This window comes from Leptopilina heterotoma, unplaced genomic scaffold (assembly GCF_015476425.1).
Source record: "Leptopilina heterotoma isolate Lh14 unplaced genomic scaffold, ASM1547642v1 Lhet_183, whole genome shotgun sequence".
Classification (NCBI taxonomy): domain Eukaryota; kingdom Metazoa; phylum Arthropoda; class Insecta; order Hymenoptera; family Figitidae; genus Leptopilina; species Leptopilina heterotoma.
The window spans coordinates 128,748-250,643 of NW_025110901.1; the positions used below are offsets into that span (position 1 = coordinate 128,748).

At 25.1% G+C, this 121,896-nt stretch overlaps 6 protein-coding genes and 1 long non-coding RNA gene across 11 annotated transcripts in view; 5 read left to right on the top strand and 2 right to left on the bottom strand.

Annotated features, from left to right (window-relative positions):
• The window catches only part of LOC122500291, a 3,834-nt gene extending 152 nt beyond the window's left edge, over positions 1-3,682 (top strand). Inside the window, exons 1-6 of the mRNA XM_043609149.1 lie at positions 1-149; positions 263-527; positions 2,277-2,406; positions 2,521-2,696; positions 2,958-3,104; positions 3,293-3,682. The exon at positions 1-149 is cut by the window's left edge and continues 152 nt beyond it. Of these exons, the coding sequence (XP_043465084.1) occupies positions 1-149; positions 263-527; positions 2,277-2,406; positions 2,521-2,696; positions 2,958-3,104; positions 3,293-3,484 (1,059 nt within the window). The 3' untranslated portion in view covers positions 3,485-3,682. The remainder of the gene's footprint in view (positions 150-262; positions 528-2,276; positions 2,407-2,520; positions 2,697-2,957; positions 3,105-3,292) is intronic.
• Positions 3,683-40,918: 37,236 nt separating this feature from the next.
• On the top strand, positions 40,919-42,835 carry LOC122500292. Its single transcript, XR_006301455.1, has 2 exons — positions 40,919-41,357; positions 42,042-42,835. It is a non-coding gene; the product is annotated as an uncharacterized LOC122500292 (long non-coding RNA).
• A 425-nt stretch (positions 42,836-43,260) lies between these two features.
• On the top strand, positions 43,261-51,371 carry LOC122500290 (pancreatic triacylglycerol lipase-like). Its single transcript, XM_043609148.1, has 7 exons — positions 43,261-43,564; positions 45,971-46,242; positions 46,461-46,731; positions 47,708-47,947; positions 48,026-48,259; positions 48,459-48,786; positions 50,931-51,371. The coding sequence occupies exons 1-7, from the start codon at positions 43,390-43,392 to the stop codon at positions 51,034-51,036; spliced, it is 1,626 nt and encodes a 541-aa protein (XP_043465083.1). The 5' UTR covers positions 43,261-43,389; the 3' UTR covers positions 51,037-51,371.
• A 136-nt stretch (positions 51,372-51,507) lies between these two features.
• Positions 51,508-86,097, top strand: LOC122500289 (pancreatic triacylglycerol lipase-like). Of its 3 annotated transcripts, none has more exons than XM_043609144.1 (10): positions 51,508-52,170; positions 79,457-79,620; positions 80,471-80,625; positions 80,869-80,988; positions 81,964-82,110; positions 82,663-82,891; positions 83,315-83,746; positions 83,868-83,994; positions 84,066-84,281; positions 84,594-86,097. In XM_043609144.1, exons 2-10 carry the CDS (start codon positions 79,458-79,460, stop codon positions 84,694-84,696), a joined length of 1,692 nt encoding a protein of 563 aa, XP_043465079.1. In that variant the 5' UTR covers positions 51,508-52,170; position 79,457; the 3' UTR covers positions 84,697-86,097. The 3 variants fall into 3 exon arrangements, with proteins under 3 accessions (XP_043465079.1, XP_043465082.1, XP_043465081.1); XM_043609147.1 differs by having other exon boundaries at positions 83,324-83,746; XM_043609146.1 differs by lacking the exon at positions 51,508-52,170 and adding an exon at positions 79,251-79,389.
• A 481-nt stretch (positions 86,098-86,578) lies between these two features.
• On the bottom strand, positions 86,579-109,379 carry LOC122500333. Its single transcript, XM_043609218.1, has 11 exons — positions 108,718-109,379; positions 106,974-107,078; positions 101,585-101,723; positions 99,228-99,395; positions 94,304-94,862; positions 93,744-94,169; positions 92,928-93,449; positions 90,861-91,040; positions 89,890-90,746; positions 89,326-89,769; positions 86,579-87,409 (listed from the first exon to the last, which is right to left on the bottom strand). The coding sequence occupies exons 1-11, from the start codon at positions 108,729-108,731 to the stop codon at positions 87,215-87,217; spliced, it is 3,609 nt and encodes a 1,202-aa protein (XP_043465153.1). The 5' UTR covers positions 108,732-109,379; the 3' UTR covers positions 86,579-87,214.
• A 1,602-nt stretch (positions 109,380-110,981) lies between these two features.
• Positions 110,982-113,924, top strand: LOC122500360 (SAP domain-containing ribonucleoprotein). Of its 2 annotated transcripts, none has more exons than XM_043609260.1 (7): positions 110,982-111,167; positions 111,300-111,396; positions 112,192-112,265; positions 112,351-112,599; positions 112,717-112,845; positions 113,268-113,339; positions 113,461-113,924. In XM_043609260.1, the coding sequence occupies exons 1-7, from the start codon at positions 111,117-111,119 to the stop codon at positions 113,557-113,559; spliced, it is 771 nt and encodes a 256-aa protein (XP_043465195.1). In that variant the 5' UTR covers positions 110,982-111,116; the 3' UTR covers positions 113,560-113,924. The 2 variants fall into 2 exon arrangements, with proteins under 2 accessions (XP_043465195.1, XP_043465196.1); XM_043609261.1 differs by having other exon boundaries at positions 112,207-112,265.
• An 841-nt stretch (positions 113,925-114,765) lies between these two features.
• Positions 114,766-121,229, bottom strand: LOC122500342 (tyrosine-protein phosphatase corkscrew-like). 2 transcript variants are annotated; one of them, XM_043609236.1, is made up of 12 exons: positions 120,994-121,229; positions 120,350-120,472; positions 119,965-120,159; positions 118,905-119,067; positions 118,638-118,750; positions 118,216-118,487; positions 118,036-118,115; positions 117,629-117,811; positions 117,387-117,563; positions 117,069-117,294; positions 116,662-116,813; positions 114,766-116,297 (listed from the first exon to the last, which is right to left on the bottom strand). In XM_043609236.1, exons 1-12 carry the CDS (start codon positions 121,005-121,007, stop codon positions 116,133-116,135), a joined length of 1,863 nt encoding a protein of 620 aa, XP_043465171.1. In that variant the 5' UTR covers positions 121,008-121,229; the 3' UTR covers positions 114,766-116,132. The 2 variants fall into 2 exon arrangements, with proteins under 2 accessions (XP_043465171.1, XP_043465172.1); XM_043609237.1 differs by having other exon boundaries at positions 120,878-121,016.
• Between the last annotated feature and the right edge of the window lie 667 nt (positions 121,230-121,896).

Sequence of the window (121,896 nt, forward strand, 5' to 3'; positions counted from 1 at the left end):
TTAATTTACATGAAAGTTTTTTCAAATGCTGATGATGATGAACTGTTGATACAATCATCATGGAATTTATCTTCAGTGAATTTAGAAGATGATGCTCTTATTTGGAGATTCACTATTTGGAAGAACAGAGCTTTTCTGGCAATTCCCAGGTAAATATAATAATAATAATAATAATAAAATAATTAAATACCCTATTCTTTCTTTTTTGCAAATAATTTGTTTCGTAATATCAAATTTTTTGTATAAAAAAATATAATTGAAGACGGAAGAACGATATAAAAAATAAACGATATACATTGGTGGAGGCTCCCTGGCCGGAAATAAGGGATGAAACGACATTCGCTCTGAGACCATTTCCCAATTCCTATTCCCAATTGAATCACATGGATAATTGTTTTCGATCTCTTCGATGCGTGGTGGCATTAGATATCGACTCGAGAGGACGTCTTTGGGTTTTAGATGTACCAACGGAAAAGAAATGTTCGGCCAAAATAATTATTTATGATTTATTAAAAAATAATCAAGAGGTATTTATTACTATTATTATTATTAATATTAATAATTGCAATATTATTTATTATTGTTCCTATTCTTTTCTATTTATTACTATTATTTTCTTTATTATTACACCCAGAGAAAAATTTATATTTAAATTTATAGTAAATAAAAGTATAATAATCTCAGATGAGCCAAATATTAAGTTATTTATTTGTTTCAAATGAATATTCAAAACAAGTTAAACTTTTATTAGAACCACATAAAATTTTATTTAATCCAAAATAAAGTTTATTTCAAAGTTCGTAAATTGTACGATATAATTTGGAAAATTTCAGAGAAATTAGAAATGATTGAAAAATTCAATTATTTTCAAAAGTAATAATAAACATAGCAGAAATTCAATTATTTTCAAAAATTTTTAATAATTCTCGTCAAAATTTCAATTATCTTTATAAATAATATAATTCTTTTCCGAAATTCAAATATTTTCAAAAATTTTAATAAAATTCTTGGCAAAATTCCAATTATTTAAAAAAATTTTCCTCAATTTAATGATTTTCAATATCTATTATTTTCATAAAATAATAAAAAATTCACAGAAATTCAATTATTTACAAATTTTTCATAAATTTCTTCGCAATATTCAATTATTTTTATAAATTATAAATAATAACATTTTTACATAAATTCAATTATTTTTCTAAATAATAAAACTCATCACAGGATTTCAATTATTTTTAATCAAATTTTAATCAAATTTTAATCAAATTCCTCGATAAATGTAATTATTATTAAAAATTTTAATAAAATTCGTCAAACGAATTCAATTATTTAAAAATTTGTTGATAAAATTCTTTATGAGAATATACAAATTTTAAGAAACATTCAAATATTCAATAAATTATTTTTTTGTATTTAAATAATTCAATTCTAGTAGAATTTTCTAATAAAAATTGGTTTAAAAATGAATTTCAGTTAAAAACAAATAAAATTGAAAATACTCAAAAAACTATTTCAAAAATTAGTAAAAATAATGGATTTATAGAAAAAATTTAGTTAACACGAAAAAAAATTTAATTTTGGAGAAGTTGCAAATTATTGCAGAAATTAATTGTTTTCAAGAGTAATAAAATCCTTCGCAGAAATTTAATTATGTTAAAAAATAGTAAAATTCTTCTTAGGAATTCAATTATTTTCATAAATAATAAAACTCATTGCAGAATTTTAATTATTTTTAATACAATTTTAATCAAATTTCTCGAAAAATATAATTATTCTTAAAAATTTTATTAAAATTCGTTGATAGAATTCAATTATTTGAAAATTTTTTATAACGACTTTTTATGGGAACTGAATTTTAAGAAACATTAAATTATTCAATAAAGTATTTATTTGCATTTTATTTGTATTTAAATAATTTAATTCTATTAGAATTTTCTAATAGAAATTGATTTTTATTTCATAAAAATGAATTTCAGTTAAAATTTCAGATTATAATTGAATATTAAGAGCAATATACCTTTTTTAGAAATAATTGAATTTTGAAGTTAATTTTTTTTAAAAAGTTTAATATGAATTTTTTTTATATTAGTTGAAGTTTTTATTTTCTAATATATATTTAATTGAAGAATTTACGAATAATTGAAATTTGTAAAATTGAATATTGTAAATAAATGGATTTTGAAAATTGTAGAACTTTTTTGAAAATTAATTATGATTTAAAGAAGAATTTTAGTGAAAAATTCTTAAATGAATAAAAAAAAATACTATTTTAACAGCTGAAAAGAGTAGAGTTATCGAACGTCTCTACTGCAAATTTAAGAGCCCTTGTCACTTATTCTGACTCGGAGGACACGAGAGCTTACATTGGTGACCCGGGGAATGAATCTATCCTTGTATACAGTCTAGGTATGTTTGTATAAAAAAATAAAACATTAAAATTACCTTCTTGAAAGTTGAAACTAAAAAAAAAAATTTCTATAATCTAAAAAAATTAATGAATTTAAAACTTAATTCCTTTAGCACTAAACAGATTGTGGAAAATTAAATTGACACACGAGCCAGATATTCCAAAAGTGTATAGCTCCGATTTAGCAATTTGCTGCAAAACCTCTCTTTTATATTTTACCGGATATCCCTCCCGTGATCTTTTCAGTCTAGATTTAGAAGAACTTCTGGAAAGAGAAGAAGCAACTGAGGTATAAGATTTATTTACATAAATCTTTTATAATATTCACTATAAAAAAAAGGTTCTAAATTAGAGCTGATTTCGGTATTAAAATAGAACCAAATTACGATTTAGTACTAAAATTGGTACTAAATTAGTACCTTTCATTTTACAGCGTTTATTAATAATTATATACCAGAAATTATTATAATAATCGTAATATAATTGCTTTCTTAAAAACCTTTTTTATAATTATTTAAAATAATAATAATAATAAATTTATTCTCTTCAGAAAAGAGTTAAATCGATGAATGTCTCTTGGCACGGTGAAAAACTTGGATCCTCGTCAGGATTATATTGTGATAAAAAGAACGGACTTCATTATTTTTTGATAAACGATAAAGCAAGCGTTCGTTGGGACACTGACTTTGAATTAAAGGTAGCTTTCTTTTATAGATAAACTGAAGAAATTATGATTCAAATAACCAATTTTACTTGAATCAATAATAATTTTTTTCCAATATAATTTGAAAATAGGTACACTATTTACGACTTTTCAAATTACATATATATATATATAAATATAATTTGAAAATTGATTCCATTATACATAAGATTTATATTTAGGCCGAGAATCATCTCGTTCTTGTCCAAACTGAAGACGTACCATACATCACTCACTACGCTGCAGATTCACAAAAGAACGTGTGGGGATTATCAAACGTCTGGTTTCCATTTCGGGAAGAAAGCTTTATCGATTTCGAAACAAAACTCGAGTCACGAACAGTCATGGTCTTCAACTACAGTCAATATTCTTAAGAATCATATATATTTATATTTTCCAACCAAAAAATTTATTTTTGTCTCTAATTATCAATTATTATTATTTTCATCAGTCTCTATCTTTTATAACAGATTAATTTCAATTTTAAATTTTACAATTTAAACTTTTTTAAAAGTATATTTTCTTCTAAACTATGGTTATGTACTACTTATTAAATAAAATTACAAATTCTATATCATTGTAATAATAAAAAAATTTGTAAAGGAGGAAATTTTGTCAGACTGTATAATGCATTTCTGCTATATGTATATTTAGATAAATTACAAGAATTTGTCTTGATTTAAAAATAATATTTTATACTATTGATAAAAAAAAAATTTTTAAAGTCGCACTTATTCCTTTGAAATTAATTTCTATGGCAGTAAAGAAAAGACATTTCTGCGTTCAAACGCCGAGACTGTAATTATTATTCTAATATCAGTAGTAAAAGACCGTTCTCGTCAGACGAAACATTTTCATTTCTGTACTTCTATTCAGAAGTAATAAATCCTTCTGGCGAGACACGTTATTCAAAATAATAAAATAAAAATTCTTACAATATTTTTACTACTAATTTATTTACAAGTGTAAACTTTAAAATTCCTCGTCTGACTAAAATATCTTTTACTATACTGATGTAAAAATTCAAAAAAATAAAAAATTGAAATTAGTAAAAACGTTTACTAATTTGAATTAGCGACTGACCGTTTGCTTTTGAATTAGTAAATTTTACTAACATAAATAGTAATCTCTACTAATTTATTAGTAAAATTTACAAACAAATAGTAATTTATATTTTTTTAGTAAAAAATTAATAAAAATTTTACTAATCTAATTTATTAGTTTACAAAAGAAATAGTAATTTCTACTAATTTGACTAATAAATAGTAATTTCTACTAATTTTACTAAAAACTATAGTAATTTCTACTAAATTATTTTAAATTAATAAATTATAAATAACGTTAATTAATCATTTAAGTTAAAGACAAATTCCACTCTTACTACAATATTTACTTTATAGTTTATACAAGTGTACTTCAAATGTAATTCAAATTCTTGTTGAAAACACTAAAAAAATTCAATTTTGGAAAAATTACAAATAATTCGAGAAATTCAATTATTTTCAAGAGATTAATATTCCTCGTCTGACTAAAATATCTTTTACTACTGATGTAAAAATTTAAAAACTCATAAATTGAAATTAGTAAAAACGTTTACTAATTTGAATTAGTGACTGACTTTTTGCTATTGAATTAGTAAATTTTACTAATAAATAGTAATTTCTATCAATTTATTAGTAAAAATTACTAATTCGAAAGAAAAAAGTTACAAACTAATTCAAATTAAATAGTAAGCATTCAAACTGAATTCTCATAAAGAATTTAATCAATAAAATTTTAAATAATTGAATTCTTTATTTTGACGAATTGAAATTTTAAAAATATTGAATTCTTGTAATCAATATTGATATATGTGAAAATAATTTACTTCCTCGGAATGATTTTATTATTTATGGAAATAATTAATTTCCCCTTCATGTGAAATTTTTATTATTTTTAGAAAATAATTTAATGTTCGTGTAGAATTTTATCAAAATTTTTGTGTAATAATTTAATTCTTTTAGAAAATTTTATATAGTAGAATATTAAAAATCATTGAATTAAGAAACATTTTAGAAAATAATTGAAATTTTGCCATGATTTTTATTTAAATTTTTGAAAATAATGTATAAATCTTGTAATGCGTATATTATGAAAATATAGTTAAATACTGCAACAAATTTTACTAAAATTTCTGAAAATAATTGAATTTTGTCGAATTTATTCGTTTATAAAGATAATTGAAATATTAAAGACAAATTTTTTTAAGATATTTTAAAAATAATTGAATTTCTGCGAAGAATTTTATTAAATTTGAAAATAATTGAATTTTCGTGATGAATATTGTTATTTATGAAAATAATTGAATTTTTGACGAGAATTTTAATAGATTTTTTGAAAATAATTGAATTTTTGCGAAGAATTTTATTAAATTTGAAAATAATTGAATTTCTGTGATGAATATATTGTTATTTATAAAAATAATTGAATTTTGCAATGAATTTTATTAAAATTCATGAATATAATTGAATTTCGGCGAAGAATTTTGCTATTTTTAAAGATAATTGAAATGTTGACGAGAATTTTATTTAATTTTTGAAAATAATTGAATTTCTAGAAAGAATTTTGATATTTATTAACACAGTTGAATTCTTTCAAAGAATTGGGTTAAAAATTGTTTCCTGACCTGTGGCAACCCTGATATATAAAAAATTAACAGCGATTAATATTAAAAATAATGAAAATGAAAAAATTAAATTAAACAAAAATTTCCTACAAACGTAGCAAATAATAAAAAGAAACAATGCACGCATAAAAATGCCAACGAAACAAAAGTTTACGAATAATAATTTCCGGGACCCGTGCAGCGAAGCGAAAGAATAACAAATGCTGGGACAAGGGTGAAGAACCTCATTGACAAAGGAACTCCAGAAGAAAATTGTAAAGGAAGAATTCCTTGAGGTTCCTGTATTCCTATTCTTCGAACGGGGGCGGTGTCGAACGGAGGGCAGGCCCGAACTGGGGCGTAACCACGTCGTGGAAGAGGCGGTGCGGAATCTCTCAATTATTTAAAAAGTCCTTATCAATATCCTTATAACCCTCTCTCGATATCAATTTTTCATATTATGACTCTTTTTTCCACTTTTTTCGAAATTCATCAAAGTCGTGATTCTCATATTTAAAAAAGGGGTCTCTCTCTTTTTTTTTCTCTCTCTCCCTCTATATCTCTCTTCACACGCACGTATATCCCTAATGTGAACACTCAACTTCCTGCGCCACTTAAAAAAAAAGAACAAAAGAAAACAAACCCTTTCTTTAAAATACTTTTCTCGTATATATTCTTCTGCATACAATGACATCTGCCTCAATTAATTCTGCAACAATTTCTATGAATGTTCTTCAACGATTGACAATTTTTTATTTGACCTTTTTAATTGTATAATTAAAGTCAAGTATACAAATCTATTATATAAAAATACGTCTATAATTTTTTCGCTAGAGGAAAAATCTTTATTTCCTTTCACTAAAATTTTTCTATTTAAATCAATTAATTTTCAAAAAAGTTCTTCTACAATTTTCAAAATCCATTTATTTACAATATTCAATTTTACAAATTTCAATTATTCGTAAATTCTTCAATTAAATATATATATTAGAAAATAAAAACTTCAAATAATATAAAAATAATTCAATTAAACTTTTAAAAAAAAATTAATTTCAAAATTCAGTTATTTCTAAAAATTCATTTTTAAATCAATTTTTATTTAAAAAGTCCACTAACAGAATTCAATTATTTAAATGCAAAAATAAATAATTAATTTAGTAATTGAATATTTCTTAAAATTCAATTCTATTAAAGAATTTTATCATCAAATTTTTAAATAATTGAATTCTTTGGACGAATTTTAATAAAATTTTTAAACATAATTACATTTTTCGAGAAATTCGATTAAAATTATATTAAAAATAATTGAAATTCTGCGATGAGATTTATTATTTGTGAAAATAATTGAATTCCTAAAAAGAATTTTATTATTTACGAAAATAATTGAATCCCTGTAAACATTTGATTATTTATGAGAATAATTGAATTATTGCAAAGACATTTATTAAAAAATTTGTAAATAATTGAATTTCTGCGTGTAATTTTTAATTATTTTATATGAAAAATAAGATATTGAAAATCATTAAACTAAGGAAAATTTTTTAAAATAATTGAAATTTTGCCAAGAATTTTATTAAAATTTTTGAAAATAACTGAATTTCGGAGAAGAATAAATTTTATTGACATATGCAATTGAAATTTTTACAAGAATTTAGAAAAAATTTTAAACATAATTGAATTTCTACGAAGAATTTTATTACTTTTGAAAATATAATTTCTATAATTTTTGCTTTTTGAAAAAATTGTCCGACATATTGAATCCGCCATTTTGAATTTTGAAAAATTAACACTGGATTCGTAAATGACTCGTTTAAAGTGAGTCTAAGTAAGATTTTGGTCAAGCGACTCTCCTACCTACTAGTCACTTTCAGTCACTGAAGTAGTCGCAATGTTTATTTATGTTTATTTATTTTTATATTTTTTCATATTAGGTAAAATATTATTAATTATACATTAAAAGTAACAATATTCTATTCAATTAAAGCAGTGCAAAAGTTTCCCTACTTTATTCTATTCGAAATAGAACTTTAACAAAGACCTAGCCTAGTTTTTCTAGTTTCTGGCAAGTCCCTTGCTAGTTTTCCTATTTTGAATAGAATTATTATAATAAACTTCTCCACTGGTTTTTTTTTATTATTTATTTATCTATATTTATATACGTATATATTTATTAAAATTATCTACATTACTTTTTATTACATGCGATGTAAATAAAACACATTTCTCGTAAATACTAAACCGAAATAATAACTCCCGATTTGTTTCGCGAAATATATAGAGAAACAACGGGGAGTTTTAAAGAGGAAGAGAACATCCCAGGAAGTATAACTTTAAATCACCCTTCCCCCAGAGGTATCAAATCGGGGGAAACGCCCCTAGATAGAAATCATTCCACCCTCGCATCTCCATTTCCTCTCTCTCTCTCTCTCTCTCTCTCTCTCTCTCTCTCACCCCCAATTCGGCAAGTTTCGCAAGAGGGATATTTCCCATCAACCTCCTAACTCACCATGGCCACCTGTTCCAGTTGTTTACTCTTGTATTCTCCAGAGTCAAGCGATATTCATCCTATTATATATATATACACATAAATACAATGACCACAAATAATCTAAATTTGCTTTTTAAAACTTTTTTCCATTTCAAAAATAATTAAAAAATACTTCAATTTACACCCATTTAAAGTATTTCAACTGACTTTTTTGTAATGTAGACAAATTGTCGATTTAAATTGAATATTTTTTTTCTTTTTAGAGAAGGAGAGATTTGTCAGTAGTCTATTAGCATTTATCTAGGTACATATATATAATGGGAAATGTCGAAAGGATAATAGAGACTAAACGATGACCCTTATATAGTTGTTGACCTAATTCACACAATATGCTATCCTACCACATTTGTATGTCATCCAATAATCTACGTTTTATAGCTTCTACTCTCCTGATATCCTTATGCCCCATTTGGGTTCAAAGGGTTCCCTTGAGAAATAATTGAGCTTTTTTTTCTTCTTGTATTTATAAGAAAATTCCGTCTCGTGTTTAATTTTATATTACAAAAACCCCCGAGAGACCTTTTTTTTTAATAATAATAATAATTAATAGATAATTTCATAATTTTTTTCTCATTAAAAGAAAAAAAATTTCCAATAAGTAAATAACAATTTTCAATAAATCGAATCAGTAAAATTATTATAAAATATTTCAGAAGGTATTTTAAATAAAATATATTTCGGAAATAAAATTAATTTAAATATTAAAATTTCAATTTTAAATTGTAATTTTCTCCGTATAAATTCTTTACCCATAATTCTAATTTAGTAAAAATTTTCAACTCTACTTTTGGATTACTGCGTCAGAATTTTGGCTTTCTAATTAGGAAAAAATTACTAATAAATTAGAATTTTTTTACTAATTATAAATAAACTTTAATTCATATATTTAAAAGAATTTATCACTTGGTAAAAATTATATAATTCGAAATAAAAGGAATTTATCAAATCTTCCAAGTCAAAAAAATAAAAAAACAACTTTTTAACTTTTTAACTTTTTATTTCGAATTATAAACTTTTTAATTCATATGAAAATATATTAACGAAAACTTAAATAGAAATTTCAATGAAAAATACTCCACTAATTTTTTTTTAAATTTAAATATTTCATTAATTTAGTACATAAATACTTAAAAATATTTTTTCAAAAAGAAAGTTAATCAATTTAATTTAAAAACTAGCAATAATTCGCGCCCTAAATTACGCGACATAACTTCTTACTGCCTTTTTTAAATAAAATCAGCAATTTTAAAAATAATAGAATTTAAAAATTTTCTAATTTAAATTTTTGTTGAAAACACTAAAAAAAATTCAATTTTGGAGAAATTACAAATAATTGCAGAAATTCAATTATTTTCAAAAAAAAAATAAAATTCTTCTTATAAAATTCAACTATAATAGTAGGTTCAAAATTTGAAAAAAAATCTCGTAAAGATCCCAATTATCTTTATAAATAACAAAATTCTTCTCCAAAGATCAATTATTTTCATAAATGTCAGAAAAATTCTTGTCCTAATTTCAATTATTATTTTCAAAAAATTTCCTGAATTCAATGATTTTCAATATCTATTTTTAATAAAATTTACCAAAATGAATTCAATCAAAAAAATTTTTAATAAAATTTTAGGCAAACATTTAATTATTTTCATATAAATAATAAAAATTCCACATTGATTCAATTATGTACAAATTTTCTATAAAAATTTCTTCGCAATAATTCAATTATTTTCATAAATAATAAAAATCTCACAGGAATTCAATTATTTTCAAATATTTTAAATGATTTTTCGCAATAATTCAATTATTTTCATAAATAATAAAAATCTCACAGGAATTCAATTATTTTCAAACATTTTAAATGATTTTTTGCAATAATTCAATTATTTTCATAAATAATAAAATTTTTTACAGCGAGATTCAATTATTTTCATAAATAATAAAAATTCCACAGGAATTCAATTATTTACAAATTTTCTATCAAAGTTTCTTTGCAATAATTCAATTATTTTCATAAATAATAAAAATTCCACAGGAATTTCAAATTTTTGTTGAAAACAAATCAGAGTGTGAGGGACAGAAAAACAAATATATTTTCATAATTAAAATATTTAAATTTACTTATAAAAAAATCTTGACAAAAAATTCTGAAAATCGCTAATTTCAACAGAAAATGCAAAATTACTTTATATTCAATTAAAATTAGAAATTAAAATTAAAAATTAAAATTAAAATTAAAATTAAAATTAAAATTAAAAATTAAAAATTAAAAAATTGTCCGGGGTTAAAAATTTATTCAACACAGCCCTGTTGTAAGTAAAGTCCAACTACTCATCGATAAAACATATATTTCACAGAGAGACAAAGCATACATTTATACCTATAAATCATAAAAAATTAATTTACACCTTCGCTTTACCCCTTAACATTATGTAGATCATACGCACAGTAGGTACATACATATGAATATTAATTACACTGTGGGTGACAATGTTCAGGCTCACATCAGGGCAAAGAAGGTGTTTTCCTACTCCAGAACCTTAATCCCTTTCCTTTAGGACTCGAAACTACTTATTTATAAATTTAGCTCTGTCCGAATGAGAAAAAATAATATTAATTTCCCCTACGAAAATTGCTCACAAAAAAAACCTGCGAAATTTAATAAAACAGCATTCAAAAATTTCGCAAATTTACTTTCATTATAAATTCTCTTAACAATTTTTCTCTCTTTAAAAACATATTTTTTTTTAAAACAAATTACTTTGTATAATTTTACTAACCTCGTTAATCAATATTTAAAATAAGATTACATTTACACAAAGTTAAAAATAAATTTTCTACCAAGTGAAACGCTTCTAAATAATTAAATTTTTTGTTTGCTTTTCTTTTCTATTTCCAAATAATCATTAAATTTAATTTTCAAATTAATTCACCAATTTAATTTTACACAAATTTTCCTTCAACTTTTAAATTTTCAGAATTAAAAATTCAAATACACGAATTGCAGGAAAAAATTGGAAAAAATTGCAGAAATTAACAAGAATTAGTAAACCAGTAAAATTAAGACAAAGTAATTCGTTTTTTTAAAAAATTCTTTTTATGAGAAAAAATCAGAAAAAGGAAAATTTATATTGAAAGCATAGAACAAAAAAACGGTTGACTATACAGAGACAACACAGCTCTATAGCATCAGGTATATGGATTGTAGAAAACGATACCTGCCAACGAACGACCTTCTACCATAGTCTGCGCTCCTGATACGAATATGTGAATATATTTTATTCAACCCTTTCTGAGATAAAATTACGCCTAGATTGAATCAAATTCCTCTTCCATTTCCGGATATTATTATTTAATATCCCCCCCACCACCCCTTTCAATTGAATTTCCATTTTCATTTAAATGTGTTAGTTCCCTCGCTACATATATAGCAGTGCACTCTTTTCCACTCACACCGATTTTCCCTACATGTTAACGTTGACTTTCTATATATATACATATATATATATATATTGCTCTCTTAATTTTTTTTTTTTTTTTTTTTTTTAAATAATAAATAGTCATAATATTTAAATAATTATATTGATGCTATTATTAGTGATAGCATTAACTAATAATAATAATAATAATAATAATAATAATAATAATAATAATAATAAAAATAATAATAATGATAATAATAATAATAATAAAAATAACAATGATAATAATAAAAATAACAATGGTAATAAAAGAAAAATAATAATAATAATAATAAGAAATAGTAATAATAAACAGTAATAAGTAAACAAACAAAATAGTAAATAAATAATACTATTAGCGCTATTGTTAATAATAAAAATAATAATAATAATAAACGTTAATAATATTCAGTCATAAGTAAAATAACGATAATTAGTAAATAAATAATAGTATTAACGTTATTGCTAACAATAACAATAAATAGCAAAAAAATAATAATAATGCCAACAATAAGAAATAGCAGTAATAAACAGTAATAAATTAATAAAAATTTGCCGAATAATTGTTTCGATAGAAAATGAAACAATTATATTAAATGAATTTTAGTTAATAAACAATATAATAAAATAAAAAAAGAATTAATTTTCTATTTAGTAACAAAATTCAGATAATCGTGAAAAAAATTTTACTTGAATTAAATATATTTATCTTTCTATTACAGAGATAAAAATGTCGTAATTTGAAATTTAATGAAAAAATGTTGCTAAATAATGGGAGTTTTATTATTTTTTTTCTCATTTTATATAGAACTTTGTTGTCACTAGCATTAGTGACAACAATAGAGGAACACATGGTTGAAACCTACACACATATTCACACTATTGCAGGAATTTCGTATAACCACCTACAGTCTTCTGTTTCCCTGTGATTAGGGGATCGAACCAATAGAACTGCCGATAGCTATTCCCAATCATCTTCGATACAACCATTCGACCACTCGTCTAATTTTCACTTCTCTCTACATTCCTCTCCATCCCACACAGCAAAAAACTTTCCTTTTTCGATCAAATTTTATTTTTAATTTTAATACACGAAGAATTTTCAATTTTTTTTAAATTTGTTTTTACTATTTACATTACGTCATTCTATCGAGTATATTTTTTACTCAGTAAATTATTATATTATTACTTATAATATATTTAATAAAATGCAAATTTATTCATGTATTAAAATATTAAAAATACTTAAATTTTATTTTAAAATATTCATTTCTTAAATGTATTACCTAAATATAATTAATAAAATTAAAAAGTGTTTTAATCATAAAAATTTCTAAAATTTTCTATCTGAATTACTTTAATTTAAATATTTAAAAAGAAAATGTCTCAATTAAAATTATTTTAAAAAATTTCATTATTTTTACGAAATTTAATAAAATTTTACAAAAAAAAATATAATTATTTAACTCAAAATGTAAATTTAGGGTTGCCACAAAAAATTAATTTTGTTTTTCCCTGATTTCCAGAAAAAATTTTGACTTTTTCCCCAATCCTAAAGAATATTCTGATTCACTCTAAAAATGATTATAGATATCAAAAAATGTAATAACTTCGAAAAATAAATTTAAAACTATGAAAAAATGAATGACAATTATTGTTTTGTTAAAAAATTGTGGGAAAATTGAAAATCAATAACTTCATTTTTAAATAAATATTTAATCACTATTATTTTCTCATAATTAATAAATTCTTCAAAACATTCAAATTCAAATATATCTTTATGAAATTCAACAACTTATATAAAAATATTATTATAAAACACAATGAAGATATCAATCACTCCGAGTCTTCGACTCGAAGCAATCGATATCTTCATTGTGTTTTATAATAATTTAAATTTTCATAACATTTTTCATTAAAAATTTAATTATTTACAAAAATTTTAATAAAATTCTTCGCAAGAATTAAATTACTTTTACAAGTAATACAATTTTTCACATGAATTCATTTATTTAAAAAAATGTGATAAAAATTCGTTGTAAGAATTCAATTATTTTTATAAATAATAAAATTTTTCATAGGATTTCAATTATTTTTAATACAATTTTATTTTAAATGAGTTCCTCGAAAAATGTAATTATTTTCAAAAATTGTTTGCAAGAATTCAATTACATTTCATAAAATAATGAAATTCATCTCTGAAATTCAAATATTTTTAAAATCTACTATTTTAATAAAATTTCTCAAAAGAATTCAATTATTTAAAAAAAATGTAATAAAATTCGTTGCAAGAATTCAATTATTTTCATAAATAATAAAATTCTTTACAGGATTTCAATTATTAAAAAAAGTAAATAAAAATTCATTGCAATTTCAATTATTCTCGTATAAATAATAAAATTCCTCACAGGATTTCAATTATTTTTAATGCAATTTTAAATTCTTCGAAAAAAGTAATTATTTTCAAAAATTGTATTAAAATTCTTTAAAATAATTCAATTATCAATTATCAATTATTTTTATTAATTTTTGCAAAAGTTCCCTGAGACATTTCAAATCCATTTGTTTACAATTTAACGAAATTTCTATTATTCGGAAATTCTTCAATTAAATATTTAGAAAATAAAAACTTGAAATAATTTTAAAAGAAAATTCAATCAAACTTTTTCAAAAAAATTAATTTTTATCTAAAATTTTTTAACTGAAATTCATTTTCAAATCAAATTTTATTAGAAAATTCTACGAGAATTCAATTATTTAAATATGAAAATAAATAATTTATTGAATAAACGATTTCTCAAAATTGAATTCTCAGAAAGATATAAATTTATTAACAAATTTTTAAATAATGGAATTATTTCGACAAATTTTAATGAAATTTTCAAGAATAATTATACATTTTTCATTCGATTAAAATTTTATTAAAAATAGTTGAAATTCTGCGATGAGTTTTATTATTCATGAAAATAATTAAATCTTTGTAAAAACATTTATTATTTATGAAAATAATTAAATTATTGCGAAAAATATTTGAAAATAATTGAATTCCTGCAAAATATTTATTATTTAAGAAAATAATTGAATTATTGCAAAGAAATTATTTGAAAATAATTGAATTCCTGTGAAATTTTTATTATTTATGAAAATAATTGAATTATTGCGAAAAAAATTTATAAATAATTTGTAAATCATTCAATTCTTTTGGAAAATTTTATTAAAATAGGTAGACATTAAAAATCATTGAATTGAAGAAATTTTTTGAAAATAATTGAAATTTTGCCAAGAATTTTATTACCTAAAATTTTAAAAAAATGTCTTTTAAATTAAAAAAATGTTGAAGAAAAATTTTGTTATTTTTAACGATAATTTAAATTTTGAATAGAATTTTTTTTATTCTTTTAACATAATTGAAATTTGTAAAGAATTTTATTACTTTTGAAAATAATTGAATTTGTGGAATTATTTGTAACTTCTCCAAAATTCAATTTTTTCCAGTACTATAATAAAAGTCCCTGACTTTTCCCTGACCAATTTTACTTTCCCTGACTTTTCCCTGAATTCTCAGATTTCTATATAGAATTTAAATTTTGATAAAATTAAAAAAAATTTACATTGATAACAATTCGAATAGCAATTCTCTAAAAAATGTTGCCAGCAAAGCTCAATATTCCTGTCCAACTTTCACCAGTTTCGCCGCTTTTTTTCGCTATCAGGAGGACATAATCATCTTCCGGAGGTTTCGGGGTCCGCGCGTATCAAAGCGATCAGGTGAAATCCTTCCGGACGTTTCCAATCAATCGAGTCCTTCCGGCACTATCAGAGTAACATGAGTTTCCCGGGAAAATCGAACTTTTCTATCGTTTCCCATCTCTATTCATACTCAACCCATACCATAAAAGAAATAAGGGAAAAACCTCACAAAGCAACCAACCATTCCTCCACCATCCAAAGAAAACTCACTATACCCCAATATCAAAACAAATTAAACACGCTGCCGAACAAAAAAAAAAGGAGAAAACGAAGAATTCTATTACTTTCCTCTGCAACATTCTCTCAATTCTGTTATAGTCTTCGTGATCCTTATACTCATATGAAAGGTTCCTTGCCAGAAGAAAAGGGTTAAGTGCTTGGAACCACACATCGTCACAAGGACATCATAAGCGATGAGGAGGTGTGATGGCGAAATATTCGTCGGTCGACGAACCTGAATATCTGTGAGTGTGCCTTTTGGACAGAATGGAATGAAGGAGAATGAGAGAAGGCGGGTAGAGAGGTCAGTTTTAACCTCCCTTCAAAATACTCTCAATTCTCAACAGCAGTCTGGACGTTGCACTCTCTCACCACGAGATGATCAATGAAAGTGACGACTACGACGACAATTTAAATGAGAGGAAATAATTGCGTCTCGACTTACTGTCAAGAGAAGGAATCAGATCGATGGTTAGGTTACACGGGGGTGAATCAGGCAAGAATGGCGAACGAGGAGCTGGGAAATTGTACGCGGGACTTTTGCTAAATTTCAGCTGACTATCATCTCTGTTTACTTGACATATGGTCCTGTTTCTGCTTTAACCAATGAACAACAAAAATCGTGTTGATTGCGGAAGAAAAAAATAATGCTCCGTTGCGCATTTTCGCAGTATTGCTCTTAAGGAGAGAATCTTTCAATTGTAATCGGATTTTAATTTCATCTCATTGTGAAAATTATTTCTTCATTTATTTTCATTATTTATTTCTTAATGCTACTATTGTGTCTAAAATTACTATTTTTACTATTATTACACAGAAAAAACAAAGTCTGAAACATCTTAAAACCAAAATGATTGAAAAGTAGCCTATTTTTAAGCTTAAAACTATAGATTAAGTTAATGTTAGGACTTAAAATAATATACTCTCAAAGCTAAAATTCAGTTAAAAATGTTTCTAATGTAAACGGTTTTAGTCAAAAGTGGACTGAAAGTAAGATTTATTTTTTATAGTGCACTGTTATTGCACTAAATAGTTAGCAAAACTATTAATTATAGTACTATATTTATAGGTCCATGAAGTTTTAAACGTTTAAAAAACGAAAAATTTTAATTCTACCAGACCAATTTTTTTTTCACCCAGACTTAAAGGAAATGTATCAGGGAAGTCAGATGTATCATTGTTAACGTGTTTCGACTTCCGGAAGTCAGCCATCTTGGATTTATTACATTCCGTATATATCTCTTACATAGAGGTATACTAAATTATCGTTTAAACACCCGCCACCAATTTTTTTTTCCGCGAAATTTTTAAAGAATGTTTAGAAACACTCACTGAACAATTTCGAACAAATTTCGACTTCCGCAAGTCCGCCATCTTGGAAATAATAACCTCAAAAAATACTAAATCTGCGTTTATACACCCGCCACCAATTTTTTTTTCAGCGAAATTTTCAGAGAATGTTTAGAAACACTCACTGAACAATAACGAACAAATTTCGACTTCCGCAAGTCCGCCATCTTGGAATTAGTAACCTCAAAAATACTAAATCCTCGTTTAAACACCCGCCACCAACTTTTTTTTCGGCGAAATTTTCAGAGAATGTTTAGAAACACTCACTGAACAATAACGAACAAATTTCGACTTCCGCAAGTCCGCCATCTTGGAATTAGTAACCTCAAAAATACTAAATCCTCGTTTAAACACCCGCCACCAACTTTTTTTTCGGCGAAATTTTCAGAGAATGTTTAGAAACACTCACTGAACAACTACGAACAAATTTCGACTTCCGCAAGTCCGCCATCTTGGAATTAATAACCTCAAAAAATACTAAATCTTCGTTTAAACACCCGCCACCAATTTTTTTTTCAGCCAAATTTTCAGAGAATGTTTAGAAACACTCACTGAACAATTACGAACAAATTTCGACTTCCGCAAGTCCGCCATCTTGGAAATAATAACCTCAAAAAATACTAAATCTTCGTTTAAACACCCGCCACCAATTTTTTTTTCCGCGAAATTTTTAAAGAATGTTTAGAAACACTCACTGAACATATTCGAACAAATTTCGACTTCCGCAAGTCCGCCATCTTGGAAATAATAACCTCAAAAAATACTAAATCTTCGTTTAAACACCCGCCACCAATTTTTTTTTCAGCGAAATTTTCAGAGAATGTTTAGAAACACTCACTGAACAATAACGAACAAATTTCGACTTCCGCAAGTCCGCCATCTTGGAATTAGTAACCTCAAAAATACTAAATCCTCGTTTAAACACCCGCCACCAATTTTTTTTTCAGCGAAACTTTGAGGGATTGTTAAGAATGGTTCACTGAACAATTTCCAACAAATTTCGACTTCCGCCAGTCCGCCATCTTGTAATTAATAACCTCAAAAAATACTAAATCTTCGTTTAAACACCCGCCACCAATTTTTTTTTTCCGCGAAATTTTTAAAGAATGTTTAGAAACACTCACTGAACAATTTCGAACAAATTTCGACTTCCGCAAGTCCGCCATTTTGGAAATAATAACCTCAAAAAATACTAAATCTTCGTTTAAACACCCGCCACCAATTTTTTTTTCAGCGAAATTTTCAGAGAATGTTTAGAAACACTCACTGAACAATTTCGAACAAATTTCGACTTCCGCAAGTCCGCCATCTTGGAAATAATAACCTCAAAAAATACTAAATCTGCGTTTATACACCCGCCACCAATTTTTTTTTCAGCGAAACTTTGAGGGATTGTTAAGAATGGTTCACTGAACAATTTCCAACAAATTTCGACTTCCGGAAGTCCGCCATCTTGGAATTAATAACCTCAAAAAATACTAAACCTTCGTTTAAACACCCGCCACCAATTTTTTTTTCAGCGAAATTTTCAGAGAATGTTTAGAAACACTCACTGAACAATAACGAACAAATTTCGACTTCCGCAAGTCCGCCATCTTGGAATTAGTAACCTCAAAAATACTAAATCCTCGTTTAAACACCCGCCACCAACTTTTTTTTCGGCGAAATTTTCAGAGAATGTTTAGAAACACTCACTGAACAACTACGAACAAATTTCGACTTCCGCAAGTCCGCCATCTTGGAATTAATAACCTCAAAAAATACTAAATCTTCGTTTAAACACCCGCCACCAATTTTTTTTTCAGCCAAATTTTCAGAGAATGTTTAGAAACACTCACTGAACAATTACGAACAAATTTCAACTTCCGCAAGTCCGCCATCTTGGAAATAATAACCTCAAAAAATACTAAATCTTCGTTTAAAACACCCGCCACCAATTTTTTTTTCCGCGAAATTTTTAAAGAATGTTTAGAAACACTCACTGAACATATTCGAACAAATTTCGACTTCCGCAAGTCCGCCATCTTGGAAATAATAACCTCAAAAAATACTAAATCTGCGTTTATACACCCGCCACCAATTTTTTTTTCAGCGAAACTTTGAGGGATTGTTAAGAATGGTTCACTGAACAATTTCCAACAAATTTCGACTTCCGGAAGTCCGCCATCTTGGAATTAATAACCTCAAAAAATACTAAACCTTCGTTTAAACACCCGCCACCAATTTTTTTTTCAGCGAAATTTTCAGAGAATGTTTAGAAACACTCACTGAACAATAACGAACAAATTTCGACTTCCGCAAGTCCGCCATCTTGGAATTAGTAACCTCAAAAATACTAAATCCTCGTTTAAACACCCGCCACCAACTTTTTTTTCGGCGAAATTTTCAGAAAATGTTTAGAAACACTCACTGAACAATTACGAACAAATTTCGACTTCCGCAAGTCCGCCATCTTGGAAATAATAACCTCAAAAAATACTAAATCTTCGTTTAAACACCCGCCACCAATTTTTTTTTCAGCGAAATTTTCAGAGAATGTTTAGAAACACTCACTGAACAATAACGAACAAATTTCGACTTCCGCAAGTCCGCCATCTTGGAATTAGTAACCTCAAAAATACTAAATCCTCGTTTAAACACCCGCCACCAATTTTTTTTTCAGCGAAACTTTGAGGGATTGTTAAGAATGGTTCACTGAACAATTTCCAACAAATTTCGACTTCCGCCAGTCCGCCATCTTGGAATTAATAACCTCAAAAAATACTAAATCTTCGTTTAAACACCCGCCACCAATTTTTTTTTCAGCGAAATTTTCAGAGAATGTTTAGAAACACTCACTGAACAATTTCGAACAAATTTCGACTTCCGCAAGTCCGCCATCTTGGAAATAATAACCTCAAAAAATACTAAATCTGCGTTTATACACCCGCCACCAATTTTTTTTTCAGCGAAACTTTGAGGGATTGTTAAGAATGGTTCACTGAACAATTTCCAACAAATTTCGACTTCCGGAAGTCCGCCATCTTGGAATTAATAACCTCAAAAAATACTAAACCTTCGTTTAAACACCCGCCACCAATTTTTTTTTCAGCGAAATTTTCAGAGAATGTTTAGAAACACTCACTGAACAATAACGAACAAATTTCGACTTCCGCAAGTCCGCCATCTTGGAATTAGTAACCTCAAAAATACTAAATCCTCGTTTAAACACCCGCCACCAACTTTTTTTTCGGCGAAATTTTCAGAGAATGTTTAGAAACACTCACTGAACAACTACGAACAAATTTTGACTTCCGCAAGTCCGCCATCTTGGAATTAATAACCTCAAAAAATACTAAATCTTCGTTTAAACACCCGCCACCAATTTTTTTTTCAGCCAAATTTTCAGAGAATGTTTAGAAACACTCACTGAACAATTACGAACAAATTTCAACTTCCGCAAGTCCGCCATCTTGGAAATAATAACCTCAAAAAATACTAAATCTTCGTTTAAACACCCGCCACCAATTTTTTTTTCCGCGAAATTTTTAAAGAATGTTTAGAAACACTCACTGAACATATTCGAACAAATTTCGACTTCCGCAAGTCCGCCATCTTGGAAATAATAACCTCAAAAAATACTAAATCTGCGTTTATACACCCGCCACCAATTTTTTTTTCCGCGAAATTTTTAAAGAATGTTTAGAAACACTCACTGAACAATTTCGAACAAATTTCGACTTCCGCAAGTCCGCCATCTTGGAAATAATAATCTCAAAAAATACTAAATCTTCGTTTAAACACCCGCCACCAATTTTTTTTTCAGCCAAATTTTGAGAGAATGTTTAGAAACACTCACTTTAATTAACTATGCAGTTTCCACGAATTCTTATAAAAAACTGTCAACTTTTGCTGTTTCTGGCAATAATTTCTTTTTAAATAATTAATTTTTGCTTCCTCGTGAGGAAGCTTTGCAGTCGTTTAATTTACAAAGTTTTTAAAAATCCTTTCAACTAATTTTCTGCTAGATAGAACTATGTTATATAAGACCCTGAACAATTGTCGGGATCTATTAATGTGTGTGTGTGTGTGGATCCCGATTTTTGTGTACACGATAGCTCGAAGAGGTTTTAACGAATTTGGCTAAAATTTACCAGGTATATTTATCAGAAAAATATCTCGAAATGTATTGATAGACTTTTAAAATTCTGAAAAAAAATTTTTTTTTTAATTTTTGTTTAAGCTGGTTATTGAAATTAATATATAATAAAATCTTATTCTTTGCATCAAGGCGAATCGACTAGTCTATACAAAGTATAAATAGTATGAGAATTTACTGAGTTAATCATAATTAAAGCTGAAAAATTCGCATTTTTATCAAAAAATGAGTTCTTTACGCAAAATTATGTTGCCGTATAAGAAAATCTTACTCATTTGTTTCTAAAATCTTATTCTTTGCATCAATACGAATCGATTTGCAACTTGTTTACGAACTAATATAAAATTATTATATAAAATTATTATATACTTCGAGTCTTCAACTCATAGTGATCGATTTTTTCATGTTTTATAATAATATAGTTTCATTAGTAATTGAATTACAAAAAATTTGTTTTTGAAATTCTTGAAAATCCTAATTCCTATGAAAAATAATAATCATTAAATATTTATTTATAAAAAAAGTTGTACATGTTTTCAAATAATTTTACAATTAAAGAAATTCGTAAGTAAATGTAATAGAACATTTTTTAAGTATCTAATAATTTTCAGAGTGAATTAGAATATTCTTTACAGTCAAGGAGAAAGTCTAAAAATTGTCAGAAAAATTTATTTTAACGTTTTTATTATAAAAGTTTTAGTTTTTATGTTTTTTACAAAGTAAAAGTAATCTCTTTGAACTAAATACAATTAGTACCTTCCATTTTGTTGGTATCTATATCCGTTGTTATTATAATTATTATTATTATTATTATAATTATTGTTATACCCTTCGTAATTTCTATAGCGGACTTGCGGAAGTCGAAATTTGTTCGTAATTGTTCAGTGAGTGTTTCTAAACATTCTCTGAACATTTCGCCGAAAAAAAATTGGTGGCGGGTGTATAAACGCAGATTTAGTATTTTTTGAAGTTATTAATTCCAAGATGGCGGACTTGCGGAAGTCGAAATTTGTTCGTAGTTGTTTGGGGATCTGACCTAAACATTCTATAAAAATTTCGCCGAAAAAAAAGTTGGTGGCGGGTGTTTAAACGAGGATTTAGTATTTTTGAGGTTACTAATTCCAAGATGGCGGACTTGCGGAAGTCGAAATTTCTTCGTAATTCTTCAGTGAGTATTTCTAAACATTCTTTAAAAATTTCGCGGAAAAAAATTGGTGGCGGGTGTTTAAACGAGGATTTAGTATTTTTTGAGGTTATTAATTCCAAGATGGCGGACTTGCGGAAGTCGAAATTTCTTCGTAATTCTTCAGTGAGTATTTCTAAACATTCTTTAAAAATTTCGCGGAAAATAATTGGTGGCGGGTGTATAAACGCCGATTTAGTATTTTTTGAGGTTATTAATTCCAAGATGGCGGACTTGCGGAAGTCAAAATTTATTCGAAATTGTTCAGTAAGTGTTTCTAAACATTTTTTAAAAATTTCGCGGAAAAAAAAATTGGTGGCGGGTGTTTAATCGAAGATTTAGTATTTTTTGAGGTTATTAATTCCAAGATGGCGGACTTGCGGAAGTCGAAATTTGTTCGAAATTGTTCAGTGAGTGTTTCTAAACATTCTTTAAAAATTTCGCGGAAAAAAAAATTGGTGGCGGGTGTATAAACGCAGATTTAGTATTTTTTGAGGTTATTATTTCCAAGATGGCGGACTTGCGGAAGTCAAAATTTGTTCGTAATTGTTCAGTGAGTGTTTCTAAACATTCTCTGAAAATTTCGCCGAAAAAAAAATTGGTGGCGGGTGTATAAACGCAGATTTAGTATTTTTTGAGGTTATTATTTCCAAGATGGCGGACTTGCGGAAGTCGAAATTTGTTCGTAATTGTCCAGTGAGTGTTTCTAAACATTCTCTGAAAATTTGGCTGAAAAAAAATTGGTGGCGGGTGTTTAAACGCAGATTTAGTATTTTTTGAGGTTATTATTTCCAAGATGGCGGACTTGCGGAAGTCGAAATTTGTTCGTAGTTGTTCAGTGAGTGTTTCTAAACATTCTCTGAAAATTTCGCCGAAAAAAAAGTTGGTGGCGGGTGTTTAAACGAGGATTTAGTATTTTTGAGGTTACTAATTCCAAGATGGCGGACTTGCGGAAGTCGAAATTTGTTCGTTATTGTTCAGTGAGTGTTTCTAAACATTCTCTGAAAATTTCGCTGAAAAAAAAATTGGTGGCGGGTGTTTAAACGAAGGTTTAGTATTTTTTGAGGTTATTAATTCCAAGATGGCGGACTTCCGGAAGTCGAAATTTGTTGGAAATTGTTCAGTGAACCATTCTTAACAATCCCTCAAAGTTTCGCTGAAAAAAAAATTGGTGGCGGGTGTATAAACGCAGATTTAGTATTTTTTGAGGTTATTATTTCCAAGATGGCGGACTTGCGGAAGTCGAAATTTGTTCGTTATTGTTCAGTGAGTGTTTCTAAACATTCTCTGAAAATTTCGCTGAAAAAAAAATTGGTGGCGGGTGTTTAAACGAAGATTTAGTATTTTTTGAGGTTATTATTTCCAAAATGGCGGACTTGCGGAAGTCGAAATTTGTTCGTTATTGTTCAGTGAGTGTTTCTAAACATTCTCTGAAAATTTCGCTGAAAAAAAAATTGGTGGCGGGTGTTTAAACGAAGGTTTAGTATTTTTTGAGGTTATTAATTCCAAGATGGCGGACTTCCGGAAGTCGAAATTTGTTGGAAATTGTTCAGTGAACCATTCTTAACAATCCCTCAAAGTTTCGCTGAAAAAAAATTGGTGGCGGGTGTATAAACGCAGATTTAGTATTTTTTGAGGTTATTATTTCCAAGATGGCGGACTTGCGGAAGTCGAAATTTGTTCGAAATTGTTCAGTGAGTGTTTCTAAACATTCTTTAAAAATTTCGCGGAAAAAAAAATTGGTGGCGGGTGTTTAAACGATAATTTAGTATACCTCTATGTAAGAGATATATACGGAATGTAATAAATCCAAGATGGCTGACTTCCGGAAGTCGAAACACGTTAACAATGATACATCTGACTTCCCTGATACATTTCCTTTAAGTCTGGGTGAAAAAAAAATTGGTCTGGTAGAATTAAAATTTTTCGTTTTTTAAACGTTTAAAACTTCATGGACCTATATTTATTCTATATTTTCCCAGGGCAAAATAAAGAAATTCTAATTCTAAGAGTATACTATTTAGTTCATTATTAACATATCAATATTTTTGCTATAAAAAATAAAAGAACAAAAATTTTAACAATACAAAATTAATTTTGTCCTGTTTGTTAAAATCATTCTCAACAGTCTCAACAGTTGAGTTTGTTGTCACTAAAAAAAATACAGATTTACAAAAAATTTCAAATTCAAATTTTTTTGCAATTCAACAACTTGTAAGAATATATTTATTAGAAAACATGAAGATATCGATCACTCAGAGTCGATGACCCTTAATAATATACTGCATACTAAAAATTAAAATATTTCCAAAATCTGCTATTATAATAAAATTTTTCAAAAGAATTCAATAATTTTAAAAAAATGTAATAAAAATCCGTATAGAAGGAATTCAATTATATTTATAAATAATAAAATTCTTCACAGGATTTCAATTATTTTTCCTACAATTTTAAGTAAATTCTTCGAGAAATGTAATTATTTAAAAAAATTTTATTAAAATTCTTCGAAAGAAATCAATTATTATTTTGATTAATTTTTGAAAAAGTTCCTTGAAAATTTTTAAATCCATTTGTCTACAATTCAGTTTTATGAAATGTCGATTATTTAGAAATATCTTTCAATTAAATATAGTTTAAAAAAAAAAACTTGAAATAATTTCAGAAAAAAATTCCATTAAACTTTTTCAAAAAAATTAATTCTACAGAATTGTTATAGTTAAAAGTATGAAAAATTTAAATTTTCACAGATTTCAATTTGAAAGTTTTTGAAAATTCAATTATTTCTAAAAATCCAATATGCTGTAATGCTTTTAATATTTAATTATCTAAAATTTGAACTGAAATTTATTTTTAAATCAATTTTTATTAGAAAATTTTACGAGAATTCAATTATTTAATTATAAAAATAAATAATTTATTGAATAATTGAATTTTCAAGAAGATAACTTAATCAACAAATTCTTAAATAATTGCATTTTTTCGACGAATTTTAATAAAATTTTCAAGAATAAATTCCATTTTTCGAGGAGTTCAATTAAAATTGTGTTAAAAATAACTGAAGTTCTGCAACAAATTTTATTATTATTAATTTAAAGATAATTGAAATCAATAAATATTTTATCGATAAATTTTGAAATCATCAAATTCTTTCGACGAATTCTAATAGAATTTTTAAGAATAATTACATTTTTCGATTTTTAAGAATAATTTCATTTAATTACATTAAAATTTAAATTCTACAATGAGTTTTATTATTTATGAAAATAATTGAATTCCTAAAAAGAATTTTATTATTTACGAACATAATAATTGAATTTCTGTAAAAAATTGTATATATAGTTTATGAAAATAATGGAATTATTATACGAAGAAATTTATAACAAATTTGTAAGTAATTGAATTCTTGTAAATTTTTACTATTTATGAAAATAATTAAATGTTTTCGTAGAATTTTATCAAAATTTGTTTTAAATAATTGAATTCTTTGGGAAAATTTTATTAAAATAGTAGATATTGAAAATCATTGAATTGAGGAAAATTTTTGAAAATAATTGCAATTTGGCCAAAAATTTTATTAAATTTTTTAAAATAGTTGAATTTAGGAGAAGAATTTTATTATTTATAAAATTAATTGAAATATTAATAAGAATTTTTAAAAATTTTTGAACATAATTGAATTTTTACAATCATTTGTAATGTTTCCAAAATGCAAATTTTTTAGTGTTTTTAACTAAAATTCTTTTATAAATCCATTATTTTTAATAATTATAATTACAAAAAAATTTAACTAATTTCAGAAGGATTTGAAATATTACAATTTTTCAAAAATCTAAGTTCTTTAAAATTTCTAATTAAATTCATTTAAATTTGAAATTTTATAAAATTTCAAATGAAAACCTTTTGAAGTTCATCTATTTATGAATTAAGTTATTTAATTAGAAATTAATTATTGTCAGAAATAGAAAAAATTGAAGGTTTTGACTTTTTGAGGTAATTTCATTATAGCTTATGAGGCAAACAAAAAAAACACTAAAATTCATATAATTTTCTTATAAATTCTAAAAATTTAATGTTTTCTAATACTTTTAATAAAAATCCCCCACTTTTCCCTGACTTCCCTGACCAATTCTACTTTCCCAGACTTTTCCCTGTATTCCCTGCGACCTGTGCGGCAATCCTGAAAATACACAGAAATGCAAGTAAATTTACACCCAAATTTTTTTGCAATAAAAATTATAATCTACTGTAAAATGTACTAAGTACCAATATATATCTAATCCCCATAATCATAAACCCCATCCGCATAAATGGTTCCAAATCGCCACTAATACCAGAATATGCAAACACTACATTATCGAAAATCGATAATAATGCAATATGCATTTCGCAACATATTAACTCTCCATTCGGAAAATGAAAAAAAAGATCCCTCCCGTGTATCCTATATACACAAACGGGGGAGTCCAACTTGAAATTATATATATCGCGGGACATTGGAACCCATGGCATTCGTGAATGTAGATTTGGCTCTTCCTCGTCATGTCAGCCGGGTAGAGTTTCTATGAATGTTCTCTTGTCGTATTAATCGTTTCGTTTCAATCCTACAATTTATTCATCTTCATTTACCTCAACCATTGTTCTTGACAAAATCGAAATTTCCACAAATTAATTTTTGTACAACTATTATATTCTTTTCCACTGCACTCCACATATAACAGAATGAATTTTAACACCTTTTTGTTTTGTTAAAATAATTATTTTTTCCTATATCGAAATATTTCTCTTTTCTCTTCATGTTCTTTGTATATATTTTCTTGCCCATGCATGTCTATATACGATTCTCGTTCTCCTCGACGCGACGGATTCTCTTCTTCGAGAATTGAGAAATTATTCAGCATTCTTGGAGACGAAGCGCGCGCCCCGATCGATGTGGGCAGACGAACCGGCATAATACTTGAAATCCTTCTCGATTTTATAAATTCCTGCTCAGTGTCACCGCGATCCTTTTTCGAAAATCACTGATGCGTAACGATTAAAGGCAAGTCCACCAATGGGAAGGACTCCTCGTTCCCGAACCCGTTCCCGAACCATTTTCTTAAAGTTCAATTTGTAAACATTTGTAAAGGAGTGCGAAACGCGCCAACAATAACGACTCGCCGTTGATACAATGTTTGTTCTTATTTAATATATATTTTTTAGTTATTATTCTTATTATTATAATTGTTATTTTAATATTATTATTATTGCTACTATTGCTATTTTTCTTATTATTTTACGATTGTTATTAATATTCCTAGCAACAATATTACTAGCAACAAGGCTAACTTTTTAGGATAAAATTATCAATTTAAAAAAAATAGAATTTAAAAATTTGTAATTCAAATTTTTGTTGAAAACCACTAAAAAAAATTCAATTTTGGAAAAATTACAAATAATTGCAGAAATTCAATTCTATTCAAGAGTGATAAAATTCTTCTCATAAAATTCAATTATCTTTCAAAATTAAAAAAAAATTCTTGTCAAAATCCCAATTATTTTTATAAATAACAAAATTCTTACCCCAAAGTTCAATTATTTTCAAATTAATTTCAAATTCCCAAAAATAGTATACAAACATTTAATTATTTTCATAAATAATAAAAATTTCCCAGGAATTCAATTATTATTTTCTACAAATTTTAACTAAAATTCTTCTATAAATCCATTATTTTTAATAATTTTCGAAAAAGTTTCCTTGAGAATTTTTAAATCCGCATTTATTTACAATTTAATTCAACAGAATTTTTATTCTTCGGAAATTCTTCAATTAAATATTTAGGCAATAAAAAATTGAAATATAATTTCAAAAAAAAATTCAATTAAACTTTTTCAAAAAAGTAATTTTACAGAATTGTTTCGTTAAAAGTACGAAAAATTCAGATTTTCGAAGATTTTAATTTGAAGCTTTTGCAAAATTCAAATATTTCCAAATATTCACGCTATAATACTTTCAATATTCAATTATCTATAAAATTTTAACTATAAAATTCATTTTAAATCAATTTTTATTAGAAAATTCTACGAGAATTCAATTATTTTTACGAGTAATAAAATTTTTCACATGAATTCAATTATTTAAAGAAATGTAATAAAATTCGTTGTATGAATTCAATTATTTTTATAAACAATAAAATTTTTCATAGGATTTCAATTATTTTAAATGAATTCCTCGAAAAATATAATTATTTTCAAAAATTTTTTGCAAGAATTCAATTACATTTCATAAATAATGAAATTCATCTCTGAAATTCAAATATTTTCAAAATCTACTATTTTAATAAAATTTCTCAAAAGAATTCAATTATTTAAAAAAAAATGTAATACAATTCATCTTTGCAAGAATTCAATTATTTTGATGAATAATAAAATTCTTCACAGGATTTACATTCGGCAATTCTTCAAATAATTAGAAAATAAAAACTTGAAATAATTTCAAAAAAAATTCAATTAAACACTTTTTCAAAAAAATTAATTATTATTATCTAAAATATTTTAACTGAAATTCATTTTTAAATCAATTTTTATTAGAAAATTCTACGAGAATTCAATTATTTAAATGTGAAAATAAATAATTTATTGAATAAACCATTCTGTCTCAAAATTGAATTCTTATGAAGAATTTTATCAAAACTTTTTAAATAATTGAATTATTTCGACGAATTTTAATGAAATTTTCAAGAATAATTACATTTTTTCGAGAAATTCGATTAACAATAGTATTAAAAATAATTGAAATTCAGCAAGAATTTTATTTTTCTTTAACGTAATATAAAATTTCTGCAAAGAATTTTAATATTTATGAAAATAATGAAATTATTGCGAAGAAATTTATAAAAAATTTATAAATAATTAAATTCCTGTAAAATTTTTATTATTTATGAAATTAAATGTTTGCGTAAACTTTTATCAAAATTTTTTTTAAATAATTGAATTCTTTTGGAAAATTTTATTAAAATAGATATATTGAAAATCATTGAATTGAGGAAAATTTTTTAAAATAATTGAAATTTTGCCAAGAATTTTATTAAAATTTAAAAAAAATTTGAATAATAATAATAATTGATTTAAAATGATGAAAATAATTTTGAAAAAGTTACTGTAATAATATTCTTATAATTTTATAAAACATGAAGATAGCGATTGCTCCGATTCGAAGACTCGGAGTGATCGATTTCTTCATGTTTTATAAAATTATTCTTATAATTTATTGAATTTAAAAAGATTTGAATTTGAATGTTTTGAAATTTTTAATTCGCATGGAAAAATAATTTTCAAAATGCGATTAAAAGTATTTGCGGATTTCAAATTCATATTTTAAGTTCGATCTTCGATTTTACACCTATAAAGAAATTTCTTTCCAATATTCTAAATAATTTAATTTTCCCACGATATATATTTTAGTGACCCGCAGGTTAACATTCCATATTGTCGAGAAATAGAAATTGATCGATCCTGCCGTACACTTGTCCTTTTGTGAAGGGTCAAGTTGAACGTGTAACCAAACATGTTATCCTGTTACAAAGCTCCAAAATTCTTTTGTTCTCTGTAAATTGTAGTCAACAACAAACGATCGCGTGCGGTTGGGTTTATATATATATATAGCCAACATAGGGACAAGAAAATAAGAGGAGAAAAAAAGCCATGCCCGACAGTCAAATTAAATGCGTCGGACACCGACACGCAAGAAGTCATCTTTCAAGTCATATTTCCCTGTGAAGCGGAGGAATTGTTCTATTGTCCTCAACTAAAGATGTTTTTTTTAAGATCAACCCCCACCCCCTTTATACTGTCTTTATATTTTTTCTTCTTTTTTTTGTGTCTTCTTCTTTTTCTTTAAAACTAATCTCTGAATATTTATTATTTCTCTTTTATATGATTTACACGCAGTGTGTCTTGTGTAGAAAATTTAATTTCTATCTATTTCATACCCACCAAGTATAAAAATGAAGGAAGATATTTCAACCGTATCCTATGATAGTTTTGGTAATTTTTATATAATATATACTTCGTCGAATTTAAATATTCAGTTTTGAAAATTTCAAATAGATGTTAAAAATTGTGAAAAATTTCCTTTGCGAATTTAAATTACTTTGCAATAATTTTCTAAAAATATTTGCAAATTTTTTTCTTTTCTTTTATCTCATAATGAAACGAGATTTGTAAACAGTGAAAAATGGTATAAAAGTTAAAATAAAAATAAATTAAATTAGAGAAGAAAAAACTATTGCAAAATCTAAACTATCAGAACTATAATATTATTTAATGATTATCATAATCATTAATTAGGTATTACATTATATTTTTTATTTTTTAGAATTTTATTTCGGATATTTTGTACAAAAGAGTGTTTTAGCATTTTGTATACTTATAAATTGTATATTTTATCATTATAATTATCATAAGTTGTTAGTATTTTTAGCAATAACGATTATTCTTACTATTTCTGTCTTGAGCCATTTATATTCTTGTAAAGTTAATATTTTAATAAAAGTTGTATTCATATTTAATTTTAGATCAAAGTTTTCTATTGCATAAAAAAGTTAGTTAAAATGCATTACAAATTTTACTTGCAGCATTATTATAACAAAAAATATTGTTGCAAGCAAATAAAAATTATTATTGAGCTAATCCCAGCTGGAAAAGTTCTATAGAATTTCACTATTACAACGATTCTATAGAATTTCTACATGAATTCTACTAAATTTTAATAATTTTTAATTAGAGAGAATATAAATTTCGTGATATATAATTCGAAAAATCTTAGAGAAATTACAAAATTCAATTATTTTCAAAAGTAATAAAATTTTTAGCAAAAATTCAATTCTGTTTAAAAATTTTTTTAAATTCTTGTCAAAATTTCAATTATTTTTATAAATAATAAAATTCTTCTCCGAAATTCAATTCTTTTCAAAAATTTAAATAAAATTCTTGTCAAAACTTCAATTATTTTCAAAAAAATTTTTATAATTCTTGTCAAAATTTCAATTATTTTAAAAAATTTGCCTCAATTTAATGATTTTCAATATCTATTATTTTCATAAAATAATAAAAATTTCACAGAAATTCAATTATTTACAAATTTTTTCGCAATATAATTCAATTATTTTTATAAATAACAACATTTTTGCAGCGATTCAATTATTTTTCTAAATAATAAAATTCTTTTTAGAAATTTAATCATTTTCATAAATAGTCAAACTCATTGCAGAATTGCAATTATTTTTGATAAAATTTTAATCCAATTTCTCGATAAATGTAATTATTCTTAAAAATTTTATTAAAATTCGTCTAAAGAATTAAATTATTTCCAGAAACTGTAAAAAAATTCTTCTGAAGAATTCAATTATTTCCATAAATAGCAAAATTGTCAAATTTACTAAATTCTTTTAAATATTATTTTTAAACAAATTTTTATCACAAGAATTTAATTATTTTCATAAATTTCCATAGAATTCTGAAAAACAATTCAATTATTTTCAAAAGTAATAAAATTCTTCGCAAAAATCCAATTATGATTAAAAATTGTTTTAAATTCTCCCCAAAAATTTCAATTATCCTTATAAATAATTAAATTGTTCTCCACAATTCAATTATACTTTCAAAAATTTTAATAAAATAATTCTTGTCAAAATTTCAATTATTTTCAAAAATAATAAAATTCAATGCAGAATTTCAATTATTTTTAATACAATTTTAATCAAATTTCCAAAAAATGTAATTATTCTTAAAAATTTTATTAAAAATCGTGGAAAGAATTCGCAATTATTCAAAAATATGTTCGTAAAATTCTTTATGAGAATTTTAAATTTTGAATTTTAAGAAACATTCAATTGTTCAATAAATTATTTATTTTTGTATTTAAATAATTGAATTCTAGTAGAAATTTCTAATAAAAATTGATTTTCATTTCATCAAAATGAATTTTAGTTAAAATTTTAGATAATAATTAAATATTAAAAGCAATACAACGTGAATTTTTATAGAAATAATTAATTTTTGAAATTAATTTTTTTAAAAAAATTGTAATTGAATTTTTTTTTATATTATAAGTTTTTATTTTCTAATATATATATGTTTAATTGAAAAATTTACGAATAATTGAAATTTCGTAAAATTGAATATTGTAAACCAATGGATTTGAAAATTGCCAAAGAACTTTTTCGAAAATTAAGTAATTTAAAGAAAAATTTTAATGAAAAATTCTTAAAAATAATAATTTCGAGCCCCGTTACTAAGTTAAATGAATTATATATATATATGCATTTAAATGATATAAACAATTTTTGCCTAAAATTTGTCATAGAATGCGAAATGTAAAATTTAATTACGCACAATAATATAAAGTTGAAAAATATTATTTCACGAATTTAAACTCTTTCTAATTAAAAATTGACTAAAATTTAGTATAATTCATAACTTTAAACAATAAATCACTGTTTTAGTCAAAGGACAATTTCAACAAAAATTGTTGCAAAATTTCAAAACAAATATAGATTTTTTTGTTAATTTTTCTATACTCAACTCTCAGTTTAAAAAATTTACTTCACAAAAAAAAGTCTGAAACCCTTTACCTCTTAATTAAAACCGATTGAAAAGTAGCCTATTTTTAAGCTTAAAACTAAATTAAGATATAATGTTAGGACTTAAAATAATACTCTCAAAGCTAAAATTCAGTCAAAAATGTTTCTAATATAAACGATTTTAGTCAAAAGTGGACTGAAAGTAAGATTTATTTTTTATACTTTTATTTAATATTTTATTTAAGAATGAATATAAACTTTAGAAATTCCGTGGATGCAATTATTAATATTTACTTTTTCGCTTAAATTTCAAAAATCCAAATTCTATTTTTCAACTCCATGAAATTTCAACAGGAAAATAAAATATCTCTGTTAGAAGGATGAAGAAGAATGAAGAAGAATGAAGAAGAAAGACAAGGGAAATATTTCCAGTGGAATTTAGAAATTCCAAGGTGTTCCCTTTTACGACCCTCGTAAAAAAGCCCTTCCACTGACACCAAAGGGCATACGCCTACGCACTTTTATTAGGGAAACAGAAAAGTAAAGGGACTTGTTGCCATCAAAAGAAGCCCTTCGAGATCCTCGAATGTATTATATGTATATACCCACTTAAGTCTCGAGCCCCCAATGAAATTCTCTGAGGCCGACAACAAACACCATCGCCAAAAAAGCATTCCATTCGTGAGGCAGGTTTCTCTCTCGACTCTCTTTCTCTCTCTGTCTCTCTTTACAAGGTTTTATGAATATGTGTGCGTGTGTGTGTGTGTGTGTTGCTTGCATCGAGTGCAGGGACCCTTGAAAGCCCTTTCGAACATGTGTGTCCTTGAACGCGGCCAAGGGCTGGGAAAAGTGAAAGTCAAATTCACGACAAGGCCTAACAGGGAATCAGAATATGATTGCAAGTTTCATTTAAGTCGCTTTTTTCGACGATCGCTATGGCGACTTATGTGCATCACACAATTATTCACGGTCACTGCACTCCGCACTTACAAAAATTCCCCAAACAATTTACAAAAATAAAAGAAGGAGAAAAAGATCTTTGGAATTTAAAAATTCAAAACAAAAGAGGCACGTACATACCTGGTAGAAACCCTCTTTAAAATTCTTAATTTCGAAAAATTGCCAAATGACAATCATACCTACTGCCAATCTTTTTTTTTAAAACAAAGAAAATTTTATTTAAAAATAGAAAATACTTGCTTGTTCACTAAAGAAAAATTTACATTAACTCCATATTCGATAATGAAAACATATTTTACGGTTAAAATAGTCGAAATAGTCAAAATATGGTCAAAAAATAGCAAACAAAAAATCCCCATTTCTATAATTGTAAATAAACAAAAATAAAACTTTTTTACTAAATAATCCTATGGTAATAATGATCAAGAAACTAACGAATAGATCAGAAGTAAAATTTTTTTCTACAATTAATAGCAAAATAAAATAGAAGAAAAGGAATGAGCACTATTCTCTATTTTCCAAGTGTATAAAAATACAAAGGGTTTATAAGTGCTTGCACATGTAAATGAATGGGGATTCGATAGGACATTGTATCAGGCAGTGAAAATTACAAGGAGGTGTTGAAGGGACTTGCAGGCCCCATTACTACCCTTGAAACACCATTCATTCAACTCTGAGTACACACGTTCCACACATATACATACCACCAAACACACTCACTCACACTTACACGCCATATGTTTCCCACTGACATTGAGGGTAAAAGATAATATCATATACATTATACGTAGAAAGCTTTAACAAAATACCACAATTTTCAAGCGGAAATTATTATCCTCAAATTATTCTACCCTTTTTCACTTTTAAAAAAAAAGATCTTTTTTTCATCAACTTTCGAAAAAAAATCTAAGTAAAAAAAATCTATTTTCTATTCCATTGGATTTTTTTTTGGCATCATTGTTATAATTTTAGATAAAAATAAAATATTTCGAAATGCACTGAATTGCATTGCAATATTGAGATATCAATAAATAATTAATCAACATTGAGTCAATATTGAATAATTATTTAAATTGCATTGAACTAATATTTTAATAATGAATTAAATAATGCATAAAGAATTAAATAATTACTAATTAATAATAAGTCAACATTAAATTAATGAGAAACTAATAATTAACTAGGTGATATTTAGTTAATATTTCATGTGGAATTAAAGCATTAAATTTTTCTATACAAGCCGTAAAAATTTAATTTTGTGACTTTCCCTGACTTTTTCCTCATTTTGAGACAAAATTTTGACTTTTTCCTCAACCATAAGAATAAATTCTAATTCACTCCAAAATTATTCAACTCTAAAATTTTTATTCTAATCCTGCTGAGAACTTTAATTCTAAATTTTCTGAAAAATTTAATTATTTTATAAATTTTTTATCTTCAAAAATACAATTGTATGTATTTAAATTTTAAAAGTAATTTTTAAAAGTAAGCATGCAAATAAAATTATTTAGAATATAAAATTCAATTCAAATTGTTATAAAAAAAATAAATTAATAATTTTTTAAAGTAAAAATTTAAATGTTAATACAGTTGAATTTAATAATCTTTTTAATTAGAAAATTTAATTATTTCTAAAAAAAATCGTACTATATATAACGCTTCTAATATTCAATTATATTATCTCAAATTTCAAAGTTTTTAAATCAATTCGTATTAGAAAGTTAACTTAAAATTCAATTATTTAAGTACAAAAATAAATAATGAATAATTGAAATTCTGTGATGAGTTTTATTATTTATGAAAATAATTGAATTCTCATGAAAAATTTTATTATTTGGGAAAATAATTGAATAATTATGAAGAATTAAAGAATTTATCAATTTTTTTTAAATAATTGAATTTATAAGAAGAATTTTATTATTTATACAAAAATAATTGAATTTTTGCGAAGAATTTTATTTAATTCTTTTTTTTTGTTTAATTGAATTCTCGTGAAAAATTTTATTATTTGGGAATATAATTAAATTCTTTTGAAGAATTTTATTAAAACTTTTAAAAGTAGTTGAATATTTTAGAAGCATTTTATTATTTATGCGAAAATAAAAATTGTTTTCTTGCCTAAATTTTTTTTTAAATTTTCATAAATAATTGAATTTTTATAAAAAAATGTTATTGCTTGTGAAAATAAATTACAAAAAAAAAATTAATTCTACAGAATTGTTGGGTAAAAGTATTAGAAAAAATCAGATTTTTGAAAGATTTAAATTTAAAACTTTCTTAAAATTCATTTATTTCTAAAAAAAAAATTCACCCTATATATAATGCTTGTAATATTTAATTATCTAAAATATTAACTGAAATTTATTTTTTAAATCAATTTTTATTAGAAAATTTGACGAGAATTCAATTATTTAAATACAAAAATAAATAATTTATTGAATAATTGAATGTTTTTAAAATTAAATTCTCATAAAGAATTTTATCAACAAATAAAGAATTGAGGAAAATTTTTGAAAATAATTGAAATTTGACAAAGAATGTTATTAAAATGTTTTAAAGAAATTTAATTTTGTAAAGGGATTTTATTACTTATAAAGATAATTGAAATTTTGACGAGATTTTTTTTTAATTGTTAATATAATTGAATTTCTGCGAAGAATTTTATTACTTTTGAAAATGATTGCATTTCTGCAATCATTTCTAATTTCTCTAAAATTCAATTTTTTAAGTGTTTTTTGAACTAAAATTCTTCTATTAATCCATTATTTTTAATAATTAACTAAATATATATTAAAAAAATATAACTAATTAATTGCTAAAAATACATTAGAATTTTTGGTGGAAATTTTACTTAAGTTTTAGTGGAAAATTACTAAGAATCAGTAGTCTTTTTTGCTAAATTAAATCAATGTACAACTTTTCAATAATTCAGATTTAGAAAGTAATAAATTAGTTAATAAGGTTAATTAATGAGTTATACTAATTAATATATAATGAATTAGTATTAATTATTTTATTAATACTAATTAATTATAACTAATTAAGAGCCAGTTTCACCAACTTCCGATTAAAAGTTAATCAAATGGTTAAAGACAGTTTAAAGGCTTCTGATTGGTTAATTGAGGATTTAATCATTGATTAACTTTTAATCGGTGTTGGTGAAATCGGCCCTAAGTTATATAATTATGATTATAGGTCAATCAAATAGTTATAACTTAACCAGTCAGTTAATTAGTTAATTAATGAATCGCAGTTAATTTATTCGTTGATTATCAAATAAATACTGTCTCATTACTTCCAACAATTCCATAATTTTTTTCCAAACAGCAAATAGTGGGGAAAAAAGAAATTCAGAATAAAATAAAAAAGAATTGAAGAAGATCAGATAGAGCGAAGCATCTCTCGATACACGCGTAGTAGAGTACACATGTACAGTGTTTAGCGTGTTTCCCTCCATGAGAATGGAAATTAACATCCCTGTGGTAATAGCAAACTACGAATGTCCTATCAAGCAGACAGGATTAGATAGGAGTTTGAAAATGACCCCCAACAACATGTGTACGTGTGCACGCTAGAGAAGTGGGTTGATTTTCTAACATTTAGAGAGCGATGTTAAGGGTGTAATGTAATAGGACAGTATGTCGATACTGGAGGTCTTTTTTTTATATATCACCAAGGGGTGTTTACAAGTTTAAGGGGTCAGAATTTAAGGGGATGTTGAGAAATATAATACGCAAGCTGGCACCCTCTGCTCATATCCCCCGCCGAGAGCGCTAGAATTCGACACAACGACCATCCTACACACACACCCATTTTTATATTGTATACAGCATACACCCATATATATCGATATCCGCTCGTTTTTAAGTCCCTTTTGGAAAATTGAGTACAATGGGCACACATATTCAATAGAAAAGAGAGCCGATTGGAAAAGAATTCTATTCAAAGGAAAAGAGAAGCCAAAAGAGGGCGAGAGAAGGTGGAAACATTTTTTACACTTTCCAAATTCTTTTTTTAAGACTTTGCACTCTAAAAATTTCTTTAAACTTCCAAATACCAAAAAGTTCATAAGAATTACAAACTATTGCTAGAACAATTCCAATTAATATCTAGGTCATCAAAATTAATTTAATTCGCATTTCATAAAAAGTAACCACAGCCGATAATCAGCAGAAGATGAAAAAATATTTTCTTAGTGAACTTTATCTTCTGCTTACTAACAATTCTTAGTCACAAAATTTTTTCCTGGTCCTAAACAATTGCTAGAACCATTACAATTAATATCTAGGTTACAAAAATTAATTTAATTCAAAATTTCTAAAAAGTTACCACAGCCGATAATCAGCAGAAGATGAAAAATTATTTTTTGAGTGAACTATATCTTCTGCTTACTAACAATTTTATACGACAACTTAGTAAAATTTTTTATTATCTTAGAATATATTTTTAGAAATAATAAATTTATAAATATTTAATTCTTTTTTGAGTATGATAATAATCCTAATTACAAAAAAACGAACTTAATTTTACGAAACATAAAAAGCAGCGAGTGAATAAAAAATTAATTACACCAAAAGCACAGTGAAATGTAAGTTACGATGTTATTAAAATAACAATAAACTAATTAGCTTAGAATAATTTTTGTATGTAAAGTATGTATGTAAAGTGAAATAAAAGAATAAAGTTGGTTTTAAAAAAAAGAAATGAAAATTAAACACAAAATATGCCCTGAGAATTTTTTCTTTCTCATAGAGGAAATATTCTGTTTTATATATTATTGCAAATGGAATTTAAAAACATAAAGAATAAACACCATATATACCAAAAAATACGATTAAATGCAAATGTTTTTCTATGTTAAATTCACGATAACTCATTATTTTGCTTATCGTAATTCATCGCATTGATACAAACAAGTCAAAAGTCCACTTGAAACGTTATGTATATATACATAAAATTCACCACAAAGATATTTCATCGAATTTAAATAATTAAACTTTGTACACAAAACATGTGTAAATAATATATTACTCTCGAAAAATAAGAAACTATTTGTAATAAACAAAATTGCACAATAATTTCTTTTCATAATCATAAGCATATTATTATTTTGGTGATTTTTATGATTCTACAACCTTTTCTATACATCTTCATCTATAATTTTATTGGATTTTTTTATTTAAAGTCTTTTTCAAAAATTCTTATCGTTCTAAATTTTTAACTAAAATTTATTCCGAAAGTATAGTAAAAATTACCAATTAAGTGAGCAGAAATTTTTAACCAGTTTAAATTTTACTACAAAAATATATAAATATAGTAAAAGTTACATTATCATGGTTGCTACAAAAAATTATTTTAAATAAATTCCTCGAAAAATGTAATTATTTTCAAAAGTTTTTTGCAAGAATTCAATTTCAATTACATTTCATAAATAATGAAATTCATCTCTGAAATTCAAATATTTTCAAAATCTACTATTTTAATAAAATTTCTCAAAAGAATTCAATTGCTTAAAAAAAACGTAATAAAATTCGTTGCAAGAATTCAATTATTTTCATAAATAATAAAATTCTTCACAGGATTTCAATTATTAAAAAAAGTAATAAAAATTCATTGCAAGAATTCAATTATTCTCGTAAATAATAAAATTCCTCACTGGATTTCAATTATTTTTAATGCAATTTTAAGTAACTTCTTCGAAAAATGTTATTATTTTCAAAAATTCTATTAAAATTCTTTGAATTAATTCAATTATCAATTATTTTTATTAAGTTTTGCAAAAGTTCCTTGAGAATTTTCAAATCCATTTATTTACAATTTAATTTAACGAAATTTCTATTATTCGTAAATTCTTCAATTAATAGAAAATAAAAACTTATAATAATTTTAAAAAAATTCAATTAAACTTTTTCAAAAAAAATAACTATTATCTAAAATTTTAACTGAAATTCATTTTTATGAAATGAAAATCAATTTTTATTAGAAATTTCTACTAGAATTCAATTATTTAAATATGCAAATAAATAGTTTATTGAATAAACGATTGTTTCTCAAAATTGAATTCTTATAAAGATTTTTATCAACTTTTTAAATAATTGAATTGTTTCGACAAATTTTAATGAAATTTTTTGCGATGGGTTTTATTATTCATGAAAATAATTGAATCCCTGTAAAAAAATTTTATTATTTATAAAAATAATTGAATTATTGCGAAAAATTATTTAAAAAAATTTGAAAATAATTGAATTCCTGTGAAATTTTTATTATTTACGAAAATAATTGAATTATTACGAAGAAATTTATAAAAAAATTTGTAAATCATTGGATTCTTTTGGAAAATTTTATTAAAATACTAGACATTGAAAATCATTGAATTGAAGAAATTTTTTTGAAAATAATTGAAATTTCGCCAAAAATTTATTACCTAAAATGTAAAAAAAAAATTTTTTCTAAATTAAAAAAATTTTGAAGAAAAATTTTATTATTTTTAACTGTAATTTAAGTGTTGATTAGAATTTTTTTTTTAAATTTTTGAACATAATTGAATTTCTGCGAAGAATTTTATTACTTTTGAAAATAATTGAATTTCTGCAATCATCTGTAACTTCTCCATAAAATTTAATTTTTTTCAGTACTTTAACAAAAATCCCTGACTTTTCCCTGATTTCCCTGACCTGTGGTAGAGGATAAATTGTATAAATTTAATAAATAAAATTTTTATTTACGTACAATTTTTCTTGGTATTAAATATACCCAATATTTCAAACAATTGTCATTCCCTGTTTCTTTAAAACCAAAAAAAGAAAAAATACAATCGAAAGAAACCGTACGATTATCAAGTGGAAGATCGAGAAGTCTAATTACAGTGTTCTTCAAAGAAAAGAAACCTGTCTCTACAATTTCATTCCAAGAAAAGGTATCATGTTGATACAAGTATGAGTGAAAGAAAAAAAAAGCGGTCCCTTTGAAATTTAGTCCTTTCTTTCTCTCTACATTTCGAAAAAGAAAAAAAAATATTCCTGCGGTTTCTTTTGAAACAATTCATCACAATTATTATTTCCCTAATCACGAACTGTATATCCCTATATATATTTATATACTCTCAGGTTCGTGACTTCTTCGTCTCTTTGCATTTCTTATATATATAAATGTGTGTGTATTTTTATCGGGAGAAAGAGATGAAGCAAATATGGAGGGATGAAGATGAGAGCGCGGACTACACTACTCGCGTATAAATGACGACACGCATCAGTCACTCTTTAGATTGTTCAGAGTCTAGCACGCGTTTACAAATTAATTATAGTATCAATTATATTATCAATTAAGTCTTGTGACCTTGACCTCGAATCTTCATCATCCAAAGATCACATTATTCTCTTGGATCGAGAGTCTTAGAGAAAGGAGGGAAAAAAATAATAATAATCAAAGAAGATGAATCCAGGTAAATGGGAAGTTAATAATATTTTTTATTACATTTTGTAATTTCCATTATAATGTATAAAGTTTTTATTACAACAACAATAACCTTGGACTCATCATTCTAACCTTGGATCTATGTCTTCATTTGTAAAATTTCACTCTCAAGCAACATGGACCAATATTCTTTCATCACATTGTCTCTTAATGTGAATATTATTTTTTTTTTCAATTCTCATCAAATCAGACTCAATAATATTGTGCATAATTTTTTCCTATTTATTTAATTTATTTGTTTTATTTACTTCCTATTTATTTTGTTTAATTTCTAATTGTTTTATTCATTTTTTATTTTCTTTATTTCCTATTTGCTTTCTTTACTTCCAATTTATTTTACTTACTAGTTATTTATTATTTATTCCGTTTTTTCATATTTTAATTATTTCTTACATATTTTATTTATATTTATTTTATTTTTTATTAATTTGTTATTTGATTTGTTTACCTCTAATTTATTTACTAGTTATTTATTTTTCCTAATTTCCATTTCATTCATTTATTTATTATTTTTTTTTGTTTATTTCGAATTTATTTATTTTTCATTAGCTAACTTTAGCAAAAAATAAATAAATAAGGAAGATAAAAAATTAAAAATAATTAAATTCTCAGTCTTCATGAACTAATTTTAATTTTTGTCTCTCAATTACAGATTCAAGCATCAGTGAAAAAAAATCCCTAAACAAATAAAAGAAGAAATAGTGCGAAAATATTTTGTTTCTACAGCAAAACGTTTCGTAGAAGCAAAAAGAAACAATAATTGAGTCAATCAATGATCATTCATTTGTCGATTGCTTATTACTATTTTTTTTCCTTCTTTCTTTTCTTTTTCTTTCTTAAAAAAAAAAATAATCAACGAAGCCTCTGCTCCCGAGAGCACTATCACCAACCCGACTTGCGTCAATCGATTTTTCACGATGTCTCTATCTTACGACTCGAGAGTATCTGGTACATACAGTTACAAGTCACGAGCGAATGTTCACACATTAAGCGCTCTATTGTTTATTAGAAAATAATGTCAATTTAAATAATTATTCGAATAATTAAAAAATAAATAACAATTCGTTCAAAAAGAAAGTGTCACATTTTACAATCCCCCAAAGTATAAAAAAAACCTGCCTGTTGAATCATTCAACTTAAAGTTTTTTTACAAAAATAAATTAAAAAGCAGTGCTTGTGATATAATAAATTAATTACAGTTAAAAATTAATTAAAACAACTAAGTTACAGTGTGATGAAGAAGGACAACAATTAAATTATTAAACAGTAATTATAATACAAACGGCGAAAAAAAATTACAAATAAAGTGAGAATTAATTAGTTCGCCAATCAAAGACAACAAAAGAAAAACAAATAATTAAGATTAAAGAAGATTTAAATAGTACAAATTCAGGACAATAGTTAATTAAAATAATAAAACTTAGGACATTAATTAAAATAATAAAATTTAAGAAAATAATAAAAACAATAAAATAAAAGACAATAGTTAAAATAATAAAATTGAAAAAAAATAATTAAATAATAAAATAAAAAAACAATAGTTAAAATTAAAATAATAAATTTAAAGACAATAATTATTTAAAACAATAATAAAGTGTTAATAAAAATTATATTTCAATAATAAAATTGAAAAAAAATAATTAAATAATAAAATAAAAAAACAATAGTTAAAATTAAAATAATAAATTTAAAGACAATAATTATTTAAAACAATAATAAAGTGTTAATAAAAATTATATTTCAATAATAAAATTGAAAAAAAATAATTAAATAATAAAATAAAAAAACAATAGTTAAAATTAAAATAATAAATTTAAAGACAATAATTATTTAAAATAATAATAAAGTGTTAAATAAAAATTATATTTCAAGTGAGAATAGAAAATTAAATAAATAAAAGCGAAAATTTTTAATGAATAATCGCTATAATTAAAAAGTGAAAGTGATAAAAAGTGATTTTTGTTCAAATTTACAAACGGATAATTAAACAATAATTCAACATGTTTTTAAATGATACTTTGTTGATGTTAATGTACACCGCGAATATTATGTCTACAATTCCCAATGAAACAAAATCCGATAATCATCAAATTGAAGATCATGTGGATCGAATTAATTCAACGACTACGACTCTTTCGCCCGAAGAGCAGGAAAATAAATTCGATTTCGAAGACGGTGAGTGTATTATAATAATTTACCATATCAATTTTTTTTTTCTAATTTAAAAAATAAATTCTTAAAAATGCATAATAAAGAAAAGTGCAATAAATGTCAAATATCAAAAAGTTGATAAAAAATCATATCAAATAAAATAAATGTATAATAATTATTAAATTTGTACCTTGTCAAACCTTGTAGGCGATGAATGAAGACAATGAAAATCACACAATCACTATTAAAATGAACCTGAAAAAAACAAAAAATTTTCATAATTAATATTACTAAAGAAAAACGTATAATAAAAATTGCAATAATATGTAAATAATAACAAATGAACAAGCAATTTAAATAAATAATTAATAAATATTAACAAATAAATACATAGTTAACATATATTAACAAAAAAATAAAAATGTCAACAAACAATTAAAATATTGAGATGTGAATACATAATTAAATTTAATTTAAAATGTTAAAATAATTAAATCCTTTTGCTAATAAATACTCTCCAAATCTGAACTATACTAAAAATTGAGTCACTGACTCACATTAGTAAAAAATTCACTAATTTTTATAAAATTTTTTTTAATTTTGTAGTGAGAAATAACTGAAAATTAGTAAAAATTCTTACTTAAAGTAAGAAGAGAGTAAAGTTAAATTAAATAAGTTAAAATAAATTTAGAGAGTAAAGAGTTAAAATAAAAAGTAAATTGTAATAAAAATAATAATTTATGACGATAAGTATAAAAAAAAATTAATTAAAGAAAACAATAAAAATATAAACTAAAATTTTCAAAAATTCGTTAAAAAACGTTTCTATTGTATAAATCCATTTGCTATACATGATAAATTGCAACAAAACATCGTCACAATAATTGCAACAGTTAACAACTACAAATTGCAAAAGGCAATATTTCATACGACAAAACACAGCAATGTTAAAAAGAGGTCAGTAATTAACATTGAAGTTTTCATAATTTTCTAGAAACTAATACACGCGATTAAGCAAACAGCACACACAAATTATTATTTATCTTCAAAAAAAAGAAGAAAATTTCATAATTTTCAATAATTTTCACAAACATTTAATTCGACTTTCAGCGTTTATAAATTATACACTTTTTTTAATAACGAAACTGTATACACATATAATATTATCTATTAATAATATACATAAAAAATATTCTCCTGAATTCTTGAAATGTATACATAATAATATTTTAATTAAGTAAATTTATTAATTACTTCCAGAGAAACGAAAACAAGTGTTTTTTTTAAATTTATTAATTTAATTTGAAGTCAATTTTTGTAAATATTTTATTTAGAAGAAAATGAAAAATATTTTTCAACACAATACGTACAAATCTATTGCCATTTTGCACAAGAGTTGAAAACGTCGAAGAAAAAAGAGAAAAACTCTATAAATTGAAGAGTGACATTTTGATTTCTTCATACGTTTTTAATTAAAATGGAAATTTTCCACAAGTGCCAAAGAACTAAAGAAGTGAAGCAATGTTTTGTTATTTTCTATATTAACTCTTGAAATTTTATTGCATAGAATTTTTCTCCCACCACTACAACTGTTAAATATTAACAACTATTGTTATTAAAAATAATTTTTAAACATTTTTCAAGTTAAAATGAAGATTAATTTTTAAAATGAAGATTAAAATGAAAATGATAAAAAAATTAACCTTACTTAATTAATGAAATGAAAACCAAAAATATTTATTTGGTATTATAGTGTATAATGAAAAAAAAGAAGCCCAATATATCAAGAATTGAGAAATTCGAAATCTTGGTGTATAATACGTAATACTTGTGACAACAATTGATTGTAGCTGCAATCGCAACCGTGCCGAATTAATCATCTTGCTATATAGTGTATAAGCAATATTGGGAGACACAACATAAAACGTGCTTTAAGGAACTGATGAACATTCACAGTCATGTTGACATTAATCTTTTGGTCTGTAAAGAGTATTATCTTGTCAATGCCGATAACCCCTCGGAGAATGGCAACGCGTCAGACTTTTCAATATACCGGTCAATGGTAATTCACTTTATCAGACATCGCACATGTCAATACTAAATATAGACAAATCTTCAACAATAATTTTTCCCCATTAATATATTTTTTTTTATTTCATATTATCCGCGCCAAGCATTCATAAAATTTCCCCTCCGCATTTAAAGCACACGTGAAAATTATAAATATTTATTTTTAATCCAATCTATTGCTATTAATTTCCTGCACTTTGATATATTTTATAAATTAGCTCATTGAAAGTTAATTTTAAATTAACTGACTCGAAACTTTTCGATAATTTTAAAGTAATTTAAAACATTAAAAAATAATTTCAAACTAACTCAAAACTTTAAGTAATTTTAAATTAACTTGACAAGAGATTTAAATTACAGAATGGTACATGTGGAGATGCTATCAACCATACGGATGCTTCTACATCGGAGCTCCATGGTCTGGAGATAATCGTCCAGTCTCAACATTTCCAATGAGACCCGACAATATCAATCCACGATTTATACTTTACAATCGAGAGCAACCCGATAAACCACATTCTTTAATTATTGATAAAAAGGAAACTATACAAAATTCGCCTCTGAAGAAAGACTCGACGATTTTTTTTATAATTCACGGTTATCTCGATAACGGAGATAAAACATGGGTCATGGTAAGTTATTTAATAATAAAAAATAATAATAAACATAATATATAAAAAAAATAATGGACTTTAAGTTCAGATGTTCCTTTACAATATAAGCTAATTCTTTTATAATACTCTAACCGTATAGTATTAACTATTAACATTAACAAATCCCAAGTGTTTTTATTTAATTTCATCATCAAACATTTTGTAATTTCTTTCTAATTAATTTGGATAATTTATAGAGAATGACAAGAGAATTGTTAACCAGAGAAGATTGTAATGTCGTGGTTGTAAATTGGTTGGGAGGTGCTGGACCACCATACACACAAGCTGTGGCAAATACAAGATTAGTTGGCGCAATGACTGCACGATTAGCTTCACAATTAATTGAAGTAGCGAAAGTGAAACCCGCCAAACTTCACATCATTGGACACAGTTTGGGTGCCCATACGGCTGGATATGTTGGATATCATCTTCGGATTCAATACGGTTACAGATTAGGAAGAATAACAGGTAATTTTTCTAAATTCTAATAATTGGTGTTGGTGTAGTCTATTTAAGAGAACTATAATTACAATTACAAAAGAACTAAACAAATTCTTATCAAAAACCATAAGAACAAAATAATTGTCGATCCTGTAAAATACTGCTATCTGGCGAAAAAGAAACGAAGCAGAAGGATAGTTATCCACTTTACCTGCTGCATTTCATTTCACCTGAGTAACATAATCTGTATAACTGTTCCTTTTACACGCGGAGTTAAATGAACGTTGCGACTCGAGAACTACATTACAGAAACTATATGGAAGGTCAGGGTAAATGCCCAAGGAAAACTTGTCTTCAATCATATTTACCGTTCGTCAGAAAAGTCAAGACAAATTTAAAATTGTAGTCAATTCACTAAATCATATTGTTACGAAAATATGTTAACAAGCCTAGAAATAGCTAACATCAATATTCTTAGGAAGATAATGTTGGTTAACAACAAACAAACACGAGGTTAATGCTATTTAATTAAATTTACCTAATCGGTCTTAATTCCTTATAGCATTTAACATAACAAAATTCCCTTTTAAATAGGAAGCATACTTTATAAATGATCAAATATTACATAATAATATTGGTAAAACTAAAACCGTGCGAAAATGCTGGAAAGTTGGAGAGTAAATTCGCAAATGATCAGGATTATTTTATAATATACATAGTAGTTTCTAAAGTATAACGATATATTCTCATAACATATCGCTTACTCAACATTTTACAAAGTTGAAAAATTATTTCCGCACTTTCGCAAATTGAATTTAAGAATGGCCTACTGATATGATGACGTGCGCATATGCAACTGTTTGCAAAAATTCCAAGTTTCAAAAATGGAATTTTTATTGTGAAAAGAGAGATTATACTTTATTCCGAATTTCGAAATTTGTAGTATAGCTTTTTTTAAGAAAGGAATTTAAGAAGAGAAAATTAATTATTATACTGTTTACAGGTTTAGATCCAGCGGAACCACATTTCAGTAATACCTCACCAATGGTGAGACTTGATCCAACAGATGCTGATTTTGTCACAGCCCTACATACCGATTGTAATCCTTTTATTAGCGGAGGTCTTGGAATCACTCAACCTGTTGGTCACATTGACTTTTATCCAAATGGAGGTCGTAATCAACCGGGTTGCGATGAAGGTGTGCTAAATTCTATTTCCCTCGAGCGAGGAAGCTTCTTCAGAGGTATTGCAATAATTTTATCACAACAAATAATTCAGGGTTGCCACAAATCACATATACTATAAAGAACTATTTTCACAGGAATCAGAAGGTTTCTCGGTTGTAATCACATAAGAAGTTACGAATACTTCATGGAGAGTATAAACACCGCCTGTCCCTACATAGCAGTGCCTTGCGAATCCTGGGATAAATTTTTAGAAGGAAGTTGCTTCGACTGTGTGAATCAATATTGCCCCAGGTTTGGCTTTGATGCACAACCAGGAAACTATCACGCATCAGTTTATCTCATGACTGGTCGAGAGAAGCCTTTCTGCCGTAAGATTTTAACAAAAAATTCTTCTATAATCTATATTCTATATCTATATTCTATAATCAATATTATTATTATTATTGTATCACTAAGAAAGAGAAAATGTCTAAGAAATGTGTGTAAAAAAAATTATCAATATTCGAAAATATCTATGAAGACATTTTTAAATATAAGTAAAGATTTAGAGTTAAATAAAAATTTCAGGCGGTCACTATCGAGTGAAGATAAATATTTCAAAAACAGTGGAGAGCGTGGATCATGGTGGCGAAGTGGGAAAATTTGTCATGAAGGTAATTGGAGCAAATGGAAAAAAAACCGAGAAATTACAAATCAGCGAAACTTCCGAGTACTATGAGCCCGGAAGTAGTCACACGGTAGTTTTATCCGGCGATGTTGTAGGTAAACCGGAAGCTATCGAATTGACCTGGGAATATCAAACTTCCGTTTTTAATCCACTTACATGGAGAATATTGCACAAACCAAAAGCTTACATCGATTTTTTAACTGTTGACAGTTTGGAATTCAGTACTGGGTGAGAAAATATTTTATTTTCGAAAAATTAATAACTGTTTTCTAGTAAAATTTAAACTGTTAGTAACTTTTGCGCATTTCTGTCAACTTTTACTACTTTCGGAGTAAAAGTTACTATACGTTCGAATACAAAAAATAAAGATTTACTTTGAACTATACAAATTTCACTATATCAGGCTTCACAATCGATAATTCATTTCAAAAAAAAGTATCAAAAAGTAGCTTTAATACTGAGAAAAAGTAGTAAAAATGTAGCTATCGAAAATTAATTTTAATTTCCCTGAGTGATTCCTGATACCCATCAAAAATATTTATTTTTATTCTACTCCCACTGAGAACTTTAATTCTAAATTGAAAAATTTAATTATTTTATAAATTTCTTATCTTCAAAAATACAATTGTATTTAAAAGTAATTTTTAAAAGCAAACAAATAAAATTATTTAAAATTTTAAATTGTTTTAAGAAAATAATAAATTTATAATTTTTTGAAGTAAAAATTTAAATGTTATTTAAAATTTTCAACGGTTTCAATTTAGCAATCTTTTAACATTTAATTATTTCTAAAAGAATAGTACTATAACGTTTGATTTTAATATTAAATTATTATCTCAAATTTCAACTGAAATTTGTTTTTAAATAAATTCTTATTCGAAAGTTCAACTGAAATTCAATTATTTAAGTACAAAAATAAATAATTGAATGTTTCTCAAAATTTAATTCTTATAAAGAATTTATCAATATTTAAAAAAATAATTAAATTTCTAAGAAGAATTTTATTATTTCTGAAAATAGATAATTGAAATTTTGACGAGAATTCTTGAAAATTTTTGAACATAATTGAATTTTTGCGAAGAATTTTATTTAATTTTTTTAAAAATAATCAAATAATTGTGAAGAATTAAAGAATTTATCAATTTTATAAAAAATAATTGAATATCTGAGAAAAATTATATTATTTATGAATGAATGAAATGAATTTTATTTAACTTTTTATTAAATAATTAAATTTTTATGAAAAATTTTATTATTTCGAAAAATAATTAAATAATTGTGAAGAATTAAAAAACTTATCAATTTTTTAAAAAATAATTGAATATCTAAATAAAAATTATATTACTTATGAAAATAATTGAATTTTTGCGAAGTATTTTATTTAATTTATTTAAAAATAATTGTATTTTCGTGAAAAATTTTATTATTTGTGACACGGACAGTTAAAAGGGACCTACGATCCGAAAAAATCGGATTCTGAGACGAATTTTATTATTTATGAAAATAATTGATTTCTTGCAAAGAATTTTATTTAATTCTTTTTAAATAATTGAATTCTCGTAAAAATTTTATTATTTGGAAAAATAATTGAATAATTGTGAAGAATTAAAGAATTTATCAATTTTTTTAAATAATTGAATTTCTCAGAAGAATTTTATTGTTTATAAAATTCTTGAATTTTTGCGAAAAGTTTTATTTAATTCCTTTTGAATAATTGAATTCTAGTGAAAAATATTATTATTTGGAAAAATAATTGAGTAATATTGCGAAGAATTAAAGAATTTATTAATTTAAAAAAAAATAATTGAATTTCTCAGATGAATTTTATTATTTATGAAAATAATTGAATTTTTGCGAAGAATTTTATACAATTTATTTTAAATAATTGAATTCTCGTGAAAAATTTTATTATTTGGAAAAATAATTGAATAATTGTGATCAATTAAAGAATTTATCAATTTAAAAAAAAAAATAATTGAATTTCTCAGATGAATTTTATTATTTATGAAAATAATTGAATTCTTTAGAAGCATTTTATCATTTATGCGAAAATATTTGTATTCTTGCCTAATTTTTTTTTTTAAATTTTCATAAATAATTGAATTTTCATGAAAAATGTTATTGCTTGTGAAAATAATTTAATTCTGGCGGTAGAATTTTATAAAGTTTTTTTTTATAAAAATTCTTTTGTAGAATTTTATTAAAATTGTAGGTATTTAAAATCATTAATTTTCAAATATTTTAGCGAAATTTTTAGTTGCTTTAGTTAAATTTTATAAAAACTTAAAATTTACTTCGAGTGTATCAAAATTTATTCCGAAAATAGTAAAGACAGTTATTTACAAAGAATCTAAAATAATTTCCTTTTGCAGAATAACAGTATGTCCGGATGAGACAAAAACACTAATCGCCAACGAGCCAAAAATTTTAACAGTGGAAAATTGCCGAAACACCGACCTTAATATAGTTTCAACGTGAACGAAATAAGGAATAATTATTATGAAATGAAATTTATCATAAATGTCATCAATATTGCATTTCAAATTTGAGCCTTGAACATAAAGTTTAAAAATCGATTCATTTTTCTTCCATTTCTCATTATCATTTTCAAAAGAGAAAGAGAGAGAGTGAGAGAGAGAATGTTTGTCAAAAGGGCAAGAAAATATCATTTTTCAAATTTTAAACCTTAACGCAATGTTTACATTCATTCAGTTCTTCAATTTTTATATCTCATTGATTCAAGGACTTCATTGCAAGACTATTATTGAAATCTACGTCATTATTATCAAATTTAATTTACCTTTAACATTAAATATTTATAATTGTTTATAAGTTCCTCTTTATGTATTTTTAATTTGTTTATAAGTTCCTTTTTATGTATTTTTAATCTTTTTATACATATATAGTAATTAATAATAAATTTTATTTAATTAAAACAGTCTTTCAATTTAAAAACCAAAATAATTTAGGACACTATTTTCCGACGCAGGTTTTAAAAAAAAATTATTAGGTAACTGTATCAAATTTGCGTTTTAATTGCATCAAATGAACTGATACGAGGTTTTATTTTCTTTCCGATTCCTTTTTCAAGGGAAAAGAAGAGCTTTTCAAGGGCGATTGAGAAGAGCTAGAAGCATGGGGTTTTTTGGACACGGAAAATAATTTTGAAAGGGATCACATCATTGAGTATGAACGATCGGTATTGGGTGAGTGGTCAAGTGTCGGTGGTGGGCGAATGTGAATCCATCGTGCATTCAGTCGAGCATCGGCCTCTCACCGTGAAACGTTTTAGTTTCTATCACGTTTGCGCGCTTTTTTTTTCTTTTCTCTCTCCATTTCTTTTTTAAATTCCATTGTCATCGATTTCGTAACATCTAACGATAGCAAAAAAAGAAACGAAAATTAATCGAAAAATTTGTCAGTGCTTGACAGAAGAAACGCGAAAAGGGAAAAGAAAAAAAAAATAAATAGTCTCACGTTCAACAAGTGCCGAGAGTGTCTATCGGATCTTTGAAAAGGCACGTGAACAACTATTCAATTGAAATTGGAAGTAATGGCTTATCACTAGGAGAGAAGGATATCTCTGTGACATGAGAGAGTGACTTTGAAAATGTGAGTCCTGCAAACGAGCTTTTATCCTCAAATTTAACAAAAGGATTTTCTAAAATTTTTCTTTTAGAAAAAAAACTTCTTCGGTTTGAAACATATATAAGCGCACATGAGAAGAATGATTAAAACAAAATGAAATTAACATGGGAAACTTTATTTCCATGCATGTTCGCGTGTAAACCTTTTGCTTCGTATTTTGTAATAAATAATCTTATTTTTCAATAAAATCAGTTCAATTAAATCGATTTCTCAATGGCAAACATTCACTATTAGCAGACATACCTTTTGAATGATCTAGAAGTCTGTTACAAAATAGAATTGCAAGTACAAGAAAACATGCACGAAATTATTTCATAAAAATACATATGGATTTTTTTCTATATAGTCAAGGTTTCATTTTGACATTTAGAACTTTTGACGCCGCGCTGTTTCACGTGGTACTCATTTTTAAAAAAATTACTATAAAATAATCTCAATGTAAATATGCATTAATTTGATCTAATCCCTAAACTTGATTCAGTCGAAAACCATCTATTAACTATTAAGTTAACTAACATCTCATTTAAATTAGTAAAAAAATACTATTTTACTAAAACTTCATTAAACTTTAAATTAAAAATCAGTTAATAAAAGAACTCAATCAAAAATAAACTTTGATTTTAATCTCATTTCATTTAATTCAATTCATTTCAATTCAAATCAATTCAATTCAATTCATTTAATTTAATTTAATTTAATTTAATTTAATTTAATTAATTAAATTTAATCTTAATTTAATTATAATTAATCAATTAATTTATTTTTTATTAGTTTTATTAAAAATATAGTAAATAGAACAAAAATACAGTAAACTAAAAATTAAAAGCAAAAGAAGACTGAAAATATACAAAAAAACTATTAACAATTTAAATTAATGGATGACTTTTTAAACTCTTAAATAAAAAAAAAATTTTAATTCAAAAAGATCAATCAGTTTAAAAATCCATTTGCATGTAATTTCGAAAGTTTTAGATCGTTTCAAAAATTTATAGATCATTAAGAGTTTAACCCCTTCTTCACTGTCACTGACCTCTATAGAGGCACAAAAATGTCGTGCCCTGTATGTCCATGACCCCTATAGGAGCATCGAAAAAAAAACATTTAAAAGTTATCGAATCTGATTAAAAGTGCCTACTTGGGGGTTTTCGCGGTCGTTGAATCCAAATTCGTGGTCAAAAATTCAAAATTCAAAATGTCGGCTTCAAAATGTCGACCAAAAAAAAAATTTAAAGTTAACGAATCTGTCTGAAAACGCCTACTCGGAGGTTTTTAGGGGCGTTGAATCCAAATCCGTGGTCAAAAATCCAAAATTCAAAATGTCAACCAAAAAAATTTTTTTGGTTGCCATTTTGAATTTTGGATTTTCGACCACGGATTTGAATATTTTTTTTGGTTGACATTTGAATTTTGGATTTTCGACTACGGATTTGAATTCAGTGACCCCAAAAATACAATAAAACAATGTCATGTTTTTTTAAAAAAAGAAATATTTTTGAACATTTATAGCACAAAAACTTCATTTTCACTGGACTGTGAATAAAGTGCTAATAGAACACTCCAAAAAATTGTCCAACGTTTAAAAAAAATCTAGTACAAAAAGTAGAATCACGTAAAAAGTACCATAAACATGGTTTAAAAAATTTTAAGAATTACTTTTTTAATAATATGAAAATTAATAAAATTCAAAATCTATAACATTATAAACTATTTTAAAAGTACTGAATTGGTACAATTCTAAAATGTTTTCCTCTCGGTTTTGCTAAGAATTAAATTTTAATAAAATATATATTTCTTTCAGTGAAATTTAGTTAATTTATAATTATTTTTCTATTTTTAGGACCTTAATTTATAATAAAAATCCAGTATAACAAATTCAAAATAATTCTACTAATTCTTTAGAGAGTAACGTTTCTAATCTGAAATTTCTATAATTTCAAAAATTAAAAGATTTTAAATTCTAAAACGCAAAAGGAAAAAAAAATTGGGCCACTTTTTACTACAAAATTAAGCCTTTGAATATATATTTTACATATGACTACCTTTCTTGGTTACCTAACTTTCTATAATATATTATCATCACTGATTCGAGATTCTATGATGAATCGAGACTTTTACTCACAAGATCATAAGTGATCGCGAGAAACTTATCTGAATTTGATTCACTCTGTATATATATATGTATAGCGAGAACTAATTAAGATTGAAAAGAGATTTGTGCGATGTCAGGCTTTCTTGATTGAATATATATATATATTTTTTGGAAATTGAGACGTGGAATTCTCTCTATGACGTTTATATACCTATATATATATATATATATATATATTGATTATGCTTTGTAGACAAGGTGTATATATATACATATATGAACGCCAAGAAACGAATCGCGCTTTCTCCGCACTTACTTTATCTATCTATACACGTGTAGGCGTGTGTAGTACTAATACAATTAAAGAATCACACTCATAAAAATTAAAAAGACGTACCAGATCAATTCATGATTATAAAACATTCGTTAATTTGCATTGTTTTACTAAACAACTTGTAAACAATTTACAAAATTGATATTAAAACGTTCGTTTCTTTTTAAAAATTAAACAATAAAAATAATAATAATACGAAAAAAATAAAATAATAGTAATTTACAAAAATACTGTATAATAAAAATTTGTATACCTTTCGCAAAAGTTTTCAACTACAAAAAAAAAGACTTTAATTAAAAAAAAGAATTTAATTTCAAACGAAAAGCCATCGGTTAGAATCGAAAATAAAATTGTATAACATTAATTCATTGAATTATATAAGAAAATGATTAATTTATCTCAACCTGAATAATTCATCCGTTTTCCAAGAATCTATAAAACTTTAAACTTCCGCTTTGAATTTTAATAAGAAACCACTCTAATATATATCGACAGGTATATTAAATTATTAATACTTTTTTCTTGTATGTACAACTAATTTATACATATTGTTTACATTTTATTCAAATTTCTAAATTGTTTACTAGGAATTTTTTTTTTAACTTTTATATACAATTTGTTTAAACCTAAAAATTTTACTTCATTTTTATTTAAAATTTAAATTTGATATTTAATTAATTAATAATTTAATTAATTAATAATTAAATATCAAATTTAAATTTTAAATAAAAATTAAGGTTAACCTTTAGAGGTTCTAGTTTTGTTCTAGAATTGTTACAGACTTTGGTTCCTATTTTGTGTCTCCAGGGGGACGACATTTTGACCTGCCTGTTCCTCACCAGTTACAGAACTTGTTCTTTTTGTTCTAGAATAGTTATAGAATTATTCTGTAACTTTGCACACTGGGTACTAAAATCTGTGCAAATTTACCGGCCCTCTAAAGGTTAATAAAAACTAAAATTTGTTTAACTAACTGAATTTGTTTTTTAATTTTTCACAGGTGTAAAATTTTTAATTTTATTTATATTTTTAATTTATATAGTCAAAAAAGAAAAATAATAGGCAAATAAGTGAAAATTACTACTATCCGGCTTTATAGTTGTTTAGAGAGGGTGTTTGAGAACTAAAATGAAAATTATTGTTTTAAATGACAAATCGACATGCAAATGTGTCGAAGCCATTCCCCTAATACATAATGAAACTGCCACACATATATATATAATTATTCTATCGAGAATATATAATTGCTCCTTCAAGTACGTCGACCTAGGTTATACATGGCGATCAAAGTAGGAAGTTCGAGGTCGTTCCGCGCTATGATTTTAGTCACGATTGCATTCCTTCACTCAAAACCAGTCATTAATTTTTTTCTCAATTGTTTATCTCCTCATCAAATATAAATCTTTTTCTTTTTAAAAATTGCGTACAGCTATTATTTCATATAGTCTTTACATTAATAATTGTAATTTATTGCATGTATTCAATACTATTCTTAAGGGGCTCTCAAAGTCGATTCGAATTAGCACCATCTTTTTGACGCCTCCTTAAGTAAAAAAAATTAATTGATTTTTATAGTTAATTACTATTTTGATTAATTAAAAATATCCCATTTTCAACGAAATGAGAATCAAGCTTATAAAGAAATTTACAAGAGTAATAATTATTGCCTCTCTTTTCTTTTTCGCTATATAAATAATGGAATTTCTATATCGATGAATTCATTAGTGTCAATTGAGGTTGAAATTGAAAGTGAAGATATCTCTCTCTCAATACTGTCAATTTAATTACATGCAATATTAATGGGTATAAATAATAATTCTAGATCATAAATATAATCGTTTTTTCTCCTACATTGTGAATAATATTCTATCATAAAACAGTACTCTCGACTTTTCACCGTGCGCGCTTTCCACTCAACAATCCCATTTTTGGTCCAGGCCACGACTATTTATTATTAACGTCAACATTCTGAATTCACTTTCCACGTTGCAATCCTGCTTGTGGCTTGCCAGTGGACACAATTAGTATCTAACCAAGTTCCCTCTTGTGGCCATATTATGGTCTCTCGGGAAACTTTGTTGTCTGCCAATGAAAAAAAAAGAAAAAAAGCGATACACTCATTTTCTACTAAAGAAATTTGCCAAAAAAAAAATATTCTCAAACTCTTCAAATATTTCTTTCAAAATTAATTAATTATCCAATTGATCCAAGTTAATAAATGCTTTATATGTAAATCACTCCATTGTATAAATGATCATAAAGCAACAAAGTCATTTCTGAATGTATTTTCTAACACTAAACAATGCGATAAAAACTGTTTTTTTTTATTCTCATATATTCCTAGTTAAACGTAAAAAAAGACAATGAACGTCAAATGTCAACCACGAAGAGAAAAACATTATTTACAATTTCCGCTAAAAAAACAAACGCCATTTTTTTGTTCCTCTATCTTTGAAAATGTATAAATTTTAATCATTCTCAAGTTAAATAGTGTCTTTCTCAACCCTTAAAATATACCGCAAGTATTTATGCAAATTGTTTATGCAAAACTGATATTTTTTTCTAAAATGCCTCCTTTCTTTTTATTTACTCGTAATTTCTATTTACGCATCTTAATTATGTAATAACTAACAATCTTCTTTTTGCATACACTTTGAATAAATTGAATGCATCATTTGAATTTAAAATTCAAGGCCTAGTTTTGAAGAGCACAATAATATTATTCAACATTAAATTATGTATAAATGACCATTTGTTGCAAAAATAAAGTGCAATAAATAAAAATAAATAATGCGACAAATAAAATGAAAGTAAATAAAATCCAAATCCGTAAAACAAACAAATGAACAGAATAAATAAAATGTAAATTAATATTATTGAAACCTCGAAACTCAAAAAACTAAATAAATTTTATTCATAACTATACGATTCGAATTATTATGAAAAAAATACCAAAAGACTAAAAATAATTAAAATCCAAAAGCGTAATAACTTTAATGATCAATAAAATAATTATTGCATTAGGATAAAAAAAAACTAAGAGTGTAATTAATGAATTTTTTTTTTTTAATTCTGTGTGTCCGACAATACTTCCTTATTTCAGACTTTCGCTGTTTCCGACCAAAGTTTCCCCGGTTTATTGAAACAATTACTGTCGATTGCATTTGAATTTCCGCTCTATATATCATGTCGATGACAATATATAAATGCGCAAAGGTGCAATAAGAAGTCTAATTTTTTTTCACATTGTTCCCCTTTTTTCTTATTGATAATTTATTCTTGCTTTTATTATAACTTTTGTAAAGGTCAATCGTACTATCTTAACTTATATTGAGTTACGCAACAAATCGACCGGTCTCGAGGAGCGGAACTTTGCCGCTTTCTGCGACAAACACTTCCGCAACGCAGTTTTCCCCTGTAATCTTGTCAAATACAAATCCAAGAGGTAAATACTTCATTGTATATATATGTATTTTGTACATATATTCAAAAGGCATTCGTAATTTACTCTGCAATCAAGATAATCAGTAAATCGTCTGCGCGATGATGTATTTGAAAGTCTTCACCAAAACATTTCACACTTTATGTATACAAATATGCACACATAATAAAAATTATTATATACAGAAACAATTTCTCCTAAAAATAAGGTCAATTTATTGCAATCCGAAATTTAAAACAAAAACTAAATACATTTTATAATAATGTTAATTTGAAATTGTAAAAGTTTAATAAATATAATACTTTCACATATGTGATACGAGTAGAGTATAAAAAAATTTTATTTTTCTTTTACTGCAAAAAAGGAAGAGATAAAATGTAAAACATGAAAAAGTATAAAAACAAAAGCAATAATATATAAAGAAAAGAGTTGAATAATTTTTTTAATTATATTTTTAAATATAAGAAAATAAAAACTAAGAAAAGAACCAAAAAAATTGTCGAATTTTTCATTAAGAATTGATAATTTCTATAATAAATTATTCTATAATAATTTTATTATAAATAAAATTAGGTTTCACTGAAAAATATATGCAAATAGAGAATAGTTTATGATATTTAGTCAGATTTTCATTTCTAGAATAATGAAAGTTGAGAATTTTCACATCTCAGCGCATATTTTTAAAACGGTAATTAATTTCGTGATTGCAATAAATAAATTAAAATTCTCTCAACATAAATTTTCTCCCACACAAAGATTTTTGTCAATAATAATTGAATTGCCAAACATGAGCAAGAATACTACAACGAATAATAGAAACGATCATTATACTAACATTTTTCAACCATTCAATCTACCATAAAATAAAACAATTAACAATTGGTGGAATAGTTAACAAATTTGTGGAAACATCACCAACTGGAACAACCATTTGAAAATAATATCGTTAGAAAAACGATCGAAAAAAAACTATCATGAAATTGAAACACTATGGTTAAAACTATCACTAGCATCTTCAAACTATAATAAAAATGAATTAAATAATAATAAAAATGGATTAAATAATAATAAAAATGGATTAAAAAATAATAAAAATGGATTAAATAATAATAAAAACGGATTAAATAGATCAAATTAAAATAGATCAAACAGTTAAAATTAAAATAGATTTAATTTATTTATTAAATTCATTAAATCAATAAAAATACTATACATTGAAACTAGTATAGTGATTGAAACTACCATCGATAAAAACTACCGGTTATTTAAATTACCATCGTAAATATCACGCAAAATAACTTTGTGGCGTTACCTAAACTGAAGCTTTCAAAAACCGAGACCATAAAATTGAAAATATATTTTCAAAATATTAAAATAAAAAGGGTTTTATTTGATTTACATAACATAATTATATTTGTACATTTAATTCCATATTTAATTAAGGAAACACATTTTCCAGAAAAAATAAATAATTTCAACTTCAATATTCACAAATGGAATCTTAATGCGAAAATTCCATATTTGAATATCCTGATGCAATATAATGTGGGTACAATATATTTCGCTTGGAATGTAACGAACAATCAAACGGAATAATGATAAAATTAACTATACACAATTCTGCATTTTCATAGACAAAATCCTCTAAAACCGCATAGTCGAAGAGAGAAAATTTAACTTGAAAAAATCAAAAAGTTTTACCAAATAGCAATCAAAAGTAATTATACCTTCGAAAATAGACACATACTTTCTTAGATAACACCACTTATATATATTTGCTCCGCAATAAAAAAAAATAGCGAAAACCGCATAGATAAATATTTAATTCATCCCAAATAGTTTTGCATAATTTTCAAGGAGTGGATAATTTCTATAGAGTGCATTCCATAGCTGATTACATAAAATTCACATGGAATTCAATTGCCTTAAGGAATTCAATGGAGAAATGCGCAATTTAAATCATTCCTACCCAAGAGGGAATTCCCCCATTAAAATTCCTCGCGCATTGTATAAATTGTATATAAATACAATTTCCATAATTAATTTATGTATAACCTAAACATTAAAATTAAAAAATAATTTCCTTTTCCTAATTTTTTCACATAGAATTACGACACGATTTTATTTTGGACATTAATATATAATGTAATAATTATTATAGATAAATAAGAATTTTCATATATGTATAGAATTTGCGAGAGGGAAACATTATTCTACACGACATTAATAAAATATTGTAAGACCTGTCAAATCGAAGGCGAGATTATAACTTATGTCAGGACCCGCGTCGAGTCTAGAAACGAATCAAAGAGTCATTACTTATTAGGAACTTCTCTCTTCCCGTAGAAAATCTCGACAGCTTTCGCAGCATCTGCATCCTGTATCTAAGGATTAAATCGATCTCGTGTGCCTATCTGACTTGCAAGATCACCGCTATATAGGTACATATATATATACACACAGAAATTACTTCCGCATCCGCTTTCCTCATAGAAGGAATATGTATATATATATTTTGATCGTATAACCATTTACACCTGCTTTAAAATGCATTGCTGGTCATTTCACGGTTTCGTGCCAACAAGCGATTAATATCTACATGCAACATCTAAATCCGCAACACTGTATAATTCAAAACATTGATCTTGATTATTTTGTGAGCCCAACTACAAGTCGCACTTGTATATAGAAATTCATTATTAAAGAAATGCGAAATTAATTAATACCCTCCGTCTTCCAGAATTTGCAGTTTTCATTTATAACAATAAACTATTGGAAAAAATAATAAAATACTGTAAATTAAAAAATTAATTAAAAAAAACCCGTATCTAGGCCTTCTCATTCTACAAATTAATTAATACGGTCAAAAAACGAAAATCATAAAAAAAACAGTACTGTGTAGTCTCAAAACTATTTTCTAAACAAATAATACAAACTATACTCTATTCTAATTCAAACAAATTGAAAAATTGACACAACAATATTAAAATGATCAATGATCAGAGTTACCACAGGTCAGGAAAATCAGTGAAAAGTCAGAGATTTTTATTAAAGGTACTGTAAATAATTTAATTTTTGGAATTCATAAGAATTTGAAATTTTATAAAATATTAATTTTTAATGACTTTTAATAGAAATTTTAAGAACAAATTATGATTACAGAAATTCAATTAATGATAAACTTCTTCGCATAAATTCAATTATGATCAAAAAATTTTTTAAATTCTCGTCAAAATTTCAATTATTTTTATAAATAATAAAATTCTTCTCCGAAATTCAATTATTTTCAAAAAATTTAATAAAATTTAATAAAATTCTTGGCATTTCAATTATTTTGAAAAATTTTCCTCATTTTGATTATTTTTAAATTTTATCTACTATTTGAATAATATTTTCCAGAAGATTTCTATTATTTAAACAAAATTTTAATGAAAATTTAACAGAAATTCAATTATTTACCAATTTTTTTTTATAAATTTGTTCGCACCAATTCAATTATTTTTAATTTTTTAATGAAGTTTCTCCTAAGAATTCAAATATATTCAAAGAATTGAAAAAAATAGTTCCAAAAAATTCAATTATTTCGAAAAATTTTAATAAAATTATTTTAAAAGTTCTATTATTTAAAAAAATTTTGACAAAGTTCTTTGCAAGATTTAGTTAATAAAATTGCAATTTTAATAAAATTTTTATGTACAATTCAATTATTTTCATTTTCAATATTCTTCTTAAGAATTCAATTATTTTCGCAAACAATACATTTTTTATGGGAATTCAATTGTTTAAAAAAATTTGAATAAAATTCTTCGCTAGAAATCAATTATTTTCTTTCTTGAGAATTTAATTACTTTATTTTTGTAAAAATCTTCGTAAAAATTCAATTATTATTTCGTAAAAAATAAAATTCTAAGCAATTCAATTATTAAAAAAATTTTAATTTTAATAAAATTCTTCACAGAAATTTAATTCTTTTCAAAAATAAACATTTTCACAGGAATTCAATTATTAAAAAAAAAAGTTTTTCAATTCTTTGTCAGATTTCAATTATTTTCAATTTTTAAATGAAATTTCTAAATTTCTCTCTTTCTTTTTAATTATTTTTAAAAAGTTTTAAAAAATTCCGAAAAATTCAATTATTTAAAAAAATTTGAATAAAATTCTTCACAAGAAATTATTTATTTTTAGTTTTTTCTCTAGAATTCAATTATTTTCACAAATAAAATTATTCACAGAAATTCAATTTTTAAAAAAATTTAATAATTCGAATTTTTTAATACATTTTTAATTAATTATTAAAAAATCTATTAATTTACAAAAGATTTTTAATTCAAAACACTAGAAGAATTGAATTTTGAAGAAGTTTATTCAACAAATCATTTATTTTTGTATTTAAATATTTGAATTCTCATAGAATTTTCTAATAAAAATTAATTTACAAATTAATTTTAGTTAAAATTTTACATAATTGAATATTAGAAGCATTATAGCATGAATTTTTAGAAATAACTAAATTTTGAAAAGGTTTCAAATTAAAATTTTAGAATTTCGTAAAATTGAATTGTAAACAAATGGATTTGAAAATTCTCAAGAAGAACTTTTACAAAAATTCTTTTAAAAAGTAGATTTAAGTAGAATTTTAGTTAAAAATTCTTGAAAATAATAATTGAATTGAAGTGATGAAAATAATTTTGAAGAAGTTACAATAAAAATATTTTTATAATATAAAAAATAATTTTATCATTGGTCAACAATTATTATAAATTGTTTCCAATTTAAATGTTTTGAAAAATTTAATTCCTACGAAAAAATAATATTTAAATATTTATTTTAAAAAAAGTTATTGATTTTGAATTTTCCCAGAATTTTTCAACGAAACAATAATTGTCATTTATTTTTTCATAATTTTAAATTTATTTTTCGAAGTTGTTAAATTTTTTTAATATCTAATAATTTTTAGAGTGAATCAATATTTTTTAGGGTCAGGGTAAAAGTCAAAATTTTTTCTAGAAATCAGGAAAAAGTCAGGGAAAAACAAAATTAAACTTTTGTAGCAACCCCGATGATTAAAAGTTGAATATATCGATAACAATTTAAATTCTTAGTGTTAACAAATAAAAAATAATTAATTAACATAATCTATCGCTACTGAATTCAAATCGTTTCGCTTCAAGCATTAAATGCGTATATTATACAAAAATATATAATAAAGAAAGAAAGGAAAACAAGTTGTCTGCAAAGAAACCGTTCCAATCGGTTTATTAATCGAATTCCTTATTTTCTAATTAAGGAAAAAAGCGCGTCTAGAGCGTTTGACCTTCCGTAAATTAAACTTGTTCGACTGAAAACTTTTACGACATCGGCAAACCTCAATTAAAAGAGATAAAACGTGTAATGTCCTATTTCTCCACTTTCGAATATATAAGAAACGAGAGAAAAGATACATACCACTAACAGGGTATTTTTCAAATGATCTTGGCCTCATTCGAATTCAAGGAAGAACCATGAAAAATTTTACCACCCGAGGGGGCAACATACTTTTATTGAAGAACGAGTTCTTTTTTGCGTATCCCAAGAGAGAAATCATCATTTCGATAATAATACAAAAATTAACTATATAGGAAAAAAATTATAGCACTTGAAATATTTCGTTTTTCAATTTTAATTTCTTACGCGATTTCTCCAAACAAACGGTATAATATATTAGATAAAATTCTCGCATTTTTTTCAACTACGTCAACAACACCAGTGATACTGAATTTAGAAGAGAAATTGCTATTTTTTGTAATCATACTTTAAAACTACGCATAAATATTAATGCAACGTGATGATACAAGAATTATGCGATAAAACATTAAATACAACGAAATCTTTTTTACTCTTTTTTTAAGTGTGAATACTAAACTACTGAACCGGTTACATCTAGAAAATTTCAGTTTAACCAAAATACTACAAAAATAAATAATACTACTAATAAATATTTTGACTGATATATTTTGAAATCATAAATTTCAGAACGATGAAAATTGAATGAGAATATAGAAAATTGATGGTATTTAAAGAGCATAAATAATACAATTAGAATGACGGTAAAACACTTTCTTTATGGCATTGCCGATGAACATTATGATAGGGTTTAAGAACCGTAATGAAATTGACAGTATGTTAAATAATGACGTGCACCACTACAGAGGCATGATACACAGCAAGCACGTGCAGAGTAACAGCTTTCCATCTCTCGGCCTTTACACTGACCCACATACTTGAAATAACAGACTAACAGCAAGTTCTTGTAGACATAGATGGCAAAAGATGAAAATTACCAATGACTATACAAAGTCCAATTTTGAAATTATAATATTTCATTACTGTTATTATTGCCATTTGCAAATTACTATGTCCTTGAAACGATAGTAATTTCTATTGAAGAAAATAATCATAACTTTTATGTATAATGTACTTAATAGCTCAAGCGAGACATTCTAACAAATTTAGTCAACCGCGAATCACTAATTTTTAAAGCAATTATTTATTCTTTTAATTTTAAAATCTTCTTTTAATTTGATTGGCGAAATTCTAAACTTGAAACTACAAACTACGAAACAAACGATGAAACTACATGAAGTTTATTACCAATTTGTAAACAAAAAAACAAAAATCACAAATTACCAATTATTGCACATAAACCAACTAGATTTCAATAAACGAAATTTTAATTACATCGAACTATCGAAAGAACTATCGAAAGGTTTTATTATAAACTGAAAGCATATCGAGGATTCAAAGTATCACGGATCAAAACTACCAATGATTGATGGTACCAACCAATTAAAACTATAGAACGAAAACTACTGATTTCGAAAACTATTTGCGATACAAACCATAAATTGGTACTAATTTCTAAAACTCCTATTTTTTTAATTTTATATTACTGATTTTTTTATTAAACAACTTCGCGTTAGATAACCGTTTTCAAAAATTATTCCTCTAAAATTTTGAAGGTTCAAAGGAACGAAATTTCTTCTCTATTTAAATATTGTTAAAAAAATTACTATACTTAATGAAGAAGTAATGTAAATTCAACATTTAGTCAATTAAGATCTAAAATGTGAGAAGTATAGTTTAAGGGAATGAAGTTTTTCCTCCATTACACCCCAAATATTTGGATTACATGTCATTGTAATAAATAAATCTGGTTTATCAAGTTTTCTCAAAATAGTCATTGCATCTTGATAATATTGTAACATATATTTCAGTGAAAACTTAATGATGTATAAAACTGCCAACACTTCAGAACTGCAGTATACATGCTCCCTTTTTGAAAAAAATGCTGCCTCTAGAAAAAATCCTGAATTAATAAAAAATTATATACAACAAAGATTTTCTATTCTAGTTTCTACAAGCCATTTTATGTTTCATTAATAAAACCGCACGAATACTGTAAAAAAATTCGTTGATCTAATTTTAATATCTACTCGATTTATTCGCTTCAAACAATGGTAGTTTTAATAAAATAAAATTTCATACTAATTGTAGTGATAATTAAAAAAAACCTTTCTTTTCGTATGAAGAAAACTTTCATAAATTAAAATTTTATAATAAAACAACTTTCTTCACTCGCTCTTCTATAATTTATCATTTTATAGAATAACGACCTTGAAGGTCAAAAACCTTAATCTGGGTAGCCTTGTCAAAAATAATAAATCTCATCTCACAAGATTTAATAATTGGAAAAAAGAAGCGAAAAAAAACCCCACGTTAGATTTGATACGTTACATTATAAATATTTGAATTTTAAAACCAAGGCCGATCAAGGACGCTCGCGTTCATGAAGATCGTTTCGATATTCTCCTTATACACTGGTTGTTTGCGAATTCATTGGTTGGCGGGATTGCGCAACCTGGTAGCCAGTCTCTTTGGGATGAAAACACAAGAGAGAAAGGTGAGATTACGTCATCGTAAATAAAGATCGATATAAGTGTATATAAAGTTGACTCGAAAGCATTTCTCTTCATGCGTCAAGATTAACATTGGATTAGGTCATGATGATGATTTGATTTTCGAAAAATCATAATCCGCGTCAATTTTTTTTTTCAAAAACTATTTCAAAAACCAACAGAGATCCCAACAGAGAAGATGAGAGAAAGTGTCTCACGTGTCTCAACCTCGAACTTGATTGTATATTATACAAAAAAAAAACAGTATATTTATGTAGTTTTATTACACTCAAGAAATAAACATCATCGTTTTAATTTTTGAGATTTATTATAAAAATTTTTGTTTAAATATTTCAAGATGTAGGGGGGAAGGGTCATAAATAATAAATATTGACAATAATTATGATTATCAGTCATTTGGAAATTTACAAAAGGTGAAAAGTTGTTTTATGACGATGAACATTAATGTCCATAGTAAATATCTTCTATATTGTAATTAACATGTTTTACATAATTCCCCGGCTTCTAAATACCATATTATGCAAATATCTTCCAGAAAAGGAGATTAATAAACAAAAAACTGAAAATCTAAGTAATGATTCTTACAAAATGGCAAAAACTTTTCAAAAATCAAATACGAGGTAGTAAAAATGCAATATTGGTTTCTATTGGTTTCAAGAGGGTATATATAGAAGAAATTTATAACATTAGATGGGGAAGTTATTAAAATAATAAATTTATATCAGATCTAGCAGAGACGTTCTATTCTTCCTATACAATTAGTCACGGTGGTAACGACGCGCCATTGGAGTTACGTCCATTCGGCCAATTACCACCCGTTAAAAATGTCGAGGAAATTTTTCTTCTGCCAAGTGCACTTAACACACTCGGGAAATAAGAAAAATACCTCGCAAACGAAAGGAAAAATTAAGATCATCTGTCACCACGCACTCGAGTGTGACTGAGGAAACAAAAAATCTTGATACAAATTATTTCAAATACTTTCAGCCATATTCCCTCTCCTCAACAAAGATCACTTCCTACTGATAAAGAAAACAGTTAACAAATATCTGAATACATCTTTATACAGATTATAACACTTTATACAGTTCATACACTTTATACACATGATCAAAAAAGCCTCTAACCAGAAAAAACACTTATTTTTAAGATAAAGTCCCGTTTTTTTTTATCTCTGAATGAATCATCTCATGACTTGGTAAAAAATTATTTTCAACAGTTACATAAAAATATTTCCGTAAGTTTCATTTTAGAACCCAAAAAAAATGTTTATACCCATATTTCTATAAGATGAGTCTGTGATTATTTGAATTCCATAAAACAACACAAGAGAGAGAAATGCAATTTCTGATAGATTTTTTCTCATTTTATTTTTTCCACGATTCTCCCCCATGATTGCATTTGTAATTTTACGTAAGTGCGATATCAAAATTACGCAATTGATACATGCAATAAACAAGTGACATCGCTGTTACATAAAACAACTCAATTTACTTGCTGGGCTAAGTACTTCATGTTCTTTCACTAAAAGAAAAAAAAAATGATGAAAAAAAAATCCGACGTGATGGAATGTTTTAACTTGAATGTAGGAAAATAAACTAATAGATGGATACTTTCAGTGAAAGTTTATTTAATGAAAATATTCCTTTGGCAAAAAGAAATACACACTACTTTTGCATTATTGTCTAGTAGTGTGTATATATATATATTGTAGAAAGCTAGACTGAAAATTGTGATTAAAACGATAATATATTCTTTTTCATTTACAAATAAATATCTATATAATATATTAATTCTTTATTTTATGAGATAGAAACTTATTTTTTTTTCAATAATAAATCGCGAAATTTTATTTTTAAACTAATAATCGGCCTTGATGCGAAACACATTGACGACTTTCTTCTCGAAAAATTTACACAAATCTTGAGAAAATTTCTTAATTTCTTATTCATTCAAATTTTCATTTATGCGCATCTCTGTGTCAATTTTTACTATTTCAGAAGTAAATTTTACTATTTTCAAAGTAAATTGTACTATTTTTAAAGTAAATTTACTTGTCTATTATTAAATAAATATTTACTTGAATCAAATAATTTTTATTGAAATCAAATTTTATTTGAATTAAATTGTGTTTGAACTTTGAAGCAAATACCATTTAATTGATTTGAGTAAAAATTATTTGATTCAAGTAAATATTTATTTGATTCAAGTAAATATTTATTTGATTCAAGTAAATATTTATTTGATAATAGACAAATAATCGGTTATTTAAATCAAACATATTTTTTTCCTGATTAAATCATTAGCAAAAAATATTTTCAGTTTTCTTAAAAGTATCAAATTGATGCAAAAAATGTGGATCAATTTCTGATTCGATCTACACTTTTGATATCAATTCGTTGGAATTTGATACTTTTATGTTAACAGTGAATTAGAGAAGAAAATTTTCAACGAATTTTAAAAAAGAATTAAAAATTTAATTATTAACAAAAATATATAGAATAAATTTTGTAATCTTCAGTTTATTATGAAAAAAAGATATATATGAGAGTGAGAAAAAAATAAATAAAAAGTGGCAATATAATATTGAGCCGATAATAATAGAGTGACTGCAGTTTAAATTTGAAATTTTCACGAAAGAATGTGTAATAAAGCGATTACGATTTATAGGCATTGGTTTTATAGTGCAAGCATGTTGCACAAAATGCGCTATTTTCTATCGCGCAATGGTAAATTTCATAGTGTCTGAAAAGTTCCGCGCAACGTTTTATGTAATTTGTCCTGATCTGAGATTTAATGTTGGATTGCGATTTTTATTCATCTGCATATACGCAGATATATACGTTCATCGATTCACGATCGTTAAAATAGCACTACTACCCTATCGCCAGATCCACTTTCCCCTTGGCCCGTTTAGTCGACTTTCTTCCTTTGGCAAAAACGTATACATATATATATTCTTAAATACCGCAAGAATTTCTTATTATATATATATATATATATATATATATATATACTACATTCACTCTAAATTCATTGAGTCGCGAATATAGAACACCATTTCTGATTTTAATCTAGTGAATTCAATTTTATAGAGATAATTAATTACAGTTTAACTGCCATCGTCTGAAAATATTGAGCTTCTGAATTATATAATTTAATCTACACTCTTGATAGCTTCAATTGTTTTCTTTCATTCAATTGAAATCCTTATTAAAATAATTATTTTTATTAACTAAGTAAAGCAATAATTAATTATTAATAATAATTATAAAATATTATCATTAATTATATTATTAATTATTAATAAAATTATTAATAAAATAATTAATAATAATAATTATAAATATCTATTAATAATCGTTGTATTTCGGTATAGTTTGTTCCCAGTTCGAATTTAGTTATTTTTGTTTGCTTTTTTGTTTCCTAATTTTTTTTCATGATCTTTCTTTTTAAATGTTCTAACATTTTTAAATTACTTAATGAAATTATAATTTAGTGCTTTTAAGATTAAAATAATAACAAAAATTAATTAAACAAAATTATTTTGAATTAAAAATCATAATTTAATTATTGGAAATTTAATTTAACATTCTAAAATATAAAAATACATGTAAATTATTGTAGAAAAACTAATTTTTATTTAGAAATTATATTATTTTCCATAATTTTGCATTAAACTGGATTTTTTTTTATTTTAAAAGATGGCATTTCTTTTTAAAAAAAAATGTTGCCCTAATTTTTCTAATTTTAAATCTGAATAATTTAAAAAATTAAAACCAAAAATTGAAAATATTAAAAAATAATGAAAATAATTCAATTCTTTCGAGGAATTTATAATTTAAATTGTACTGAAATTAATTGATTTCTTTAAAAGAATTTTACCTATCAAAATTTTTGAAAAGAATTCAATTCCTCCAAAGAATTTTATAACTTACGAAAAGAAATTAAATTCTTGTGCCAAAGTTTATTAAATTTTTTTTAAATAATTGAATTGTTTTAAAGAATTTGATTACAATTCTTGAAAATCATTAAATTATTTCAAAAAATTTCGTTAAAAGTATAAATATTAAGAATAAATTAATTCTAATAAATAAATTTTATCAAAATTTTTGAAAATAATAATTGAATTCATTCTTGAAAGTTTATTAAAATTCTTTTGAAAATAATTGAATTCCTGCGAAGCTCTTTATTATCTTATAATTTATTATAATATATCTTATAAGTTATAATTATAAAATAAAAAATAATAAAATTTATAAAAATGCAAATTCAATTCTTTCGAAGAAAATTTAACTTCTTTTGTAGGAATTAAATTTAAATTGTCTTGAAAATAATTGAATTCTTCTGCAGAATTTTATCAACATTTTTGAAAACAATTGAATTATGTCAAGGAAATTTATTAAAATTTTTAAAAATAATTGAATTCCATAAAGAAATTTATTATAATTTGTAAAAATAATTGAATTTCATCAAGAAATTTATTTTAATTTTTAAAAATAATTGAATTTCATCAAAAAATTTATTATAATTTTTAAAAATAATTGAATTTCATCAAGAAATTTTATCAAAATTTTTGAAAATATTTCAATCTCTCCAAAGAATTTTATTAACTATGAAAATAATTAAATTCTTGCCAAGAATTTTATTAAAATTTTTGAAAATAATATAATTGTCTCGAAGAAAATTGAAATTCTTACGAAGAATTTCGTTAAAATTATATTGAAAGTAATAGAATTCTTTTAAAAAATAATATCAAATCTTTTAAGAATAATTGAATTCTTTCGATAAATTTCATTTAAATTGTTTTGAAAATAATTAAATTCCTGCGAAGAATTATATTATTTATAAAAATAATTGAATATCTATTTCTAGTTAATAAATCCTCGCAATGCTTACGTTAAATAAAAAAAGATAATAAAATCCAAAATTGGAAACAAATTTTATTAATTGTTCCGTAATAAAAATTGCAATACTTTCTAGCAATAAAATTTGAAGCAATGGCCCAATAAGAATAATTTGAAAGGTTTCTACTAATACGAATGTTTTTTTAAGTTTCAAAAAAGTTAAAATTTACTAAAGTTTGAAAAACAGACATTTTTTTCTTCAACAGATTTTTGTAAACTTTTATCTAATCTGTGAAGTAAATTGTAAATTTGTAAATTTGTATCTAATTAAAAATCTAATTTTTATCTAAAATCTATAAGATAGATTAATTAAAGGGCAAAAAGGGAACTAACTGTGATCCCTGAATGTAAAAGTAATTAACATTCCAGAGAAGCAAATTTCGAAATTTGCATTAATTAATATATAAATATAAAACAAAGGAAATTGTTCAAAAACTCACCGCGAAAACACTAAAAAAAAGCGAAAGAACACTTTGACGAAACAATAATCACAATTGAAAGCCCGGCAAGTCCGAAGAACAGTAACGAAAACTCACTCTGTAATACTTCTTCAGTTTCCTGTAAAAAAATTAAAATATTAATTTTAATTTAATAATTAATTTAATTAATTTAATTAATTATCTAATAAATACTATATTAGATAAATAAAGAAAAAATGAAGTAAACATAAAATAAAAAACATTAATTTTTATCTATTTCTCGTTCGATAAATATTAATATTAACAATTTAAAAAAAATCATCAAATTTTAAAGTTTATATCCTTTCAAAATTATTAATAATTATACTATTCTTCACAATCAGTCACAGTTTATTTGAAAATACCATTAAAATTATATATTCAAATTTTAGAAAAATCCAATAATCAAAAGTACCTAGCATTAATTTCAGTTTCTAATAAAATAATTAAAAACTATAAATATTAAAGTTATTCCTCTAGAAGAATAAAAAATTATTGCCAATGTCAGGGTTATTTTCCCCTCATTATTATTAACATAATTATTCTCGTAGTTACGTAAAAAAAGAAAAAATTGAACAAAAAATGGTACCGTCACTGTAAATATGAAGTGTGTTTGTAAACAAACAACGTGAAAGAAAAACAGATGAGAGAGAAATTTATTAATTGGATCTGATGTACAGGAAATGGTTCAACGGCAACATTGCCGGGGGGAAGGACGCCGAATCTGGGCCACCAATGTACAAACACACACTCTCGCTTTCGAAATAATAATAATAATAATTATTTAATTCCCAAAGCGGAATGGAACTTTGCCTTCAAGTGAAATGTGGTCCTTCCTCCCGTTGAACTGCGGCAAAACAACTTCTTTTATTTCTTATTCGCATGCAAAGCCATATATACAATTATTATATACTTTCGTCTTCTCAAATTGATTTTTAGTTCACGGGGATGATGACTACACAGAAATTACATTTAAAAAAAAATTTCCTTTCTCAAAAGAATCAATACGTGCGTCATATAATAAAAAATTGGCAATACGATATTATTTTCGCACTTGAATTAAAACCACAAGAAGATTTCCACTTGGCCACTTATCTGGACCAATTTCAGAAATCAAACTAAAATTTCTTTTTCATTCTTTTTTTCTTCAAAAAAAAATCTTAAACTCAATATTGTTGTTTTCGTATTATTTTACCGTTTCCTTTATTTTTTCATGCAGATCAATTTTTTTAAATCTCAGAGAAATGAATTTCGTTTCTTAAATTAAAAATCCTGCCTATTGAAAAAACCTTTGGAGGAAAATGCACAAAAAAATTAATTGAAACTAAAACATAGACAAATGTTATTCAAAAAAAATATTTTCAAGTTTTTTAATAACAAAAAAAAGAGTTCGAATTTCGAAAGTTGGTTTACATTTTAAGTGCATTTCAACTTTAACGAAAGTGTTTTCAAGAATGAATACTTTCAAATTTTAACGATTTTATTGTACAACCACTTTCCTTTTTAAAAATGTTTTAATGTTTTTCAGTATAAACTTTTTCTTTCGTTTTCATTTTTCTTGCATTTCTAATAATTGGCCTTTTGTAATTATTAATTATCGCCAATTGAATTACTCGCGAAATGGCATTAAAGTCATATATACATTTTAATGAAATATTAAGAGAAAATTGCGAAAATCAATTATTTTTCAACATAAATTAAAACAAACAATTATTACGAATTCTAAACTTTTAAAATCAATTTCCAAAGAATAAATTTTGAAATTAAATGCATACAATTATTGTATAGAATTATTAATGAATTCAATTATTAGATAAATTTTTTATATTTTAATTGCTCGAAATGTAAATAAATAAAATTAATTAATATTGAAAAATAATAAATTTGACTCCTTTACATTTTCTCTACATATTTATTTTAAAAGAAATTCTTTTTCAAATTTAAATAAATATGTGAACTTATAAATAAGTTTGCAAATGAAGTGCAATGAATGAGAAAAAGTTTAAAGAAAGACTTTCAATATTTAAATTTCCATTTTTGGAGAATATCCAATGTGACAAAGTTGAGTAAAATAATTTGCAAAATAGCGTGTCGAATTTTTAGCGCATTTGTAATTTGTGCACGTGCATTTTTATTCAAATGTGTCGTTGACAGCGTTAAGTAAAATGCTATTCTTTTTGCGACATTTCTCTAATTTACAGTCAAGGAACTTAGCCTTGAAACTGAAATTGAATACATATAAGTATTGAAATCAAAAGTTAATATAGAAGCTAATAAATCAATTAATGGTACTTTTAATTTATGAATATAAACAATTATATTCAATATTAGAGAGAATAAACAATATTAGTTAAAAAAAAAAACTTATCACAAATTGGCAAAAATTGAAGACTCTTTGTTATTGTCATGGAAATATTAAACAAAGCGACAGTTCAAGTTGCGTTAAAAAAATTAATCGATTACCTTTTAACGCTTTACATATGCAATAATATATTCACAATGTCGCGAATCATAGATGACATAACTTATGTGTATATAAAAGTAAACCCCGAGCACGTTGGTCTTTTAGTGACATAATAGAGGCCGTTGCCATTGCATAAGTTTGCAGAGAACAGTTTACTAACTATTAGAATATTCTAAAGGCAGTTAAAGGACCAAAAGATTCATTTAATGCCAATTTTGGTATTTTGATTGCATGATTTGTAAAATTATTTTTGTATAAACGTGTTTCATTGAAATAAATGGAAATTTTCGTATGTAATTTTTAGAGGAAACAAATTTCATCAATTTATATTTATATAATTTCAGGCTTCACAATCGATAATTCATTTTTAAAAAAGTATCAAAAATTAGCTTTAATACTGAGAAAAAGTAGTAAAAAAAAGTAACTGTCGAAAATTAATTTTAATTTCTCTGACTGATTTCTGATACCCATCTTAAAATTCAACATTTCTTCTTCTTTTCTATGGCATTCAGCTTCATTATTTTTGGGCTCTTTAAAAAAACTTTACTTATTTAATTATCTAGACCCCTTGTATAAAAATTTAAAATTATTAAAAATTATCGAAATTTCGAAAAACCAATTTTTTTTAAAGTCAACATTTTTTCTTCTCTTTTATTGCATTTAGCTTCATTATTTTTGTGCTTTTCAAAAATACTTTACCCAATTTTTTATCTTAGCCCTTTGGTTAAAAATTTAAAATTATTAAAAATTATCGAAATTTCGAAAAACCAATTTTTTTTAAAGTCAACATATTTTCTCCTCTTTTATGGCATTTAGCTTCATTATTTTTGTGCTTTTCAAAAATACTTTACTTCTTTAATAGTCTCCACCCTTTAGTAAAAAATTTAAAATTATCAAAAATTATCAAAAATTCAAAAAACCGAATTTCTTAAAATTCAACACTTTTTCTTCTTTTTTATAGCATTTAGCTTCATTATTTTTGTGCTTTTCAAAAATACTTTACTTCTTTAATAGTCTCCACCCTTTGGTAAAAAATTTAAAATTATCGAAAATTATCAAAAATTCAAAAAACCGAATTTCTTAAAATTCAACATTTTTTTTTCTCTTTTATTGCATTTAGCTTCATTATTTTTGTGCTTTTCAAAAATACTTTACCCAATTTTTTATCTTAGCCCTTTGGTTAAAAATCTAAAATTATCAAAAATTCAAAAAACCGAATTTCTTAAAATTCAACATTTTTTCTTCTCTTTTATTGCATTAGCTTCATTATTTTTGTGCTTTTCAAAAATACTTTACCCAATTTTTTATCTTAGCCCTTTGGTTAAAAATCTAAAATTATCAAAAATTATCAAAAATTCAAAAAACCGAATTTCTTAAAATTCAACATTTTTTCTTCTCTTTTATTGCATTTAGCTTCATTATTTTTGTGCTTTTCAAAAATACTTTACCTAATTTTTTATCTTAGCCCTTTGGTTAAAAATCTAAAATTATCAAAAATTATCAAAAATTCAAAAAACCGAATTTCTTAAAATTCAACATTTTTTCTTCTTTTTTATAGCATTTAGCTTCATTATTTTTGTGCTTTTCAAAAATACTTTACCCAATTTTTTATCTTAGCCCTTTGATTAAAAATCTAAAATTATCAAAAATTCAAAAAACCGAATTTCTTAAAATTCAACATTTTTTCTTCTTTTTTATAGCATTTAGCTTCATTATTTTTGTGCTTTTCAAAAATACTTTACCCAATTTTTTATCTTAGCCCTTTGGTTAAAAATCTAAAATTATCGAAAATTATCAAAAATTCAAAAAACCGAATTTCTTAAAATTCAACATTTTTTCTTCTTTTTTATAGCATTTAGCTTCATTATTTTTGTGCTTTTTAAAAATACTTTACCCAATTTTTTATCTCAGCCCTTTGGTTAAAAATTTAAAATTATTAAAAATTATCGAAATTTCGAAAAACCAATTTTTTTTAAAGTCAACATTTTTTCTTCTCTTTTATGGCATTTAGCTTCATTATTTTTGTGCTTTTCAAAAATACTTTACTTCTTTAATAGTCTCCACCCTTTGGTAAAAAATTTAAAATTTATTAAAAATTATCAAAAATTCGAAAAACCGTTTTTTTTAAATTCAACAATCAGGGTTCCTACAGAAATCCGAATTTAAAATTCCATAATATTTCCATGATTTCCAGATTCTGTAGGAACCCTGTTAGAAGTATTTTATTATTTATGCGAAAATAATTGTATTCTTGCCTAAATTTTTTTTTAAATTTTCATAAATAATTGAATTTTTATGAAAAATGTTACTGCTTGTGAAAATAATAGAATTCTTGCGGTAGAATTTGTAGATATTGAAAATCATTTACTTTCGAAAATTTTTTGAAAATGAAATCGTTTCAAAGAATTTTGTTACAACTTTTAGATTTTTTTTTTATTTTAACTGTTAGCGAATTTAAAGTGATGCAAATTTCCCCAAAAATAAAGAAAAAAGTATCTTTTATTGCCATAAATAAAAAAAAATTATCCAAATATTTGCAAATTGTAAAAAAAAGTAGTAAATAGTAAGTTTTAGTAGATGAGTGCGAAGCCTGTATAATTTTCAATTTATCCCCTTAGCTATTTTTTTCAAATATCTCCGAATTAATTCAAATTCTATATAGAAATAAAGAGAATTTAAAATTCTTGAAAAATTTTAAAAAACAAAAAAATAAAAACTTACTGCAAAAACTGTAGTAGAAAACAAAGGAACACTTCGACTGATCAATGATTAAAGGCGCCAGATTTGGAAGATTGAATAAAAATTTTCCCGATCTTTACTGTATGGTCTTCTTTACTTTCCTCTGAAAAAAATCAAATAGAAAATCTATTTTTAGAAATGAAATAAAAAAATTAAATTCATAAATTTCTTGAAATTTGGATTAAAAATTTAATTTACATTATAAATAATTATAATTTTTATCCTTAATCGCAGTATTATATTTTTTCCGAAAAAATTCGTATAAATTTAATTTTATATAAAAAAAATAATAACACTCAGAGAAAAATTTTATTAAAATCAAAAATATATTTTATTTGCCTTGAATGAACGTTAATTTATTTCAGAGCCAACTAGATTATTTATTTATTTTAAATAAAAATTGTATTCGACATAAATAAAACTTTTATTTCAATCAAGTAAAATTTTATTTAAATCAAATAAAATGTAATATTTTAAACAAATAAAGTCTATTTGGCTCTGAGCGAAATATATTTTTCTCTGTGTGAAATTCTTTGAATTTATTATTTAAAAAATAAAAAACCAAAAAATCTTACTGCAGAAATTTTGCAGAGTAGAAAGTACCACTTTGACTGTGGTTTTCGATTGAATAAATGCGCCAGATTTGGAATTACTGATAGAAAATTCAATATGATTTTCACAATAAGCTCTTCTTTACTTTCCTGTAAAAAAATCAAATTAATTTAATTTAATATAAATTTAAATTTCAAGTAAAAATATTTCTCTAAAAAAAGTTATTTTTGTTCAAAATTAAATTTGCCATGAATTAATAATTATAAATAACTTTCAGTTCACAAATACACCAAAAAAATTAAAATTAAACCAATCCATTGAATTATTTAATTAGATAAAAAAACTTAATTAAATTTATCTAAATAATCAAATATTTATATTACAAAAAATAAAATGCATCACTATTTGTTTTAATAATAGTTCATCTTTGTTAATATTGATCATATTTATTTATAAAGTTTTAGTATTATTAATAAATTAAATTAAGTTAAAATCAAAACACCAAGTAAACATAACCTTCAATTTTACAAAACTTTAATCAAAACAATTAATGTTTTGCCCATCCCCCCTCCAACCGTAAAGTATTCATATATTTGCATAAAGGAATATTTTCGTTGTTTTTAATAAAATATTTTATTGTTATATATTATTTTAATTACCTTTTGTGAGCTTTCACTGTGAGCAATTTGTTCACCGTGTCGATGTTGGCGATGTCGGCGCAATGGTAATACTGAATCAGTCAACTGAATTGTGCACCCCGGAAACATTCGATCTAGAAAAACAAAAAAATTGTTGCCAACCTTATTAAAAATGAAAATTACCCATGGGGCCATGGAGTTCCGAGCGACGCCCTAATTCAAAATGGCGGCGTTACAATGAACTTTGCCTGTATTACAATTTTTCATCATTTTCTCACGAAAAATTGTAATCCTGGAGGCAATCTCAACTAGAAATCATGAAATACTCATCGGATATATTCAAATTCTGATGAGTATTACCTGAATTTGATAAATTTTGTTGCCTAAATATGCGACAATAATGTTCAGCATGAAGGCGTGGTCGTGGCATGGCAAAATACTAAATTCCATATTTCGCCAAACATCCACCATATTTAGGCGAAATTTTCATAAAATATTGTCACCTAACGTTTAAATAAGAGTTTGAACAAGTATTTTGAGGAAAACATGAAAGATTTTTACCTTTTTGGGGAAAAATGTATGGAGAGAAAAGAGGAGTACTGCACGTCCGTCGCAAGCTCGGGCACTAATGAATAAGAAGCCATATTTGCTCTCTGATTGGACGACGAGTATCGGGCATGCATTCTGATTGGTGGACAATTTCTTTCAATTATTCAGTTAACAATATTTTTAACATTAATTTAAATATAATTACGATAGTAATTAATTAATTTTATAACTGAATAACGTTTAAAAGTCTTTTGAGAAATGAAAATTTTTAGTTACTTGTGAATTTAAAGTTTAGAAAAAGTTAAAATGTTTATTTCTTGTTTAGTTAGTTGTTCATTTGACTAGCTTTGTGTCACTAGTTTTCACTTCCGGTCGGCGCAAAAGGAGCATAAAATTAGTGTGTTCTGCGCTGATTGTTTGTAAATAGAAGAAATGTATCACTTTTATCGAAAAAGAATGATTAATTATTCTATCACTGCGGTGCAATATTTTATTTATATAACAATTTTTCATCCACATTTTAATTTCTTGGAAAAAACTTTCAAGAAGCGACTTATTTCACCGGTGAATTAATTTCTCTTATTTTTAGAAATGTTAGAAATCAACAAAGCGAGGTAACCTCAAAACATTAACTTGTTTTGATGGAAATAAAAATATTCGACGAACTTTAAAAGTAAAATTTTCAATTAAATTCTAATATAATGACACAACAACGAACAGCCACCCAAAAACGTATACTATATAATTAAATATAAAAATTTTATTTTTGTGTCACTTGAACTTCGTCTTCTCCTGTGTGTTCCGCGTTATAAAATATTTTACAACCATACTTTTCTTCCAGCGCATACAAATAGTAAAATTATGATAATAGAGGTGCAGAAAATTTTCGGAACATTGCCTCGTGCTTAGGATAATAAAAAAATTTATATAAACTTTATTCTTTATACTTATTACATAAAGAAGTCATCATATTAAATATAAAAGGAGAATTTATTCATAAAAAAAATGAAAAGTACAGGGCTTGAACCAGTGAAAGTATATTTAAAAATACTATTAGTACGTATAATATATTTTCGGTATTGTTGTAAAAATAATGAAAATAAATTCAACTCTTTTTTTGCAGAATGAGGAGGAGCGGTGCGAGAAAACATGGAGGCGCCGAGGGAGAAGGAGCATTAGTTTTGCTCCTTGTCGCATTGGCTCCTATTCTCTGCTCCGCTGGAATCCTGGACCCTTGGCAATGGGCACGCAGTGATCGAATCGAAGTCAACATTCCATGGCTACCTTGTAATTATCTGAAACAATCACAAATTAATTAATAATTAAGGTCAGAAATTGGATTTTTTTTCCACTTACAATAATTTAACGAAACTCATATTTTATCAAGAATAGATTCCTCTACACGACTTTCTTTTATTGAGCCTTGTATTTTTTTCTCTAACTTCTTGCAGTTTTCACCTTTCTTATCGACATGACTTTACAGTAAACGATGAGTAAACGTTACAAAGAAACCTTTTAGTAAAGGTTACCAAATACATGACATGTTTTCTTATCTTTTTCCTCTCATGTTATTGGAAAAAGAATTTACTTTGTTCTGTAGTCGAAAATTATATATTAAGAGATATTTTCCTCTCTTTTCTTTTTTAACACTTATTTCAACTTAAATAAACATTAAATAAAACTAATTCAAACAAAAAATCGAAATTTAGATTCAAAAGAAGTGAAATATTAAATCTATTCAATCAATATAAAAATATTTCTATAAAGTTGAAAAATTGAATTGTTTCGAAATATTTTATTAAATAATTTTTATAGGAAAAAGGAATATTTTTAATGTCTTTATTGTAAAATAAACGTAGAGAACGCGCCGACAAATGTTTTATATTAGTTGATGCAATTATTTGAATGGCCGCTTTTAAAATAATTGAATAATATTACAAATAGCATAGAATAAAATATAAAACGTAACAATTTAGAATAAATATATAATTTTCAGGTGCAACCACAGTGAATTTATAAAAAAAAATTTCACAAGATTTTTATGTAATTCTATATATTTGTATAACTGAGGAAATAAATAATATAGGATATATTAGTACATTTTTTTAAAAAGTTAATTTTGTATATTATTTTTCAGTTGAAAATGAAACACGCTGCTATGGTGAGCTGGGATGTTTAAACATCACAAGAAGTTGGTATCATCTCATTCATCGACCTCTCAATGTATTTCCTTTGCCACGAGAGGTCATTAACACAAGGTTCATACTTTACACCAATGAAAATCCCAACGAAGTATGTTTTCTTTTGAAAGCTTATTATCATTGTAAGAGAATATATTCTAAATAGAAGATATTTTTGTTAGAATATTTTAAATATCTTTTTAAATACTCTAAGGAAAATATACTTTAAATATTTCGATAAAAATGTATTAGAATATTTATTATTAACTTATAGAAAAAAAAAGAAAAGGAATTATTTGACAAAATTATAATAATGATAAAGATTATTTAACTAATAATGATTTTCTTTTACAAGGGCCAAGTTTTGATAGCAAGTAAGGATAAATCGATAAAACGTTCAAACTTTGATGCCGAGAAGAAAACAAAATTTATCATACACGGTTTTATAGACACGCCGCTCAGCAATTGGGTGAAGGTGAGACATTAGTTTTTTTTTACAACATCCGCTTTATAACTAAATCCTTACTTTATGCAGAAATCATTCTTTTTCTCAAAGCAATATTTATCATTAACTCATGTTCTCTCCTCTATAATTTATTGCTTCTATTTGTATATTATGTCCAATTAATAGATCGTAAATCGATAACACTATTTTTTTTCTTTTGTATATTTTACTAATTTTATTTCATGATAAATTAAAGAGAAAGAAAATATATTTAAAAACAAGAGAAGGAACCCTTTTTTTGTACTTTTAAAGATACATTTTGAAAAAAAACTTGAATAACAAAAGGAAGGAGAGAAAATATTTTTTCGTTTTTAATTTTGTATCATAATTGTTAATTATCTCTTGAGACTAATTTTTCGCCTAATAATCGTGAAAGTAGTAAAATGACTGTTAAGAAATCCTCAAAGGAATTCACCTCTGATGTATATATAATTTTGAAGCGCGCAGGGAGAAAATTAATGCCGAGAGTAATAATTCGTCTATTATATGAACATCGCAAATGAGACTGATGGTTAATAATTATTAACATATATACTTAATAGTAGAACTAGCTGGTAATTTGTGTAAATTATCTTCTCGCAATTTTTTTTTCACGAAGACAGTATCACGAGTCATATCAGACTTTTAAATCTACATAGACGGAAGATGAAGTCTATAGGAATATTTTATTAAATTTCCAAGTTCGGTAGATATAAAATAGATTTTAATCGTCATGACTTTCATTATGCATATGTACTATCTATTGAAATCTATAGTTGTAGAAATAATAATAATAATAATAATAATAATAATAATAATAATAATAATAATAATAGAAATAATAATAATAAATAAATAAAAATGATAATAATATTAATATTAAAAAAAACTACAAAAGGAAATAATAGAAAATAAAAAGATGCGGATCGTGATTTCCGATGTCTAATATTTTTTTCCTGTTTGCAGGAGATGAGGAATGAGCTGCTAAAGCATGGTGATTACAACGTCATAATTGTCGATTGGGCAGGCGGAAGTCTTCCTCTTTACACTCAAGCCACGGCTAATACGAGGCTCGTTGGTCTCGAAATTGCAAATCTCGTCAAACACCTTCAGGTAGCGGATTTTTCTTTCTTTTTTCTTTTTTTATTATTTTTAATAGACACGCGGAAAATGTGAACAAGTTTTGAAATATTTCACGTGTTTCTGGAAATTATTTCCAAGGCAATTTCTGTTTTTTTTTTTTTACTAGTTTTTTCTTTAAAAAAGAAAGAAAATGTGAATATGTTTAGCGGTTTTTCATTTTTATTATTATGCAATTTTTAAATTTTTTATCAACTTTAAGTTTTGAATGATTTCGGATTCAAAACTTTTAAAAATTTACTTATTAACTAATTAATTATTATTTTCTAAAATATTAATAAAATTCATTAAAAAAAATTTATCCAAAAATTGAATTATTTTCTTTATTAATGAAATTTATTTTTTTTTTCACAGAAATTTAATTATTTTCAATACAATTCTTCGAAATAATTCAATTTATTTATTTATTTAAAAAAATATTTACTAAAATTCGTCACATACAAGAATATTATTAATATAAATTTATATTTAAATTTAATTCAAAGAAGAATAAATAAAATTATTGAATTTTTCACTTTTGTATAGGTAAATTACGGTTTGGACATGAGCGAAGTTCATTTAATTGGCCACAGTCTCGGAGCACACACGGCAGGATACGCGGGTGAAAAATTAGGAGGTGCAATTGGCAGAATAACTGGATTGGATCCAGCCGAACCATATTTTCAAGGGATGCCAAGTCATTTGCGTTTAGATTACACGGACGCTCAATTAGTCGATGTCATTCACACAGACGGGAAGAGTATCCTTTTCCTAGGTATGTTATTTATTAATGAAACAATGAAAATCAAAAGTTATATTTTCTTGCAGAATTACTTTTCCACAATCAGAGATGATAAAATCGTAATTTTCTTCTAGAATGAATAATTTTTTATTAGATGATAATAACAGGTATGCCACAGGTCAGGGAATTTCAATTATTTTTAATAAAATTTTAATAGAATTTTACAATTAAAGAAATGCGTAAATAAATGTAGTATAAGATAGAAAATTTTTTTAGTAGTATTTCATAATTTTTAGATTCAATCAGAATATTGTTTAGGGTCAGGGAAAATCTTGAAATAAGGGAAAAAGAAAATTAAATTTTTGTGGCAACCCTGTAATAAAATAGAAATAGGGAAAAAAAATATTTCGCTGGGTATCTTTGAGTTGATCCTAGGATAACTATAGCCACTATAAGGATTTCCAGGGTACGGGATGAGCCAACCGTGCGGTCATTTGGACTTTTATCCGAATAATGGAAAGGAGCAACCTGGCTGTACGGATCTTAGTGAGACAACACCGTCATTGCCATTGACATTGATACGCGAGGGTCTTGAGGAGGCGTCACGAGTTCTTGTTGCTTGCAATCATGTACGTGCGATAAAACTCTTTATCGAAAGTATCAATTCAAAGTGTCAATATGTGGCTCATGAATGTGGTAGTTATTCGAGTTTTCTTAAGGGCGAATGCTTTTCTTGTAAGAGCAAAAATAGTTTGAGTTGTGGAGTTATGGGCTATCATGCTGACACGAGTCCTGCTTTAGTTAAACGTCAGGCAATGGGTCAGGATGTCTCGTCTCTGCTTGGTTCGAAATTCTTCTTTAGTACCGGAAAAGAAGATCCTTATTGCAGTGAGTTCATTGTATTTATATAATCTTTAAATTAACATAACTTATCATAATTTATTATAATTTAATTAGTTTGTAAAATTACAGGGGAAATTCGATTAATTGTGAAATATTTATTCTTCAGGAAGACATTACAGGATAACGATTAATTTAGCGAGACCACCGACTGCCGAGAGTTGGGTCCAGGGTTTCATAAAAGTTACTTTCCACGCTGAGAATGGAATCATTCGAAATATTGATCTCACTCCTAGGTAGATTGAATATTTATTTTTTTATTTATTATTTTATTTTCCATTTTATTAAAAAAAAAATTGTTTTTCAGTGGTTACATGAAATTGGAACATGGAACATCAACTCGAATGGTTGTGGCCCATCCTGGAGGATCAACTGGTGAAATAGGCAAAATTCGACGAGTTGAATTATCCTGGGCTTACGATATGGATGTTTTACAACCACGTTCCCTTTGTTTCTTCTGGTGTAACGATCATTTGTACGTTAACAGCATCCTTGTCGATATTATGGAACTCCCAGGAAGAGGGTATGTTTTAAAAATAAAAGAAAATAATTATTATTTCCATATTAAAAATATGAATTCAATAAATAATCAATAATGGAAAAAATTACCATTTTAGCTAATTAATTGTTTAAATAATTAAATGTAGCAGATTAAAATAATTTTTAAAAAAAGATAGTAAAATTGTCAAATACTTTTATTTATTATTATTATTATTATTATTATTTTTTCTTATCTTTTTAAATTATTTCCTTGTTGTTGCTTCAAAGATAATTTTCATTTGTTTTTCCTTCATCTGAATAAGAAATTTGATAAAGAATTTGAATATACTTACAGGAAAAGGGAAGCGGATTTCTCCAGTAGATTGTGTTCTGCAAGTAAACGTGACTATGCGGAAATAGCGAGTGGGTCAACTGCCTCTTTTGTCGACAATTGCTGACGAATTATGCATTTGTGAACAATTTCAAATTGTGCAGTGATCTCAAGCTCTTTAGACTAATCTCGCCTCTTTGAAAATTGAAATCATTCATTAGCCAAAGTACTTAAACAAAAAAAAAAGAAAGGAAACAAAAAATTCGAACAATCGTTAATTACTAAGAATAATAATAAGGATGATTAAACATTTAGGGTGAAAAGAACGTTTTTCTTAATTTTTAAAAATTAAAACAACAATAAGTCATTTTGACTTGATTTAAATTTATTGAAAAATTTGTGATTTAAAAAATACGTTTTTGGGGGAAATTTTAAATTTAGTGTAAAAAAATGCGTGTTCACCAGTATTAGTATGATACGAATTTTGTAAATTTTGTAAATAAGTCTAATTTTAGAGTAATAGATTATTTTTTAATCTATTCTTAAAAGATCGTTCACCTTTAGTAGCAGGTGAGAAAAAATTATTAATTGCTGGAAATTAATCTAAATACAATGAAATATTTTTTCTTTTGATAAAAAGAACATTTTATCAAAGTTTTAAAAAAAACGTTCTCTTTTTTTACGAAAGAGAAAAAAGGTAAAAATTTTTGTCCCAAATTGTTTTCAACATACAGTTTTATAAAAACTCTACTCTAGGTGAATTGTCTTTAACAGACACCAAGTCTGATTCGCGCGGCCATATTTGTCATTAAGAAAATGCTAATTAGTCGAAGAAAGTCCAGTGTGAAAAAACTAAGCTTTTTTTTGTAAAGACATCTTTCTTAAAAATGTTTCCCATTGTTTTTAATCTAGTGCGTAAGAATTAGCCTTTTGTGATTTATTTTACTAGTTGTTAGAAGTCTGAATGTCCAAATAGTTCAGAAATAGTCTGTTAAGAATGAAAAATCAAAGTTAAGCCTGATTTTTTAGAAGTTATTCTCAGTTCTTCTATGATTTGCAAGGGAAATTCAAATCCATGGAAATTATGTAAATGTATAGAATATAGTAATTTTGTTTAGAAAATCATTTGTCTAACAAATATTCAATCACAAATAATATTTAATTAGAAAGAAATTCTAATTGAATGAAATAATTGACAAAATAAATATTCAAAGGTTCTTAGAGGAAATGGAATACTTCTAAATATTTCTTTAATACTTTCATAGAAATATACTTTAGCGGTATTGCAACGAGTATTTTTTTTTCTCTTTAAAAAATTAATTTTTAACAGTTGTTAAACTTTTAATTATATTTATATACAATTACTCAAAACAAGAAAATGTACTAATAGAAAAATACTTATTAGTGAAACTACTATTTTTTCCGTAACCAATTGTACATCGATTTTCTTTTTCATTCTGTAACATTTTATAATTGTAAAAAACAAAACATGTGATTCAACCCAATAAATAATAGGCTCCCAATTAAATACCTGTATTTTCTTTTTACTGAAAATCATTTTAATTTTATTCTATTAAACTTTTTACATTCAATAAATATTATTGAATGAATATTTTTCGTAAAGCTAAAAAAATGGAATATGAATAAAATTATAAGAAACGAAATAATTGAAATAATAAAATGTGTAATTTAGTAAAAATATGTTACATTATAAAATTCGATGAATTTTTTTATATTTAATATATAATTCATTAAAATTAAATTAATGTTGAAAACGATGGTAAAAATTAGGAAAAAAGAATTAATTATTAAAACATAGAATATATAAATAAAATTTTTAAAAAAGTACCTAAGACACAGTTTTGTTTTTTTAAACGCTTTTTTATATACATACATAATTTCTAGAAAAATACGACTAGTATTTTTAATTTCAATAATGAAAAATAAAAAAAAATATCCCCATCATAAATAAGGAATGGAAATTTAAAAATAAGAAATAACACCGTGAATTAGCTTGCTAAACCTTTCACAGTATTTACTTCACAATAAAATTTCGTACACGTTGTTTCATCGCTCATACAAAAAAAGGACCTTTTCTTGGTGCAGCCTATACACGGTAACATATTGTTTTTTTTCATTTTATCTTACACGAGATTCAACAACGATCGAGTAAAAAAGCCGTCCGCGATTAACACGCGGTAACAAGGGAAGTTAAAATATACAATACATTGTTATTGCGATATAGCTATGATAATATATATATATTTATATATATCTAATAATCTCTAGATTCATAACGTAGAATCTCTTTATATATATATATATAATATATATTTATAAATAATAAATAGGAAGTGTCAAAGAAATCGAGTTAATAGCACAATTAATTTGTGTCTATACACGTAGCAATAAATTTGCAAAAAAAAAAAAAAAAATTTCTTTAGATAGATAAAGAGAAGGATCAGAGGCTTTAAAAAGTGACAGTGAATTATAAACAAATGTGTCAATTACTTGTTTTTTAAAAAAAAGAAATCTATAAGTAATAGTAATTATTTAAAAAATAATTGTAATGATAATATTTTTTTTTATTATCAGCTGATTGATTTGGCATTGTTGTCTAGAACATTCTAGCGGTGGCGCAATGGTCAGTGCAAATCATCTACCCAAGCAGTTTCTAACGTTTCAATCATTGAACGAACAAAGGCCATCTCCTTTCGTGCATTCTCCAAAATTACCCGCGGATCCTGTGACGTGCAACGCAAAATATTTGGTGCCATCACCATTGCCAAATTATTTGCGTCCATCTTCGTTCGGGCCACTACTTCCGATCTTGCGAAAATCTGCAAGAAGGAAATAAATATTTATAACTCAACTTTATTTACTATTTTCTTCAAGTTTTATTTTGTTTTTCACTGACTTTTCCCTGATTTTCACTTTTTCCTCGACCCTAAAGAATATTTCTAATTCTCTCTAATTGTAAAATTATTCGAAACATAAATATTTTGTTAACAATTCAATTTTACGAAATTTCAAGTATCAATTCAAAAAATTTTAAATTAAAAATATATTTTTAAAATTTAACTAATTTAAAAAAAACTAAACAAATATTTAAATATTTCTTATTACTTTTTTCATGGGAAATAAAATTTAAAAAATTTCAACTTCAGTTTCTTTAATAATTTTAATTGAAAATTTTAAAAGCAATTGAATGTTATAAAGAAGAATTTTATTAAAATTGTGTTGAAAATAATTGAAGTCCTACAAAGAATTTTACTATTTATAAAAATAATTTAAATTGTTCCGAAGAATTTATTAAAATTTTAGAAAATAAATTAATTTTATGTAAATATTTAAAAATTTTAATTCATTCGAGAAAGTCTATTAAAATTGTTTTGAAAAGAATTGAATTTCTACAAAGGCTTTTACTATTAATAAAAATAATTTAATTTTTGCAAAGATTTTACTATTTATAAAAATAATTTAATTTTTGCAAAGATTTTACTATTTCAAAAAATAATTTAATTGTTTTGAAGAATTTATTAAAATTGTAGGAAATAATAAAATTATTATGAAGAATTTTATATAAATATTTAAAAATAATGAAATTTTTTCGAAAAATTCAATTAAAGTTGTTTTGAAAATAATTGAATTCTTTTAATTTTTTTTAGGAATATATTTAAAAATTGCAATGAAAGTAATTTAATTTTCATATAGAATTTAAAAAAAAAATTTCGAGAATAATTAAATTATTTTTAAAGAATTTGAAATTCTTGTTGAAATTGAATTTTATGAAAATATTTTTAAATATTTAAATTCTTCCAAGGAATTTAATTAAAATTGTTTTAAAAATAATTAAAGTCCTACAAAGAGTTTTACTATTTAAAAAAATAATTAAATTGTTTCGAAGGATTTATTAAAATTTTAGAAAATAATTGAATTCATTCGTGAAATTTTATTAAAATTTTGTTAAAAATAATTTAATTCTTCCGAAGAATGTTATTATTTATATAAAAATAATTAAATTCTTGCGAAGATTTATATTACAATTTTTGAAAATATAAACAATAATAATTAATTTTGTACTTAATAAGTGAATTTAAGAAATTTTTATTATGAAATTATTTAAAAATTTATATTTAAAAATAAAAAATGTTGTAATTTGCATAATAATAAATTGAATATCACATTCTGCGCACTAGCGCACGTAACATTTGCTAGTTTTAATAATATTATTCTTACAACCTAATTTCCATTAATTTCCATTTTTATTAAATTTACACTTGAAAATATTTCATTAAAATTTTTGATAAAATTCAATTATTTGCAAAATTTTCAAAATTAAATTTCTTTAAAAGTTAATTTTCAAAAATTGTAATAAAATACTTGAAAAAAATGATTTATTTTCAATTAAATTTTACAAAATTTCAATTATTCAAAATCTTTTTAATTTATTTCAAAAATTTAATTAGAAAAATTATTTAAAAATAACTTTTCAAAAATTTGTCTATAGTTATACTTTTCACACTACAAAAATCGAAATAAGTTGCATTTTATACTAGAAATGTGGTATTTTGTCGCAAAATTTGGAAGAAAAATTGAAAAAAGTTGCAATTTTCAAATATAAGTCGATAAAAGTCGTATTATTCGAAAAAAGTCGAGAAAGTCTGGGTATAATTAATATGAATTATAATTAAGCCTGGGTATAATTAAGATATATTATAATTAAGCCTGGATGTAATTAAGATAAATAAAATACCTGAAGGAAATGCACGAGATGACACAAAACTCGTCGATTAAGATCAGGAAGTCTCTCAACAACGCCAGCGATGTTTGCAGCAGAAATTTCTGGATCATCATGACGCATTGAAACACATTCGGGATAAAATGAATCGGGTATCAGTGGTTCATAAAGTTCACGAACCCATAATTTTAAAAGTGAAGCGGGCGCGTGTGCATCCTGTGAAGCTGCCAATATTGCACCGTCTTCAAATCTATCGAGACATGATTTTAATGCGCTCACTTCATCGGCATCGGCTGATACCCGAAATATTCCCTCCGTCACTGTTCCACCACGAACTAAAACCTGACGCGTTAATGTCGTCTGAACCCAGGGTAAATCGCGTTGTGGAAAACGATCTCTCTGCAGGGCCATCACTTCCGACAAAGTTGCGCCAAACATAGAGGCGCGGAAAATTTGCAACTACGAAACAAGAGAAAATTTTACTGATTTAAACAAATTCAATTGATTTAAATCAATTCTTTGAAAATTTTTATTGTAATTTTCAAATTCAAATTTGTATTTAAAAAAAAAAATACTCACCCTGGCCTGATCGATATCCTCGATGGTTGCTTTTCGTGGTTGTCGTTTTCCATGAGCTCCTATTCGTTGAAGACGTCGACAGGCGACAGTCGCATAATGACTCACTTGCACGTGAATCGGCCACTTTGCTACTTCTGGAAATTGAAAATTAGGATCACGATGTCTATTCATATAGCCCTCGAGATATGGTTCAAATGTTGCACTAGGTGGAACGAATGCAAGACAAATTGCCATTAATTCCCAACCGCGTCTTAAACTCTCCTTCCTTGGATTTTCCGTGGTTTGACGGCAAATTTGCACATAGAGTTCGTCGCGTAATGGTGGTTTTGAAAATGCCGTATTCACAATATCCATTGCCACACCGTCCAATGTCATGCCAACATTTGCTTTACGATCGCCCATATAGACTTGTACAAGTCGAAATAAATTACACGCCTCACGTTTCAATAGTTTTTCACCGTCAACGACGACCAGCATCGGTTGTGGTATTGGATCCTTTGACCAACTGAGAATATCGCGTACGCTGAATTTCTTTCTGAATAAGAGACGAAGACCCTTTGGTCGGCCACAATTTAAATTTAAATTATCTTGGGCGTATTTTTCAATATCGCCCCCACTTGTATTGTCATCGCGTCGCGCCTCATCGTAATCGGTTGTATCGAAATTTCTTCCCGATATCACCACTGGATTTGGTAATGATATTGGTCTTGGTGTTATTGTTTCGCGTGCTTCGGTTTGAGTGACGTTTGTTGGTGGTGGCGGTGGCGGTGCAAGTGGTGCTGTCACCTGAGGCCTCGTTAATGTGTCGGCTGTATTGTAATAAGTCGCTAGGCCCGCTGTGTCATAATTCGCGAGATCTGTAAACACAAAATCTATTTATTTTTTAATTTATAAATTCATTAGCAAATGAAACGCGTGCCGTGTACTAATATTTTTCATTCTTTCAGAATAATTAGTAATTTAATTCGCACCAGCATAGTGATCTTCGAGATATTCCTGACTGGAATGATTGCTGGCTGCTTCATCGTCAGCGAACTGATCATCTGAATCGTCATCGCCTCTACCTCGAAGTTCGCTCGCTCTGCCTCCTTCCTCATCCAACGAATCGTCGCCCTCTTCTGCCAATAAAGGATCTCCAAATTTGTAACAGCCTGCGGAGCAAAAAATTAAATTAAAATTCGATTCAAATTAATTCCTATATTATTAATTATTTATTAACTTTTGTTATTAGAATCCAGGGTGTCTACTATTTTCATTCAACAAAATTCCAGCTTTTTTCCCGGCTTTGTTCTAATTTTTCCCAGTTTTTTTTTTTTCACCAAATTTAAAATTATTTAATTTCGAACATAAATAAATAAATTTTAATTTTTTTGAAAATAATGTTTTTTTTAACAATTTTAATTAAAAATTTGGAAAATAATTTAATTAAAAAAAGAATTTTTTCAATTTTTAAAAATAATCTTGTCTGTTCATAATTATAATTGAAAATTTGATTAATTCAATTTTATTAAAATGTATTGATACTAATTGAATTTCTGCAAAGAATTTTACTATTTATTTTTAAACATAATTGAATTTCTGCAAAGAATTTTATTAGCTTTGAAAATAATTAAATTGTTTTTTAGAATTTTATGGAAATTTATGAAAATAATTGAAATCTTGTGAAGAATTTTTTTTAAAAATAATATTTAAAAGAATTTAGTAAATCTGAAGAATTTTGCTATTTATGGAAATAATTGAATTTTTTTAGAAGAATTGAGAAGAATTTTTTTACAGTTTCTAGAAATAATTGAATTCTTTCGACGAATTTTAGTAACATTTTTAAGAATAATTACATTTTTCGAGGAATTCGATTAAAATTGTATTAATAGAATGTAAAGAAATTTCAGTTATTTCAAAAATTTTCAATTATTTGTTTATAAAAATTCAATGATCTTGAAACAATAGAATTGAAAAATTTCAAAAATCTTATTTTTTAGAATTTTCAAAAAAAAACTTTGCCAAAATTCAATTTTATTATAAAATTTTAAGTTCCTCTGATAAAATTCAATTATGTTTAAAATTAAAAAGAAATTCTCGTCAAAATCTCAATTATCTTTGTAATTAACAAAATTTTGTCCCAAAGTTCAATTATTTTCAAAAATGACAGTAAAACTCTTGTCCTAATTTCAATTATTTTCAATATCTACTATTTTAATAAAATTTCCCGAAAAGAATTCAATTATTTAAAAAATAAACACAAGCATTTAATTATTTTCAAAAATAATAAAAATTCGACAGAAATTCAATTATTTACAATTTTTTATCAAATTTCTTTGGAATGTCTTAATTCCCGTGGAAAAATAATAATAATTAAATATTTATTTAAAAAAAAAGTTATTGATGTTTTCGAATATTTTTACAATTAAATAAATTCGTAAAAATGTAACAGAGCATTTTTTTTTTGAGTAAAATTGTGTTCTTTATTTTCTAAAAATTTGAAAAGTTTCAAGTTCATTTTCAATTAAAATTTAAATTCTAATTAAGAAATAGAAATTATGTAAATTATTTCCTTATAAAAATTGAAAATTTTCTACAAAAGTATTAAGAAACGGGAATATATTAAATGTTTTTTTTCCAAATTAAAAGAATGAGTTTTTAATGAAATTCTTTAACAAATTTAATTATTTTTAGTTGAATTTCACAAAATTTCTATTAATTCGATAATTTTTTTTTAATTTATTTACATACTATGTATATATTTGAATCAGTGACTGATTTTACTATCAAATTAATTATTTTTAACTAATTCAAATTAAAAGAGCAGTATAAATATCTATAAAAATTGAAATAAAAAGCGATTTTTTAAAAACAAATTAAAATAATAAAACTTTTTTTAATTTGATGAAAAAATTCCCTGGCATAAAATTTCTGGCTTCTTCCCGGTCAAATTAAATTCCCGGCTATTTCCCGATTAGAAAGAGATAGAAAAAATAAGGTAAAAAGCAAAATAAAAATAGAATTAAATAGATAATAGAAATAGAATAGAACAAAAATACCAGAAAGTTTCGCCTGCTGGAGAATGTAATGTTGCAGGGGCAATAGATGATCAGCGTCGACGAGAAGATTTCCATAGTAGGGTGAAGGAGGTGGACTTGGATTTCCATTGCTTCTTTTCTTCTTTCCATTGTCAGCGTCCGTTTGACCTTCCGTCTCATCTTCGACGGCACTGTTACTACTACTATGACTACTATTGCTACTGCTGGTATTGCTACAAAGTCGTTGACGAGTCGGATCATGACTTTGTCCCACCAAATATCTCTCGTGCATGGAATCATCGTCCTTTTCATGCCGTCGACTCTGCTGTTGCTGCTGCTGCTGTTGTTGTTGTTGCTGTTGCTGCTGCTGTTGTAATTTTTGCTGCTGCTTTTGCTGTTGCACAAAACTATAACTACGAGCCAATGGCTGCTGTATACTAGAATCTATCGAATTATTGCACGCCGTTGTTCTTCGATAATCTCTCTCACGTTCAGAAACTTCCAAACTCCTTTGTTTCGACACATTACCCATAACGGTTGTACCTAAAATTTTCATACTCAATAAATACACTTGATATTTAATAAAATCTTAGTTAATAAAATTAGTAAATAAAATCTTAATTGATAAAATTAGTAAATTGAATATCAATATTAAAAAATAATCGTTGTATTCCAGTAATTGCCAGTGTTTTTTTTTTGTTTCCTAATTTTTTTAAATAATTTTTCTTTTTCTAAATGTTTTTAATTTTAAAATTAATGATTAATTAAAAATATGTTCAATTAATAATTAAATTAAATTCACAGCAGAGTAATAATTTTTCAGAATGATTTACACACCTCTCGCGAGGCTCTTCGAGGGCTCGTTCCTGTCGGTGGCAATTGATCCGTACATTTCACGGACATTCGCCTCGGATAGGGAAGCGGAACATCCATGATGTCGCCTGCCAATACTGCCGGTGGTTTCCGGTTTACTTAAATTTCTCGAATGCCCTGAACTCGGATAGAACGCAGGTGCATTCGATTTATCAAAACTATTTACTCTCTCACGATGAAGTGATTCACGTTCACGATCACGAAAACGGCTACCCATTTCAATAAGTGAACCATATTTTTCAGTTTGCGGTTTATGACTGTAACACGCTTGAATTTCTGGTGGACGATATGGCGCCATTTCCTGTCTAAATCCACGACATTCCATAACAGTTTCTCGATACGGCGATGTACTTGGCTCGGGTCCATATGAACTTCTACTACTTTCTCTACCTGGAATTTCAAATCAAAACTCTCAAGTAGAAATAAAAAAAATGGGACGTAATTATTTAAATTTTAATAATTATTTAAAATAAAATTATAATTGATTGTAAATTTTCAAATAAAAGAAGAAGGAGAATTCTTACCATTTTTACTCTTGTCTAAATCGAGATTACCAGCACGTGATTCGCGCTGAGGCTCAGTGAATGTCTTCTTTTTAAAGAGTGGAGTACTTGTCGAGAGGGACAATCCAATTGGTTGTTGTTGTTGTTGCTGCTGCTGCTGTGAATCGACGGTGGCGAGGATCTTTTGATTTTTAACGCCCTCGAGGGTTCCACTCTTGTGTGATGATCTAATTTCTAAACTACCGCTAGGTTGTCTGGACGAAGATTGTGAGGATATAATTTGTTGTTGCGCTACAGTTCGTTGTTGATGTTGATGTCGATGGGGTGAATCTAATAGTCTATAGCCAGTCGATTCGAGGGATGTTCGACTATGTGAAACTGAACTATCGCTCGATCTCCCCGAATCCTGCGAATGATTATGATGCCGTCGAGTCGTTGGTTGTTCATGATGCCTATGATGATGTCTACTATTGTGATGATGATGATGATGATGCCGTCTTGACGATGGGGACGGTGATGGCGGCGATGTTCTGAGATCAATACCAGCTCCCGTATTCATACCCAGCGGTTTATTTATTTGCTTGAAAGAAAAATTTATTTTTATTATTTCCAAAATATAAATACATTATAATAATCGTAAGTTCCTTTCCGTTAGCAAATTATCTGCATTCATTTGTTTGTTTTGAAAATTAAATTTTGTGGGTTAAGTATTGGCATTTTTTGTTTTTTAATGTCAAACTTTTTAATGTGGAAAATACTTTACTTATTAAATTGTCTCGACTCTTTGGTAAAAAATCTAAAATTATCAAAAATTCGAAAAAATTCAAAAATCCAAATTTCTTAAAATTCAACATTTTTTCTTCTCCTTTATGGGATTTAGCTTCATTATTTTTGTGCTTTTGGAAAATACTTTACTTAATTAATTGTCTCGACTCTTTGGTAAAAAATCTAAAATTATAAAAAATTCGAAAAAATTCAAAAATCCGTTTTTCTTAAAATTCAACATTTTTTCTTCTCTTTTATGGGATTTAGCTTCATTATTTTTGTGCTTTTGGAAAATACTTTACTTAATTAATTGTCTCGACTCTTTGGTAAAAAATCTAAAATTATCGAAAATTATCAAAAATTCAAAAATCCGATTTTCTTAAAATTCAACATTTTTTCTTCTCTTTTACGGGATTTAGCTTCATTATTTTTGTGCTTTTGGAAAATACTTTACTTATTAAATTGTTTCGAATCATTGGTAAAAAATCTGAAATTATCAAAAATTCGAAAAAATTCAAAAATCCGAATTTCTTAAAATTCAACATTTTTTCTTCTCTTTTATGGGATTTAGCTTCATTATTTTTGTGCTTTTGGAAAATACTTTACTTATTAAATTGTCTCGACTCTTTGGTAAAAAATCTAAAATTATCGAAATTTATCAAAAATTCAAAAATCCGAATTTCTTAAAATTCAACATTTTTTCTTCTCTTTTATGAGATTTAGCTTCATTATTTTTGTGCTTTTGGAAAATACTTTACTTATTAAATTGTCTCGACTCTTTGGTAAAAAATCTAAAATTATCAAAAATTCGAAAAAATTCGAAAATCCAAATTTCTTTAAATTTAACATTTTTTCTTCTCTTTTATGGGATTTAGCTTCATTATTTTTGTGCTTTTGGAAAATACTTTACTTATTAAATTGTCTCGAATCATTGGTAAAAAATCTAAAATTATCAAAAATTCGAAAAAATTCAAAAATCCAAATTTCTTAAAATTCAACATTTTTTCTTCTCTTTTATGGGATTTAGCTTCATTATTTTTGTGCTTTTGGAAAATACTTTACTTATTAAATTGTCTCGACTCTTTGGTAAAAAATCTAAAATTATCAAAAATTCGAAAAAATTCAAAAATCCAAATTTCTTAAAATTCAACATTTTTTCTTCTCTTTTATGGGATTTAGCTTCATTATTTTTGTGCTTTTGGAAAATACTTTACTTATTAAATTGTTTCGACTCTTTGGTAAAAAATCTAAAATTATCGAAAATTATCAAAAATTCAAAAAACCGAATTTCTTAAAATTTAACATTTTTTCTTCTCTTTTATGGGATTTAGCTTCATTATTTTTGTGCTTTTGGAAAATACTTTACTTATTAAATTGTCTCGAATCATTGGTAAAAAATCTAAAATTATCAAAAATTCGAAAAAATTCAAAAATCCGAATTTCTTAAAATTCAACATTTTTTCTTCTCTTTTATGGGATTTAGCTTCATTATTTTTGTGCTTTTGGAAAATACTTTACTTATTAAATTGTCTCGACTCTTTGGTAAAAAATCTAAAATTATCAAAAATTCGAAAAAATTCAAAAATCCAAATTTCTTAAAATTCAACATTTTTTCTTCTCCTTTATGGGATTTAGCTTCATTATTTTTGTGCTTTTGGAAAATACTTTACTTATTAAATTGTCTCGACTCTTTGGTAAAAAATCTAAAATTATCAAAAATTCGAAAAAATTCAAAAATCCAAATTTCTTAAAATTCAACATTTTTTCTTCTCTTTAATGGGATTTAGCTTCATTATTTTTGTGCTTTTGGAAAATACTTTACTTATTAAATTGTCTCGACTCTTTGGTAAAAAATCAAAAATTATTAAAAATTATCAAAAATCCGAAAAATCGAATTGCTTAAAATTCAACCTTTTTTTTTGTATTTTATGCCATTTAGCTTTATTATTATTTGAATTTTTATTCAAGAGAAAAAATGGAAAACTGAAAAAATTTAGAAACTTTTAAAAATTCCAGACCTTTTCCATGATTTCCATGATTTCCAGATTCTGTATGAACCCTGCTTTTGTCTGACTTTCTTCTAAATTATCGAATTCAGTGATTTCTGTGGTGAATTTGGTTAAGTTGTAAAATGATTAATTTCTATTTGAATTCGTTTTTTTTTTTAATGTAGAAAATCTGATGTTAATTTAATTCTTTTTTCGTTATGCACGGCAAAAAATATTTAGCTGGATGAACTACAGATTTCACTTTAGTAGCGAAATTTTTCAGTGCTTCAATTAATACTTTCGTTATTCTAGAGAAACTTATCGCTATTTCAAGTAAAACTTTTTTCATTGTGTAATAATTATTATTTCTTTGAAAAGTATTTAATTTAAAATGGCTTTATAAAATAAGCAATGCAAAAGATGACCCAGATACTAATTGTAATTGTTCTAGCCATAGTTTAAGTCTAGTAATGTAAATTCTACTTTAATTGAGACCACTGAGTGAAATTATTTAAATTTTAGTTAGTTAAATCTCTTTGTTAGGTTATAATAATTATTTCTTTAAAATTTTTTAAATTGTTTAAAATAAGCAGCCTCATACAACATTCCCGCGCGCTTGCGCGCGGATAGTTTGGCTAGTAAGCTAATAATTATAAAACATGAAGAATGCGGTCGCTTTCTTCATGTTTTATAATAATTAAAATTTGATACTATCATTATTTTATATTATAAAAATATTGTTACTGTAATTTCTTCAAAATTATTTTTATTTCAATTCAATTCTTCATTTCTAGAATTTTAAACTAAAATTCTTTTTTAAAACAATTTTTTAAAATAATTTTTGTAAAATTTCTTCTTTGAGAATTTTTTAATCCCTTTGTTTACAATTCAATTTTACCTGAACTTTCGATTATTCTGATATTCTTCAATTAAATACATAAATTAGAAATTAAAAACTTTAAATAATTAAAAAAAATTACATTAAACTTTTTGAGAAAAATTAATTCTATAAATTTCCTTAAAAATCTTGTCAAGAATTTAATTAAAATAAAAATTAAAATTAAAATAAAATTAAAATAAAATTATTCGCAGGAATTCAATTATTCTCAAAAAATTTGAATAAAATTCTTCGAAATATTTCAATTATTTTTAAAATTGACAAAATTCTTCGCAAGAATTCAATTATTTTCAAAATTGATAAAATTCTCCGCAAGAATTCAATTATTTTCAAAAATGATAAAATTCTTCGTAAATATTCAATATTATTTTCAATATTAATTGTCACGTAATTTTGATTATTCTGACATTCTTCAATTAAATATATATTAGAAAATAAAAACTTGAAGAATTAAAGAAAAATTCAATTAAACTTTTTTAAAAAATAAATTCTACAGAATTGTCAATTAAAAGTATGAAAAGTTGAAATTTTCTAAAAGATTTTAATTTGAAACATTTTCAAAATTCAATTATTTCTAAAAATTTGCGCTATATTGCTTTCAATATTCAATAATAATCTAAAATTTTAACTGAAATTCATTTTTATGAAATGAAAATCAATATTTACTAGAAAAATCCACGATAATTCAATTATTTAAATACAAAAATAAATATTTTATTAAATAATTAAATGTTTCTTAAAATTGAATTTTTATAAAGAATTTTAACAAATTTTTAAATAATTGAATTCTCTTGACAAATTTTAATAAAATTTTTAAGAATAAGTTTATTTTTCGGAAATTTGATTAAAATTTTATTAAAAATAATTGAATTTCCCCAAAGAGAAAAGAGGTTTTGAAACTTTTTTTTTATAAGAGTTTTTGAAAATAATTGAAATTTTGCCAAGAATTTTATTAAAATTATTGGAAATAATTGAATTTCTAAGAAGAATTTTACTAATTTGGAAAATAATTGAATTTATGCAATCATTTTTAATTGCTTCAAAATTCAAGTTCTTTTAGTGTTTTTAATTAAAATTCTTCTATAATTTCTTTATTTTTAATAATCAATTAAAAATATATATTAAAAAATTCAGAAGAATTGGAATAATTAAAATTTCTCAAAAATTTACGTTCTTTAAGACGATTGTTCATGTTTTTTTCTTAAGTTGATTAATTTCGAAATCGCAATTTTCTAATTTGAAAAAGAAATAAAAAAACCAAAAAATAGAATCAATAAAATTTCGCAAAAAATACCATATTAGCTGCCAAATTAGGATTCTCGTGATGATTAAAACGTCCTGTTCGACCAACAATCGGGGTTTGAGTTTGCGTTGAAACCGATTCCTTCTTTCTTGAGTCATTTTGCTTCTGAGAATTGGTCGTTCCTTCACCACCTGCTGGTTCTGTGTTCTGCTTCAATGTCTACAAAAAAAGGATGATTCAGAAATCATTAACATATAAAATTTGGGATTTTTTTTATTGAAAATCAAAATTATAATTACAAATACGCCAAAAAATATTTTTCTTATTAATGTATTAATAATTTTTAAAAAATTAATGAAACTTATTTTAAAAACAAAGTAAGAGAAAAAAACATTTTCTGAGATAATGTAAGAGCAGTTTGAAGCGATTAACATTTGTCATATATACACACGAATACGTTAATTGACCTAATTAATAATTGTCTCAATTTGTAATAATTAAGTCGATTTAATTTTTTTCTGTTTTTAAAATTTCAGAAAGTTCATTTTAGTGGCAGCTGCACTTTTATCATGTAAGCATATATATAGTTGTGAAAACGATATACATGTATTGAAGCATTTTCAAATTGGGACGAAGGACAAGGTTTTAACGATCCTCGCCATCAACCCACTGCACTCCCTCGCCAATACTTTTACCTATAGAACACTCGAGAGTCATAAAGTAAAACGTCCGCTCGAGAAAATATTACCACTTAGTTTTTCCGCTTTGACAAAAAAAAGGAGGAAAAAAAAATCATTTAATTTATTTACTACTACTTCTTTACAAGTGGAAATTAGATTTTTTTTCTTTAACAAATTTACGTACATTTTTGCTTAAATTGAAAATTACTTTCAATAAAAATATAATTTTGTTTTATATTTGGAAAAAAATTCACTTTCATTTTTAAAAGAGGAAACGCATTGAATTTTTTCAAAGGAAACAGTTAAGTGATTTGTCATTGAACCGTAGGCAAAGACTTCTATGGATGAATTCACACGCTTTCTATCGACATTATTATTACAAAAAAAAAAAAAAAATGAGGAAAAAAAAATGGTGTAATTGGAAAATCATAAATACTTTATTCTAATTTATTTGCGATATCGCGATTAAAAAAAAAATACTTGCAATAAATTTAAAATATTCGGCATAAATTAATTTTATAATTTTAATTATATTAATTAAAATAGTTTTTCTGTTCGAGATTTCTTGGGAATTTCTAATTTAATTTTTAAAGTCATGGTCCAGGAGGAAGCTGTGCATCTGGGTACTTTACTCTCCAATATCTCTTAGCGTATGACTAATGCAGGATCCTAAACATTTTGTAGATGTACACTACGATACAGGCCACACTTTTTCATCTGGCTCTCTGTGATCACCTATTTATAGCCACACCAGAAACCAAGATGGTAGCTTACTCACATTTCCACCTCTATGCCAAGTAGGCACACACTGCCGACGGATAAAATTCAAGATTACAAAAAAAATTTAACCATAGAAGGCAAAATTCTTCAAAAATAAAAAATATTAACAAAAAAATGTTGTAAAAAATATTTTTTAAAAATAAAGTTTAAAAATTTGTATCATTAGGTACATGAAACCCAATGGAAAAAATATCTTTCAATTTTTAATCTCAACGTGACTGGAAAAGAAAATTACAGTAAATTTTCCTTGCGAGAGACGAAAAGAAAAGAAAATGAGAAGAATTTGCAGTTCAAAAATAATGCAGAAAGAATTTCAGAGGCCAATCTATTTTAGCCGCTGGGAGACAAATATTTCAAAAATAAATTATTTTTTTTAACTCTCGAGTTTTCTTTTTATTCTACCAGATTATGTATAGCAAAAATAATAAACAAAAACAAAAATCTAGTGGAAAAAAAAATTCTTTTAAACTAATTTGGTAAAAAAAAAATTTTTCATTTTCTGTATAAAAAGAAATTGATCTGAAACTATGAACATTTCCTCGAGCCCCTGATCCTTATTAGAAAACACAATGCAGAATGACGTCAGTGTAATCAAACTCAACCAATTTTTATCGTCGCCAGCACAATATACACCAGAAATATTCTTTACTGGAAAAAATAAAGGAAGAAATTCCAGAATTAGAAAATAAATTCCAAGTTAAAAAAAAAAACCTTCCGGAAATAGAAAATAAATCCCAAGCTCTAAGAAAAGAGGGAAAAAAAACTCCGGAAACAGAAAATAAATTCCAAATTTAAAACAAAGAGGAAGTTTGAAAATAAGATAAATTAGATAATAAATTAAATAAAATTTGGGTGATCCTAAAATTTATGAAGAGAAAAAATTAGAAAATTGAAAAAAGGGATTTTTGAATTAATTTTTTTAAAAAATGTAATAAAGCATAAACTCACCTGTAATTTCGCCAGAGGAATGATGTCGCAATCATTAGGACGGTGCCAGACTGTCTTTTGTGATGTTGCATTATAATAATAAAATCTCGAAGTATTTTGATCGAACAACTCCCACCATTGATTATTATCCGTTTTCTTACTGTAAATAAAAAGGAGAAGAAAAAAAAAATGTCGGTAAATAGACAAACGTTATTCGAGGAAGAGGGGCAAAACTGAAACTCAACAGACCCGTTCATTCAAACCGCCAACTGAATGAAGAAGTTTAATTTGCTTTACGGACAAATCAAATTAATCAGACAACATTCATGACGTATATTTAAAAATTCAACATGTTAATTAAATCGTCAAGCATTATCAAGAAAATTAATAAAAACATTATATCTTCGAAGTCATACATTGATGAAAGAAAGAATACAAAAAAAATAAATAATACAAAAAACGTAAATATAAAATTATAAATACAATAAATGATTATATTCTGCATACAGGAAATGCATTTTCAAAACTTATTTCAATCAAATATTATTAATTAACTAGTAAATGGCGCAACATGGTTTATTATTATGCAAATATCAAATATTTTTAATTTCAGATATCAACTTCAATTTTTGAATGATTTCAGATAATTTTTTTAAAATTCAATTTTAAGTAATTAATTATTATTTATTATTTTCTAAAATATCAGTGAAATTCTTTGGACGAATTCAATTATTTTAAAATCAATTTTAATTAAATTTCTCGAAAAAATCTAATTTTCAAAAATTTGTAATAAAATTCTATGGAAGAATTCAATTAGTTGTCATGAATAAAATAATTTATTTTAATTCATGACAAATAATTTTTTACAGATTTTCAAATATTTTCAATACAATTTTAATAAAATTTCTTGAAACAATTCAATTATTTTTGTAAGTTTAAAAAAAAATTTCGCAAGAATTCAATTATTTTCACATAAATAATAAAATTTTTCGCAGGAATTCAATTATTTCAATACAATTTTAATAAATTACTCACAGAATAGCAATTATTTTCAATTCAACTTTAATGAAGCAATTTAATTATTTTCAATAGTTTTTAATCAAATTTTATGGAAGAATTAAATTATTTTTCATGTATAGTAAAATTTTTTCCAGGATTTCAATTATTTTTTTTTTAATTTTAATAAAATTTTTCGTAAGAATTCATTTATTTTCATGAATAATGAAATTCTTCGCAGGATTTCAATTATTTTCAATACAATTTTAATTTTTTAATAAATTTCTCGAAGAAATTCAATTATTTTTCAAAATTTTAATAAAATTCTTTGAAAGAATTCAATTACATATTTTCATAAATAATAAAATTGTTTCGAGGAATTCAATTATATTTTCAATTCAATTTAAATAATAATATTGAATTTATATTTAATTTTAATTTGTGGCCTAAAATTAAATTTTATTATTTTTATATAAATAATAAAGTGCTTCCCACAAATTCAATTATTTTCAATCCAATTTTAATAAAATTTCTCTAAATAATAAAATTTTCGAAAAATTTAATAAAATTCGTCGCAAGAATTGAATTTTTTTTTCATAAGTTATAAAATTCTTTAAAGGAAGTCAATTAATCTCAATACAATTTTAATAAAATTTCTTAATAGAATTCAATTTAAATCTTTTTCAAAAATTTTTATAAAATTCTATTCAAGAATTAAATTATTTTTGATTGAAAATTATAAAAGTTATAAATATTAGTAATAAAATTTTTTCAACTAAAATTTCATCCTTTAAAATTATGAAAAGTACTTATAAATGCAAAGTTATGGAAAATAATACAATTTTTTTTATTTTTCTGTAGAAAATATTTTTACAAAACTTATTCTCTGAATGAATAAATTAAAAATCTGAATTTAAATAAATTTGAATTAATAGAAATTTGAACTTGGAACAAAAATGATATGAAATTTCGGAAAATGAATTTCTTAATTTTCTAGAAAATTCAAATTCAATGCAAACTAGACATAAAAATAAATAAAAGTACTGTTTTTTAATCAAATAAATCCCATTAACTTTTGCAGTAATAAAAATTAGTTTTTCTAGAATAATGTATAACTAAACTATTTTTATATTTTAGAGTGTTAAATTTAATTTACAAATAATAGATTATTTGTCAAATATTAATTAATTTTATTTTATTTTTTTAATTAATTGTTAAATTATTATTAACTTAATATTTATATTTTCCAAAGTATATGTAAATAATTTTTATCAAATTCAAATTGTATTTCTAAGGGCGAAAAGTAGACTGACCATTTCTAATTATAATAATGAAAGAAGAGCGGTGGATTTTTTAAATATGTAAATTTCGTCAAAAGAAAATAAAAATAAAAATATTCTTTCAAATTTCACGTAATGAATAAAAAAATTAAACATTAAACGAGCTGCTCTCTGCTCTAGTGTATGAATTATAATACACCGGGGATTAAATCTCTCGCTAGCTGCTATGCACATATATGAGGTATCTTGACCACGAATGCAAAGCCCATCCTGCATTTCTGACGGAATTTAATGCTCGTGCACTAAACACGTTGAGAAGATCTGTGTCAGCGATGTTCAACCTTTGACCAGTAGTCTTGCTTCCATATAAACAGTTCCGGCGAATTTATTTTTATCGCAAAGAAATATTAAATGAAAATCAATCTCTACTTTGCCTTTTGAAGTAATCACACTACTGCGAACAAAGTAAACTTATCGAAATAACAAACTCTTTGATATATTACCATATACTCAAATTTATCACTTTTTATATTTAGTTACAAATAAAATTGTCGATAAATGTTAAATTTCTTTTTTTCTAAATTTTACGAAATTTTACTGTTGAAATTTTTCCAACTTAATTTTTAGTCTCTTTGAAATTTTGAATAAAAATTTATAAAATTAAGTAAAAATTCTAATAATAGAACAAAATTTGATATTGGAAAAAATAATCGCAATTGCTTTTTTTTTCTAACAAAACAAAGAAATACAATGACAAAATATAATGTAGGGCGAAAAAGAAAAGATTTGAAAGTTCAGAGTGCCCTTAAGCTACAGGATGCAGATATACATGTATATATGAAGCTCATGCCTGCAGTCTCGCGAGAGATCGATACCCTATATTCTTTCTTCAATTTATCATTCCAATATTTTTCATTCGTCTATTACTTTGCAAATGTCAAATATCCTATAAATCATAAATTAATTACTATAACAAGAAAATTACAATAAACGTCTAAAAATTATTCAACTAATTAACAGTAAATTTCGTCATGAACTAATTTCTTCGTTTCTCTTCATTTTTGTTTTCTTTCTATTAATCTTTTCATGTTTCAATTAATTTCAATTTAAATCCAATTAATTTCTTTTAATTATCTTAAATAATTAATTTCTAATTCACAATTTTCGATAAATTTCAATATTCTTTCCAAATACAGGGTGGTTACAAGTTTCAGTTTATCAATTTCCCTAACAATTCTCTGACAATTTAATGACATTAAAATTATTTTCCATGAAAAAATTATTTTTACAGAAAAATATGAATGATTACGGAAAATGAGTAAACTTTATGCATTTGAATTATTTCTAAAAATTTCAATTATAATTCTTTCTGAATACAATTATTTTCTACAATTTTCAACTAAACTTCATCTCTAAATCAATTATTTAAAATAATTTTTAGAAAGTTCTTCTAGAATTCAATTATTTAAATACAAAAACTCAATTTTTTTCTAATAATTGTAACTGTCCATATTTTTATTTATATTTTTCAAAAATTCAATTATTTTTAAAAGATTTTCCCAAATTTCAATTATTTGGAAATTTTTCAATTTAAAAAACAATTATCTTTCAAAAATTATTTTAAAATATTTTCAAAAAATTATAATAAATTCTTATAATTAATTTTTTTTAAATATTTTAAAATAATTTTTGAAAGAAAATAGTTTTTCAAATTGAAAAATTTTCAAATAATTGAAATTTGGAAAAATCTTTAAAAAATAATTGAATTTTTGAAAAATGTAAATAAAAATAATCAAATTGTTGAAGAATTTTAATTATAAATTAAATTTCTCAAAAATTTTAATATGCAAGTCTAAAAAAGTAATAAAATTTTTATTTATTTTGTTCGCAGATAATTGAATCTTAAAAAATTACGATAAAACAATTTTAAGAATAAGTTTTAAAAATATTTTAATGCAATTTTTCGAAAATAATTGAATTTCTTAAAAGAATTTTTTTAAAAAAAATTTCCAAACAATTGAAATTTGGAAAAACCGTTTAAAAATAATTGAATTTTTGAAAAATATAAAAAATAATCATATTTTTGAAAAATTTTGATTGTAAATTAAATTTCTCAAAAATTTTAATATGCAAATCTAAGAAAGTAATACATTTTTTAATTACTTTGTTCGAAGATAATTGAATTTTAAAAAATTACGATAAAATAATTCTAAGAATTAGTTTTAAAAATATTTTAATGTTTTTTTTCGAAAATAATTGAATTTCTTAAAAGAATTTGAAAATATTGAATTTTAAAAAATTGGAAACTAATTTTCATTAATATTTATGTTTAAGTTTACATTTAATGATTTTTCATTCAAATTTTTAATAATTCAATTATTTGGAAAATTTGTAATTAAAATTCTTCAAAAGTTTGTTTTCAAAAATTTTAACGAAATACTAGACAAAAATGAATTATTTTCAATTACATTTTACAAAATTTCAATTATTCAAAATCTTTTTAATTGTATATTTCGAAAATTTAAATAGAAAAATGATTCAAAAATAATTTTTTAAAGATTTGTTTATAGTTATTCTTCGTGCTTTAAAAATCAAAATAAGTTGCATTTTATGCTAAAAAAAATGTGGTATTTTGTTGCAATATTTATAAAATAAATTCGAAAAAGTCGCAATTTTTGAAAATAAATCGAAAAAAGTCTCAATTTTCTTAATTTCCCTGACAAAAAATTTTTTTTTTCTGTCATTTCCCTGACTTTACTGACATGTTATGATTTTCTATTAAAAATTGAAAAAAAATAGAAAATTAATTTACTTTCAGAAAATTCTCTTCTCCTTCGTCTTATTTAAAAATGAAGACGTAAAATAATAAATTTATGAGTAAAGTAAAGTAAATTTTGCACAGTGCAATTTTCCAGAAATAGCAAAACTGGAGAAATGTTTTGCCATTAAATCGTAAACAATTTTCGCTTGACTCATAATTGAAAATTGATGTCAAAATTCCAGACTTTGTCGAAACTAAAATAGAATTATTTGATATAATGCTAGTTTCCTATGAAGTAGTATTCAGTATTTATCTAAAAATAGTTTATTGGGTTTTGGAAAATATATCTATATGTGTTTATATGTATACTTACACAGGAACACCTGGTGGAGGATCCCAAACACATTCCCCAGTTGTTAGATTGGCGTACATGTGTTCTTTCGTTCTTGGTTCGATGATCTCCACCCATTCCATTTTACTGAAAATTCAAATCATTTTGCATTATTTAAAATGAAAATTCTCTCTTCGCTGTGTTTATATATATATAAATAAAATTGGTAACTATTTCAATGAATAAATCAATATCAATGCAGCAGGATTGCCACAAATATTTAATTTTGTTTTTCCCTGACTTTTCCCTGACCAATTCTACTTTCCCTGATGCAGTGAAATTTTAGCGGAAAAAAAACTGAATTGTTATTTGAAGTAAAAAATATTGTATAAAAAAATTCACTCTTTAAATATAAATTTTCTGACTAATCCATAAATTTCCAATTAATTCTAAAGAGAGAAATTGTTCAATTTTATCATATGTAATTGTAAATCCCCTCGGATTTCAAGGCCGTATCAGTAGTTTTGACAGTTAATATTAACATCCAAAAGTTTATCACTAAATAAAAATTCCCCGCTCTTCTCAAAAATGGAGAACAAAATTATTTTCATTTTCCAAACGACAAAGTTAATTTAAATATTTTGTATGATAAAATTATTTTATAAACGACATTATCGTGAGAGTACTTAACTCTTTAGGGGGAAATTATGAAAAAGTGATGAGTTTAATGAAATGAAAATATACAGAAGTCCATTAAACATAAAAGGGATGTACTTAAAATTAAGCGAAGCATAAACATAAGGTTGCGAGTACCACTTTCATTGATTCCACTTAAAATTAAATGAAACTGGAATTTCTAAAGAATCTTATAAAGCTTGTCGTTTATGACTCTTTGAAATGTTGTAAATTCACCATTTTAAATTATATACAGAGGGAGAGAATGAAAGAAAAAGAAATGCATGTGCATTATGTTAATTATTCATTTAAAAAAAAAAAAATTTTTGCATACTCCATTCATGTCTTGGAAATTTTTCTACTCTACAAAATGTATAACAATAATCGACAATCAACTTAAACGTTTTTCTGAAGACTATTAAAGAAACATAAACTCTTTTCTCAACTAGAATATTCTCTCTCAAGCAATTTTTTATTTTCTCGAAAAAAAAGAGAAAAAAGAACCCGAGTTACACTATAACGAGGGAAAGTGCTTCCTTGAAATTGAGATTATTGAATAATAAAATACACAATTCTGTGTTAGCAGACATTCTGCAGATAGTAAAAAAAAACAATAAAAAAAAATTTTCAATATTTTGGCGTGAACTGTCACATTGCACACCCTTTTCCCAATATGACAATCGATGAAAATGCATACTGCAAAACCGGCTGATGTCATGCTGGTCATTTAATTGGCACAAATAGTCCGCGCAAATTTATCTATCTGGAGATCGGTACGCGAAAGTGCAAAAAAGACGAGTACGAGACGTGGACAAAAGATAACAGCGAAACAAGTGACAGGAGAGAAAAGAAGGGTGCAGCGCGAGGTCCCACCCAAAGCCAAGCTTTGCGTTACTTAATTTCTTCTCTTTTTTTGTAAATAAAAATACAGGAAACGATTAACGTTAGGAAACATTATATCGATAAAAAAAAATCGATGACTAATCACAATCATTAAATAAAAGTCGGCAAATTTTACCCAAAAGGAAAGCAAAATTTCACTAAATAGAATTTATCAACAGTTTGACATTTTAGAATCAGAAATTACAATTAGATACAATTAATAACTCACTTATCGGATGCCATTCTTTTTTTGCAAATGAAAAGAACTCCTTCGGGAAATCCACGTTCTCGCGTCACACTAAACAATATAGATTTGCCCCACTTTTAATCCTCGTGTTTTTTTTATTTAAAACTCGACTATTTAATTGACAATGCCACTTTGATTTCGCAACTTGCTATGTTCCATTGCTGCAAGTGCGAATGTAAAACAAAAATGCAAATCTTGACTTTTTCATGACAGAGAATCACTGGCGGCCATCTTCCTCCGGACCCAAACCACTACTGATCAAATGATCTAGTTCACAATGCATTTACAATAATTGCATTAAACGACAATCCCCTAGGTGCTTATGTCAATTTCAGTAAATATATTATATCACTTCTTGATAAATGACCTGAATAATTGTGCTTTATTCAAGAAAATATTAACCGAGGAGAAAATGAAGCTTTCGCTTTCGTCAGACTTCGCGTTTTAAAATGCTGATCGTGCGTGTATTGGTAGATAGAATTTTTATCATATGCCATGATAATTTAACACAAGTTTTTTTTAATAACATTTTCACGAAACTTAACGATATCATGATTTTTTATCATTATTGATACATTTTTCATTTTGACAATCATTTCTTTAGAGAAATACAAAAAGTAAAAGACAATTTTCAAAAAAGAGCAGACGACACATTTTTCTTTTGTAATAAAGAATAAAGTTTATATCACAAGAGTAGAAAGTATTCCCTGGACAAATAATGAATAAAATAAACCAATTAGCGTGTGGGAAAATTGGTTGTCAAAATAGAACAGTGAAACGAGCTTTATGATTTTACCGACAGTTACTTTATCGACCAGGTTTTTTTAGTGGGGTGCTACCCTCTGTACCAAAAACATAAGTTCGAATGCTCATTATGCCGAATTTACAATTTAGAAATGACCAGATACGCGAATCCTCAATAACCTAAATTGTATATTGAATGAAATTCAAAAGTAGGGAATAATCATTTGATATATTCTGCATATGGAGAATATTATTTTAAACTAATTCTTTTTTTCCACAATTTGAAATTATTGCAATTTTTATTTTTGGAATTTCCACTTTACCTACATTTTAATAGATCGAAACGTAAAATATCAGAATTGACATTTAATTGAAATATGATGGAGAATAAATATATATTCACTGAATAAAAAGATTAAATAATTATTAAATGTTTGAATTTAATAAAAACATATTGTTCAAAAGTTACAGTGCGAATTGTACAGAATATATATTAATAAGAAATATAATTTGGCAGAATGTCGATTCGATCGATTTTATATTTGCAAGAAATTCAATTTGACAGAATATCAATTTATAAGAAACACGTTTTCGTAGAACTTTAACTTGTCAGAATTGTAATTTTGTAGAATATTAATATTGGCAAATCTAATTTTGGTAGAAATCTGCTTTATCAGAATGATCACATGTTCGAATCCTCAAAAGTTAGAATTCCATTTTTACCGAAAATGGATTCCACATAAATATTTGGCGCAAATTTTAAAATCGACCAATCAGAAATCAGAATTTTAAAATTTGCGCGAAATATTTATGTGGAATCCATTTTCGGTAAAAATGGAATTCTAACTTTTGAGGATTCGAACATGTGATCATTCTGATAAAGCAGATTTCTACCAAAATTAGATTTGCCAATATTAATATTCTACAAAATTACAATTCTGACAAGTTAAAGTTCTACGAAAACGTGTTTCTTATAAATTGATATTCTGTCAAATTGAATTTCTTGCAAATATAAAATCGATCGAATCGACATTCTGCCAAATTATATTTCTTATTAATATATATTCTGTACAATTCGCACTGTAACTTTTGAACAATATGTTTTTATTAAATTCAAACATTTAATAATTATTTAATCTTTTTATTCAGTGAATATATATTTATTCTCCATCATATTTCAATTAAATGTCAATTCTGATATTTTACGTTTCGATCTATTAAAATGTAGGTAAAGTGGAAATTCCAAAAATAAAAATTGCAATAATTTCAAATTGTGGAAAAAAAGAATTAGTTTAAAATAATATTCTCCATATGCAGAATATATCAAATGATTATTCCCTACTTTTGAATTTCATTCAATATACAATTTAGGTTATTGAGGATTCGCGTATCTGGTCATTTCTAAATTGTAAATTCGGCATAATGAGCATTCGAACTTATGTTTTTGGTACAGAGAGTAGCACCCCTTTTTTAGTCTCCAAATCGTTTCAGTGTTCATTCCAATTCCAGTTTCATCGTTTCATGTTCCTATTTAATCCCAGATTGAGAGTGTAAAAGTATCGCCTATTTTTCCACGATAATTTATTGAGCAATATATAGAAAATAATAAATCTGTGACGATAATTAAATCCTTTAAAATGGCTGATTCGTCCTATGAAAAAGGACTCTCTGAATTATCAAAGATGAAGGTATGTATTTCTCTCCAAATTGGAATGGCTGAGCCGATAACCTCAAAATTCGGCATTCCCTTTCTCATTTTTATCTTTAGAGAAAAAAATACATTTGTTTACTAATTTCGTTAATAAATATTTGTTTATTAGGTTGCTGATTTAAAGGCTGAACTTAAGCAACGTAATTTACCTACTTCTGGAAATAAAAATGAATTGGTGGAAAGACTCCAATTGGCCATGCATGGGGGTAAGTTTAAAAAAAAAATAAATAGGTATCAAGAACTTGTACTTTTACATTTTTTTGGTACATCATAAATCTATAATTCTCTTCTACTTAAAGAACATGTAGAATATTCTCAGAAAATGTTAGATTACTTCCTTGGAATTTCACGAAATGCTAATACGACACAACTTTGGTATCGTATTTCATATCGTAAATACGATTAAAAAAAAACTGACCTTATGTTTTGATTTGAAGTAACACTCAGAATTTAAGATAATTATATTTTTATTATATAATAATCTGTTCTCACGTGTAGTTAGTATTTTTTTATTCCAATTTTTTGTTTTATAGTTCGAATTGTTATGAAAAAAGTTTGACAGTTAATTTGTAAATAATAAAATAAGTGGAGTAGGAAAATTTGACTCCAATTTCAAAAAACTCAATAAAGAGGTACAGTTGCAATGTTTAAAAATAATTAATTACTCTATGAATTATTTATTTTTGTATATTTAAATAACTGAATAATATTAAAAAAAAGTATTGAAGTTTTAAATAATTTAATTTAGAAATTCTGAAAAAATGTAATAATTTTTTAAAAATAATTCTATTTCCAAAAATAATTTGAAAAAATTGAAACAATTGAAAATTTTGTCAAATTTCATTGAAATCGAAAATTTCTATAGTTTGCTAGTTCTGAAAAATTTCAAGCAAGCTGTGTTTCTTATGAAAATTCATTTTTTCTTTCATTCCTTTAAAGTGTTAAAAATTGGAATTTACTTATTTAATTCACTAGAACATGTATAGTACTCTCAGCATCAGATTCTATTTCTTTAGATTCAACATTATCACTCGACGAAACAACCGAAGAAATATTGGATGAAGAAATATTGGGTGTAAGTTAAAATTTCCAACAAATTAACGTTTTTTCTATTAATAACTTGACGATTTTTTCTTTCATTAATTTTCTTTCTATAACAGGATGAGGAAATCGAAGAGCTCTCCAATAAACCAGATTCTCAAGAAACAACCGATAAACGAAAATTGTCAACAGACAGCAATAGTAATGGTGCTTCTAATGGTAAAAAAATTGTCTTAAATCGCAAAACTGTCATAGAAGATATCAAAGTCGAGGAAAAATTAGACAAAGAAAAGGAAACACCAAAAGCAACCGAAGATACAGTAGCGGAAAAGAAAGTTATTAAATTGTCCGAACTCAGCATGCAAGAAGTAATTATTTTCATTAAAAATATGTCACAATTATTGCGCAATTAATTATTATTATTAATTTATATTAAATTTTTTCCTGGTTTAAAATAATATTTCTAATTCTAATTATTATTTCAGAGATTGGAAATGAGAAAGAGAAAATTTGGAATGCCTGTTTCTGAAACGGCGAAAAAATTAGCAAGAGCCGCAAGGTTTAATATGAGTGATAGCAATAGTTCATCAGGGGCATTAATCAAAGGACCAGAAGTAAGTTTTCTCCCAAATATTATTTATTCTTTAATAATTGTTAATTAATTGCTATTAATATTGATGAGAGAAAGATTTCTCGACAGTTGTGAACGTTAAAATGAACGAAATTTTGTTTTCTGTTTAAATATTTTCAAAAGTTTTTCCAAATAATTATAAAATTTTATAAGGAAAAAAATTTAAAAATTTTGAATGATTTTTGAAATTTTCATAGTCATTATGTATTAGAAATTATAATTAATGTAAAACAGAGTTGCCACAGGTCAGGGAAAAGTCATGAAATTTTATCAAAAGCATTGGAAACAGTAATAAATTTCTAGGATTGATAAAAAAATTCGTTAAAAAAAAAAAAAAAAAAAAATTAAATTTTTCTGTAAAGAATATTCGCTTTTTAATAATTATTTTCAAATTGATTTAAATAGAATACATCGTACGAAACGTTGAAGAAGCGAAAAGAAAGGTTCGGATGCTCGGTTTCCAGCGTTATGGAAAAGGTAATAAATATTTAATAATAATTTATAGATAGGATTTCAAATAGTAATAAATATGAATAATTACGAATTATATTAAAACTTAAAGTATTTAAAGAAATTAAAGACAAATTTATTGTTTTAGGCCGAACTTCAAGAAAGGATAGAGAAACGAAAAGCAAGATTTGGCGAAGTGAAACCAATTGATAAAGTTTTTGCTAATAAAATTAAGATAGTAAAATGATATTCAATTTTATATACCAAAATGCCAATTTAGAATCCACATAGGTGATTTCATTTAATTTTAATATAAATTTCTACTTAAAGAAAATCTTAATCTTAATTATAAGATGAAATCAAAATTTCATTAAAAATTAAGTTTAATATTAATAAAATATAAGTTTATTCTAATAAGTCTTTTCTTTTTACCATCTCATTTATTATTTTACAAAATTATTTTATTTTCCTCTATCACCTATGTTGGAATTCTAATAAAAAAAAACAAATATCACTTATATGACTATACATAAATACGCTTGATAATGTATTGTGTGACTATCAAGAGCTTTGACGAGTGTATAGAAATTTTTATAAATAAGTTTTTTTTTATATTTCGAACTAATTCTTAAGTTTAAAACGCGATTACAATTATAATTTTTCTTTCCTTTCATCGTATGCAAAAAAATGTATATTGTAATTCATTTATATTCTTTTTTTCACTATACAATTTAATAATTACGTGAAACATAATTTTTAATGGAAAATTGTACATTTTTCTATTTTTCTTCACTAAACAGTATTTCAATTTAAATTTATATATTAGAATTAATTAGTTTTAGTTCACATATATTTTTTTTAATTAAAATAAAAGCGAACTTTATCATTGTCATTATAAATTGAAAAAAAAAATAATTTTCAAACATTTTGAATAAAATATTTCAAAAGTGATATTTCGCTGTTTTTATTTTTATAAAATGAAAAGAAAAGGTGTGAATAAATGGAAAATACACAAAAAATATATGTGCAGCACATGTTTAATTTCTGTTAACTTAATAAAGCTTTATAAAATTTATTTTAAAGATATCACATTTACGTTTACTGCTACAAAAATGTTTACAATTTATATTCTTTTCTTTTTTATATATATATATATATATATATATATATATATATATATATATATATATATATATATATATAAGCCCTTGGACAACCGAGTACAAAAACTGAAGCAGTATTATAAACTAATATTTGACAATTTATGTGCAAAAAGTAAGTCTCACAAATAATAATTATTATTATCATGTGCTTCTTTTTGATTAGAAAAACAATAATTTCGTTTCTGTATATAAAATTCAATTGTATATTGTATACTTTTTACAGCATCCAAGCAAAAAATTTTTAAAAAAAATCCACTTGGTATTCTCTAGTGTAATAAAAACAAAAAATATATATATATAAAAATTATTTAAAAGTCATAATCGAAGTCCATTTTTGAATAATTAATTTTTATGCATATAATTTTGTCGACTTACGAATGTCTACAAATAGTCCAAAACAATATAATAAAATTCGAATTCTTTTAATTACTAATGAAAAATAATACATAAATGAACACATTGACAAAATTGCTTTTTCGATTAATCTAAATATTCTATCTACGCATTAAATATTTCTTAATATATTCGTAAAATTTCTTACAATTTTTTTTTCTCACGTTTTAATATTTTTCTTCTCTTTAAAATTAATTTTTATGAATAGTAATGCATTGTGTTGATTTATGTATCACGTTTTATATTTTTTCGATAATACAACTAATACTTGATTTGATAAAAACTAAACAAGAAAATTTGATGGAAAATGCAGTTCTCTTTTTGTAAAATTTTTACAATGTTATTAAATCTTGTTAGTGATTTCCATTTTAATGATTTTCAATGAATAAAACTTTATTATTGATTGTCTTGTGTACATGAAAGAGAACTGTTTTTTGTCAATAAAATAATATAAAAATCTACTCGGGGGGTTTTTATTAAAAAATAAAAAAAGCATGCAAACGCGTAAAAATCATTAAATTTGATAAATTGTTGATTAAATGAAATTATAAAATTAATCGAGTATCACGTAAATAATTATTGCAAATATAAAGAAAAAAAATTGATTGAAAACGTGACTTCAAAATCGTTTGATTCACAATTGTTTCTAAACACAGCTAAATATAATTAAGCATTCTAGAATTTATTTTTTTTTTTTATAATTTCAATTATCAAATTACTTTTTTCTTTATAATTTTCGTTTTCTTTTTTCTTCACTTCTAATTAATGTAAAACATTCTAATGAAGATCTTTTTCTTATTTGTGGTATTTTCATCGATCATAGGATTTACAGCAACACTAATTTCACAGCTTTTGAAAAGGCTCATTGCATTTCTAATGCAACGCTTCTTTCACGTAATACGATAAAAAAAAATGTTCGTTTCGTAATAAATAAAAATTACCAGATGGCCCTATTTTCTTGTCTCATATAATAATGGTGTTTTTGTTTACTATATTATCGGATTTTTTTCTTTAAATTTAAATCTCTTAATTCTATATTGAGAAATAAAAATCTGTAGACTTAATTTTACTTATAGCCATTCTGTAGATAGAAATATTTTTGTTTTGTATTTTAAATAAATAAGATAATATGCAATTTTCAAAGTCTGTTTCAAATATTGTGACGAACGATTTAGGAATGACAGTCGTTTTTTTTTCTTTAATACATAATCACTGTGCCTCTATGACTGGCCTTAGGCCTAAAAAGCGCGTAAAAATTTTACTCTTATTTCGGTTTGAGACTTCCAATCGTTGTGGGAAGATTAAAACTCAACGAACTAGAAAGCATTGTTGGTGTGGAAATTGGTGTATCTCCAAGACCCGAATTAATGGCATTTGTTTCACTTTTGTAACGAATATTTGTATACTCTCGGCCTAATTGCAACGATTTCTGAAAAGAAGAAATCATTTTTAAATTTTTCCACAAAACTTATACTCTGAATGAGTAGATAATAAATTTGAATCTAAATAAATCTGAATTAGTAAAAATTTCAACTTATTAGAATAAAAGTGATATGAAATTTCTGAAAATTAATTTTTTACTTTTACATTAGGAAAAATACAAAAATAAAATAAATATAATCAATAATAAAATGAATAAATAAAATCCAAAAGTTTTATTTATAAAATAAATACCATTAATTGTATTTTGCAGTAATATAAATGAGTTTTTCTACAATAATTTATATGTATCTATTTTTATAATTTAGAATTATTAATATAAAAGAAGATAACTTAAATTTGACATAAATTACCTGTTCGGCTTGCATTCGTTGCGAGACAGTTTCAATATAATGCAAAACAGCGAGGTACACGAATTTGTACTGCGCTTCAGTCTGTACCATTCCGGATCTTTGGGATCTTACCCTCTGAATAGTCCTCTGAATGTCAATTTCACAATCAAGGCCTAAAAACAAATTCGAAAAAATTAAGTACCAGTAGTACGAAAGTAATTTAAATTAAAAATAATTGAATGTTTGCAAAAAATTTTACTATTTATAAAAATAATCAAATTTTTACAAAGAATATTATTATTTATGTAAATAATTGAATTCTTGAGAAGAATTTTATTAAAATTTTTGAAATTATTAAATAAGAATAATTAATAAGTAAATTAGTTAATAATTGAAATTTTTAAAGTTTGAATGTGAAATTATTTTACCATGGCGTTTTATTTGATCCAGTATCATGTCAATGACAATAAATGTTCCTGTTCGACCAATACCGGCGCTACAGTGAACAAGTACTGGCCCAACGGCCGTTGGTGTTTGACTACTGGGAACACCGGTCGAAGCGGTGCCGGCAATTAATTCCTGTCTCGCATTAACGTCGTGAAGGAAATTTAAAACACAACCTGGATCTGATGGTACTCCGTGATCAGGCCAAGCCTGAAAATAAAACAAAAAAAAACTTGTTACTTGAAATTTAAAAATTTTACAATATACTTAAAAAGAAAAAAAAATGGTTAATATCGACAAACCTGAAAATGATAGTGTGAAATTTTTCTCGGCTCAGAGAAATTAGGTTTACTACCTTGAAGGAGAAATTCTCGTAAAGTATAATCTGCAGTAGAATTTCGACCAAGTGCTCGTACCTTCCATTCTCCGCCATATTCACTAACTTCACCTTCTTCCGGCCAATAACGGGCACATTTATTCTAAAAACAAAATTATTTTAAAAACAAAATAAATTAATTTGCTTCATTGTAAAAATTTTTATCACCTTTCCTCTCTCTATTTCTTTTGTTGTCATTACAATTACACGAGTATTTTCCTGATAAACCATATGCCAAAAATCTTGAACTGTATTAGGCAAACATCCCTGAGTAGCTATGTAACATTTATTGAATAGTCCATTATCGCCAATGTTTCCAATTCCAACACCCGAGCCTTCTCTCTCATCGTTCTGTAAAATTATTTATTTATGCGAAATTAAAAGAAAATCTTTAAAAAGTACTAATAATTTTTCTTTTCAAATGTTTAAAATTTTAAAATTAACGTACTGAAAATCATTGAATTCTTATAAAGTATTTATAAAAATTTTTTTAAATAATTGAATTCATTTCAAGAATATAACATTTTTTAATTTCATTTGCTAGTTAAATATAATTTAGTGATAAAAATACATACTTTGATATAATTTGCATTGATATAATCCGAACCAGGTACATTTGGATCCACATCTATCAAACGAACTCTCGTGTGATCGACTAAAATAATAGAATTTTCAAAATATTAATTTCGTTTTGGTGAAATCTCGTATTTTGAAATATTTAGTATTAGAAAAATTTGTCTAAAAATGTAACCTACATGGCAATATATTTTTATAACGATTTTTGGCTCGATTCTCAGCTCGCAATCCTTCAGTCCTCGAGAAGAGATGTCGACATTCAAGTTGCTGTAGGGATTCAAATTCTTCCCAAAAACCGGCTTTTCCTTTTCCTCGTACTGCTCCACCTTCCTCACCAGCCGCTGCACCATTCCAACACAGCCATCCATTCGAACATCCATTTTCTTTATGCAATTGTCTAACTCTGCTTTCTATTCCACTGGCATTTATACGTGTTGCATTAAATGGCTGTCTATTGAACAAAATTTATCTTATTTATTATAATTTATCTTATTTATGTTATTTAGTAACACATTTTTCATTTTTTCATTTCACCATTTTCATAGAAAAATAAATGTTAACGCAAAAAGAGTAGGTTTAAGTTCAAATAAAAAATATTTACCTCAAGTGGACAACACTTCCACTTGTTTCCACCATTGGATTGCGTTTGTAGTGTTCTATAAGATCACTGAGACTGTCGAATTTATCTCCTCCTCCCACATCGTATTTGTTATCCTAAAATTTTAATTTTGAAAAGTTGTTTCACTAATTAAATGAATATAATTTGAAGTTTAAATTAAGTTATAATATAATGTATAGGAGTATATATAATTAATATAATTAAAGTAAGTTAAAGTTGAAATATAATTAGAATTTAATGGTCACTGACCTGAGTTCGAATCATAACATGAGTCACGCGATCATCTGTGCGAACAGATAACACAAAATCACCAGGTTTACTCTGTGATTCACGAACAAGAAATGATCCATTTTTACCACGTTCCAACATCAATCGCTCTGCCTCTTTTGCTGACAAATGTCCATGGAACCATCTATTTAATATTAGCAAAAATTATCATTTATTTATTTACTTATTTTGTACTCAAGGTTGCCACAAAAATTTAATTTTTTTTCCTTAATTTTCAGACAAAATTTTGATTCTTCCCTGATTATTTTTTTGTAGGAATTAAAATTCTTCAAAACATTCAAATTCAAAACTTTTTGAAATTCAATAACTTATAAGAAAATTATTAGAAAACATGAAAATATCTGCAATTATTTGTAACTTCTCGAATATTCAATTTTTTTTAGTGTTTTTAACTAAAATTCTTCTGTAAATTATTTATTTCTTAATAATAAATTTAATATATATATTAAATAATTAAACTAATTTCAGAAGAATTTGAATTATTAAAATTTTTCAAAAATAGATTTCTTCTAATTTAATTCGTTCAAAATTGAAATTTTATAAAATACAAATTAAAACCTTTTGAGGTTCATATATTAATTAAAATTTTAAACGCAACTCTACTAAAATTTAATTAATTTTGAAATATTTAAATCAAATTATTCATTAAATAATTCATAATAATTTTATGATAGTTTTTCAAGAATTAAGTTATTAAAAAGAAATTATTGGCAGAAATATAAAAAATTGAAGGTTTTGTATTAAAATTCGTGATTATTTCATAGTTTCAACATAAAAGACACCAAAATTGAGAATTTTCTAATAAATTCTGAAAAATTAATTTTTGCCAGTACTTTTAATAAAGTTTAATACTTTTTTTTAAATAAAAATCCCTGACTTTTCTGGCCTATGGTAACCCTGATATTTTAATTAACTACTTTCTTTTATTTATAAGTTGCTTTCATATTTTCATTGCCTACTTAAAAAACTACAGATTTAAATTATTTACTTTTTCACTATAGCTTTTAAAAAATTAAATTACCTTTCAGTGGTGGGATCGGCACAATTTAATGGATATTTCAATTCAATAACTTCTCCATTTTTTTCGCGTAATTGTCCATCGTTTTCCATATAGAATTGCACCAATTCCGAAAGTGTTGCGAATTTTTCTCCACCGTATAAATCATAAAAATCACCAGTGTTTTGGATTTTAATGTGAGTTACTTCACCGTTTCGCCTTTAAATAAATTATGATTTAAGTTTTGCACTGACATTTTAATAGAATTTCTTTCTTAGATAATTATTTTGACATTCTTTTCTTGTTCTTCACAGTAATTAATGTGTTTTCTTTCTTTTTAAACTAATTTTATTATAATCACAATATTTGTTTTCTTTCAATAAATCTTTTAATATTATGACATTTTTACCTGACAGATAAAGTGAAATCTCCAGGATTAGAAGAACTAGGCCTTGCTAAAAATGAACTATCATATCCACGTTCCATCAAAAGTCGTTCTGCTTCTAAACCTGATATGTTCGGATGAAACCATCTGTAAAGTTTTCATAAATTTTAACAAGTTTCTAATTAACTTTTCACTCTCTAATTTAGAAAATTAAAATACAATAGTTGGAAATATTTAAAAAAATTTACACAAATGTTCAGGTAAATATTAAAATTTCTCCTAAAATTAATTTTTCTATGCTATTTTTATTTCCACAAATTAAATCCCTAACTTTAAATTCTAAAAAGTGAAAAACTTGACGCACCTTAAAATTACTCTTAGAAAATATTACATATTAGAAAAATGTTTAAATACTGATATATTTTTAATAAAAACGTGATTGTCTGAAATAAATGCAAATTTGCAAAAGATTTTTTTTTTTATCAAATTTTGATTGAGATCTAACAGAGTTGTAGCTTGCATAACTGCTATAATAAAATCCGCAAAACTTACCTAATACGGAGCAGAACTAATTTACAAAAGACAATAAGTGGGATGGCTCTCAAAGAGTCCGTGAATTATGATAATTACGAATCTTTTTAATGCAGGTACAAAAAAAAATGCCTCACCTGCGCGATGCCATATCGTGATTACAATTACCACCTGGTAATCAATAAAACATACTGCCTTTTACAAAACTATTGGGGTTAGTTTACTTCATAAATATGATACAGAAACTCATCTTAGATTTAACCAATGTTTAGACATTTTTACATTTCAGAAAAATAAAAATAAAAATAAATTTTTATAGTAAAAATTGTGAGACACTACGCCGTTTTACATAGAAACGAATCTCGTATGTAATGTAAACAGGTCTATAAACTCCCATGGTGGGGGGTAACCAATTAATGACTCACATATTCAACAATGTGAAGTTAGCATACCAAGTTTAAAATTCCAAAAATGTAGAATTTAATTTAATTACTTTCTATGTTTGATAGCTAAAATAAGAATTATGTTTTTATTAAATTACTAGGTATTAAAACAATATTTTAAATGTGTAAGAAGCTTAAAAAGTAAAAGGAAATTGTATAAATAAATGTAAAGAATTTAATTAGCGCGATATCACTACGCTATCGGGCGGGTAAAGTTTGCGAGTCTACCTTCTTTTGTGTATTCCATGCTCAATGAGAGAGGCAGCGCCAAGTCATGTTCATTTCGAAAATGTAAAATTTTTATCATCGAAGAAGTGTTTTATTGTTACTATAGTGTTTTCAACAATTATATTCTATTCAATAGTGTTAAATACACGTTGGAGAAAATAAATTTCGTCCCGAAAAGAAGAAATCATATTGTAAACGCCAAGTTTGGACAATGCGTACTGTTCTTCACAGAGGAACACGTGCTTTCCAATATCTTTTCGTTGTATTAAGGTAATAATTATTTATAAATTATACGTTAAATTATAACAATTATAAATACTTTTTCAATAGTAGAAACAATTTCAATGTATCAAATTCTGAAAAATGTAT

Bases quoted from the DNA above. Each gene is read 5' to 3' on its own strand.
- LOC122500290 (XM_043609148.1), top strand. From the start codon at position 43,390: ATGTTTTTAAATGATACTTTGTTGATGTTAATGTACACCGCGAATATT. The intron at 46,243-46,460 runs GTAAGTTATTTA...GATAATTTATAG, and splicing joins GAGATAAAACATGGGTCATG to AGAATGACAAGAGAATTGTT. The intron at 46,732-47,707 runs GTAATTTTTCTA...TACTGTTTACAG, and splicing joins CAGATTAGGAAGAATAACAG to GTTTAGATCCAGCGGAACCA.
- LOC122500333 (XM_043609218.1), bottom strand. The intron at 101,724-106,973 runs GTAAGTATACAT...TTTTATTTACAG, and splicing joins CCTCCACCAGGTGTTCCTGT to TAAGAAAACGGATAATAATC. The intron at 89,770-89,889 runs GTGAGTATTTTT...CTTGTTTCGTAG, and splicing joins AGGATATCGATCAGGCCAGG to TTGCAAATTTTCCGCGCCTC.
- LOC122500360 (XM_043609260.1), top strand. From the start codon at position 111,117: ATGGCTGATTCGTCCTATGAAAAAGGACTCTCTGAATTATCAAAGATG. The intron at 111,397-112,191 runs GTAAGTTTAAAA...TCTCAGCATCAG, and splicing joins CCAATTGGCCATGCATGGGG to ATTCTATTTCTTTAGATTCA. The intron at 113,340-113,460 runs GTAATAAATATT...TTATTGTTTTAG, and splicing joins TTTCCAGCGTTATGGAAAAG to GCCGAACTTCAAGAAAGGAT.
- LOC122500289 (XM_043609144.1), top strand. From the start codon at position 79,458: ATGAGGAGGAGCGGTGCGAGAAAACATGGAGGCGCCGAGGGAGAAGGA. The intron at 83,747-83,867 runs GTGAGTTCATTG...TTTATTCTTCAG, and splicing joins AAAAGAAGATCCTTATTGCA to GAAGACATTACAGGATAACG. The intron at 83,995-84,065 runs GTAGATTGAATA...ATTGTTTTTCAG, and splicing joins AATATTGATCTCACTCCTAG to TGGTTACATGAAATTGGAAC.
- LOC122500342 (XM_043609236.1), bottom strand. The intron at 117,812-118,035 runs GTATGTATTTTT...ATAATTTTACAG, and splicing joins TCAATGCAAATTATATCAAA to AACGATGAGAGAGAAGGCTC. The intron at 116,298-116,661 runs GTAATTTATGTC...TCTTCTTTTCAG, and splicing joins AACGAATGCAAGCCGAACAG to AAATCGTTGCAATTAGGCCG.